The following is a 144,179-nucleotide window of genomic DNA, read 5'->3' on the forward strand; positions in this document are numbered from 1 at the left end:
ATTAAACTAGCAAAAGGAAGGGTGGAACGTACAGTAACGTCCTCCTCCTCCGATGTAAAAAAACAAAACAAAGAGCCCTCAGAAAATAGGTTTTTGAACATGCCCGAACCAATATGCATTTAGTGGCAGCTATCATTATAGACAATGTTAAAAAGAGGACACCCAGGTTATAGTTAAAACTCAAAATTACACTACAGCCAGAGTCTTCCTAAGAGCCTTAGAAGATGTATAAACGTTACAGACACAGGCTCGCTCATGGCTTTGAGAAAGAAATTGATAGTCAGGAGTTGAATGGACTTGACATGGGAAAAGTCATTGTGGTAGGTTTTGAAACCTAAGGTAGGAACACATTTTTCATTTACAAACTTGTTCTCTACTGTGAAGTTCAACTGAATATGTGCGTCATATTATCATATAGGCAGGAGGCCAATATATTATCATACAGTATGTGTGTTCTGTTGTAGCCTATATTGATTTATTTTAGTTTTAACTTGTATTCCAATATTGTGATATTTGATCTACTGCTGCATTGATGTCTTGAAAATCATGTATGTTCCACAGCTGAGTATGTGTGCATATGTAACGGATGTGAAACGGCTAGCTAGTTAGTGGTGGTGCGCGCTAAATAGTGTTTCAATCGGTGATGTCACTGCAAGGGCCGTGGCTTTTGTGGAGTGATGGGTAACAATGCTTCGACGGCGACTGCTGACGTGCGCAGAGAGTGCCGGGACGGACGTAAAGTCTATACTGTTACATTGGTGCCGTGACCCTGATCACTGGTTGCTGCGGAAAAGGAGGAGGTCAAAAGGGGGGTGAGTGTAGCTGATGTGAAACGGCTCGCTAGTTAGCGGTGGTGCGCGCTAAATAGCGTTTCAATTGGTGACGTCACTTGCTCTGAGACCTTGAAGTAGTGGTTTAAAAATGTAAAAATGTAACCGTATAGACTTTACGTCCGTCCCCTCGCCCCGACCTGGGCGCGAACCATGTTAGGCTGGTGTGAATTCAAGTATTCTCTCATTGATCGAGACAGGTGGGTGTCCACCCCAAAGTGCTGTCTGTCATGATGACAGACACCTAGCCTGTGTTGGGCTTGTTATGGGCTAACCCGTGTCGGGCTGGTGTGGGCTTGCTGTGGGCTAACCCTTGCCCACCTTCCCCACTGAATACCCACATGGGGGTAATGAGGTCATGTTTGCTGGGTTAGCTAAAAAGTATACAAATATAAACATTACCGGCACCCAAATTTCCATCCAAGTCCAGCAGTGGGTAGACTTAAATGATCACTATCAAACACATCAGCAAGTGACCAACCATAAAGCGTTTAGGGGGGCAAGTGTTCTTTCAACATAACATTGGCGACATGTTGTATGTTGACAAGTTCAGTCTGTCTCACTGGCCATGCGATTGGATAGAGCGCAATCAGCACAGCTGTTTCTCCATGCATGACAATTCTCCCAAGGTGATTCTTCCATGTTAGTGGGAAAGTTGGCATGATATAAATGAAAACCCAATCCAATATAAGTCGTGACAAACTCAGTTACACAAAAAACAGTTTTGGAATATACTGACTATATGACCAAAATGATCCTACTTATATTTTTTTGTACATTTTGGCATTGGAATGTTTCTGACTAATATCGACATCAACCAGAGAAGTTTGTTCATGCGTTCAGTTGACCTTTAAGGTTAGGAGGACACCACGAGTGGGCTAAGAGCAGAGCAGCAGTCAACAGTCATAATTATAAAGCTTGGTCACAATGGTGGTGCAACAAATGATCCCAGCATGGCAGGTGGGGGAGGTAAAGGTAGCAAACACAGAAGTTTGGTGTTGGTTGGAAAAGAGACAGACGGCAGAAATCATCTCACAGAACACAGCTTGAGGGGGAGCTGCTGAGATTTTGTTTAGTTTGTTCTGCTCTTCTTCCTCGCCAGCATCCCTCTATTTCTCTCGCTCTTTCTCTCCCTCCGGCTTAACCTCAAATCCAACCTCTCTCTATATCTCTCGCTCCCTCCTTCTCTCCCTCGGCTCAGCCTCCAAATCCATCCTGGCTCTCAATTCTCAGTGTAGCCAGCATACAATCACAATCCCTGTTTTGCCATGGAGGCTAGGAACAAGGCGAGGAGCTGGGGGGGTCGTGTTTAACATCTTGGTTCTTCTCGCCTCTCGTCGCCGCTGTGGGGAGGAGAGGCTTGGCAGGCTTAGCAGGAGCAGCGCTCCAAAATCAACATGAGGTGATGGCCATCTGGATCCGTGTAAAATAGCAAACACCACACGCTGCTCTGGGTTCTATCTGTCTGCCTCAGAAATTGTACCCTTGGTGGGTCTGTGTGTGTATTGGACCAGTTGGGGAATGGTTGGAGAGGGGCAGAGACTTTGTCCCAAATGGCACCCTATTCCCTATAGTGCTTTGGTCAAAAATACTACACTTCATAGGGAATAGGATGCCATTTGGGACAAAGTCTCTGCCCCTCTCCAACCATTCCCCAACTGGTCCAATACACACACAGACCCACCAACACCCAGATTAAATTAAATAAACATTCTGTCCTGGCTGTGTATGGAAGAGGTGATGTGTCCTGAACGATTGCCTTAAACAGAGAGGTGATTCACTTTGTCCTATCTTATTTATAGAAGTGTTTATCTGCACAAGGAATAAACTGTCGATGGCCAGGCCATGCAGGGGTTCAGTCATTAAGGGAGTAGAGAGTTTGTGAAACAATCAAGGCTCTGCTTGTTTTTCCATACACTGTGGTAGGGAAGTGCCTCTGTCATGATCCATTGTTATTCCTTGCAAGCCTGCCCCCCTCCCTATGATCTGTTTTAAAGCAAACTCAAACCTAGTATGAGCCATGCTGTAAGGGCCATCCAACAAATTGGGTGAAGGCTCATTGGAAGAGAGTATAAGATATTGTCATGTATTTGAACACAGGTCTTAGTCTACACAACGTTAGTGTCCCAAGGCATAAAAGATGTGTGCTTTCTCTTGACTTTGGTCTTTTGTCCTGAAACATACTTGGCATATTAAATGGCCGCTGGGAAGGTAGCTTGGTGGGGGTCTAAGTCGTGGGAGGAGAAAGCTAAATTTGAAATTGTATGAAATGTCCCATAGCAGTAGGTGGACAGTTCTCAATTGCTCGTTCTGTATACATTTGAGAACAGGAATCTGTTTGTCAAACCAAGACATAAGGTAAAATGATTTTGTGTAAGATCTGTGATATGTCATGGTCTGTCTCCAAAATGCCACCTCATTCCCTACATAGTGCTCTTCTGTCTCTTTCTCTCTGTCAATTTACTTTCTGTCTCTCTCTCCATTCACTTTCTCTCTTGGTATACTCTTATCTATAACTATGTCACACTCTCTATCACTCTCAATCTATCTGTCTCTGGTGTTAACCGTTTGAAAGCAGTCTCCTTGTAAATCAGACGGTGATTGTGAAGCCCTGTGTAAATTATTCCCAGGCCTGATCCATCACCCAATTTGATCCCATTGACATCTGAATGCTTCCGCATTTCGATGCGTGTTTATCACAGCACCACAGCAGAGAACAACTGATATGCGGGAGATGAGAGAGATGGACTTGATAGAACACTCCTGCAGTGTCTCAAAAGACATATAGTTCACTACTTTAAACAGAGTGTGTGTGTGTGTGTGTGTGTGTGTGTGTGTGTGTGTGTGTGTGTGTGTGTGTGTGTGTGTGTGTGTGTGTGTGTGTGTGTGTGTGTGTGTGTGTGTGTGTTCTGGTCGAAAGTAGTGTACTGTACATAGAATAGGGTGCTATTTTGGGATGCAGCCTCAATCTCAATCATGGCCTCTCTCTCTGTCATGCTAAATGGTTTTCATCACTGGCTCTTACTAAATAGCTATTGTTTTCATTGTTTAGATGTTATACATTTTGTTAGCCTATAATGGTAGTCGGACAGGATTTAGCTGATGGAATCCTTGACATAAAATAAGGGAAACTAAATGTAAAAAAGACAGTACATCAAAAATAGGCATTTTGTGTTTGATGAAAGACCCTTACCTTATACTATTACATTACATTAAAGAGAGAGAGGTTGATTAATACACAATGTAAAAGAACAAAGCTTCCAACCGAATGACTCACCACTCAGGCTCCCCAGTCTAGTCCATGTCCCTGACAACCGAGATGGCAACTGCTGCTACGGTGACGGCTAGCAGAATCCATTTGGCGCCTGAGAAGACACAAACACAAGCTGTCTGTAGGGACTAAGGTGGGCTTCAATCAGCTAAAAGGTGATAAAACATAATTAATTCAATCACTCGCTCTCTCTCTCCCTCCCGCCATCCCCTCCACCTCAACTGAAAGGAAGGGAAAAGGCAGGATACTACAGAAAGCGTCTCTCTCTTCAGGACTATTTCTGTATTAGTAAGCACTAGCTGCCATTCTGGGAACTCTTCTCCTCTCCCTGGTGCCCTGGTTCTATAGGGAATTCATACACTATTCTGCTAATAGAAGAAGACTTTGCTTTTATTCTAAAGGCTTTATGAGATTTCCTCTGCAATCCATCCATCTAGCAAATTCAATAAGGCACATCTGATATCTGCTAAAGCACTGGTTTTGATAAGATGATTCCTGAAACCCTTTTCATTTAACTGGGTACATGATGCACACACACACACACACACACACACACACACACACACACACACACACACACACACACACACACACACACACACACACACACACAGACACACACACACACAGCCTCACACAAATTTCTGATCAAATGGTCACATGATCAGAAACAAAGCAGTGACGGCTTCCTATCCACCCTGATGTCCATTGTCATTAGTCGTGGTAGGGCTAGGCATCAAAGCAGTATGGCAGATTGGGAAATGACACTAACAGGTTTAGACGTGTGTATGTGTGTGTGTTTGTTTATGTGTGTGTGTATGTGTGTGACAGACATATAGTGCTTCTTCACAACCTCACACTCTCTCATAGACCATTAACACCAGGACCGGAAGACTGCACCAGCCACCCTCCGTCCACCCGTCAGGGTCAAGTGGTCTGCGATTAAACCGCTGATCCGCCACACAAACACACACAAACTCTCACACACATACACACACGCCCTTCCTGTATGCGTGCCTTAGCCTAGGGCAGAGTGGGTGAGAGACTGTGAGGGGCAAATGAGTTAGTACTGTATCAATTTCTCATCAAACAGGCCTGATGTATGAGGCAGTGTTTATTTGCTATGGAAAGATGGAGATGGATAGACAGTGGAAGGGAAAACATGCAGAGATGAGGAGGGCGTGTGTGATTTTGCTTGCTTGTTTGTGTGCATGCACATGTGTTCCTACCTGTGCATGTGAATGTGTATTTAACTGAGTACATTTGAGAACATGTACAATGGTGTTCTGTAAGCAGAGCCAATGTCCCCAAAGGCAGTCCTCTCTCCCACATGGGAAAGGAAGGTGTTCACACTAGAACAATGTCTATACGACAGAGATTTGTGTTTCAGCATCAATCCAACTGTGTCACAAATGGCACCCTATTCCCTATATAGTGCACTACTTTTGACCAGGGCCCTGACGGGATTTAAGAGAATTTGGCAGTATGTCCAACCAGCCTCACAAACGCAGACCACTTGTAACCTCATGAAATGACTACTTGGAGGCTAGTTCTGAGGTTGGGATATTGGAAACTTATCTGGGCTTGCTAAAGCCAACTTCATAAAATTGCTTGGTGAGTAGTAATGCAGAGAACCCCAAAAAATACTGGACAGATCTGAGAGGGCATGTGTCCCTGTGCCCCCTATTGGCAGGAAGCCTCTGCACACACAGGGCATGGACCCAGGCAGTGCGGCAGTGTCTGCCTCTCTGTGTATAATTATATTTCTACATTTCTCTCTGGTCTCTCATTGTCCTATACCCTTATACAGTATAATGAACATAATTTATTTATGTGACTTTGGACCTGGCTGTTCAGGCCAGATTAGTTATTAACAGGGCTTAATTGCTTATTACTCTCCCCTACTCAGCATTGCATTATACTAAACCAAATAAATTAGAAATAGCTAATTGCCTTTAGGGAACATTCAAACAAATCGTCTGCCTTGTTTTTATATGAAAAAAGGAGGATGAGCAGAACTGGCTGTTGCTCATCAAAGCTTCTGATAATATCGTTGTTGTCCAGATACCACTGTTGATACTGTGTGCGTCCTAAACGGCATCCTATTCCGTATGTGGTGAACAACTTATGACCAGGGCCCAAAAGGATTAGGGTGCCATTTGGGATGCAAACACTAAAGAAGCTCTTTGAAATGGGGGAGAAGGACAGATTCCATCCATGCTCATACATGACCACATACATGTCTTTTCACATGACATAACTTTTATGAGAACTATGTCTGAGTAAGAGATTAATAGAAGAATACATGAACACAATGAATGTAATATTATCCTGCATCTCACACAAATGCACATGTCTGTTTTTCCACATATGACTATCTTTATGAGAATTACATTTTAACGGAAAACTGTGATTTATACAGTCATTTTGGTAAAGCATTCATGGGCAACAAATACCTGTACAGCCTCTCACATTTCTCACTTCTCCAAAAAATGTAAAACAATTCCATGCACCTACTAGTAGTCAAAATGTTGTTGGCGCTCCAAAGATACAGTATGGTACTGTCTTCTATGAGTTTGGATTACAGTACCATTTGGAATACAGCAATTGTTTCCCCACCCACAACATTTTCCCACAATGGAGTGAAAGCATGAGTGCATGGATTATACACTGAGGGTAGAAAACATTAGGAACACTTCCTAATATTGAGTTGCACAGGGGGTGCAACTCAATACTAGGAAAGTGTTACAAATGTTTTGTACACTTAACATGAAATGGTTGAGTATTTTGCCATGTCCTGGTCTGTTTTACCCTGTAGTTGCTGCCAGTTTGGAAGCATTTGTTAAGGCCTCTAGAAGTGCAATTAATACAAAAACCAAATAATAATTAATGTGCAAACACTTTACCTAGCAGCCAATCTGCTTGCACCAATCCCGTATAATTACAGTAAAATACTGTGACATACAAACCATTCCCTTAATGAATTTGATTGATCCATTATTTCATTTATTCATTAATTCTGATTACGGTAGCATTTACTTTTTTACAGAACAGCGCAGTAAAAGTCATGGTATTGTACTGTGTGTCATTACACAGTATTTGCGTTGATACCCTTTTTATAGTACAGTAGGTGTACTGTAGTATGCAATACAGCATTTTTTTTGTTGCTACCGAGCGGCCAGTAAACTATGGTCAAATTCACAGAAACACCTCCACAGTGTATGGTATCTCTCAGTAAGAGTGAAAGATTTCATCCATGCTCTTAACGACCACATATGTCTATTTTTCCACTGTCACAACATAACTGAGAACTATCTGATTGTCATGTATATGTCTTTCCACATGCCACAACCTTTATGAGAAACATGTCTGAGTAACAGTTGGTGATGAACAGAAGACAATGAATGTAGCTAGCATTATCCTGAGCCTCACACATTGGGTTCTTGTGGAGAGAGGGAAAGAGAGGTAGAGAGAGACCTGGGGTAGTGGTTCATCACAACGACCTTTTGTGTGCTGTCCATTTTCAAGCTGCAATGAAAAGACACTGAAACATGAGCCAAAACGGTGGAGAGGAGACAAAGATGACACTGACCTAACGGAAAATAAATAAGAGGGAGAGAGGGAGAGAGAGAGAGCGAGGGGGAACAGAGGAGAAAAGAGGAGAGAGAGATGCTTCATTCCCCCCTCCCATTTCCATAGTCTCAAGGACATGTACTTCTGTGTTAATTTCTGATGGAGGATGTCTTCTTTGCAGAGATAACGCTAACACACGTACCGTAGTAGTGTCTACAAAAGCTGAAAAAGCCTTGTCTCTTTATGGGGGTGACAGGCTGAGATGGGCACACCACACACACACAAACACACACACACACACACACACACACAAAATCCGCTCCCCCTCTGGCTGTGTGCCTGGTCCTCACAGGTAGCGTGGTGGGGTAGGCCTGACTAGATGTCTTGTGAAGGCCTGGTTGTGTGTGTGTGTCTGCGTGTGTGTGTGTGCTCCTGCCCATGCCACTAGCGGTAATACAGGCAGACAGCAGCATATTTGCTGTGGATCATCAACTCTGACACAGCTGTTGATCTCACTGGAGGTAGCGAGGAGCAGAATGTGTACCTGCGAGGCAGACCTAGCCACACATCTATCCACAGAGATGGAGACAGGGAGAAGGGCAGGAGGGGAAACGCTATGCATAGCCCTGCCAAAGAGAGCTGGAAGGAGAAGAGAAGGAGAAGGTGAAGAGAGGAGAGGAGGAAGAGTTGTCTGTAGCAGAACGCGAGACAAAGCTATTCACAGCCCCGAAACACAGAGGGAGCCTGAGTCTACGCCTTCACTATGGTGAATCACTAAAACAATACAGAAATACACTACGGAAAAAGAAGGAACAGCATGTCAGAAATCAGCTCAATGTAATTGAAGAATCCATAGACTCTAACCACTTCTGGGAAAATTGGAAAACACTAAACAAACAACAACACGAAGAATTATCTATCCAAAATGGAGATGTATGGGTAAACCACTTCTCCAATCTTTTTGGCTCTATAACAAAGAATAAAGAGCAAAAACATATACATGATCAAATACAGATCTTAGAATCAACTATTAAAGACTACCAGAACCCACTGGATTCTCCAATTACATTGAATGAGTTACAGGACAAAATAAAAACCCTCCAACCCAAAAAGGCCTGTGGTGTTGATGGTATCCTCAATGAAATGATCAAATATACAGACAACAAATTCCAATTGGCTATACTAAAACTCTTTAACATCATCCTTAGCTCTGGCATCTTCCCCAGTATTTGGAACCAAGGACTGATCACCCCAATCCACAAAAGTGGAGACAAATTTGACCCCAATAACTACCGTGGAATATGCGTCAACAGTAACCTTGGGAAAATCCTCTGCATTATCATTAACAGCAGACTCGTACATTTCCTCAATGAAAACAATGTACTGAGCAAATGTCAAATTGGCTTTTTACCAAATTACCGTACAACAGACCATGTATTCACCCTGCACACCCTAATTGACAACCAAACAAACCAAGACAAAGGCAAAGTCTTCTCATGCTTTGTTGATTTCAAAAAAGCCTTTGACTCAATTTGGCATGAGGGTCTGCTATACAAACTGATGGAAAGTGGTGTTGGGGGTAAAACATACGACATCATAAAATCCATGTACACAAACAACAAGTGTGCGGTTAAAATTGGCAAAAAACACACAAATTTCTTCACACAGGGTCGTGGGGTTAGACAGGGATGCAGCTTAAGCCCCACCCTCTTCAACATATATATCAACGAACTGGCGCGGGCACTAGAGAAGTCTGCAGCACCCGGCCTCACCCTACTAGAATCCGAAGTCAAATGTCTGCTGTTTGCTGATGATCTGGTACTTCTGTCACCAACCAAGGAGGGCCTACAGCAGCACCTAGATCTTATGCACAGATTCTGCCAGACCTGGGCCCTGACAGTAAATCTCAGTAAGACCAAAATAATGGTGTTCCAAAAAGGTCCAGTCACCAGGACCACAAATACAAATTCCATCTAGACACTGTTGCCCTAGAGCACACAAAAACTATACATACCTTGGCCTAAACATCAGCGCCACAGGTAATTTCCACAAAGCTGTGAACGATCTGAGAGACAAGGCAAGAAGGGCATTCTATGCCATCAAAAGGAACATAAATTTCAACATACCAATTAGGATCTGGCTAAAAATACTTGAAACAGTCATAGAGCCCATTGCCCTTTATGGTTGTGAGGTCTGGGGTCCGCTCACCAACCAAGACTTCACAAAATGGGACAAACACCAAATTGAGACTCTGCACGCAGAATTCTGCAAAAATATCCTCCGTGTACAACGTAGAACACCAAATAATGCATGCAGAGCAGAATTAGGCCGATACCCACTAATTATCAAAATCCAGAAAAGAGCTGTTAAATTCTATAACCACCTAAAAGGAAGCGATTCCCAAACCTTCCACAACAAAGCCATCACCTACAGAGAGATGAACCTGGAGAAGAGTCCCCTAAGCAAGCTGGTCCTGGGGCTCTGTTCACAAACACACCCTACAGAGTCCCAGGACAGCAGCACAATTAGACCCAACCAAATCATGAGAAAACAAAAAGATAACTACTTGACACATTGGAAAGAATTAACAAAAAAACTAGCAAACTAGAATGCTATTTGGCCCTACACAGAGAGTACACAGCGGCAGAATACCTGACCACTGTGACTGACCCAAAATTAAGGAAAGCTTTGACTATGTACAGACTCAGCGAGCATAGCCTTGCTATTGAGAAAGGCCGCCGTAGGCAGACATGGCTCCCAAGAGAAGACAGGCTATGTGCTCACTGCCCACAAAATGAGGTGGAAACTGAGCTGCACTTCCTAACCTCCTGCCCAATGTATGACCATATTAGAGAGCCATATTTCCCTCAGATTACACAGATCCACAAAGAATTCGAAAACAAATCCAATTTTGAAAAACTCCCTCTACTGGGTGAAATTCCACAGTGTGCCATCAAAGCAGCAAGATTTGTGACCTGTTGCCACGAGAAAAGGGCAACCAGTGAAGAACACGCACCATTGTAAATACAACCCATATCTATGCTTATTTATTTTATCTTGTGTCCTTTACCATTTGTACATTGTTAAAACACTGTATATATATATATAATATGACATTTGTAATGTCTTTATTGTTTTGAAACTTCTGTATGTGTGATGTCTACTGTTAATTTTTATTGTTTATTTCACTTTATATATTATCTACCTCACTTGCTTTGGCAATGTTAACACATGTTTCCCATGCCAATAAAGCCCTTGAATTGAATTGAATTGAATTGAAAGGGAAGATGTTTTACATTACCTTAGGCCTCCTCAGTCCCCTTCACAAACTCTCAAAAAACCAACATACACAGAGCCCCTTTGAGCAGGAAGGCCACTCTCAACCGCCTAAAGAAACATATACTCTGAGTGTACAAAACATTAGGAACCCCTACTCTTTCCAAGACAGCCTGTTCAGGTGAATTCAGGTAAAAACTATGATCCCTTATTGTTATATCCACTTCAATCAGTGTAGATGAAGGGGAGGAGACAGGTTAAAACATATATTTTAAAGCCTTGAGAAAATTGAGACATGGATTGTGTATGTGTGCCATTCAGAGGATGAACAGGCAAGAAAAAAGATTTAAGTGCCTTTGAATGGGGTATGGTAGTAGGTGCCAGGGAGCACTGGTTTGAGTCAAGAACTGCAATGTTGCTGGGTTTTTCATGCTCAACAGTTTCCCGTGAGTATCAAAAATGTTCCACCACTCAATGAACATCCAGCCAACTTTACAAAACTGTTGGAAGCATTGGATTCAAAATAGGCCAGCATCCCTGTGGACCCATCCCTGTGGGTCAGGTCCTTGCGGAGCTACTTAGGCCATAATTAAAGATGCAACAAATGCTCTGTCGTCTTCATGTGCACTTCACCTTGCATTCGGGCACGAAGCTCAGTCTAGCATACTCTCAGCATAGGGCTGGTGTATAGTCACATACATTACATACACTCTTATAAAACTACTGACATACTTGGTCTACATTACATATACTGTTGTATCAACAAATGTATGTATTAGGTTTAGATCAACCCCAATTGTTTAGATGATATGGCTTCTCTATGGAAAGGGCAATATGACCTACCAGTATGGTACTATTTTGGTGCCACTTTTAGTTTGTTTTGACTAACCAAAACAGTAACGATGTGCTAAAAAATAACTAGAATCAAACCACTTTTAGTCATTCAGCTTTATGAGAAGAAAGTGGTCATCCATCTTAAAGGTCTGTGAAGTACATAGAGAGACCGAGATAGGGAGCGATTGAATATGTCAGTAGACACACCAGCCAGCTCGTCTGCGCATTCTCTGAGGACGTGGCTAGGGATGTCGTCTGGGCCGGCAGCCTTGTGAGGGTTAACACATTTAAATGTCTTACTCACATCAGCCACGGAGAAAGAGAGGGGTGGCCCGCAGTCCTTGGTAGCGGGCTGTGTTGGTGGCACTGCATTTATCCTCAAAGTGGGAAAAGAAGGTGTTTAGTTTGTCTGGAAGCTACACTGTTTATATTGAGCCATATTCCAAGTCATCTTTCCATGGTTGAATGCGGTGGTTCCCGCTTTCAGTTTTGCGCGAAGGCCTCCATCTATCCACAGTTTATGGTTAGGGTAGGTTTTAATAGTCACAGTGGGTACAACATCTCCAATTCACTTCCTTATCAACTCACTCACTGAGTCAGCATATAAATCAATGTTATTCTCTGAGGCTTCCCAGAACATTTCCTAGTCCGCGTGATCAAAACAATCTTGAAGCGTGGATTCCGATTGGTCAGACCAGTGTTGAATGGTCTTGTCGGGTACATCCTGTTTGAGTTTCTGCCTGTAGGACGACCGGAGCAAAATGGAGTCTTGGTCCAATTTGCCGAAGGGAGGGCAGGGGAAGGTCTTGTATGCATCGCGAAGGTTAGAGTAGCAGTGGTCCAGTAGCCTTGTTCTCAAATTAGCTTTGTCAAAATCCCCAGAAACAATAAATCAAGCCTCAGAATATTTATTTTCCAGTTTACATAGATTCCCGCAAAGTTCCTTGAGGGCCGTCGTGGTATCTCAGCATTTGATTGTAAGGAATTCTTGGAAGGGTGAACACAAGGACTTGTTATGATTGTTATGATTACACCATGAGTCATTAATCATGAAGCATACACCTCCGCCCTTCTTCTTCCCAGAGAGATGTTCATTTCTGTCGGCACAACGCATGAAGACACCCAGTGGCTGTACCGACTCTGACAACATATCCCGAGAGAGCCATGTTTCCATGAAATAGAGAATGTTACAATCTCTGATGTCTAACGGGAAGGCAACCCTTGCCCTAATTTCGTCCACCTTGTTGTCTAGAGACTGGACATTGGCGAGTAGTATACTCGTAAGCAGTGGCTGGTATGCACATCTCCAAAGTCTGACCAGGAGGCGGCTCCGTCTACCCCTTCTGCGGCAAAGTTGTTTTGGGTCGGACTCTGGGATTAGATCCAATATCCTGGGTGGTGATCCGAACAAAGGATCCGCTTCAGGAAAGTCGTATTCCTGGTCGTAATGTTGATAAGTTGATGTCGCTCTATTATCCAATAGTTGTTCCCGGCTGCATGTAATAACACTGTAGGAAATTATACATGAGAAAACAAGACTGCATAGTTTCTTAAGGACGTGACGCGAGGCGACCATCTTTTTCAGCGCCATTTTGGTAATGTCCCCACATGACTTGAGTGAATGTGAGCGATAGAGTACCGACCCTTGACTGTGGGGTATAATGCCATATTTGCATATTTCCCCACATGCCTTTCGAGTGAATGTGAGCGATACAGTACCAACCCTTGACTGTGTTTGAGACATGATTGTTGCATTCAAAAAGTTCATTCCTGAAGTCTTCACAAAAAGACTGCCTAAATTGATATGTTTCTAATAAATCTAAACTGTTTATGACCACACATATATTATACATTCCATAAGGAATTTAGTTATGGACTTGTTATACTCAGAAAGTCTTAGATCATGTTAGACCTGGAAGACACAATACACTGGTTTGCCAAGCCATTAGTAATTCTTGTTAGAATCCAGAGGGAGTCTAGCCAACAATTGGGACATTGGATCACTCACAACCTGCACTCATAATGACTGCTATGGTGTAAGATTAAACAAACAAGACTGCCTAAAGCATATTGATTGGAACAACCCTTACAGATTGGATTAGTTTAGAAAAATGAATGTATCTTTGTACAGTATAAGATCAATTAGTTAATGTGCATGAGGATACATAGATATTAAAACAAACTATTCTAAAACTCTACCTGCAACAAAGCATGCTGGGCAATATAATAATGAGGCCCCTCCCGATGCCCTTTTTAATGGAAAACTCAACACAGTCACATAAAAACGCCACATGATTGAAAATATTTTTTTCAACCAAATGTCCTGTTCAGTTGTGCTAAAATATAGGTAAGGTGACAGACATTCCTAACACTGATCTGAATAAATGTCATGGAAAGTCACATCAATTTCTAATGGCTAAATGCACTCCAAACATGACAATAGGAAAGTAAGCACTAGTGTTGAAAATCATAACACTTTGGAGATACAGGTGGTCTCCTGGTTGGAAACTGACTGGAAAAGGCTGATTCTCATATTTAGTCTTGCATTCTAAAAGCCTGTGTTTAAGATGAGACAACGTATTGACAGATCTAGAGGCCTAATGTTTAAGTTTTAAACATGTCACAGTGTAGAAAACTCCTTGCTCCCACCCCCTCCCTCTAAGAATAGTAAAGATTCTATATTTACAGTTAGTAAGAAATCATGAGAGCATTATCTAACGTCTCAAATTGCACTTTATTCCCATGTAGTGCACTACTTTTGACTACGGCATGATTTGACTCTAAGGAATATATTCCTTTCTTCTGGAGAAGAATGTCATAATAGGAAGGTACAGAAGTCCTAGAAATGTCACATTACCTTAAACTCATAGGTACACAGTACTGAGCCCCTGGTTGAAAGTGCAAAAGCTATAGAAACCTGAAACCTGCTATAGACCTAGACTGTATCCCAAATGACACCTTTTTCCTATGTAGTCCACTTTGACCAGAGGCCTATGGGGATTACAAACACTAGAGTGTTTGTCTTTTAGCCAAATATCCTAAAGATAAACACCCAAAGAGCAGACAAGACAGGGTATGTCAGCATCTCAGACTGGGTAATTCACAAAACTCCTCCGAATGCCTATCTGGTTGAGAAACATCTCTATTTCAGAAATAATTGAAAGTGACTGTTCTTAAAACAGTCAGTTGTTTGGTAGGAGAGGATAACCCCTAACATTAACCATAACCCTAACCTTAACCCCAAAACCTAACGTTAACCCTAAACCTAGCTCTTAAACCTAAAACTAACTATAGCTCCTTATCCTAATCATAACCCGAACACTAATTATAACCTTAGCCTAAACACCCTAGAAATAGAACACACACACACACACACACACACACACACACACACACACACACACACACACACACAGTGTGATCCAAAGTTTAGTGTTCATGGTTCATCATTAAATATGTTGGAAAAACAGGTGCCAAAGTATATTTTTATCAAGCTGACAGGGAGAGTATTGTTTTGTGTCTTTTTTTGTCTGGATGCTCTTTATCTTTAAATCACATGTTCCATTCTTTTAAGAAACACAGCTAGACCACTTGTGGTGGTAGGCTTTTCATTCAGTCTCGGCACACGCACGCAGACACAGTGGTGGAAAAAGTTCCCAATTGTCCTACCTGAGAAAAATTAAAGATACCATGATAGAAAATGACTAAAATACGACTTGAGTAAAAGTCTAAAAGTATTTGGTTTTAAATTTTCTTAAGTATCAAAAGTAAAATTATAAATCATTTAAATTTTGTTATTGTCACGCCCTGGTCTAAGTATTTTGTGTTTTTCTTCATGTATTGGGTCAGGCCAGGGTGTGGCATGGGGTTTTTGTATTGTGGTGTGTTTTGTCTTGGGGTTTTGGTGTGTGTGTATTGGGATTGTAGCTAGTGGGGTTATCTAGCAAAGACTATGGCTGTCTGGAGTGGTTCTCAATCAGAGGCAGGTGTTTATCGTTGTCTCTGATTGGGAACCATATTTAGGCAGCCATATTCTTTGAGTTTGTCGTGGGTGATTGTCCTTAGTGTCTTTGTTCCTGTCGCTGTGTTAGTTGACACAAGTATAGGCTGTTTCAGTTTTCGTTACGTTTTGTGTGTATTCGTGTTACGTTTGTTTGATTAAACATGGATCGCAATCTACACGCTGCATTTTGGTCCGACTATCCTTCACCACAAGAGAACCGTAACAGTTATCTTAAGAAAACCAGACAGCATAATTTTCTTGTTTTATTTTTATTTACAGATAGCCAGGGGCATGCTCCAACACACAGGCATCATTCACAAACTAAGCATGTTTAGTGAGTTCCCCAGATCAGAGGCTGTAGGAATGACCAAGGATGTTCTTTTGATAAGTGTGTGAATTAGACAATTGTATTGTCCTGCTAAGTATTCATTATGTTATTAGTACTTTTGGTTGTCAGGGAAAATGTATGGGGAAAAAAGTATAATTATGGGTGCTTTAGCTGATGGTGGGGTGAAAGGGCTGGGTTTTGATGAATATATAAGTTGTAGGATTTTAGGGGCTTGACCCAATACTGGCCAATCAGAATTTGCTCCATCGCTAAATATGTGATTGCTTCAAGATGTGTATTTAAGGTATTTTATATTGTATTGTCATCAAGCCCAATCACACAGTAGGGCATGGATGTTCATCCTATCATTTGCAGATTGCTATTGTTAATTATTCAAAAGTAGGTTATAATATGACTAGTTATGATACACATGTAGGCCTATCCAGTTTTTTACAGTAAAAAGTTGCCTAATATTTGGCTTCAACATGGAAATATTATCATATAATACATTCACATTTCAAAATGGCCATGCCAGAGCCATGGACATGCTCACAAAACATTAAATAAGATTAGACTACCTTCACCGTTGATAGGGCCTGTAGCAAATTTGCCACATGAAGAGTTGTTAAGGTAAACCAACAGGCAAATATCAATAGCCTCAGCACTACAGACAGGGATCTTTACGTCCAAAGGAGGAAAATGGAAGACTCAAAAAGATACATTTAAAACAAAAATGTTTTTACCCCTCTTTTTCATGCTATCAAATTGGTAGTTACAGTCTCGTCTCATCGCTGCAACTCCCATACGGACTCAGGAGGGGTGAAGGTCAAGAGCCGTGCTTCCTCCCAAACACAACCCAGGAAAGCCAAGCCGCACTGCTTCTTGACGCAATGCCCACTTAACCCAAAAGCCAGCCGCAACAATGTGTTGGAGAAAGCACCTGTCGAACCTGTCAGTGTGCATTGCATCCAGCCAGCCACAGGAGTCGCTAGTTTGCGATAGTACAAGAACATCCCTGCCGGCCAAACCTTCCCCTAACACGGACAAACCTGGGCCAATTGTGCTCCATCCCATGGGTCTCCCGGTCGCGGCCGGCTGTGACAGAGCATGGCTTCGAACCAGGATCTCTAATGACACAGATAGCACTGCGATGCAGTGGCTTAGACCAGTGGTTCCCAAACTTTTTATAGTCCCCTACCCCTTCAAACATTCAACCTCCAGCTGCGTACCCTGTCTAGCACCAGGGTCAGCGTGCTCTCAAATGAAGTTTTTTGCCTTCATTGTAAGCTTGTCACACACACACACTATACAATACATTTATTAAACATAAGGAGTGGGAGTTTTTGTCACAACCTGGCTTGTGGGAAGTGACAAAGAGCTCTTATAGGATCAGGGCACAAATAACAATATAATAGTAATCAATCATTTTGCTCTTTATTTAGCCATCTTACATATAAAACATATTTGTTCTTCAAAAATTGTGAATAACTCACCACAGGTTAATGAGAAGAGTATGGTTGAAAGGATGTACTTAACTCTGCAATGTTGGGTTGTATTGGAGAGAGTCTTAGTCTTAAATCATTTTCCACACAGTCTGTGCCTGTATTTAGTTTTCATGCTAGTGAGGGCCGAGAATCCAATCTACATAGGTACGTGTTTGCAAAGGGCTTCAGTGTCTTAGCACGATTTGCCAAGGCAAGAAACTCTGAGTGCAGACCGATCCAGAAATCTGGCCGTGGCTTGTGATTAAATTACATTTTCACAGAACCGCTTGTTTTAATTTTGATGAGGCTCTCTTGTTCAGATATCGGTAAGTGGCCTGGAGGCAGGGCACGAAAGGGATAATGAATCCAGTTGCTGGTGTCGTCTGTTTCAGGAAAGTACCTGCGTAATTGCGCACCCAGCTCACTCAGGTGCTTCGCTATATCACATTTGACATTGTCTGTAAGCTTGAGTTCATTTGCACACAAAAGAATCATACAATGATGGAAAGACCTGTGTGTTGTCCTGGTTAATGCAGACAGAGAAGAAGTCCAACTTCTTAATCATAGCCTCAATTTTGTCCCGCACATTGAATATAGTTGCGGAGAGTCCATGTAATCCTAGATTCAGATCATTCAGGCGAGAAAAAACATGACCCAGATAGTCCAGTCTTGTAAGAAACTCGTCATCATGCAAGCAGTCAGACAAGTGAAAATGATGTTCAGTAAAGAAAACTTTAAATTCGTCTCTCAATTTAAAAAAATGTGTCAATACTTTGCCCCTTGATAACCAGCGCACTTATGTATGTTGTAAAAGCATTACATGGCCGCTGCCCATATCATTGCATAGTGCAGAAAATACACGAGAGTTCAAGGGCCTTGCTTTATCAAAGTTAACCATTTTCACTGTAGTGTCCAAAACATATTTAGAGATGTCAGGCATTCCCTTGGCAGCAAGAGCCTCTTGGTGGATGCTGCAGTTACCCAAGTGGCATCGGGAGCAACTGCTTGCACACGCGTTACCTCTCTATCAGTTCAGATACCAACACATCTTGACCACCAAAGTCCATTTGATGTCACAAAGCTCTCCAGTACTAAAAATATCCTCTCATGTTGTCCTGGTTTCCAGTGGTTTGCAGAAGAGAATGTCTTCCTTAATTGACCCCCCATTAACCTAACGGACATAGTATACCAAGAGCAGGCTCGCCACGTCTCTTAACTCATCTAGCTAGATGTAACGCATATAATTCACTGGCTTGTATGCGGTGCAGTAATTGTTTCAAAACATCTCCTGCCATGTCACTGATGCGTCGTGAAACAGTGTTTTCTGATGAAGGCATTGTCTGTATTATGTTTTTGTCATTTCCGTCAGCATTGTCCCGTGGCAGCAGGAAGAATTAAGTCCTCCACAATAGTATGGGGCTTGCCTGTCCTAGCCACTCGGTAGCTCACCATATAAGACACTTCTAGCACCTTTTTAATGGTATCTGTTGCTTTTATACATGTATTACTACTCGAAAGTCATCTTTATTCTCGCTTAAAAAAACCCTGTGGCTTATTTTTCAAATTGTCATATTTAATTTCTAAATGTCTGTTCAAGAGTGAAAGTTTCCCGTGAGAGATTGACGGTTAATGTGATTGGATGTTAATTATTTGATTAGGATACCTGTATTTCACATTTTGTTGTTATTTCACTGAACCCTAGATGATTTAATTGTATTTTTGGCAGTGAAACGAGGCTACTCTGGCGAGAAAAAAACCTCACCCAAATGTATAGCCCCGTTGGAAAATATAAATGGACTGTTTGAAAATGTTAGTAAAAAAAAGAATAATAATTTGAATCACATTTTTATTTGGCGTACCCCCGACGGCATTGAGTACCCCACTTTAGGAATACCTGCCTTTAGACCACTGCCCCGCTCCTGGTGGTCCCACATCTTGATGTTGCTAAACAGGCTTTCCAGACACTGACATCTTTCATTCAATGGACATCGCACATAATGAGTCCAAACTTTTCACAGAAGCAGATCAAAGTTTTAATGCAAAGAGAAAGTGGGGATGTCCAATCAACCTTATACTGCTCCTAAATATGTGTTAAACACATTATGGAACCATCTTACAGATCACATTCCCACTTTTCCAGAAATAGCAGACAGCTCCTAAATTGCATTGCACATTGTCAGCATAAAGCCGGAGTAGTGAAACATTCTAATAAGTTTGGTTTTTAATCAAATTAAACTAAAATCAAGATATCTGATCATTTTAACAACAACAATATTTCTAAATAGGTTGGGGTCAGAAGCATTATATCATAACATCACCAGGATAAAAAAGACAACGCTCTTGAACCAGGCTTCGTTATTATAGCCTTGCTGCTCCCAAACTTTATATTTTAACAAAGCTAGCTTTGGTGATTAAGATTTATTTTAAAGCGGTCGAGCTAAACCCTTTATTGATAGGCTTAGTTACTTGGCGAATGCATTGTGAATGAAATTGACACCACCTGCAGTGAATGAATTAAGTGTTAGTTAAATCACTGTAATTACATGGTGTTGTTGTTACTCGATTGTGTAAAGTTAATATCGGTTAACTCTGTCAGAGTGAAAAATACATGGGAGGGGCTTCATTACTATTATTACCCATCATGAGTTGTTGCAGGTAGATTTTTAGAAAAGTTTGTTTTCATAATTTCATAATAATTTAAAAAGGCACACACAGCCTACATATCAATACCAATACATACACACAAATTATATAGGTTTAATAGGAGAGAGGCATTGTGCCGTGAGTTGTTGCTTTATCTGTTTTTTGAAACCAGGTTTGCTGTTCATTTGAGCAATATGATATGGAACGAAGTTCCACGCAATAATGGTTCTATATAACTATACTGTACGATTGTTGAATTCTGGATTTGGGGACTGCGAAAAGACCCCTGGTGCCATGTCTGGTTGGGTAAGTGTGTGTGTCAGAGCTGTGTGTAAGTTGACTATGCAAACAATTTGGGACTTTCAACACATTAATGTTTCTTATAAAAATAAAAAGTGATGCAGTCAGTCTATCCTCAACTCTTAGCCAAGAGAGACAGGCATGCATAGTATTTCTCATTTATATCAGCACTCTGATTACAATGAAGAGCAAGACATGCCACTCTGTTCTGGGACAACAGTAGCTTAAATATGTCTTTCCTTGCAGCACTTGACCACACAACTGGACACAAATGACGATGAGACAAAACTAGAGGCTGCAGGACTTGCTTTTTGAAGTGTGGTGTCAAAAAAGCAGAGCATCTCTTTATTACGGACAGACCTCTCCCCATCTTTACAACCATTGAATCCATATGTTTGACCATGACAGTTTACAATCTAAGGAAACACCAAGTAATTTAGTCTCCTCAACTTGTTCAACAGCCGCACCACTCATTACCAGAATCAGCTGAGGTCTAGAAATTAGTGATTGATTTGTGCCAAATACAATACTCTTAGTGTAAGAGATGTTCAGGACCAGTTTATTACTGGCCACCCATTTCAAAACAGAATGCAACTCTTTGAAAAGGGTTTCAGTGACCTCATTAGCTGTGGTTGCTGATGCGTATATATGGTTGAATCATCAGCATACATGGACACATATGCTTTGTTTAATACCAGTGGCGGGTCTTTGGTAAAAAAAAAATAGAAAAGACTAGAGGGCCTAGAGAGCTGCCTTGCGGTACAGCACCCTTTACATGTTTGACATTAGAGAACCTTCCGTTAAATAAAACCCTTTGAGTTCAATTAGATAGATATATCTGAATCCATGATATGGCAGAGGTTGAAAAGCCATAACACATCATTTTTTTCAACAACAGGTTACGGTCACTAATATCAAAGGCTGCACTGAAATCTAACAGTACAGCTCCCACAGTCTGTGCAGTACATGTTGAGTGCCCTTCTCTATAAGCATGCTGAAAGTCTGTTGTTAGTTTGTTTACAGAGAAATAGCATTGTATTTGGTCTAACACAATTCTTTCTAACATTTTGAATAGAGCTAGCAGCAAGCTAATTGGTCTGCTGTTAAAACCAGTAAAGGCTGCTTTACCACTCTTGGGTAGAGGAAACTCATTTGGCTTCCCTCCAGGCCTGAGGACAAATACTTTCCTCTAGGCTAAGATTAAAGATTTGACAGATAGCAGTGGCTACAGAGTCAGCTACCATCCTCAGTAGCTTTCCATCTAAGTTGTCAATGCCATGAGGTTTGTCATTGTTGATCGACAACACTACTTGTTCCATCTCACCCACACTAACTTTACAAAATTCAAACCTTGCAATGCTTTTATTTAATTATTTGTATTTTTATGCATAAATTTGATGGCGACATTTCCTGCCTAAGTTTGTCCACATTGCCAATAAAGTAATCATTCAAATAATTGGCAACATCAATTAGTTTTTTGTCTTCTACAAACCAATACCAAACTAATCAGGTGATTATTCGAGGAAGCAAAGTTTCAAATGTCATTAATCATGTGCTTCTGATAAAGTGATACAGGCATCGACACGCTGCTTTGAATGTAAACTGCTTAGCGATTTCGATTTCTTCGTATCAAAGATAACATCACTGCTCTTTACTAAGACATAACTAAGGCCAGTGCTTGAAGTGGGCTTTCTACTGCTAGAATATTGGCTCAAATATGAGTAGAGTATTGTGCAGGCACCTAAATAGCAACAGTAATACATTTTAATGTATTACTTTTCCATTGTGCTTTACTAGTGGAGGCCAAGTATTTAAAAGCTGAATCCTCCAACAATGGAGAGTGTCAGTTCATAGCGTAAAGTATACCCACTCGCTTAGAAACTATGCCTTAATTTATAACACAGCCGTATGTCTACTTAATAAAAGAAACAAAACATTTGTTGTTTTTAACACAATCACTTTGATGGGGAAACATAAAACATTCATGTGTACCTCTAGCTTATAGAGTTAAACTGGTACAACACTTCCACTCACGAGTGACCAAAAAATAACAACCCTAAAGCCACACCCCCACTAAGCCACCCCTCCAATATAATTTCCCACTGTGCCTTTCCTTTTCTCGTGTATTGTAGAGTTACTACCCATGACTTTAATTGTTAGTGACAGAGATTATAGTTGTTGAATCTTTTCAAACTTAGTTAGGTTGCTTTCAACAAGTGAGTTCTTAGGTGTAAGTTATTTTTCAAGTTTTAATTAATATGTATCTCAAAAGGTTTAATTTTAGTATTAAACAGCGGCCTGGAACTTACAGTTTATACAGTCTACACCAGGCCTGCAAATAGGTCGCTAAATTCCCAGAAATTCTGCTTGAAATATTTCAGATTTCCTGCTTATTCCTAGTGATGGGGAAGTGGAGTGTCCTGAAGTGTTGAGTATTTCCAGACAATTTTGTCAAAAATAGGTTCATTACTCAAGGCTTTGATCAACACAGTGTAAACTAGTTCCAGCTGGTGGTCAAAATAATTTCAAAAAGCATTATAGATGACCTGGAACACGCCATATCATGTGTGCAGTGTAGCGTTTTACCGTAACCAATACCAAACCAATCAGGTGGTTGTTCAACGAAATAAAGCTTTGGACGTCAATGATCACATGCGTCTGATAAAGCGACAAGCATCTTCTGATAAAGCGACACAAACATCAGCACACTGCACCAAAGTAAACTGCTTAGCATAACATCACTACTTATTCACTCCCATTTACAAAATGTCAGTAACTATTCAACATTTACAGAGTATTTCTGGAAATCTCAGTTACAAACCTTGTGTAAGTTCACTAGCAGCGTGAACTTGCAGAAAAACCATTTCAGTAACGGTTGCAAATTAACGGATTGGATTAGTTTATATGAACGTATGTTATTTATCTTTGTATAACATAAGATTAATCAATCATGTACATGCAAAAACACCAACAGAGAGTGTTAAAAAACAATATCTGTTTTTAATTTACCCGCATTAGAGCATGCTGGGAAATATGACAACGCTTATAATACAAATTTGCCTGACTAGCATAACTTCTTCAAATGTTCCTGAGATACATGATATTTTTATAAATCAGGGCTAAAATGTTGCCAAGTCCGCTCCGCATTAACCTCAAATGAACACCTCAGTTTCTTGTTTCATATTTCTCCTGCTGGCTGAGGCTCACTCCAGGCTGTCAGCTGTCACTGCACATTTCAGGATGTGAAGGCCAGGGTGTGGGGCCGCAGCATAGATAAATGAAGACTTTAGATCCGCAATGTGATTGGTCAATAATCTAACACGTCTAGGGTGTGTTGTGTGGTTTTCAGCTTTTAACACATTCATTGTAGGAATTAACACAACATGTGTTGAAAATGTACACAAATCATGTTATGCCAACACGGTGATTGTGTTAAAAAGTAACAACAAGTCGTCCTGCAGCACTGGGTGCCAGAAAGCTCACCACACAAAGTTCAGAATCGTTACTAGTCGTCCTCACTACAAGCTCCATTCCTCTGTCTCCCATTCCTCTCACGCTTCAGCCAACTCCTCCAACTGGGCAGGAACTTCTTTCTTTATTTCTTTGGGTTTTGGTTTAATTTTGTTCAGAGTGCTTTTTCTGTCTTTAAACCACGTTTTTTTGTGTTTAATGTAAATAATGAAGTCGGAGCAACAATGCTGACTTTCATGCATCCATAATGTAGAGAAATGTCATGTTGCATGAGCATGGATTGCTTTTTGCAACTGCTTCTTCAATTATGTGCGTCAATGTGTTTCTGTGTTTCTTTCAACATAAATGCTTTTCTTAACAATCGTCATTATCAGTACTTTATGTCTAGACCATTTATCTAAGCTTCTGTGGTTTCACTTTTCTATCTCCGATTCCGCTGCATAGCGTGGCAGGATATTGCAGCAGCAGGGACAAGGACAGGGTCATGGAGATTAGGGGTTACTGGGAGTGACGGGGGGGGTTGGAGGGTAAATATCAGTGCCGAGAGACATGTTTTCCCTGGTCTCCCTGACACAAACACACACACAAATTCCTGATGTTTTCAGCGGACCCCGCTTTTCTAAACTCCGCTGAGCTACGCTGTCTCTTCGGGTTCCCGTCAGCGCATCAGGGCCAACTAGCATCTGATCCCCAACGGAATACAGCATCAACCGGCCCGAGGAGAAGCCTTTTATCCCGAAAAGAACGCCACTCCATAGCTATGTGTCACAGGGAAGCAAGTGAAGCTTCTGCCATGAGGTTAGAAAGCGGACGGGAAGTTTGAAGGTGTCGGTGTGAAAGTCGACTCTATTGGCCCTGGTCAAAAGTAATGAGCTACATAGGAATAGAGTGCCAACTGGAACGCATCTGAGTCTGGCGAGGTGGTGGTGGTGGGGAAATGTGGAAAGGTCACGTTTGTAAAGATTTGTCATCTAAAGTAGGAAGACACAGCAAGCTAGCTCCAAGACAGAGCACATTGAACTACTGTAGCTGCAAAACACTATAACAGCTTATCGTGAAATTGTCAGGGTTGGATAGGTTACTTTCTAAATGTAATTCGTTACAGTCAAAAGTTACCTGTCCAAAATTGTAATCAGTAACATAACTTTTGGATTAACCAAACTCAGTAGCGTAATCTGATTACATTCAGTTACTTTTAGATTACATTCCCCTTAAGAGGCATTAGAAAAAGACAAAAATGTATGTTACCAATTGAACAACATCTATGGAAGAACAAATCAATGTTAAAGTTTACATAGCTGGCCATATATGGATATTACATTTTACTTTATGGGTTGGTTATGTAGGATTCTTCTAAACCATCGCTTTCTTTTACGATTAAATTATACCTTTACATTAAAAAGCAAAGTCTATCAGAATTCCAGTCTTTCCAATTAATGTTTTACCCCTTGATCTGCAAGAATAGGACTTGGAAATATAGACTAGCCAAATTGTTTTACCTGAGCATGACCCCCAATCTAAGGACTTATTAGCTCTGTTGTTTATGATGTTGTCCACTGGTTTCAAAAACAATGATTGATAGGCAGCTTAAACGTCTTAAATTCAACCATTATTGGGTTCAAATACACATTTAGATTTGTGAACAGCCAACCGCAATCCGTAAGGCGCAAATAGCTAAATGAGAGAGCAGCAGTGTGATTCACATCAATATCCTATGCAGATATCAATAATAAGTGATATCCATATCGACGTAAACTACACCGCTGTTGTCATCCTTACCTCCAAGCGTTTATTCAAATTGGATAATCTTTGGATGCCGACAGCAGTCACGCCATTGGAAGAAATAGCTTGGACTGTAACAAACAAATCCTATTCCTGTGCTTTTCCCGCGATCCATCAAACACATTTGGTGTGTCAGCATAGTGATCTCTGACTTGTGATCAGACTCGTTCAGGTGGAACAAACTTAAACATTGCGTTATACACCCACCCATCCTCCCTGACTGATATCCCTCCTATTGTTTCTGCCTCAAGTAGCCTACTGCCTTTATCTTTGATTATACTCCACAATACTTTTTCATGTGCCTGTCACAAATGTCCAATAAGTAATTTGTTTCTGTTTCACAATAACCTGTGGTAGTGGGTTGGAATGTCATAAATCTTGCTGTCATAATTATATAAAACATTGATTACATCCCAAATGGCACTCTATTCCCTATATATTGTACTACTTCTGACCAAGGTCCACCTTTTCCATATATAGTGGACCACTTTTGACCAGAGCCCTACAGGCCCTCATCCAAAGTAAGACATAATATAGGGAATAGGGTGCTAATTGGGACACAGACATAGTTCACTCTAAATTACCTAGTGCCTAATTCCTGCTGTCTTACAATTATAGAAAACATCCTGTATTTTGTCTTCATGGCTCTGGTCAAAAGTAGTGTATACAATACACTGTAAAAAAAAAGAAATGATTGTTGTTTTTATGGGAGTTTGACCCTAATTCATTTATTTGAACCTCGTTCCAGTGATTGACTCAGGCGTGGCCAAAAATAACTACCTGCTAACCATGCCCCCACTAAGCCACGACCTCCAAAGTACTTTACTTGTTTTTTTAAAGTGAATTGTACAGTTAATACCCATGCCTGTATTTGTTAGTGACATAGACATAATTGTTGATTTCATTCATTTTCACTCCTGTGGCCTTCCCCAAGTGACTTCCTAGGCGAATGTTATCATTCAAATTATACTTTTTATGACAAAACATATTTTGAGGCCAAGTTTTACCCAAATACAATGGCCTGAAAGTCATAGTTTACAGGCAACATCAGGCCTGCAATTAGGGTTGCATTATTTTTTTACTTTCCGAGATACCATGGTTGAATGATTCAAACTTCCTATTCCCTCCCGTTTCCAGGAGTTTCCCAAACAGGATTTTGTATCCCATCTGCAAATCAGATTATGCTGGTTTTCAATGTGATGTGTAATTCCTATTTGAATCCAGCCAGTTAGAATATCCAACACATTTTCACCCGCAACCTTATATTCAGAATGACTGTCAGGATTAGGCATATTGTTTAAGTAGACTACCTAAACCATTAAAACTGGAACAATCATTTTAGTAAAGTGTGCAATATATCTAACCAGCTGATTGGATTTGTTATATAGAAACATGTATGTTATTTAACTTTGTGTAGCATAATAATAAACAATCAATGTACATGCGAAAACAGATACTCAAAACAATCCTGTAATATTTTCAAACCTTTGTTTTACAGTAATTTACAGGTAACTGGCTGCCAGTAAATTAACAACAAAAAATTCCAATTCAGCATAAGTCATTCAGAGGGGTGTCCACATTTTGTGAAGGTGGAGAGTTGTTTGAATTCAGGGTAAGTGATGTTACAATTCTCCTACTTTCCACAAGGGGTCTGTGTTTTGCATGTTGCTCCTATTTTGTGTGTGCTTGGGTTACTTTCAACAATGGAAAATGATTCATTTGTGTGCTTTGCCTTTCTGATTGTACAATGCCTTGCAAAAGTATTCATCCCACGGACCACCATTAAATTGATTATTAGAAAATGGAAAGGATATGGCACCACAACAAACCTGACAAGAGAGGGTTGCCCACCAAAACTCATGGACCAGGCAAGGAGGGCATTAATCAGAGAGGCAACAAAGAGACCAAAGACAACCCTAAAGGAGCTGCAAAGCTCCACAGCAAATATTGGAGTATCTGTCCATAGGACCACTTTAAGCCGTACACTCCACAGAGCTGGGCTTGATAGAAGAGTGGCCAGAAAAAGCCATTGCTTAAAGAACTAAATAATGGTATTCGCCAAAAGGCATGTGGGAGGCTCCCCAAACATATGGAAGAAGGTACTCTGGTTAGATGAGACCAAAATGTAGCTTTTTGGTCATAAAGGAAAATGCTATGTCTGGTGCAAACTCAACACATTTCATCACCCCAAAGACATCATCCCCACAGTGAGGGTGGGGATGATGTGGGAAGTTTTTCATCGGCAGGGACTGGGAAACTGGTCAGAATTGAAGATATGAGGGATGGTGCTAAATACAGGGACATTTTTGAGGGAAACCTGTTTCAGTCTTCCAGAGATTTGAGACTGGGACGGAGGTTCACCTTCCAGCAGGACAATGACCCTAAGCATACTGCTAAAGCAACACTTTAGTAGTTTAAGGGAAACATTTACATGTCTTGGAATGGCCTAGTCAAAGCCCAGACCTCCATCCAATTGAGAATCTGTGGTATGACTTAAAGATTGCTGTTCACCAGCGGAACCCATCAAACTTGAAGAAGCTGTAGCGGTTTTGCCTTGAAGAATGGGCAAACATCCCAGTGGCTAGATGGTGGTTCTACATAGTATTGACTTTGGGGGGGGTTATAGTTATGCACGTTCCATTTCAGTTTTTTTGTCTTATTTCTTGTTTATTTCACAATAAAAAATATTTTGGGTCTTCAAAGTGGTAGGCATGTTGTGTAAATCAAATGAAACAAACCCCCCCCAAAATCCATTTTAATTCCAGGTTGTAAGGCAACAAAATAGGAAAAATGCCAAGGGGGGTGAATACATCCGCAAGCCAATGTATATGGCTAGGGTGTCATTTGGGAGACAACCAGGTAGTATTTATATCTGGTACATTGGAAATGACCATGCTGTACACAACTCTACTCCACTTTCATAAATCAACACATAAATCTGATCTGCCGTGCTCGGAGTCACCACGTCCTCTCATAATTTCCCTTTGTTTTTATCTACAGTATACGTGGAAGAAGACATGCTACGCTTTATCTGAGCACCTCAAAGACATGAGGGATCACTTTGTAGTCTACTTTTTGTAGTCTGTGCCACTTTTAATCTTGGGCAGAAAAAAGTATCTCCTCCTTTCTTTCGTCTCTCATCTCAGTCAGACGACATGGACGATTTTCTCTCTCTCTACCTTTTATTTTTTTCTGCTATCTTTCTCTTTTTCAGTTCTACCGTTTCATGACCAATTTGTTAATGTAACTACCAGGTGATGGGAACAAGTTATTGTTGCTTCCTCCCTTTTGGCCAATCGACAACTCGTTAGTTAGAAGGGGTGGATTTTATCCTGGAAGCTTTACAACACACCATGTCTCTATTACATTATGCATATCACACCAGACCTATGTCCAGATTAGCAGAACAACCAGAACACAACTGAATCCAATTTCTATGCTGTATCTATGACCATTGTGGTGGACCCCCTCTGGGGGCTTTCTTCCTCCACCCCTAGAAGACTGAAAAGACAAAAAAAGAGTCCTTCTCTTCGATAAGACCATACGTTCAATTTGTTCTGTCAATTACGATCTCCCGGCCTGCCAGTGTGATGGAAAGCGCTGCTCAATGAGGTGGAATGTCACCCTGTCAAACCCCGCCCCTCTCCCCCGATTGGCACCCCGCCCTGACAAAGCGGGAACGAGAGGGACCGAGAAGGGCCGAGACCCCCTGTCTTTTCTGGGGGCTCAGTCAAGCTTTGTCTGACAGATTGGCTGAAGCACTAACCAGTCAGGTCTTCAGAGAAGAAAAGAGGTCGGGGACACAGGGAAAAGAAGAATGGGCTGGCAAATGAGAAAGAGACATATTGAAAGGGACAAGAGAGGAGAAGGAGGGAAGGAGAAAAAACATATTGAACTTGATGGAGAGAGTAACCTTTTGTCCATATGTGCTGTGGGGGACGACAACAGCCGTCATCTGTGTTTTCTGTACCATACAACAGACTGAATTACTCTGTCAGGAAGATGAGAGGCTGGAAAGGCTTGGAGAGGAAAAAAGAGCATTCTGTTCTCAGAGAAAAGATGTCTCGAGAGAAGGAAAGAAATATGACTTGCAGTGCACAAGGGGAAAATGGGTTATGTTTGGAGTACTGTAGTTATATCACTTTTACAATATCAAAATAGCTTGGAACAGTTGATAAAAAAGAGCCACTGGTCACATAATGATAGTCTACTAATGAAATATTAATGGTAAAGCATTTTATTTGGTATAGCACATTTCACAAACCCAGAGTGCTTGCAAAATGTAATGAAACAAAACCGACACCATGTCACACTGCCTTCCTCTAATATATTTTAATTTACTATCTAAGCATGGTTGAATAATTCCTGCAATGTTCTCTCTCCTAGTTTATTTAGTGGAAAGAAGTAAGGAAGAAAAATCATGCACAAAGATTTTATCCCAAATGGCATCCTATTCCTTATATCGTGCTTTACTTTTGATACACTGTGTAGGGAATAGGATGCAATTTGGGACCTTGTCAAAAACACTCAACTTTACCATATTAATTTAATGATTGCCTTAAATGAAACATTGGTTTTTCTTCCTGCTCCTCCCTCTTTACGGATGATAATTTATCTATTCTAAACAGGGATCAGATTTTCCGTGACCATGTTTAATGCCGGCTATGTGCTTTGTGTGTATTGGCATGCATCTAATTTTCTACAGTCTTTACGCAAATTTGGTAAATAAATTGCTTTGTCTCTCGTTGGGCATTGCAGTGATATATAATGTAGTTTTAAGTTTGAACTTTAATGTTATAAATCCCTGTACAGATCCATCTGTCCGTGTACGACATGCTCTCATTAAAATGCATAAGGGTGGAAGAGAAGAAAAAAATGTCTCCATCCCCTTCCTTTCCTCTCTCTCCCTCATTCTCTGCTTTCCACTTCACTGCTCAAGGAAATAAGGGAATGAGTGCACACCCTTCTCTCGCGCACTCCCCCCGCCACACACACAAGGCACTTCATTCACTTGCAAATACAGAAAGATGAAATTAGTGGCATTTGTGGCACAAGAACCCGCCCCTCACCCCGCCCATCACCCTGCTCCTCTCTCTCTCTCTCTCTCTCTCTCTCTCTCTTTCTTTCTCTCTCTCTCTCTCTCCTCCCTTTCTCTGCTCTTCGCAGAATTCCTGTCCCCTGCTTCAGGTTGCAGATTGCTGGATTATGATGGATCAAGAGGGCTGACCCCTGATTGTGCACAGCAGAAAATGGTCCTTTAGTCTGATTGGCTCCTGGGGGGATGACACTGTGGATGAGAGTGTGGAGATGGAATGAGAGAGAGAGAGTGGAAAGTAAAAGGGAGAGAGGAAGAAGAGTGCGTAGAGAGCGAGAGAGAGAGAGAAGGGGAGAGAGAGAAGTAGAAACTTTTCAAAGAATGACAGCCAGTATAGTTGAGAGGGAGCATGGACCCAAGGTGACTCTATAGGGAACTGATGCACTGCAGGCAGTTACTTCCACAAGTATTACAAGGGGAATTTAGTGAGTTTTGAGAGAAAAGAAGAAGAGACAGATAAGAGAAGAAGAGCAAAAACTGTCTGAAAAGGACAGAGAAAAAATAAATAAGGAAAAATAGAAGGTAAGGTGTGGAATTTTAATTGATTCTGACTCCACGCTAGAATGCTTTTCTACATGATAATCAATGAGAGATTTCAATTAAACGCTTGACTGGGTGTTACAGCTTTTCGTTTGACTGAATATTTGGAGTATTCAGAAACGGAAAGAGAAACCTGTGAAAAATGTGACTGGCAGAGATGATGCCAGTGTGGGAAAACTAGCTAACTGAAGCTGTAACCGGTTTTTCAGTATAGAGAATCGGTCTGTAAGAATGCTTGTCTTGTACAGCAGGATATTTGGCTGTCAAGAGATGACCAGAGTATTACGAGTGAGTTTTGGTCTGTGAGAATGCTTGTGGCAAAGTACAAACTTGTATAACTTCAATATGAATCGGAGTTCAAACTGTAGAGGCTCATTCTGTACACGTCTAGCCTTGTCGGCAGTTCAAACACACTGTATTATTAGGTCTGCTTTTAGGGACTTTAGTTTAGCATTCAAACCTCACAACTCACTCACAGTGAAGTCTTACATTTTTCTAACATGAAAAGGAGGTCTTATTTTTTAAAACTCTTCTCCAAAACCATTAAGCTGTTTCCTGTCTTGTAAATTGAAGCTGGGTAACACGCCAGTGGATTGACAGCTGTAATCAGACACAGCTAGAGGCACAAAGGATATTGTGATTATTATCTGTGTCAAAAGTGGGGACGATTAATGCTCATTCATGGAACTGAGTGACGCACATCATGCTGATGTGTTGCTGTGTTTTCTCTATAATAACTAACAACTGCTTCCCAGGGATCCTGGATGATCCCAGGCGATGTCCTAAATGACACCCTTTTCCCTATGGTCAGAAGTAGTGCACTATGCAGGGAACTGGATGCCTTTGAGACACAACCCAGCTAGGACTCAACCCAGTTAATTTGTGGTGAAATGACACTGATTGCAAACTTTCCCGATGACACTCATGCTCCATGACATCATTTCCATGCACCAGTGATCGGGATGAATGCCAGTTTGTATGATTTAATTTCTCCATAAATGACAAGGTTTCCACCCCACTCTGAGAGAGAGAGAGAGAGAGAGAGAGAGAACAAATTAAATCATTTTTATATTGTTGTAGAAAAGCATAGGACAAAGCAGAAAGGAGTGAAACATTTAACAATTTATTTTGCCCCTCTTATGACACTGAGGGTGCTAGTCCACTGATGCAGCAGACAGACAAAGTCACACAACTGGGTTCAGAGTACAGAAATCCTATAATTGAAGAGGCTCACATGTGGCCCCCAGAACACATAGAGACAGGAAGGAGATGGATTATGTTTATTCATTTGGTTGACTATCTGTTTTCATGAAGCAACCACGTGTTTATGCCTTGTGTTTTTTTCAGTCTAACATGGGTGGGAATCTGGTATCCCATACCAGGATTTTACCTTTCAATCCTCCATACATTCATCCTTCTCTGGGGACAAAGATATGAAGTGCCCCGATAGTGTCTACTTCCTCAACTTTCTCCACCATGCTAAATCAATTGTGGTTAACAAATTAGCCATGACGTATCTTCCTGTGGTTCCCCACAAGGGGTTTTACGATGTTGGGAGCCCAAAATTGGCCTTCTTTCACGGTGACTCCCTCTTTAACTGGTCCATTTATGGACCAAGGGTCCTCCTAGAGAGGGGTGAACGGAGGATACGGACATGCCCACTGTGAAATCAAGCCTTATTAATGAATTGGAGGAACTGGATCGACATGGTATATAGGACCAGACTGTCGCGCCACACACAAAGTTGGGAGAAAGTATAAACGTTATCTCTTCAATAGGTATTTTGCTACGTACAGGTTGTTCCATGAAATTAATGCCCTTTGCCTTCCTTTGATATAAAAGCCTGTTATATTAAATGAAGTGCACTTTAATATACACTGAGTATACACCCCCCTTCTTGGCACAAACTGGGGTTTTGCATGTCAGCAATCACATTTTCAAGATATATAACTATAAAAATACAGAAATATTTTGCATTTTGATGCTGCGTTTTGCATTTCTGTTTTTTGAATGTTATATATCTTCAAAATGAGATTGCTGACATGTGAAACATTTTGGGACTATGTCAACAATGGACTAAAGAAAATATAATGTTTGGGTGGAATTGTCCTTTAAATAAAATACAAAGAAAAACATTTACAAAAACTTAAACCAGGTAGAAAGCGTTGTGAAATTATTTGTAAATTATGTCATGTCAGATTTCATTTATTCACAGTATTTTCAATATAGAGCTATTAGCAGCAGAATTTTGGTTGATTTTGTGGTCTCAAACCAGTAAGGTTATTAACATTCTTCATCAAGAATATGTAAAATGTTATTATTGATTAATGAAAGAGGTGGGAATGTTGGCCGCTTGTCATATAATTGCTACATTTACTGTGAAAAAGCATTCAAAATAGTTTACCAGATTGTATTTTTCTTTTTCTCAATGCAAATATTGGGTCCCGACTGAGACAACCTGGTTCAATTTGGATCCCTAGGCAAATCCATTTAAGAACCACTGCTATAGACCACATGGAAAATTATAAGAATCTGATTTCTAATATGAATAAAGACCTGCTGTGCCAAAATTCTGCATTTTGGCGTGTCCCTCTGTGCACCCTCTATGACTTCTAGGAAGATTTTAACCCTCCATTGTAAGTTTTCACCACCATTGTAAGGCCCTAAATATTGTGTTGCTTTGACAAAGTAATGTCTGCAGATGATTTATTTCATGTGATTAGTGATTGATTTACATTTGTCCCTCATTTTAAGGTCAACCCTGTTATGTGAACTGAACTATTGTTTTAATAAGATGGAACTATTCATTTTTAAATATATATTTTAAAAAATTGGACCATCTTATAGTCAAACCCTAGTATAAAAGGCGGTGAGCTTTTTGGCCATTTTCTGGTGTTTTGTAGTGGACAATTTAGCTGGTCGAGGATAACACATCAATTTCATAATTTTTTGTGAAGCTAGCATTCAATTGCCCCCCCTGTTGCACTCAACAAGCTTCCATTCCCCCTGTCACAAGGGGATACGTGGCAGATTTAACCCTGTTACGGTCAACACTTGGAACTTAATAGGCACTTACTATAGTCATTTTTTAATTTTACCTCTTAAGATTCAAAAACATGTTGAACAAGTTGAACATGTGCTCTTTATGACAATGTAAAAATTAGATGAAATAAATAAAAAATAACCAAGTTACACTACTCAAAAGGCAAGCAATTGGTAGAATGACCCCATCTCTTCAATTCCACTGTAACGATGACGCTGTGAGTCGAGAAGCAGGTGCAGGTAAAATGTTTAATGAAAACAACAAACATGAAACAAGACAGCGTAACAGAAGTGAGGTAACATGAACACATTCATACAAAATGGAGTCAACAGAGATGGTCGCCTCGCTTCGAGTTCTGAGGAAACTATGCAGTGTTTTATTTTTTATTTCTTACATTGTTACCCCAGGTAAACCTAAGTCTTATTACATACAGCCGGGAAGAACTATTGGATATAAGAGCAACATCAACTTACCAACATTACGACCAGGAATACCCGAAGAGGATCCACTGTTCGGACCACAACCCAGGACAATGGATCTAATCCCAGTAGCCGACCCAAAACAACAGCGGCACAGAAGGGGCAGACGGAGCGGCCTCTTGGTCAGGCTCCGTAGACGTGCACATCGAATACTACTCGCCAATGTCCAGTCCCGTGACAACAAGGTAGACGAAATTCGAGCAAGAGTTTCCTTCCAGAGAGACATCAGAGATTGCAACATTCTCTGTTTCACGGAAACATGGCTCTCTCAGGATATGTTGTCAGAATTGGTTCAGCCACCGGGCTTCTCCAAGCATCACGTCGAAAGAAATAAACATCTCTCTGGAGAGAGCAATGGCGGGTGTGTAGTATGCTTTATGATTAACGACTCATGGTGTAATCATAACAACATACAGGGTCTCAAGTCCTTCTGCTCACCCAACCTAGAATTCCTTACAATCAAATGCCGGCCATTTTACCTACCAAGAGAATTCTCTGCAGTTAGACGGCCCTCAAGAAACTTCACTGGACTCTATGTAAACTGGAAAATATACATCCGGAGGCTGCATTTATTGGAGCTGGGGATTTTAACAAAGCAAATTTGAGAACAAGGCTACCTAAATTATATCAACATATTGATTGCACGATGCACTCGACCACTGCTACTCTAACTTCAGCGATGCATACAAAGCCCTCCCCCGCCCTCCCTTCAGCAAATCCGACCATCTTGCTCATACCGTCTTATAGGCAAAAACTCAAACAGGATGTACCAGTGACGAGAACTATTCAACGCTGGTCTGACCAATCGTAAGCCATGCTTCAAGACTGTTTTGATCACGCGGACTGGAATATGTTCCGGTCAACCTCAGAGAGCAACATCGGCCAATACGCTGACTCGGTAAGTGAGTTTATAAAGAAGAGCATTGGAGATGTTGCACCCACAGTGACCATTAAAACCTACCCAAACCAGAAACTGTGGATGTGGCCGCTCCCTATCCCAGTCTGTTGTCCCCACATGCTTCAAGATGGCTACCATTGTTCCTGTGCAAAATATAAAATAATACCTATGTAAGAATGCTGTTCATTGACTACAGCTCAGCATTGAACACCATAGTACCCTCCAAGCTCATCATCAAGCTGGATGCCCTGGGTCTCAACCCCGTCCTGTGTAATTGGGTCCTGGACTTTCTGACTGGCCTTCCCCACGTGGTGAAGTTAAGAAACAACATATTCACTTCGCTGACCCTCAACACTGAGACCCCACAAGGGTGTGTGCTCACCCCTCTCCTGTACTCACTGTTCACCCATGACTTTGTGGCCATGCATGCCTCCAAATCAATCATCAAGTTTGCAGATGACCCAACAGTAGTGGGCTTGATCACCAACAATGACGAGACAGCCTACAGGGAGGAGGTGAGGGCACTCGGAGTGTGGTGTCAGGAAAACAACCTCTGACTCAATGTCAACAAAACAAAGGAGATGATATTGGACTTTAGGAAACAGCAGAGGGAGCACCCCCGTATCCACATAGGAGGGACAGCAGTGGAGAAGGTGGAAAGTTTTAAGTTCCTCGGCATTCACATCACAGACAAACTAAAATGGTCCATCCACACAGACAGTGTGGTGAAGAAGGCGCAACAGCGCCTTCTTCACGCAACAGCGACTCTTCAACCTCAGGAGGCTGATGAAATTTGGCTTGTCACCCAAAACCCTGACAAACTTTTACAGATGCACAGTCGAGAGCAACTGCACCGCCCTCAACTGCAAGGCTTTCCAGAGGGTGGTGCGGTCTGCACAACGCATCACCGGGGACAAACTACCTGCCCTCCATGACACCTACAGCACCCAATGTCACAGGAAGACCAAAAAGATCATCAAGGACAACAACCACCTGAACCACTGCCTGCTCACACCACTAGAATTCCAGAAGGTGAGGTCAGTACACGTGCATCAAAGCTGGGACTGAGAGACTGAAAAACAGCTTCTATCTCAAGGCCATTAAATTTCTAAACATGAATCACTAACTCACAGAGGCTGTGCCTACATTGAGACCCAATCACTGGACTCTTCAATAAATGGATCACTAGTCACTTTAAACCAGTTTAAATAATGCCACTTTAATAATGTTTACAAAATCTTACATTACTCATATCACATGTATATACATTATTTTATACTATCTATTGCACCTTGCCTATGCAACTCAGCCATCGCTCATCCATGTACTTATATGTAGATATTCTCATTCACCCCTTTAGATATGTATGTATCAGGTAGTTGTTGGGGAATTTGTTAGATTACTTGTCAGATATTACTGCACGGTCGGAACTAGAAGCACAAGCATTTCACTACACTCACATTAACATCTGCTAACCATGTGTATGTGACCAATAAAATGTGATGTGATTTGATGCAGTACCAACTGAGGAATGAACAAAAGGAAGGGACTTAGAAAGGGGAGGTAATGAGGTCCAGGTGTGAATCCTAACAATGAGTCCCAGGTGCGCGTAATGATGAGTTCCAGAACCGGTGATTAGTATTCCAGCGATGTCTTATGCCGGAGGGTATGAGCAGGAGTAGACATGACAGTACACCCCCCACTCCTCTGACGCGCAGCTCCTCGTAATGATGAGTTCCAGGACTGGTGGTTAGTATTCCGGCGACGTCGCACGCCGCCGTAGGGAAGGAGCAGAATTAGACGTGACAACCACACTGTCGTGCCACACATGAAGTTATACTGTATCTGTGTGACAGTTCTGTTGTTGACCACACTATTGTTACCACACACGAAGTTTGGAGAAAGTCTGAATTTATCTCTTCAAAATGTGCATTGTTGATGTGTTGAAAAGTTGTTGATGGTTCAAAAGCAGAGTGTATAAGTCTGTTTTGGAAAAGTGCACCCCTGCTCTTGAGAGGGAAGTGCTCTATCGATAGGAAGTAGGCCACAATCATACGAGATTGACTTGTAAAATTGTATAAATCCTTTTCATACGATCTGCAGCAGAGCACTTAAGTCAGGCTGCATACAGAGTCTGTGTGACTAAAGTCAGAGGGTTTTTGATTGTTAGTTGGGATTCCAACTGGGGTAACTGGGGTAATTTTCTGTAGTTGGCCTAAGGGAAGGGAAAAATAAAAATTGGTGGTCAGCTACAAACATATTTTAAAGGTATTTTGCCACCAAATAGTAGTTCATGGTCATGCTGACAAGCTAAAACTGCATCCCAAATGGCACACTATTCCTTACAAAGTGAAATACTTTTGACCAGGGTAGTGCACTATATATAGGGAATAAGGTGTAATGCTGACAGACTGACTGAGATTTTGATGACTCAACAATACGGTCCTTCGATTCGCAACTACTGCTGTTGATTGTTACAACCCCTGCTTGATTTACACACTTACAAACTTACACGCACACAGACCGTGCAACACGATTCTACATCTCTCAGTTCTCCTTGAAAGTTAAAGTGGCTTTTACCATTTCCGTAGAATATGTAATTGTGGTGGGAAAATACCCTCTCTCTTCTTATGTTTGGTAAAGCTTTCACATCTGATGCCTCCTCGACCCTCCCCCTCCATCCATCCCTCCCTCCCTCCCCCCTCCATCCATCCCTCCCTCCCTTCATTCCTCTGCTCAGGATAGGGGGCAACTTGTGTGGCAGGTCGTAAAGGCAGACACAGCAAGAACAGCTGCTTTTTCTTTTTTCTTTAATAAGTGAAAAGCCATCAGATTAGTCTGAGGGAGATGTGTGGAGTGTTGAGCCAGCACAATTATGTAGTATGTCACCTCATTAGACACAACAAAATAGAGGCCGAATGTAACGGGTGCAAGTCCTGACCTTTGACGGAGAAGGGGGCTGGGGAGGTGAAGGGGTGTGTGGAAATTTTTGCGAGGTGCTAATTTGACTTCATAATGAACAACAGGGCCACTTGAATGGAAATAATGGAGACAGAATACAGACAGAATAGAGCAGAGACCAAGAGGGGCCCATGGAGGTCATGGCTCACCCAGCCTGTCAGGGGCCCTCGTGGGGCTTTGAGTCCCAGGTTGGGTGTCCCCCAAATGGCACCCCATTCCATATAAATTACATTACTTTTGACCAGGGCCCATAGTGAATTGGGGGACATTTGGGACAGATCCCCTGAGTTGAAGGGCCAGGGGGGCTAGGAGCCAGATACCCCGTCCTGTCAGGGCCTTTATAGCAAAAGCACCCCGCCCAGCACCCTTCCCTAGCCGCCAGCCTTTTTGTGACTCTTCAATAATGATTAACTGTTTGGAGATTCTGAGAGTGTCCACTATGGCACAATGAGCTCTCTCTCTTACACAATATAATAGAGCTCAACACAGTCTCTCTTTCTCTATTCTCTCTTTCTCGCCCCCTACTTTCCATTTCTCTCTCCACGCCCCCTGCTAGCATTCTTTTCTTCCACTTTTCTCTTTTCTCTTTCCCCCCTTTTCACTATAGATCTATCAGTTTTTCCCCTGTGCAGCTTGTTAATTAAAGAGCGGGAATAGATTGTGGTGGAGGCAAACAGATGTGACCAGCTCACTGATAAAAGGAAAGAAAATCAAGCTAGTGTCATAAAGGCACAGTTTGAGTAGAAAAAATACATTGATTAAATGTAAAGCAATACTTGAAATCAATAGAAAACTTATTTTTTTTAAAAATCTACAGCACCATAAAGTAACAATTGACTTCGGGTTTTTTCGGGTTAATGTGGGCTGTCCGAGTGAATTTTTTTTTTTTATTATAAAAATAAGTTATCAAGTCTATTCCAAATGGTGGAAACAAAACATCTTGCAGAACTCTACACACCCTCAGTGGAAAGCACCGAAGCACCACTAGTTGTTTGTTGTCCTGTTAGGCAGCAGCGTGTAGCTTGTAGTTACAGGAGGTTGGTGGCACCTTAACAAATGAGGAACAGTGCAAATCTCAACTCTTCTTCAACAGCCAGGGGAAGAGAGGAAAGAAAGGAAGAGAGGGGAGAGGAAGCAGGGGAGATTGGGGGAGAGGGAGAGAGAGATGCTGGGAGAAACAGCACCGCCTCCTCTTCACTCTCAGAAAAAAGCAAATACTGTTAGCAAGAGAGAAATGAGAGAAGTTACCGCTGTTCCTATAGAAACTGAAAAGAGAAGGTGAAGCACCAACACAGAAAGAAAGCAAAGAGAAAGATGGGGGGTTGAGGAAAGGAGTTTTGAAGATGGTTTCTGTTGCCTGAGCACAACAGTAAATGGGAGAGTGTGAAAGAGCACAGGGGCTTAGGGCTCAAGAAGGTATCATGCGTGGCTCCTCTCAGACTAACCCTCAGCCCCAAGAGGAGTAACCTCTCCCCCGTCTCTCTCCCATCATTTCCCCGTCTCTCCCCGTCTCTCCCCTCTCCTCCTCTACATGTATTTAGAACGCAGTGTGAGGCCCCACTCATTGAGTTTTAATGCAGCTATCTATTTCTAACACACAAACACACATGGACACTCACGCATGCATGTGCATACAAACACACACACAAAAACAAACACACACAGAGGGTTCATTATCATTCAACAAAGGACAGAAGAGAGAAGCAGATTAATCTGTGTTTCTACACAGTAGACTGGGATCAGTGTCATCTCTACATCCTTCCAGCCTTTAATCCAGCCATCCTTTAATCCAGCCATACTTTCCTCAATAGTTTCAGTGAAAGAAAGAAAGAAATGAGGAAACAGAGAAGGAGCTTATAGGCCAAGGACGATAGTGTCAGTGTCCAATAATGACATCTACATTTGGAGGATTTGAAACTCATCTTTCTCTCCTTTCTTTTCTTTTTTCACTTTTCACAAAGCAGGAAAAGGAGAAAGTAGCCATTTGAAGACACAAGAAAGACACAAGAAACAAAGGCCTGTCATCAGTGGGTCATCGTATCACCAAAGAAAACACAAAACCCCATTTTGAAAATACATTTATTTGATTTGCTGTTGAGTATCCATCATGGGAGATCAACATCACCACCATCCTGGGGGTGGTAGGCCTGTCTACAACCTCCTACTCAGCATAGGTCTGGCCTTGCTGGCCCTGTTGTCTGAGGCCCAGGGCCGTATGGATAGAGCCAAGACAGAAGAGGAGAGTGGAGCAGGGCTGCTGAGGAGGGTGAAGAGAGGCTGGGTATGGAACCAGTTCTTTGTGCTGGAGGAGTACACTGGACTGGAGCCACTGTACATAGGAAAGGCAAGTCACACACACAACACACACACACACACACACACACACACACACACACACAAAGAGAATATGTGTGAACTGCATGTCACTTTCGATTAAAGCATTTGCTAAATGTCCACCGTCATTATTATTGAACTGTTCGATGACAGCTCTCAACTTTTCAATCAATATCGGCGCTGTCGCCTGAACGCTACCTCTGACGACCACAGGGTCTATCATCATTGATCAAGTGTTCAAGCCACTTTAACACCTGAGTGGACAAAGTATCCTTTTTTGCCAATGATCTTCGAGTCTGCATCCCAAATGTCATCCTATTACCTATAAAGTGCACTACTTTTGGCTAAGGCCCATAGGGCTGTGGTCAAAAGTAGAGCACTATGTAGGGAAGAGGGTGCCATTTTGGATACAACCTCTTCCCCACTGTGTATTGTATGGAGAGTTAGAGTGTGGATGAGTACCTGGGGCAGTTCTCCTGACAAAGCAGAGGAGACCTTCTCCGTGTGAAAGGTGTATGGCTAGGGGTCAAGTGTAGATGGTGGAACGGCAAGTCCAAACACACACACACACACACACACAAAGAGCCCATTTTTTTCTTAATTTTTTTTACAGAATTTTTTGAACCACCACCTTGTAAAGTGAAGTAGTGAAATGTCACTGATTCAGTGAAGTCAGAATTATATTCAGTCTGTCCCAAATTGCACCCTATTCCACATAGTGCACTACCTTTGACCAGGGCCAATAAGGGTAAAGCAGGGTGCTTATTGAGAATCTACACTAACCGTGTGTGTGTGTGTGTGTGTGTGTGTGTGTGTGTGTGTGTGTGTGTGTGTGTCGTCTCTTGACCTGGGTTCAAATAGAAGATTGTAGGAGCTGTACTTTTAGATTTCAGTGCAGCCTTTGATATTAGTGACCATAACCTGTTGTTGAAAAAAACATGTGTTGAGGTTTTTCAACCTCTGCCATATCATGGATTCAGAGTTATCTATCTAATAGAACTCAAAGGGCTTTCTTTAATGAAAGCTTCTCTAATGTCAAACATGTAAAGTGTGGTGTACCACAGGGCAGCTCTCTAGGCCCTTTACTCTTTTCTATTTTTACCAATGACCTGCCATTGGCATTAAACAAAGCATGTGTGTCCATGTATGCTGATGATTCAACCATATATACACAACAGCAACCACAGCTAATGAAGTCACTGAAATCTTTAACAAGTTGCATTCTGTTTTGGAATTGGTGGCCAGTAATAAACTGGTCCTGTACATCTCTAAAACTAAGAGCATTGTATTTGGTACAAATCATTCCTTAAAATCTAGACCTCAGCTGAATCTGGTAATGAATGGTGTGGCTGTTGAACAAACAAATGGAGGAGACTAAATTACTTGGCGTTATCTTATATTGTAAACTGTCATGGTCAAAACATATAGATTAAATGGTTGTAAAGATGGGGAGAGGCCTGGCCATAATAAAGAGATGCTCTGCTTTTTTGACACCACACTCCAAAAAGCAAGTTCTGTAGGCTTTAGTTTTGTCTAATCTTGATTATTGTCCAGTCGTGTGGTCCAGTGCTGCAAGGAAAGACCTAGTTAAGCTGCAGCTGACCCAGAACAGAGAGGCACATTCTGCTCTTCATTGTAATCAGAGTGCTGATATAAATACTATGCAAGCCATTCTCTCTTTGCTAAGAGTTGAGGAGAGACTGACTGCATCACTTCTTCTTTTATAAGAAACATTCATGTGTTGAAAATACCAAATTGTTTGCATAGTCAACTTACACACACTTATCCCACCAGACATGCCACCAGGGTTTTTTCACAGTCCCCAAATCCAGAACAAATTCAGGAAAGCATACAGTTTTATATAGAGCCCTTATATAGAGCCCTTATTGCTCAAATGAACAACAAACTTTGTTTAAAAAAAACTGATGAAGCAACACCTCACATCACAATTTCTCACCCCTATTTGACCTAGATAGTTTGTGTGTATGCATTGATATGTAGGCTACGTGTGCGTTTAAAAAAAATGTAGTTCTGTCCTTGAGCTGTTCTTGTCTATTGATGTTCTGTATTTTGTAATACGTGTGTGGACCCCAGTAAGAGTAGCTGCTGCTTTTGCAACAGCTAATGGAGATCCTAATAAAATACCAAATACCCCATATTGTCACATTAACTTCACATAAGATCACATGATGACATGTGATCACATTCCAAATGTGTTTTTTTCCCATAAGGGTAGTGTAAAACATAATATTTAAGTTTGTGATATTTCAGCAGCCGGAGGTAAAAGGATTAACTTTTTATCTTGAAAAGAAAGTGTTATTATAATGTTAGCGGGCGGTAGCCGTTTGTGTGGTGTGCATGCTGAGCTGTGTATGTGGCTGTGTGTGTACAGATTGGGGTTGTGATTGCATCAATAGGCTCAACAGGCTGGTATTTGCACTAAGAGACCAACAATGGTCTTTGGCAATCTATTCGCTATGTAGTGCACTACTTTTGACCAAAGCCCTATGGGTCCATTTGGGATATGTCTGTAGCTCCCATAAGAACCACTAGCACCACTGATCAGGAGAGCTGGACATGATTACTCTTCTTCTTCTGATGACCAACCAACCGTGATTAAAGCTGTACCTAATAATATTGTTCTATCTCAGATAGAACCCTATTCCCTATATAGTGCACTACTTTTGAAACGGGCCCATAGGCACCCTATGCATTTGGGACGCAAATTGTGTAATCAGAAGACTATTGTGGGTCAAATAGCAGCCTGGTGAGCCTGTTGATGCTTGGTGCATTTGGGACGTACACTATACCATTCGTCTCAGGGGAGAGCCCAGAGAAACAGCATTATAATGACCATGTACACAGTGGTCCTTGACCTCTAATGAACCAGACCAGACCTGGGTAGAATTCAGTATCCGGGAATACTTTCAAGTACTGTACTTGAGCTGTGCTCGATTTAGTTAGCATGCTACTATAACGCCACTAATCAAATAGTCCCAATAAATGTAAACGCCATGCTAAATCAAGCCCAAACACCTAAATTACTATAAAGTATATTCTAACACAGGGGTGGGCAATTCCAGTCCTTGGGGGCCTGATTGGTGTCACAGTTTTACCCCAGCCCCAGCTAACACACCTGACTCCAATAATCACCTAATCATGTTCTTCAGTTCAGAATGCAATTTGATTAATTAGCTGTGTTTGCTAGGGATGGAGAAAAAGTGTGCCACCAATAACATACAATTACATATAGAACATGAGCATGGTGCATTCAATGCCAGAATTGTGGATTTGATTCTTGCTAGGGCCAACCATGTGTAAAATGTGTGCACACATGACTGTACGTTGCTTTGGATAAAAGCGTCTGCTTAATGGCATATACAGTATTACTATTTTCGTATTATTATTATATTATAGGATATCTGGCTATCTAAGCTGTCTTGACTCCTAACCTCTGACCTGTGACCCCCACAGCTCCACTCAGACATGGACCTAGGGGACGGCTCCATCAAGTACATCCTGTCAGGCGATGGTGCGGGCACCACCTTCACCATTGACGACAGTACAGGCGACATCCATGCTATCAAGAGGCTGGACCGTGAGGTGCAGGCCCAGTACCTTCTGCGAGCCCAGGCCTGGAACAGACAAACAGACCGACCCCTGGAGCCTGAGTCTGAGTTTATCGTCAAAATCCAGGACATCAATGATAATGAACCTAAGTTCCTGGAAGGGCCCTACCAGGCCACCATACCTGAGATGTCAACCATCGGTGAGTCAAGGGAGATTGTGGTGGTCAGAGACAAAGCCCCGATTCCCCATTCTTCTCCGAAAGTGTGCACTTGCACTCTGTCTCGCATCGATTTGAAAATAGTAGAAAACTCCCTCAAGCCAATGATTACACCCATTTAAAAAAAAATCCATGACAGGAAGTGTGTAAGTGCACACTTTGGAAGAACTGTGGACAATTGGGACGTAGCCATAGGGTGCATCCAAAATGGCACCCGAATCCCTACATAGTGCACAACTTTTGACCAGGGCCATTTCAGACCAAACTGGAGAGTGTGTAGCGTAGCTAGACATTGTGCTGCTGCTTCTGAACTTTCCATTCATCCATTCTTTCAGTTAACAAACTGTTTAAAATTCTCTCCATAAAAGTTGTTGTGGTTAATCACAGCAGTGTATTTATGTAGTGTATGATGGTAAGGAGATAAGGATGTTTCAGTTTGTGAGCATAATAGGAAAGGTATTGATGGCTCTGCAATATCATCATCATGCCATCAAAATGATGTCTCTGCTTACACACTGCACTAGTGGGATACAATATTTATAAATCCACCAGTGAGTGCAGGTACAGACACAGTTGCCTTTATAGCCTATACCATTCGCCAACATTGAAGTTTTATGTAGATGGACCATACAAATGGATTGAGTCATTCCAAATGTGTGGAAATAACATTGCTCACCATGTCAGTCTCTTCTTCTCCTCCCTCCTTCCTTTCCTAGGCACTGAGGTGATTCGGATGACAGCCACAGATGCAGATGACCCTACGTATGGTAACAGTGCCAGGGTGGTCTACAGCATCCTACAGGGACAGCCATACTTCTCTGTAGAGCCTAAGACTGGTATGTGAGCACAGGGGAAGTTTGAAAAAAAAATAATTGGACCTACATTAACAATAGCAATTACAACATTTGTGTTTTAGTTATATTAGTAGATTGTCATGTTTTGGCAAAGAGCTGAGGCACTTACGCTTGGTCCTCCCAGAAGTACACACATACAGGCTGAGCGTAAAACAACAGATTTTTAAATGTATCAACTTGGTTAAGAATGCCCTCTTGTGGCTGCCAATGGTAACAACTGGCAAATCAATGAAGACATCTGTGCATCCCAAATGGCACTCTATTTCCTTCATAGTGCACTTAGGGCTCTGGTCCAAAAAAAGTACATTGGCAAAAGGGGGCCATTTGAGTTACTGTCCAAGACACATCCCTAATCTGCCTGCCGACTGCACTGCTGACCCTCCCAATCACACTGTTTCTAATTGTGACCTCTCGTTCCTCTTGTCCCCCCCACTCTCTTTCCTCTTGTCCCCCCTCCCATGTTTCTCTCTGTCCCCCAGGTGTGGTGCGTGTGTCTCTGGCGGGCATGGACCGTGAGGTCAGGGAGAACTACTCTGTCATCATCCAGGCCAAGGACATGGGAGGCCAGCTAGGGGGTCTGGCCGGAACCACAGTGGTTAACATCACCCTCAGTGACGTCAATGATAACCCACCCATGTTTGATCAGAGTAAGATCCAGAGACTCCTCTCCTCATGTGCTGTATTTGTTTATTTTAATTCCCTTCAATTTATGCTCAAGACTGTTGACTTCCTTGTCTTCATCCTTGTTAACCCTCTCCTCCTTCCCTCTTACATTTTAGTCATTTAGCAGATGCTCATGTGCATACATTTTAATTGATTTTTCGTACTCTCCTCTTGCTCTTTCTCTCCTGAACTCTCATCTTCCACCTTATGTCCTCTTATCTTCCTCTCCTTTCCTCTCCTCTTGCTCTTTCTCTCCTGAACTCTCATCTTCCTCTTATGTCCTCTTATCTTCCTCTCCTTTCCTCTTCTCTTGCTCTTTCTCTCCAGCCCTCTCCTCCACTTCATCCACAGTGTATCTCCTCGCTTGTCCATCTCCCTTCAGATTCTATCTTCTCTCTCCTCTCCTCCCTCCCTGCTGAACTCTCATCCTAATTTTCTTTGGCCATCCACAGTGTATCTCCTCGCTTGTCCATCTCCTTCAGATTCTGCTCTCTCTCCCCTCCCGCATCCTAATTTTCTTTGGCCACCAGTCAGTCACCAGCACATTAACCCTTCCCCTCTCTGTCATTACTTTTTATGTCATCATCATCCATCCATCCAGTCCCCCAGCCTCTCGCTGATCTCCTTCTCTCCACCCAACCCTCTCCTCTCTTTCTCCCTCTCCCTCAATTTATTAAGGGCTTTATTGGCATGGGAAACATGTTAACATTGACAAAGAAAGTGAAGTAGATAATAAACAAAAGTGAAATTAACAATACAAATTATCAGTAAACATTACACTCACGAAAGTTTCAAAAGAATTAAGACATTTCAAATGTCATTGTGTGCAAATAGTTAAAGTACAAAAGGGAAGATAAAGAAACATAGACATGAATTGTATTTACAATGTTCTTCACTGGTTGCCCTTTTCTTGTGGTAAAAGGTCACAAATCTTGCTGCTGTGATGGCACACTGTGGTATTTCACCCAATAGATATGTGAGATTATCGAAATTGTTTATTCTTTTTTTTATTCTTTGTGAGTCTGTGTATTCTGAGGGAAATATGTGTCTCTAATATGGTCAGACATTTGGCAGGAGGTTAGAAGTCCACTTCATTTTGTGGGCAGTGTGCACATAGCCTGTCTTCTCTTGAGAGCCAGGTCTGCCTACGGCAGCCTTTCTCAATAGCAAGGCTATGCTCACTGACTCTGTGCATTGTCAAAGCTTTTCTTAAGTTTGGGTCAGTCACAGTGGTCAGGTATTCTGCCACTGTATACTCTCGGTTTATGGCAAAATAGAATTCTAGTTTGCTCTGTTTGTTTGTTAATTCTTTCCAATGTGTCAAGTAAGTTTCTCTCTCGTTACCCGGCAACCAGTCTGATTCCGGACCCATGCTGTCTCTTTGATTGGTCCCATTCCTGCTCTCCTCATTAACATCCTCATCAGGTCATCTGTCTATCCCTCTCTCAATCTCTTATCTGGCTATCCTCGGCAGCAAGACATCCCCTAGCTGTCTGCCTGACTGGTGGTCTCGTCTCCTCCTTGGAACCCCACCGCCACCCCTTATTTCTCTCTCGTCCCCTTCCCTCTCTTCTCTCTAATTAGTGCCATCACTTAAGTGAGACTATAATACATTGTGAGATGCTATGGGGGCACTTGTCTGACAACCATAATGTGTGACGGCTTCAGTTCGGACAGTAAGGAGCACCTCAAATTGGGAACCACTTTCACCCGTTTTTGAAAAGAGATTAAATTGTTTAAATAAAATTCTTGTTGACCCATATGACAAGACACCCCAATTTACGAACCGGCTCTGTCTGAACCAATTTGTGCTCCATAGTCTACATGCTCTAGGTTCAGGTCCTCTTAATGTCTTGGTGTAATTTAAGAGGTTTGGTGCCCTCTAGAGGAAGAATGGCCAAACACGTTCTAAAACTGCTTTATTGACTAAAACTTGATTTGTCACTGTCTAACTTTTGCTGACATAGTACCCAAACTGACACACAACAATAGATATTCACCAAACAATTCCCTCAAATGCACAGTTGTTATTGATATTCTCCTAGGTTTCAGGGCTAAAAACATTAGAACATCAACTAGCAAACATGAGTATAAATTAAACAACCCATGTTTTGTTATGGAAATTTAAGGCCACACAGCTCTGTGGTTGAATTGGACACCACCTCAAAATAAAACATCTGTTTTTCTAATTACTACATTTATTTGGAATGTGAATTCATTTCTAAATATGGGGAGGATAGAAGACCAAATATAAGAGCTGACCAAATATCCGTTGAAATGATTTGAACCTGGATTAACCTGTCGTTCGTTCTCTCTTTCTCTCTCTCTGTTTCACCTTTCCTCCCTTCTTCACCTTCTCAGAGCTGTACCAGATGAGTGTTCCAGAGTCGGCTCCGGTGTCATCTGTTGTGGGTCGTATCCGGGCGAAGGACCGTGACATTGGCATCAATGCAGAGATGAGGTACAGCATAATCGACGGAGACGGGAGGGACACCTTCGACATCAACACAGACCCAACCAACCTGTTTGGCATCATCACCATCAAAAAGGTACAGAGGGTAGACATCAATGAAAGGTCATGACAAGCTTCCAGGGCCACTGGCAGGAGTCGACACAGCAGTTATGAGTCACATTGACCTCCATTTAGTCCAGAGAACAAGTTTAGAATCATTATTTGATTGATAAACAGCTGATTTTCTCTTAATGGATTCTTTCTCAACATACCTGTAAACCTCTGCTTGTTTAGTGAAGGTGTCTTGGGGCCTGATTCAGACTCGAGATAGACTTACGTCTACATCTTAAATCTTTACTTGAGTATGTATATGATTGATACCTACCTATGATACACCATATCTACTAACGCTGTTAGCATGTCTCTCTCTCTCTCTCTCATCTAGCCTCTGAACTTTGAGACCAAGGCGAGCTACACGCTGAAGATAGAAGGAGCCAACACACACGTTGACCACCGTTTTCCGGATAAGGGCCCGTTCAGCCATGTCACCATCGTTCACGTCAGCGTAGAGGATGTGGACGAGCCCCCAGAGTTTAGCTCGGCTGCCTACTACATAGCGGTCCCTGAGGACACAGAGATCAGCACGATGTTTATGACGGTCTCCGCTAGAGACCCCGATGCTGCGAACACCTCCATCAGGTGAGGATGGGGTTAAAACCACAACAAAATAACACCCAATATGTTCTGATTAACCAACACTGTCCATGTAATGCAATCGCGTGACCAGATGGGGGCAGTATGATATTGGAGTCTACAAGGCTGTGTTCAAAAGCTATTGAGCTGATGTGACTGAGAGTGATAGAGACAGTAGGCTATGGGATTTCAGTTAATTGGATGAGGATGGTGGTAATGATGATGACCTGTCGAGGACCCTAATCAGTCAAAGCTTACTGCCATTGTGTGGTTTTAGGGAACTTTCCCATTATTTTCAATGTGTTTAGCTCACTCTCAGAGCAGAGGTTGGGTTGGAGGGAAGCTGTGCACCCCTAATGTTACCCTATTCCCTGTATACTGCATTCATTTTGACCAGAGCCATATGGGCCCAAATAGGGTGCCATTTGAGACACAGCATCCTCACTCTCCAGACCATACCTCTAATTGATTAAACGTTCAGCCTGCTGCACAGACCCTATGGACGCTCTACTCTAGAGCATCTGGTTAAATTGTGCTTCGGAGCAGTATTTTAAATCTCTAAATGGTTAAATATATTACTATTTAAATTGAACAAATCTGTGTTTGCTTTATTTACTGTCATCGTTCAAAAAATGCAGAACTAAGAACAGATACAGTCCTTGGTTCACCCCAGACCTGACTGCCCTCGACCAGCACAAAAACATCCTGTGGCGGAGTGCAATAGCATCGAATAGTCCCCGTGATATGCAACTGTTCAGGGAAGTCCGGAACCAATACACGCAGTCAGTCAGGAAAGCTAAGGCCAGCTTCTTCAGGCAGAAGTTTGTAGCATCCTGTAGCTCCAACTCCAAAAAGTTCTGGGACACTGTGAAGTCCATGGAGAACAAGAGCACCTCCTCCCAGCTGCCCACTGCACTGAGGCTAGGTAACACGGTCACCACCGATAAATCCATGATTATCGAAAACTTCAATAAGCATTTCTCAACGGCTGGTCATGCCTTCCGCCTGGCTACTCCAACCTCGGCCAACAGCTCCTCCCCCCCCGGCAGCTCCTCGCCCAAGCCTCTCCAAGTTCTCCTTTACCCAAATCCAGATAGCAGATGTTCTGAAAGAGCTGCAAAACCTGGACCCGTACAAATCAGCTGGGCTTGACAATCTGGACCCCTATTTCTGAAACTATCCGCCACCATTGTCGCAACCCCTATTACCAGCCTGTTCAACCTCTCTTTCATATCGTCTGAGATCCCCAAGGATTGAAAGCTGCCGCAGTCATCCCCCTCTTCAAAGGGGGAGACATCCTGGACCCAAACTGTTACAGACCTATATCCATCCTGCCCTGCCTATCTAAGGTCTTCGAAAGCCAAGTCAACAAACAGGTCACTGACCATCTCGAATCCCACCGTACCTTCTCCGCTGTGCAATCTGGCTTCCGAGCCGGTCACGGGTGCACCTCAGCCACACTCAAGGTACTAAACGATATCATAACCGCCATCGATAAAAGACAGTACTGTGCAGCCGTCTTCATCGACCTTGCCAAGGCTTTCGACTCTGTCAATCACCATATTCTCATCGGCAGACTCAGTAGCCTCGGTTTTTCGGATGACTGCCTTGCCTGGTTCACCAATTACTTTGCAGACAGAGTTCAGTGTGTCAAATCGGAGGGCATGCTGTCCGGTCCTCTGGCAGTCTCTATGGGGTTGCCACAGGGTTCAATTCTCGGGCCGACTCTTTTCTCTGTGTATATCAATGATGTTGCTCTTGCTGCGGGCGATTCCCTGATCCACCTCTACGCAGACGACACCATTCTATATACTTTCGGCCCGTCATTGGACACTGTGCTATCTAACCTCCAAACAAGCTTCAATGCCATACAACACTCCTTCCGTGGCCTCCAACTGCTCTTAAACGCTAGTAAAACCAAATGCATGCTTTTCAACCGATCGCTGCCTGCACCCGCATGCCCGACTAGCATCACCACCCTGGATGGTTCCGACCTTGAATATGTGGACATCTATAAGTACCTAGGTGTCTGGCTAGACTGCAAACTCTCCTTCCAGACTCATATCAAACATCTCCAATCAAAAATCAAATCAAGAGTCGGCTTTCTATTCCGCAACAAAGCCTCCTTCACTCACGCCGCCAAGCTTACCCTAGTAAAACTGACTATCCTACCAATCCTCGACTTCGGCGATGTCATCTACAAAATGGCTTCCAACACTCTACTCAGCAAACTGGATGCAGTATATCACAGTGCCATCCGTTTTGTCACTAAAGCACCTTATACCACCCACCACTGCGACTTGTATGCTCTAGTCGGCTGGCCCTCGCTACATATTCGTCGCCAGACCCACTGGCTCCAGGTCATCTACAAGTCCATGCTAGGTAAAGCTCCGCCTTATCTCAGTTCACTGGTCACGATGGCAACACCCATCCGTAGCACGCGCTCCAGCAGGTGTATCTCACTGATCATCCCTAAAGCCAACACCTCATTTGGCCGCCTTTCCTTCCAGTACTCTGCTGCCTGTGACTGGAACGAATTGCAAAAATCGCTGAAATTGGAGACTTTTATCTCCCTCACCAACTTCAAACATCAGCTATCTGAGCAGCTAACCGATCGCTGCAGCTGTACATAGTCTATTGGTAAATAGCCCACCCATTTTCACCTACCTCATCCCCATACTGTTTTTATTTATTTACTTTTATGCTCTTTTGCACACCAATATCTCTACCTGTACATGACCATCTGATCATTTATCACTCCAGTGTTAATCTGCAAAATTGTAACTATTCGTCTACCTCCTCATGCCTTTTGCACACATTGTATATAGACTCCCCCTTTGTTTTCTACTGTGTTATTGACTTGTTAATTGTTTATTCCATGTGTAACTCTTTGTTGTCTGCTCACACTGCTATGCTTTATCTTGGCCAGGTCGCAGTTGTAAATGAGAACTTGTTCTCAACTAGCCTACCTGGTTAAATAAAGGTGAAATAAAAAATAATTTAAAAAATCCTAAATTAAGATATTTAATTATTTTGCCATATCTAATTCATGTATAGTACACAACTGTCCATGATGTGGACAGTACAGTGTGTGTTACTACATTACCAAGCTCACATTTTTGACCCCCATTGAAATGGTGGGAATTACACATCCTTTTTTATAAAAAAAAGTTCAAAGTCAACACGACATAAGAACAATTGCTTAAAATAGAGCAATATCTTGAGTTTTGTACCGTTGAGTTTGTCAAACACAGCTATCATTTATTTTTTTATCTATCATATCAGCTATCGTCATTCTTGGCGGTCTCTATAAAAGGCACCAGCCATACACCAATACAACGGATTTGAAAGTCAAACTATCACTTCAAAGTACTTCTTCCTCTCATGGCCGAATACCAGGAAGTTTGAAAAGACAGGCTGACTGGTCGGGGAGCCTATATTCAAGTGCTCGCCTTGACTGACAGCTCTTTGAAATGCCTTTGTCATGAAAGTTGGATGCAGTGAGCAGTGTTGCAATGAAATCAGTGACATTTCTAGTGTTGATGAAGTTGTTAAATGAACTCTGTGAGTGTTAATTTAACACTCACAGAGTTCATTTAACACTCACAGAGTTCATTTAACAGCCATTGGTATAAAATAAAAATTATAACCAGTAAACCAAAATAGCAACCCTTATAACCAGTAAACCAAAACGACACCCATCGTTATCATATTTCCCAGCATAATCTATTGCAGTTGGATTTTCAGAATTGGTCGTTTTAATATCTATGTTGTTGCATGTCGATTGATTAATTAATATTATGCTTATGTAAATAACATACATTTTTGTAAGCTAATTCAATCTGTTATATGGACTTATTGCACCCCTTACTGAAATAGTTGTGCCAATTTATATGCTTAAGGTAGACTCATACCTTAATCTTCCCAACCTGGCAGTCATTTTGAATGCAGGTTGTGGGTGAATAAAAATTCAACATTTTGGATAGCCCCACTCTGGCTGGATTCCAATAGGAATTACACATAATTGTGTGACTTGCAGTCTGTATTTTGCCTGTAAACCATGAGATTCAGGCCACATTTATGGTAAACCTAGGCCCTCAAAATAAGGCCTTATGTGTTCTATTGTGTTGTATTGTTGAAGATTAAAATGGTAATGATAACATATTCACTTAGGAGCTCACTTGGTGAAAGGCATGGGACTGAACATAGATGAATGCAACAACCATGTCTTTGTCACTGACAAGTACAGTCATGGGTTGTAAACAATTAACATGACAAGCAAGGCACTCTTGGAAATATGCAAATAAGGCTTTACACTAAACAGTGTGTTAATTTAACACTGAAAATTGTGGACCTGTACAGAAACTGGACCTGTTTTAAATGTAACACTTTCACTGTTGATTTAACACTGGAAAATGTGCTTCAAAGGTATTGGTGAATGCCGTAACAGTGAGTTAGTGTAACATTTTAATGCCACTGGTGCTGGAAATGATCGGTGTTAAAAGGGTAACACTTTGAAAAGGGTAAATTCAACACTTTAAAAGTGTGTAATTGACACCCACAATGTGCCTCTACTAGTTCTCATCTAACCAACCTCTGAATCAAAGAGGTGCGGGGGGCTGCCTTAATTGACATCCACGTCTTCGGTACCCAGGGAACAAAGGGTTAAGTGCCTTACTCAGGGGCAGAACAACAGATCTTTAGAGAGGGAGAGAGAGAAGAGGTCTCTATGCACAGAAAACATACGTGGTCTTTCCAATGTAGGAAACCTGGATAGACTTTAGACCCATAAAGTGACTCAGACAGAGGTGGCTGGTGAGAGGAGCTATAGGAGGACAGACATTTTTATGGCCTTTAATGGAATTAATAGAATGGCATAACAGCCATTACAATGAGCCCATCCTCCTATAGCATCTTCCACCAGCCTCCTCTGGTGTCAGAGTAGGATCAGACCCCCCATGTCCTTGTAACGTTATTCATTTTTATATAAAAGGCTAAACTGATCCTAGATGAGCACTTCTTCTTTGAGAAACTATGAATATGGGCTTAAACTGTGTCCTGAAGTAGTGCTCCCCTCTCCATTCAGCTGGCTTCGTCTTCTTCTCTTTCTGTCTGTCTACTCATTGTTGCATGGAGTTCTCTGAGGAGCGCTTTTGGAAAGAGATGTTGTGGCAGGAGATGAGTCAGACTGTGCAGCACAGCCAATCCCAGCGCAGGCACACACCCACCCCAGCTCTGTGCTGCAGGCCTGTGTGTCTCTAGCATAATTTGGCAGAGATATCTCTGATTAGACCTTATCACAACTGGGACGGTTTGAGGGAGTTTGTCATACCTCCAACCTTTGCCACAACACCTCATCACTCTAACACATTTGTGTATTAATCCGCACTCGTGTATGCTCACACACACACACACACACACACACACACTAAGCTCAGAAATAGATAAAGATATGTACATAAATACCAGATGAGTGTTACTCAACATTGGTTACCCTTGTTTCCCTCGGTCACCAGGTATTCCATAGAGAGGAACACTGACCTGGGGAAATACTTCTACATTGACATCACTTCCGGGGCATTGATGACAGTGCTTCCTTTGGACAGAGAGGAGTTCTCCTGGCATAACATCACCGTCCTGGCCATGGAGATGAGTAAGTCAAAAAAAAGTGCACTGCATAGTGAACATGGTGCCATTTGGGAGGAATCCACATACACATACAGTACATACACACCTCTGGTTTGTTTTGAATGACATTACCATATTACGTTGTGTGACCATTTAAAATAAGACCTCTACACAGCTGGTGTTCAGAACCCAGGAGAGTCACCTTCAGTCCTCTTGTTTTGTTTGTATTTATTTGGAACACACACTAACAAGGGGAATTACTTTTAATGAATTACTTAATTGAATAAACTACACCTCAATGTTGTATCTTTCCCATTATGGCGTCTGTGAGTGCACAGGCAGCGCCATTGAGGACATCTCCATTTTGAACTAGTCAATTTTCTTTTTCTACTACTTCTATCAGTTGGCTATTAAACAAGCTAAGCGCCAGTACAGAGACAAAGTAGAATCTCAATTCAACGGCTCAGACACAAGAGGCATGTGGCAGGGTCTACAGTCAATCACGGACTACAGGAAGAAATCCAGCCCGGTCACGGACCAGGATGTCTTGCTCACAGGCAGACTAAATAACTTTTTTGCCCGCTTTGAGGACAAAACAGTGCCACTGACACGGCCTGCAACGAAAACATGCGGTCTCTCCTTCACTGCAGCCGAGGTGAGTAAGACATTTAAACGTGTTAACCCTCGCAAGGCTGCAGGCCCAGACGGCATCCCCAGCCGCGCCCTCAGAGCATGCGCAGACCAGCTGGCCGGTGTGTTTACGGACATATTCAATCAATCCCTATACCAGTCTGCTGTTCCCACATGCTTCAAGAGGGCCACCATTGTTCCTGTTCCCAAGAAAGCTAATGTAACTGAGCTAAACGACTACCGCCCCGTAGAACTCACATCCGTCATCATGAAGTGCTTTGAGAGACTAGTCAAGGACCATATCACCTCCACCCTACCTGACACCCTAGACCCACTCCAATTTGCTTACCGCCCAAATAGGTCCACAGACGATGCAATCTCAACCACACTGCACACTGCCCTAACCCATCTGGACAAGAGGAATACCTATGTGAGAATGCTGTTCATCGACTACAGCTTGGCATTCAACACCATAGTACCCTCCAAGCTCGTCATCAAGCTCGAGACCCTGGGTCTCGACCCCGCCCTGTGCAACTGGGTACTGGACTTCCTGACGGGCTGCCCCCAGGTGGTGAGGGTAGGCAACAACATCTCCTCCCCGCTGATCCTCAACACTGGGGCCCCACAAGGGTGCGTTCTGAGCCCTCTCCTGTACTCCCTGTTCACCCACGACTGCGTGGCCACGCACGCCTCCAACTCAATCATCAAGTTTGCGGACGACACAACAGTGGTAGGCTTGATTACCAACAACGACGAGACGGCCTACAGGGAGGAGGTGAGGGCCCTCGGAGTGTGGTGTCAGGAAAATAACCTCACACTTAACGTCAACAAAACTAAGGAGATGATTGTGGACTTCAGGAAACAGCAGAGGGAACACCCCCCCATCCACATCGATGGAACAATAGTGGAGAGGGTAGCAAGTTTTAAGTTCCTCCTCATACACATCACAGACAAACTGAATTGGTCCACTCACACAGACAGCATCGTGAAGAACGCGCAGCAGTGCCTCTTCAACCTCAGGAGGCTGAAGAAATTCGGCTTGTCACCAAAAGCACTCACAAACTTCTACAGATGCACAATCGAGAGCATCTTGGCGGGCTGTATCACCGCCTGGTACGGCAACTGCTCCGCCCTCAACCGTAAGGCTCTCCAGAGGGTAGTGAGGTCTGCACAACGCATCACCGGGGGCAAACTACCTGCCCTCCAGGACACCTACACCACCCGATGCTACAGGAAGGCCATAAAGATCATCAAGGACATCAACCACCCGAGCCACTGCCTGTTCACCCCGCTGTCATCCAGAAGGCGAGGTCAGTACAGGTGCATCAAAGCTGGGACCGAGAGACTGAAAAACAGCTTCTATCTCAAGGCCATCAGACTGTTAAACAGCCACCACTAACATTGAGTGGCTGCTGCCAACACACTGTCAATGACACTGACTCAACTCCAGCCACTTTAATAATGGGAATTGATGGGAAATGATGTAAATATATCACTAGCCACTTTAAACAATGCTACCTTATATAATGTTACTTACCCTACATTATTCATCTCATATGCATACGTATATACTGTACTCTATATCATCGACTGCATCCTTATGTAATACATGTATCACTAGCCACTTTAACTATGCCACTTGGTTTACATACTCATCTCATATGTATATACTGTACTCGATATCATCTACTGTATCTTGCCTATGCTGCTCTGTACCATCACTCATTCATATATCCTTATGTACATATTCTTTATCCCCTTACACTGTGTATAAGACAGTAGTTTTTTGGAATTGTTAGTTAGATTACTTGTTCGTTATTACTGCATTGTCGGAACTAGAAGCACAAGCATTCCGCTACACTCGCATTAACATCTGCTAACCATGTGTATGTGACAAATAAAATTGGATTTGATTTGATTTGATTTTTGATTTGGTAAACAAACTGAAGTTGTGCATGCTGCCACCTGGAGTGTGTTATTTGAACAAGTATAAAGTCAAGGTTACTGCCATCTGCAGTTCTGGAATGTTTGCTCACAAGGATAATTCATTGGCTGATCCCTCCTCATGACCTGGATGGAATTATGTGATTTTTCCTTAACCCATAGAAAGTCCCACCCAGTTGACTACTTAAAAGTGGTGGAAGTCCTCAATAGCGCTGCCCATGCTAAAACTGGCTTTTGGGCACCATAGTTCTCTATACATCTCTATGATAGAGAACAATGGGTGAGGGAGAAAGAAAATGAGACAAAATTAGAGAGAAGAGGAATGGGAACGAGTGCCTTCTGAGTCTACAGCAAGCGTGCTGGGAGGGCTGCATTGTAACTAGTAAGGCCACAGTGTGAGATGGAGAGAGGGATCATTTTTATTGGGGTCTACACACACACACACACAAACACACTGAGAGGCAGCACAGAACCATTTACCCTTAGCCAGCCAGTGCCAAAGTCAAGCTATTGAGTGATTGATCGTTTGATGAAACCGGAGAAAGTAGTTACTGCCTGCTAATTGCATTTCCATTGCCAATTACAAAGCTGATTAAGGCATGCAAATGGCCATTGGTATAATGGAGAATAACTGAATTGTAATCTTATTCTGAGCAACCTAATGTGCCCCAGGCCCAGTGTACTGTAAGTGGAGGCATGATAAAGAAAGAGGAAAGAAGGCAGAGTTGACTGCTCAGCAAGATTCGCTGCAGTGTTCATTTTGCAAGTCTTTTTTTATTTCTTATTTAGTCTAGTCTTAGTCTTTTTGACTAAAATATCATGAAATCATATGTCATTAGAATAATGTTTTAGTCTATTGTCAAAATGAAGAAAAAAAGTGCCATTTTAGTCACCTAAATGACCTTTGACATTTGTATTGCCTCATTAACCTAGAGTAAACATAAATCCCTGCCATTTGCACTAATATATATAGACTTGTCCTACCAACATATCATAAAATCCTATTCTCTTCCCAACAGCAGAAATATGACAAACATATATATGTCACGCCCTGGTCTTAGTATTTTGTGTTTTCTTATTTAATTGGTCAGGCCAGGGTGTGACATGGGTTTATTTTGTGTTGTGTTTATGTATGGGGGTTTTTCGTAGGTTTTGGGATTGTGGCTTAGTGGGGTGTTCTAGCAAAGTCTATGGTTGCCTGAGGCAGTTCTCAATCAGAGGCAGGTGCTTATCGTTGTCTCTGATTGGGAACCATATTTAGGCAGCCATATTTTTTGAGTGTTTCGTGGGTGATTGTTCCGGTCTTTGTTTTAGTTGTCACCAGATAGGCTGTATAGGTTTTCACATTCTGTTTGTTGTTTTTGTATTGTTCGTTTTTTCTTCGTTATTAAACATGTATCTAACTTACCACGCTGCATTTTGGTCCAACTCTCATTCGACGGAAGAAAACCGTAACAATATAAGAATTCTAATTATATATATATATATATATATATATACTGCTCAAAAAAATAAAGGGAACACTAAAATAACACATCCTAGATCTGAATGAATGAAATATTCTTATTAAATACTTTTTTCTTTACATAGTTGAATGTGCTGACAACAAAATCACACAACTTATCAATGGAAATCAAACCCATGGAGGTCTGGATTTGGAGTGACACTCAAAATTAAAGTGGAAAACCACACTACAGGCTGACCCAACTTTGATGTAATGTCCTTAAAACAAGTCAAAATGAGGCTCAGTAGTGTGTGTGGCCTCCACGTGCCTGTATTAACTCCCTACAATGCCTGGGCATGCTCCTGATGAGGTGGCGGAGTGTGTGTGGCCTCCTGGACAGTCTGTGGTGCAACGTGGCGCTGGAGCGAGACATGATGTCCCAGATGTGCTCAATTGGATTCAGGTCTGGGGAAGGAGCGGGCCAGTCCATAGCATCAATGCCTTACTCTTGCAAGAACTGCTGACACACTCCAGCCACATGAAGTCTAGCATTGTCTTGCATTAGGAGGAACTCAGGGCCAACCACACCAGCATATGGTCTCACAAGGGGTCTGAGGATCTCAACTCGGTACCTAATGGCAGTCAGGCTCCCTCTGGCGAGCACATGGAGGGCTGTGGGCCCCCCCAAAGAAATGCCACCCCACACCATGACTGACCCACCGCCAAACCGGTCATGCTGGAGGATGTTGCAGGCAGCAGAACGTTCTCCACGGCATTTCCAGACTCCAGTCTGAACCTGCTTTCCTCTGTGAAGAGCACAGGGCGCCAGTGGCGAATTTGCCAATCTTGGTGTTCTCTGGCAAATGCCAAACGTCCTGCACGGTGTTGGGCTTTAAGCACAACCCCCACCTGTGGACGTCGGGCCCTCATACCACCTTCGTTGAGTCTGTTTCTGACCGTTTGAGCAGACACATGCACATTTGTGGCCTGCTGGAGGTCATTTTGCAGGGCTCTGGCAGTGCTCCTCCTGCTCCTCCTTGCACAAAGGCGGAAGTAGCGGTCCTGCTGCTGGGTTGTTGCCTTCCTACGGCCTCTTCCACATCTCTTGATGTACTGGCCTGTCTCCTGGTAGCGCCTCCATGCTCTGGACACTACGCTGCCAGACACAGCAAACCTTCTTGCCACAGCTCGCATTGATGTTCCATCCTGGATGAGCTGCACTACCTGAGCCACTTGTGTGGGTTGTAGACTCCGTCTCATGCTACCACTAGAGTGAAAGCACCGCCAGCATTCAAAAATGACCAAAACATCAGCCAGGAAGCATAGGAACTGAGAGGTGGTCTGTGGTTACCACCTGCAGAACCACTCCTTTATTGGGGGTGTCTTGCTAATTGCCTATAAATTCCACCTGTTGTCTATTCCATTTTCACAACAGCATGTGAAATTTGTCAATCAGTGTTGCTTCCTAAGTGGACACAGTTTGATTTCACAGAAGTGTGATTGACTTGGAGTTACATTGTGTTGTTTAAGTGTTCCCTTTATTTTTTTGAGCAGTGTGTGTGTGTGATATATATATATATGTGTGTGTGTGTGTGTGTGTATATATTTTATTTAACCTTTTATTTAACTAGGCAAGTCAGTTAAGAACAAATTCTTAATTACAATGACAGCCTACCCCAGATAAACCCGGACGATGCTGGGCCAATTGTGCGCCGCCCTATGGGACTCCTAATCACGGCCGAATGTGATACAGCCTGGATATATATATATATATATATGTGGACACCCCTTCAAATTAGTGGATTCGGGTATTTCATCCACACCCGTTGATGACAGGTGTGTAAAATTGAGCACATAGCCCTATAAGTTCCATAGACAAACATTGGCAGTAGAATTACCTTAATGAGGAGTTCAGTGACTTACAACACGGCACCGTCATAGTATGCCAATTCAAATAAACAATCTGAAAAATTATGGATATTAAACATCTAGGTACATACAAGTGTCTTATATCGGTTAAAAGCTTACATTCTTGTTAATCTAACTGCATTGTCTCATTTACAATAGGCTTTACAGCGAAAGCATGCCATACGATTGTTTGAGGATGGCACCCCACAACATTTTTCAACCAGCAAAGGCTTCATAAAATCACAAATAGCGATTAATTACTTACTTCTTTTTGAAAATCTTCCTCTGATTTGCAACCCAAAGGGTCCCAGCTACAACATGCAGAGTCGTTTTGTTAGATAAAATCATTCTTTATATCCAAAATGTCTGGTTAGTTGGCGCATTCGACTTGAGTTCAACATGCAGACAAAGGAATCCAAAAAGCTACCGCTAAACTTCGTTAAACCAAGTAAAACTACATTTCTATCTAATCCTCAGGTACCCTAAAATGTAATTAAACTATAATATTTCATACGGAAAGAAGTACGTTCAATAGAAAAGTAAAATTAGCAAGTCCTCTTCATCACGAGCCCACAGACTGATTTCCAGCTGTGACTCCCAGTACCAAAACTCATAATTCTTCCTCGTTTTGGAAGAAACAAGCCTGAAACCTTGAACAAAGACAGTTGACATAGGAATTGCAATCTGGGAGCTGGAATTGCATAGGACCCATAGCTTTCTATTGTAAGAGCATGGGATCTCAACAAAAAAAAATTCTGGTTGGTTTTTCTTTGGATTTTCCCCTACCATATCATTTGTGTTAGTCTCATATTATTTTAACATTTATCCTGGCTTCTGGGCCTGAGTAACAGGCAGTTTAATTTTGCACGTCAGTCAGGCAGAAATTTTGAAAAAAGAACCCTAGCCTTAAGTAATTCCATTGAAGGGAAATCTTAATGGTACAGCATACAATGACATTCTAGATGATTCTGTGCTTCCAGCTTTGTGGCAACAGCTTGGGGAAGGTGTTTCCTGTTTCAGCATGACAATGCCCCGGGTTCACAAAGCAAGGTCCCCACAGAAATGGTTTGTCGAGATTGGTGTGGAAGAACTTGACTGGCCTGCACAGAGCCCTGTTCTCAACCCCATCGAACACCTTTGGAATTAATTGGAAAGCTGACTGCAAGCCGTGCCTGATCGTCCGACATCAGTGCCCGACCTCACTAATGCTTGTGGCTGAATGGAAGTCCCCACAGCAATGTTCCAACATCTAGTGGAAAGCCTTCTCAGAAGTGGAGGCTGTTATAGCAGCAAAGGGGGTACCAACTCTATATTAATACCCATGATTTTTTAATGAGAAGTTCAACCAGCAGGTGTCCATCCACATACTTTAGGTCACATAGTGTATTTAACAATTCTTAATTCAGCTTCATAAAGTAGATATTACACATTACATGAGCGCGAGATAGAGAGTCATAATCACCAGATGGTGCCGCAAAGTAGTATGGGTTGCACCTCCGTCACTCAGTCGAGCCATTTCCTTTGTTATCAACACTCCAGACGCAGATACTTCAGCCATGTTGATGTCCAAAAGTTGAACGGGAGATGATGACTGAACGGGAGCTGAAGACTGTTTTGCCCAGTGATGTAGTCGAGTCACATTGCAGATAGAAATTCCACGAATAGAGCCAACGTTATTCCTTACTCAACATGTCAGAGAGACATGTTTGTTCCACATATTTCTATCTGAATGTTCCAAAGCATTGTGTCCTGCTGAACACGTTCCAAAACTATGTGTCTTGCTGAACACATCCCAGGTTGTTAGCTATAGCCAGCTAATGAGGTAACATGATTGAACAAGGTTTTAAATTTTTTTAAATTTAACCTAACCAAATGAGTTATGGTCCGGTCCACAAGTAGCCTAGTTTTAGAACAGTTGGTGATATGCTAAATTAATTAATGTAAATTTTCCCCGCCAACACATGATAGAAAGAAGAAAAAAAATGTAGCACCGGCATTATGGGTCATATCTTTAGAACGGTAAGGGAAACAATCAAGACGTTTTCGCTGAGAAAAAGATGTAGGCTTGGCTAAATTGGCTCCAGAACCTGGCTATGAAATGCAGTGGGGAAAGTGGGAGGGTTTAGCGAGACTACAAATTCAGGCAAGTTTTCTATACTGAAGGGAGAGAAACAAAGCTAGACTGTTTTTTACTATGAAACTCAATGCTGCTGTTGCTTTTAAATTCGTAAAGCAGTTTGTGTTTCTCAACCAGGCAACTAAAATGCTGGTGGTGATTGGTTAGCTACGGGGAGAGAATCGCCTTTCTGCCCACACTCATCGCTCCCTAGCAGCTCACCAGCTGATGTAGGCTGTGTGTACTGGGTGTGGCGCTTCCTTCCCACTGCTGAACAGAACTTGCTAATATTAATTGTGCTTATCACTGAACACCTCTCAATCTCTGAAAACTCTTGTCCAGTCCACTTGAGTAGTCCATTTTTAGTCACAGAGATAATTTCATCTGATCTCATTTTAGTCAACTGAAATTATTATAATTTTTTTTCTGGGTCTATTTACTGTAGTCAGTTATAGGCTCATCAATTCCCACTGAAAACAGGTGTTTGACAAATATTTTAGTCACTATTTTTTGTTGATGAAATTAACACTGATTCAGGGGGGAGTGAGTAATGAATCCCCGTTGCACTTAATATATCTGTGTACAGTTACTTAAAAACAAACAAAAAGCCAGCACATGCTGGGGAAATATTTTTTTGTCATCTTAACTTTAAATCTTTTAGTTGATGTGACTTCTCATTTAGTTGAGTCAGAACCACATACACATTTTAAGTAATAATGACTCTTCATTGCTTTGAGTTCAACTTACAGGAAGTATTTGAGCAAAAAACGCAGTGTGTCTTATACAGTAAATTGTGTGTGTGCATGCCTGCGAGTGTGAGTGCATGCTTGTCTTATACAGTATTGTGTGTGCATGTTATATTCCAGATAACCCCAGGATGATCGGGAGTGTGTCTGTAGCCGTGAAGATTCTGGACGTGAATGATAACCCTCCGTTGCTGACACAGTACTTTGAAGCCTTTGTCTGTGAGAGTGCCAATGCCGGACAGGTACAGAGGCACACACACACTTTCATACATGCACACACACACACGTAAATACACAGGTAGAACCTGGACAGAGGCAGACCAGTAACCATTATTTGCAGACCTGTAATATTATCATATGAAGAATTACTCAAAATGATGACATACTGCAGCAAAATGTGCATAAGCATAAATATTAACTAATACGTGCATAATTTGAATTTCTGTGCTATGTCAGTTTTACTCACATCCTGTCTCAGGGTTATTGACCTGACTGCCTCTCTCGCCCCTCCGCTGGCTGTTGTCTGATTGTCTGGTGACCTCAGCTGATTCAGACAGTGACGGCAGTAGACGCAGATGATCCTCTGGGAGGTCATCACTTCTACTACAGCCTGGCCTTAGAGGCAGCTAATAACCCCAACTTCACCCTTAGAGACAACCAAGGTAAATATTTTATTTATTTATACAGCAGTAAACCCACATGACTTCCTGGACACAGATTTTTGCACAATGTATCACTTTTTTGTGGGTATTATTTGTCGTCAACTGCTAAGTCAATTCAGCAATATTTGTCTAACTCAGTCATTTGCGGCTATAATTACAGCTACCTTGTTGTATGTGTGGCAGATCTCTCTGCTTTATATAACAGGGGGTTCTCAAAGTGGGATCTGCAGACCAGATAAAAAACATATATATACAGTACCAGTCAAAAGTTTGGTCACACCTACTCATTCAAGGATTTTTCTTTATTATTTTACTATTTTATACTTTGCAGAATAGTAGTGTAGACATCAAAACCATGAAATAACATGTAGAATTATGTAGTAACCAAAAAGTGTTAAACATATCAAAATATATTATATATATTTTGGATTCTTCGAAATACCCCCCATTTGCCTTGATGACAGCTTTGCACACTCTTGGCATTCTCTCAACCAGCTTCACCTGGAATGCTTTCCCAACAGTCTTGAAGGAGTTCCCACATATGCTGATCACTTGTCGGCTGTTTTTCCTTCACTCTGGGGTCCAACTCATCTCAAACCATCTCAATTTGGTTGAGGTCAGGTGATTGTGGAGGCCAGGTCATCTAATGCAGCATTCCATCACTCTCCTTCTTGGTCAAATAACCCTTACACAGATTGGAGGTGGGATGGCTCAAACCAGATGGGATGGTGTATCACTGCAAAATGCTGACGTAGCCATGCTGGTCAAGCATGCCTTGAATTCTAAATAAATCACAGACCGTGTCAAGAGCAAAGCACCATTACACCACCTCCTCCATGCTTCACGGTGGAACCACAAATGCAGAGATCATCCATTCACCTACTCTGCATCTCACAAAGACACAGTGGTTGGAACCAAAAATCTCAAATGTGGACTCATCAGACCAAAGAACAGATTTCCACCGGTCTAATGTCCATTGCTTGTGTTTCTTGGCCCAAGCAAGTCTCTTTTTATTATTGGTGTCCTTCAGTAGTGGTTTCTTTGCAGAAATTCGACCATGAAGGCCTGATTCACACAGTTGATATTGATGTGTCTGTTCCTTGTGACAGCATTTATTTGGGCAGCAATATGAGATAGAGTTAACTCTAATGAGTCTTCATTTCCTGTGGCGGTCCTCATGAGAGCCAGTTTCATCATAGCGCTTGATGGTTTTTGTGACTGCACTTGAAGAAACTTTCAAAGTTCTTGACATTTTCCAGATTGACTGACTTTCATGTCTTAAAGTAATGATGGACTGTCATTTCTCCAGCCTTATTTGAGCTGTTCTTGCCATAATATGGAGTTGGTCTTTTACCAAATAGGGCTATCGTCTGTACACCACCCCTATCTTGTCACAACAACTGATTGGCTCAAATGCATTAAGAAGTAAAGAAATTCCACAAATTAACTTTTAAAAAGGCACATCTATTAATTTAAATGCATTCCAGGTAACTACCTCATGAAGCTGGTTGAGAGAATGCCACAAGTGTGCAAAGCTGTCATCAATGCAACTTTGAAGAATCTCAAACTCAACTTTTTTTATTTACTACATGATTCCATATGTGCTTTTTCATAGTTTTGATATCTTCACTATTATTCTACAATGTAGAAAATAGTAAAAATAAAGAAAAACCCTGAAATGAGTAGGTGTGTCCAAACTTTTGACTGGTACTGTATATATACTTTGTTATTGTTTCAATTAAGGACTATAGCTTTAAACATAGTTCTCTCTGCCCCATGAGTAGACTTCCAGGAAATTTGCTTCAAAACCTCAAAATGTTCTCTCCGATGCCAAGACGTTGGCCTTTAAAATGTTCCTTCCCAGGGCCTGAGACTTGCACTGCAAAAACATAGTAAAACTCTGTGTATGCTATGTTTCTCACTCAAGTTATAAGGGGGTCCCTGATGAATATGCTTTGACAAAAGGGATCCCCGGTTTGAGAACCCCTGTCCTGCAGTGCCTATTCAAAGCTCTTGACTTTTCCCACATTTTGTTGTATTTAAAATTGATTAAACTGAGATCTTTATCACAGGCCTACACACAATACCACATAACTGCATTCATGTTTTGGTTTATTTCAAATTAATAAAAAATTAAAAGCTGAAATGTCTTAATAATTATTCAACCCCTTTGTTATTTTGCACGCCCAATAATTTTGCACGCCCAATTTTTCAGTTTTTGATTTGTTAAAAAAGTTTGAAATATCCAATAAATGTCGTTCCACTTCATGATTGTGTCCCACTTGTTGTTGATTCTTCACAAAAAAATACAGTTTTATATCTTTATGTTTGAAGCCTGAAATGTGGCAAAAGGTCGCAAAGTTCAAGGGGGCCGAATACTTTCGCAAGGCACTGTAGCTACTTAATGCTTAGTGTACATAATGTAATGTTATGCTATCGATAAACTTACACAAACGCTTGGATTGCTTTCACTGTAAAGCATAATCTACCTGTCGTCTCAGATTTTGAAATTAACAAAAGGCTAAGCTGCGTTTTGCAATATTGCACTTGTGATTTCATGAATATGAATATTTTTTGGTAATATTATTTGACTCTGGCGCTATGCTATTCAGCGGTTGCTGACGAAAATGATCCCGCTAACGGGATGGGTAGCGTCAAGAAGTTAAAGCCTATTGTAAATCGGACAGTGCAGTTAGATTAAGAAGAATTTAAGCTTTGAAACGATATAAGACACTTGTATGTACCTAAATGTTTAATATCCATACTTTTTTATGATTATTTATTTGAATTGCTTGCCCTCCAGTTTCAACAGAAGTTGTCCCGCTAGTGGGACACTTGCCTTAATTAACACGTATTTTTCTTAAAACTGCATTGTTGGTTAAGGGCTTGAAGGTAGGCATTTCACTGTAAGGTCTACACATTTTGTATTTGGCACATGTGAAAAATAAAATTTGATAATAGTGTTTAACAGATTTTTTTGAATGACTATCTCATCTCTGTATACAACACATACAATTATCTCTATTGTCGAGCAGTGATTTTCAAACACAGATTCAACCACAAAGACCAGGGAGGTTGTCCAATGCCTCGCAAAGTAGGGCACATATGGATAAAAAAAATACATTTTGACATTGAATATCCTTTTGAGCATGGTGAAGTTAATACACTTTTGATGGTGTATCAATACACTCAGTCACTATAAAGATAGAGACATTCTTCCTAACTCAGTTGCCGGAGAGGAAGAAAACCGCTCAGGGATTTCCCCATTAGGCCAATTAAAACAGCTAGAGTTTAACAGCTGTGATAGAAGAAACCAACTGAGGATGGCTCAACAACATTTTAGTTACTCCACAACACTCAACTAATTGACTGAGTGAAAGAAGGAAGCCTGTACAGAATAAAATCATTCCAAAACATGCATCCTGTTTGCAACAAGGCACTAAAATAATGCAGCAAAACAATTGCCAAAGCAAATCACTTGTTGTCCTGAATACAAAGTTATTTGGGGGAAAATCCAATACAGCCCATTATTGAATACCACTCTCCATATTTTCAAGCATAGCGGTGGCTGCATCAAGTTATGGGCGTGCTTGTAATCTTTAAGGACTGAAGATTTTTCAGGATACATTTTTTTTTACGGAATGGAGCTAAGCACAGGCAGAATCCTAGAGGAAAACCTGGTTCAGTCTGATTTCCACCAGACACTTGGAGATTAATTCACCTTTCAGCAGAACAATAATCTAAAACAAAAGGCCAAATCTACACAGGAGTTGCTTTACCAAGAAGACAGTGAATGTTCCTGTGTGACCAAGTTTTAGTTTTGACTTAAATCTACTTAAATCTATGGTAAAACCTGAAAATGATTGTCTGGCAATGATTAACAACACATTTGACAGAGTTTGAAGAATTTTGAAAAGAATAATGGGCAAATATTGCACAAACCAGGTGTGGAAAACTCTTAGAGACTTACCCAGAAAGACTCACAGCTGTAATCACTGTCAAAGTTGCTTCTAAAAAGTATTTACATATGTAAATGAGATAGTTCTGTATTTTAATTTAAAAAAACATTTTTTTCACTTCATCATTATGTGGTATTGTGTGTAGATGAGTGCGAAAAAACATATTTAACCTCTAGCGACGAGCAATCCCTTATCCGGGATCGTAATTATAGCCTCAAGCGCATTAGCATAACGCAACGTTAACTATTCATGAAAATCGCAAATGAAATGAAATAAATATATTGGCTCTCAAGCTTAGCCTTTTGTTAACAACACTGTCATCTCAGATTTTCAAAATATGCTTTTCAACCATAGCTACACAAGCATTTGTGTAAGAGTATTGATAGCTAGCATAGCATTAAGCCTAGCATTCAGCAGGCAACATTTTCACAAAAACAAGAAAAGCATTTAAATAAAATCATTTACCTTTGAAGAACTTCGGATGTTTTCAATGAGGAGACTCTCAGTTAGATAGCAAATGTTCAGTTTTTCCAAAAAGATTATTTGTGTAGGAGAAATCGCTCCGTTTTGTTCATCAGGTTTGGCTAAGAAAAAAAACAGAAAATTCTGTCATTATAACGCCAAACTTTTTTCCAAAATAACTCCATAATATCGACAGAAACATGGCAAATGTTGTTTAGAATCAATCCTCAAGGTGTTTTTCACATATCTATTCGATGATATCATTCGTGGAAGTTTGGTTTCTCCTCTGAACCACATGGGAAAATGCATGCAGCTGGAGTTTACGCAATAATTTCGACGGGGGACACCAAGCGGACACCTGGTAAATGTAGTCTCTTATGGTCAATCTTCCAATGATATGCCTACAAATACGTCACAATGCTGCAGACACCTTGGGGAAATGACAGAAAGTGTGGGCTCATTCCTTACGCATTCACAGCCGTATAAGGAGACATTGGAACAAAGCGCATTCAAAATCTGGGGCATTTCCTGTTTGAAATTTCATCTTGGTTTCGCCTGTAGCATCAGTTCTGTGGCACTCACAGATAATATCTTTGCAGATTTGGAAACGTCAGTTTTCTTTCCAAAGCTGTCAATTATATGCATAGTCGAGCATCTTTTCGTGACAAAATATCTTGTTTAAAACGGGAATGTTTTTCATCGCGCCCCCTAATGCATAACTGGTTTTAATGCATTTTGAATTCAGACTGTAACACAACAAAATGTGGAAAAAGTCAAGGGGTATGAATCATTTTTGAAGGCACTGTATAAGACACATAACTAGGCCCCGCTTTCTCTGTCCTTTGCAGACAACACCTGGATATTAATAATGATGTATCATATGACATACTGTATCAAACCAGGCTTCTCTCTCCCTCTCTGTCCCTGATTTAGACAACACAGCATGGATCCTGACGCGTCGCGGGGGCTGGTCTCAGCAGGATCAGTCAGTCTACTACCTTCCTATCTTCATCTCAGATGGAGAGCAGCCAGTCCAGACCAGCACCAGCACCCTGACCATCCGTGTGTGTAGCTGCGATGTGGAGGGCAACGTTATGTCCTGTAATGCTGAGGCCTACCACCTCCCGGCTAGTCTGAGCAGAGGGGCACTCATCGCCATACTGGCATGTATCTTTGTCCTGCTCGGTAAGTCATGATCTGGTTCTTGTTCTTCTTCTATGGAATGATTTTCTACACTGTTGATCTGATTTTTATTAACTTCATAAGCTACTGTATATTCATATTGTATTTACAGTGCCTTGCGAAAGTATTCGGCCCCCTTGAACTTTGCGACCTTTTGCCACATTTCAGGCTTCAAACATAAAGATATAAAACTGTATTTTTTGTGAAGAATCAACAACAACTGGGACACAATCATGAAGTGGAACGACATTTATTGGATATTTCAAAAAAATTTAACAAATCAAAAACTGAAAAATTGGGCGTGCAAAATTATTCAGCTCCTTTACTTTCAGTGCAGCAAACTCTCTCCAGAAGTTCAGTGAGGATCTCTGAATGATCCAATGTTGACCTAAATGACTAATGATGATAAATACAATCCACCTGTGTGTAAGCAAGTCTCTGTATAAATGCACCTGCACTGTGATAGTCTCAGAGGTCCGTTAAAAGCGCAGAGAGCATCATGAAGAACAAGGAACACACCAGGCAGGTCCGAGATACTGTTGTGCAGAAGTTTAAAGCCGGATTTGGATACAAAAAAGATTACCCAAGCTTTAAACATCCCAAGGAGCACTGTGCAAGCGATAATATTGAAATGGAAGGACTATCAGACCACTGCAAATCTACCAAGACCTGGCTGTCCCTCTAAACTTTCAGCTCATACAAGGAGAAGACTGATCAGAGATGCAGCCAAGAGGCCCATGATCACTCTGGATGAACTGCAGAAATCTACAGCTGAGGTGGGAGACTCTGTCCATAGGACAACAATCAGTCGTATATTGCACAAGTCTGGCCTTTATGGAAGAGTGGCAAGAAGAAAGCCATTTCTTAAAGATATCCATAAAAAGTGTCGTTTAAAGTTTGCCACAAGCCACCTGGGAGACACACCAAACATGTGGAAGAAGGTGCTCTGGTCAGATGAAACCAAAATTGAACTTTTTGGCAACAATGCAAAATGTTATGTTTGGCGTAAAAGCAACACAGCTCATCACCCTGAACACACCATCCCCACTGTCAAACATGGTGGTGGCAGCATCATGGTTTGTGCCTGCTTTTCTTCAGCAGGGACAGGGAAGATGGTTAAAATTGATGGGAAGATGGATGGAGCCAAATACAGGACCATTCTTGAAGAGAACCTGATGGAATCTGCAAAAGACCTGAGACTGGGACGGAGATTTGTCTTCCAACAAGACAATGATCCAAAACATAAAGCAAAATCTACAATGGAATGGTTCAAAAATAAACATATCCAGGTGTTAGAATGGCCAAGTCAAAGTCCAGACCTGAATCCAATCGAGAATCTGTGGAAAGAACTGAAAACTGCTGTTTACAAATGCTCTCCATCCAACCTCACTGAGCTCGAGCTGTTTTGCAAGGAGGAATGGGAAAAACTTCAGTCTCTCGATGTGTAAAACTGATAGAGACATACCCCAAGTGACTTACAGCTGTAATCGCAGAAAAAGGTGGCGCTACAAAGTATTAATTTAAGGGGGCTGAATAATTTTGAACGCCCAATTTTTCAGTTTTTGATTTGTTAAAAAAGTTTGAAATATCCAATAAATGTCGTTCCACTTCATGATTGTGTCCCACTTGTTGATTCTTCACAAAAAAAACACATTTTTATATCTTTATGTTTGAAGCCTGAAATGTGGCAAAAGGTCGCAAAGTTCAAGGGGGCCGAATACTTTCGCAAGGCACTGTATATACAGAACATCAGATTCCAATCTAGACAAATTCTCTTTCACCGTATCTATGCTTCTTCTTTTGAATGTCTTAGTCCGGTTAACCAATTCACTAAAGCAACCATTAATAATCTCCCATAGTTTCGGTTTCTGTTGTATCTGACCATGTCTCTTTTCTCTCCTCTAGTGATGGTCCTGCTCATGTTGTCCCTCCAGAGCCACCATAAGAAGCCCTACCTGCACGATGAGGAAGACAACGTCCACGAGAACATTGTCCGCTACGATGACGAAGGGGGCGGAGAAGAGGACACCGAGGCCTTCGACATCGCTGCCATGTGGAACCCACGCGAGGCCCACCTAGTGGGGAAGCAACGTCAGGACATGCTGCCTGAGATTGAGAGCCTGTCGCGTTACGTTCCCTTAGCATCAGTAGGTGGGCCGGGTTGTGGTGGTGGAGACAGCAACGTCCAGGGGTATGTGCTAGCCAAGCTCCTGGAGACGGATCTGAACCCCTGTGCCCCGCCTTACGACTCCCTGCAGACGTACGCCTACGAGGGGGAGGGATCGGTGGCCGAGTCCCTGAGCTCGCTACAGTCTGGGTGCTCCAACACTGATCATGAGTATGACTATCTCAATGACTGGGGGCCCAGATTTAAGAAACTGGCAGAGATGTATGGGGTTCTAGAGATGAACAACCCTCCCATGTGGTAGAGGGGAGGAAGGAACGAGAGACTCCCCCTTACATACACACACCTTAGAGAAAGAGTGTAAACAGCGTCATAGAGAGACAATGACTGAAACAGTGACAAACACAGAGGCTGAAATAGAGAGATAGACACAGGACTAGAGAGAGAGAAAGAGAGTTTGAAAGGTGTGCTCGTCATATAACTGTAGCACTTGCGAATGCACAGCTAAGCATCGCCTGTTCTCCACAGTTTGAGCCGTGTAGCTTCCTAGCTACCATCACAATCCCTCCCCATCCACAGGAAGAGTCTTTAGAGGAGCCTGGACTGACTGACTGACAGACAGCTAGCACAACGAGACCCTCAAAGCAAAGGGCTTCAAAGCACACGTTAGTTAACTCCTGTGGCCAACCCAGGCCCTAGCCACAGGCGCCAACAGCTCTTTGGTTCAAAGGGTCCGATTCCCCTCAGAAGAACACAAGATAGGGGTGCGAAGGGCAAATGTGGAACTCAGAATACATTACCTGCCGATACACATGTATGCAGGAGACAAACAAACTCTGAAACGCTGACTTATTTTGGCAGTTTGTTTTGCCGATTTTAAAAATTAAAAATGAACTTTTTTTTCTCTTCTTTTGGTCAAGCTTTAGTTTTTAAAAATTCTAAGCCACTGTGACTATTTTTTTAAGGTAAATGATTTGATGAAAAGTGTTTTGTTTTGAGAACTGCTATTTATTCACAGTAGCTCCATTATGTGGCCGTATCTTACTAATTAATTAATATTTTAATATGCTGTCCTTATATTTAGTATAACTTATTTTTGAGGAATCAAACAAACACTGGACTTGTGTTGGATGTTATCCCAAGGTTGTGGGATTGGCATAAAATATGTTCAAATATGTTCGAGCGTTATCATGTAACAAATATTTCAATGGCGTCTAATTGCATTTCTGTTGTGTGTGTTTCTGTGTCTTGTTTCAGACAGAGTAAGGGAGATGTAAACTCAGTAATCCTGTTTGGATTTTAAAGTTAGTTTAATGTGTCAATTCATATTTTGTTAGTATGAACACTTTGTTGTTTTGCTGCTGGTTAGGAGCATGAAGCATGATCATGCATTCAACAGGATATTCTGTGTGTCCCAAATGGTACCATATTTCCTACATGGGCCCTGGTCAAAAATGGTGCACTATTTCTCATATTTAACTAGGCAAGTCAGTTAAGAACAAATTCTCATTTACAATGACGGCCCTTGCCAAACCCTCCTCTAACCTGGATGACGCTAGGCCAATTGTGTGCCGCCCTATGGGACTCCTGATCACGAACGGTTGTGATACAGCCCGGGATTGAACCCGGGTCTGTAGTGACGCCTCTAGACCGCTGCGCCACATGGGAGGCCCACTATATAGGAAATCGGGTTCCATTTGTGATGCAGGAACAATCTTAAGCTCTTGTTTTGAGATATACTGTCCATGATACCACAGCAAGACTGGGGGACATTACAGTAACTGATTTGATTTGAGGATGCTAAATTACCATAAACTTCTCAGTCAACATCACAAACATACCTGGATGAACACAAACAGGAGATTTATGAAATAACCATTTCATCTGGGTATCAGCCATGAACAGGGGTGGAAATTGGGGGAGGGGTCTGAGACCAAAACAACAGAGACGATGGTTCATCTGTCCTTTTGGAGAAACCACATTTTCCACCACATCATCTCGGCCTACTCCTCCACATTTTGTGGCTTAATCTCAACCCTCACATTCCGACCAGTGGACTTTGATAACTTTGATAATCTGCTTCTTTATGTGCCAAATGTAAAGAAGAAGTTTTAAAAAATACTTCAGAACGCCAAAAATAAAAAAAAGAGTGAAATTATATTTTGATAATTTCTGATTGGGTGGAATCTACTTGAAATATGTGTGGTGTCAGTTATGCTACAGTATGTGGTATTTGAATGTAAATGTGTTTTGTATACTTGGTAATAAAATACAAAAATAAAACCTTCTGTGGTCGACATTCGCAGAGATCGTAAACACTGCCGATGCTGGCTGAAGTGAAAATTACCTTTTAAATGTTAAGCGCTGTGTACTTGATTGATTCCCGGGTTTTGCGTGCTAAATAAAGTTGTTTCGTTACTTTTATGCCTTTTAGGTATTTTGGCATTAATTGGGGGAGCTTGCTGCAAGCAAGAACAGCTTTAGATATCCAACATATTTATTATCTCCTTCTGCTGCCACCTGTAGACCAAACTGTAAAAGCTACCAACATCAAAACAACTTTAAAACATGCAGGCTGACTGACTTCAGGTTGATAAAAAAAGGTTTGATACTACTAAGACTTTTCAAACTACAACCACTTTTGCATCAAACCCAATGCATTTTAATAATGTCAATAGAAATATTCTGGTCACTACTAGTCTTCCACCATTTAAGATAGTGTCACAACTTCCACCCAAGTCGGTTCCTCTCCTTGTTCGGTCGGCGTCACCGGTCTTCTAGCCATCGTCGATCCACTTTTCATTCTCCATTTGTTTTGTCTTGTTTTCATTTCCCTCATTAATTTTTGTGTATTTAACCCTCTGTTCCCCCCATGTCTTTGTGTGGAATTGTTTGCTGTAAGTGCTTGTGCACATGTTGACTGGTGCGTGACGGGTTTTGTACCCAAGTTTTGTTTTTCTTTATGCACTTGATTTTGCAATTAAACTGCTCCGGCTATTACCTAGTTCTGCTCTCCTGCGTCTGACTTCCCTGCCACCAGTTACGCACCCCTTACAGATAGAAACCCTATTAAAATGTTACAATGTGCAGACTGGTCTGGAATAGGTTGTTTGTCAAAAGAGAGTATCAACAATGTGTACTTTTTATAAATTTAACTTCAAAGGCAAAATGTGGGTTAGCCACTCCTCTTGATCCATTTCAGCTACAACAACCAACTCGACGTTGATATGTGCAGGCTGACTCTACTTAGATGGTAGCAAAAAGCTCTGTTGATACAATTTATACTTCATCAACTACCATTCGTTCTTCACATGCATTACAATGGCGGATGCAGGCTTTAACATTCTAAACTAAAATCACTGCCACAATACTTTTACCTGTTCAAACTAAAGCTTGAAAAAACACATTATATGGCTTATGATGCTATAGTACTCACTCTAGCCTACTATACTAGCCAACCATAATAACTCTCCACCGAGAAACCACCCCAAAATAGGTCACTATTACTAACCTATAGCCTATGAAAACCCTAATTAACTACCATTACATGTCGCAACCATAAACACTAGCAAGCACACAACACATTTACTCCAGAAAAATGTATTTTTCTAGTTTTGGAGAGGGAGCATACTTTTGAATAATAAATTACTTCTCTCCCCTTGTAAGGAACATTAGGCATTTCCCTGAAGCATGACAGAAGTGTAAGCCTTTCAAAAGATAAAGCAGCTATTTAAATGTGCAATCATATGCTAAATTGTTCTCCAAAGTGTTATTGCAGATTAGTTCATTTTCATTACAGTTCCCTCTTAAAGAACTTCATTTGCTTGACTTATTTTGTTTGGAGGCAAACAAATACCTGTGCCTAAAGCTTAAGAGACAACTGAGGAAGGCATGCATTCCATTATTTTCACAACACCTATACAGACAATCTTCCCAGGTAAAACTCTTACTCTGAAAATCCATTTCAACCATAATTGTGTAAATATGAAACAGAGTTCATTTTAATTATATATTCTAATTAATGTCCCTTGTTAGAAGTAAAATATATTTAAAAAATAACTGTTGACATGGTGTCTGTGTCTAACGGTTCAACAGGAGGCTGGTGGTTTTAATGTGTCTGATACCATTTCAGGTATTCCGTTCCATCTATTACAATGAACCTCTCCTCTGGTACACAGTATCTGCCCACCAGTCACCCCTGCAACAAACAGACAGCCTTCCGGCAGACAATGATACACTACTATGTACTGTGACGCTACTATCGCTTGATATTACCTCAATGCATTTATGATATCCTTGTCAAAAGGAGAGGAGCTTGTAATCCCAAAATTATTCCCAACATTTTCTACTCCTTGTTATTCATAGCAATTGAGAAGCAAAATTAAGTGCGAAAAATAAAATAAATAACTGCAATTAACAAATGAGCCTGTGGCTTTTGCTCACCTACTGGGTGGCATTCAAGAGTGAAATTACACAGACAATGGGCCAAATATTCCTAAAACTTAAGCCACTACCTATACTGTACCCTACATACTGTATATGTCAGTGGAAAACTCCAATTACACACCAATGGTTTTGTTTTGTCTGTACTTTCAGCTCTATTTTATGATAACAGGTGCAGACATTCATGCATTATAAGCATCCATATTAACACTGAAAGTGTGGTACCTTAAATATCGTTTCTGGGTGAAGTTTTCCTTTTGGTATTTGTTTCATTAGTCCATTGTTGAGGTAAGCAAAACATTTTGGGACTGTCAGCAATCAGGTTTTCAAGATATGTAACTTTCAAAATACAAAAATCATCACATGACGCAAAACGCACAATCATATGATTTGATATAACACCAGAGAATTTGCTATGTATCTTTTTCAGCGTCTGATACATGTTAACAAGAAAGGAAGAGGAAAACATGGAAGTTTCATGGATCATGGAAGATAAGAAGTTTGAAGCAACTAGTAACATACAGTGCACCCTATTGATGGGTAAGATGATGTCACAAAAAATATGTTCATGCTTCAATGGGGCAGAAGTCCGTGAGTTGTTGTGATTCTGGATGGCCAGATAGCTACCAACAATGACAAGAACCTCCATGTGGGGAATCGTAAGTGACTTGTTTCAGCTAGTTTCATCTTGTTCGTGATACAGTGACTTGATCTGAGGTGTTTTGACTGATTCCATGCCAATGCATATATGGTTAAAATTCGCTAGCTGCATCAAATTGAACGATGTATTTGAGAGACAAAAAAACATTAAAGAAGAAACATAGTTTACATGTTGTCAACATTCTAAACCAACCCTGTCTATTTTACCCCATAGTTGTGCACGCATCGGTTGTGTTGCTAAACAACCAACCCGTCTAAATAATTCATCAGGTAATGTAAGCATTATGCAAATTGTCAACCATTTTAAAACAAGAAGTGGTTATGACTGATTTAAAAAACGCGCAGGTATTCCTACTCTATAAGTTAACTTAAAATTGCCCCTTAATCCTCCCTTTTCTATATGACTTAAATTATAATGATGTGTTATGATTAACCTCATTAATCATTCTTGCAATAAATCCATTATCAAGAGCATATAAAGCATAAATCACTGCATTAAACCCCTGTCTCAGGCATCTTCCGAATGCCGTTTACTGTGGTTTCCCTGATCCTTCTTACCCCTCCATCACTGTTGCCACTGCCTCTAGCACACGCACACACACACACACGTCCCAGTGTTATCCAGAGTCGTCAGGGGTAATTTGTCTTAAGCCTCAGTACTCTGTCTCCCATAAGAGGGTTTCAAACTGCAGCACAAGTTATTAAGAAGCCTGCTGTCTCCCTTCACTAATCCTGCCCAGGGTAAACTCACCAACAGCAGAGCAGAACACACTGAATCATCCTCTAATACCATGCTGTAGAAAAAGGCACTCACTCTCTCACTCGGCTGCAACTGGAGGCAAGGCAAACTAACTCGCCTCAGAGAGGGAGAGAGAGAGAGAGAGAGAGCAAGGGAGAGCGAAAGAGTGTGTGTAAGAGAGAGCGAGAAAGAGTGACAGAGACAGAGAGACAGAGTGGGGGGAGCAGCTCCAACACATTTGACATGTTGGAGTTTAAAGCAGAGCAGAACAGTACAGACTCACACGACTGACGCCCGACAGATCCTTTCTTTATCGTTCTCTCCCTTCTTCCTCCCCTGCTTCTCTCTCACTCTCCCTCCCTGTCCTTTAACTGTCCTGTGTGCTGTGCACTCTCTCTGTTTAACTGTGCAGTGCACAGTTTGTTAAATTGCACAGTGTGCTCTCTCTGTTTAACTGTTTAGTGTGCTCTCTCTCCATTTAACTGTCCTATGTGCTCTCGCTTTTTAACTGTGCTGTGTGATCTCTTCAATTAACTCTGCTGTGTGCTCTCTGTGTACCCAGAATAACCCCAAACAGTTAACGTAACACGCCAATGTAAAATAAGATTTTTGGATATAAATACGAACTTTACCGAACAAAACATACATGTATTGTGTAACATGACGTCCTATGAGTGTCATCTGATGAAGATCATGAAAAGGTTGGTGATTCATTTGATCTCTATTTGTGCTTTTTTGTGACTCCTCTCTTTGACTGGAAAAATGGCTGGGTTTTTTTGTGTGTTGGTGGTGACCTAACATAATCGTTTGTGGAGCCTTCACTGTAAAGCATTTATAAAATCAGACTGTGGCTGGATTAACGAGAATTCTATCTATAAAATGGTGCCTAATACTTGTATGTCTGAGAAATTTGATTTATGAGATTTCTGTTGATTTGTATTTGGCGCCCTGCAATTTCGATTGGCTATTGGCGAGGGGTTCCGCTAGAAAAGAGAGGTTGGAATCAAGTATGATGCCAAGGTACTTAAAATCAGATACCACCTGGAGCTTCTCCCCTTACACATAGATATCTGGCTCAGTAGCATATGTTTCCCTATTTGTGAAGAACATGCAAAAAAAAAATTCACATTGAGATGCAAACACGAGTCACTGAGACACTTTGTAACCTGGACCATTACAGTAGTGAGTTCTGGTGCAGCTTGTTGTTTGCTCTTTGCATGCACATATATCATTGTATCATCTGCATACATTTGAACTTCAGACCCAGTACAGACAGAAGGCAGATCATTAATGTACAGGCTGAAAAGGAGGGGCCCCAGTATTGACCCTTGGGGCACGCCCACATCATAGTTAAGAGTGGGCGACAGCTCATTGCTCACTCTGACACACTGAATTCTGCCTTCAAGGTATGATTTCATCCATCTCAAGGCCTTAGGGGAAAAGTTGAACTTGGACAATTTTGTGATGAGAATCTCATGGTTAACAGTATCAAAAGCCTTCCTTAGGTCCAGAAAGACAGCCCCAACAATGCCCCCTTTGTCCATCTTGGACTTCACATTTTCCAGAAGAAAGCAGTTTCTGTGGAGTGTTTTGCTCTGAAGCCAAACTGCATGGAGTGTAATGTGAAGGGGCTGTTGTTGAGGTGGGCAATCACTTGTTCTGCTACACACTTTTCAACAACCTTTGACACCACAAGTAGTATACTAATGGGCCTGTAGTTAATCACGTCAGCAGGGTCGCCTGATTTAAAGATGGCCGTTATTATGGCCGACTTCCATACCATTGGAAACATCCCCAAACCAATAGATGTGTTGGTAACCTTAGTAATGGGGCCAATGAGTGACTCTGTAGTTTTTAAGTAAGGTAGAGTCCAGCCCAAACACATATTTGGCGTTAGAGTTCTTTAGTGAGCTAATCACCTTGTTCACCTTTGACTCAGAAACCTCCCTTATGACGAAGACCGGTTGAGCGTCATTCACTAGCATTGAGCCCAAGAAACCAGTGGAGGGGTTCTGTGTCAGTACCCTGACAGAGTCAATAAAGTAGGAATTGAAGGATATTGCTATTTCGACTGCATCCTGTGTTAGATTGTTATTCACCATGATTTCTAATCTTTTTGCAGTGTTACTATGGTCTTTCCCTGTTAACTTTTTTAGATTCTCCCAGATCAATTTATTTATTATGTTAATAAAAAATGTTTGCCTTGGCCTGTCTGATTTCTTTCATCACCTTATATATCTACATGGTAAACCTACATCTGTCATGCTCTAATTTGGATATTAGGGCTATCTTTAGAGCATAATCTCGTTCTTTCACCAATTTCCAGATTTCTCTATTTAGCCAAGGAAGAGTGCTCTTTTGGCCAGGTTTGGATTTGATTTTCTTTAGGGAACCATTTATTGTAGTCTGTATTGTGGATAGAAAAACCTGACTATCAGCTTCCACATCTGTATAGGACAAGAGATCATTCCAGTTAATTCCCTTAACTTCTTGCGTCGAGCAATCCCGTATCCGGGAGCGTAATCATAGCCTCAAGCTCATTACCATAACGCAACGTGAACTATTCATTAAAAAAATCGCAAATGAAATGAAATAAATATATTGGCTCACAAGCTTAGCCTTTTGTTAACAACACTGTCATCTCAGATTTTCAAAATATGCTTTTCAACCATAGCTACACAAGCATTTGTGTAAGAGTATTGATAGCTAGCATAGCATTAAGCCTAGCATTCAGCAGGCAACATTTTCACAAAAACAAGAAAAGCATTCAAATAAAATCATTTACCTTTGAAGAACTTTGGATGTTTTCAATGAGGAGACTCTCTAGTCAGATAGCAAATGTTCAGTTTTTCCAAAAAGATTATTTGTGTAGGAGAAATCGCTCCGTTTTGTTCATCAGGTTTGGCTAAGAAAAAAAATGAAAATTCAGTCATTACAACGCCAAACTTTTTTCCAAATGAACTCCATAATATCGACAGAAGCATGGCAAACGTTGTTTAGAATCAATCCTCAAGGTGTTTTTCACATATCTATTTGATGATAAATCATTCGAGGCAGTTTGGTTTCTCCTCTGAACCAAATGGAAAAATGCACGCAGCTGTAGATTACGCAATAATTTCGACAGAGGACACCAAGTGGGCACCTCGTAAATGTAGTCTCTTTTATGGTCAATCTTCCAATGATATGCCTACAAAATACGTCACAATGCTGCAGACACCTTGGGGAAACGACAGAAAGTGTAGGCTCATTCCTGGCGCATTCACAGCCATATAAGGAGACATTGGAACACAGCGCCTTCAAAATCTGGGGCATTTCCTGTTTGAAATTTAATCTTGGTTTCGCCTGTAGCATCAGTTCTGTGGCACTCACAGATAATATCTTTGCAGTTTTGGAAATGTCAGGGTGTTTTCTTTCCAAAGCTGTCAATTATATGCATAGTCGAGCATCTTTTCGTGACAAAATATCTTGTTTAAAACGGGAACGTTTTTTTATCCAAAAATTAAAAGAGCGCCCCCTATATCGAAGAAGTTAATTGCCTTTTCAAAATAGTTTAATTCACTCTTAGGTATTCTTAGTTGAGCCGGCTTTCTAACAGTAGAGAGGTTAAACCTGCTCTTAGACAGCTTTCTGGCTATAAATGTCAGATTATGATCAGATAGCCCAGTAACCATATTGAATGATTCAGTCACTCTCTCTGGTTTATTACTGAACATCAAATCAATCTGTGTTTTAGAGCAACAAGTCAGCCTGGTCGGTCCTAGCTAACTAGCTGCGTAAGGTCAAAGGTATTAGTAATACGTTTGAGGGTTTTCCTACAAGAATTGTCTTCATAATTAATATTAAAATCTCCCATTAAGATGACCTCTTTCCCAAAATCACATTCCCTAAGCATGTTATTAAACTGATCAAAAAACACACTTTTGGTGGAAGTTGGCCTTTACATTCCAATAAGGGTAAAAGACATTTGGGGAGACAGTGTAACGTTCAGGCCAATACATTCTAGTTCATTATCACATGACCACTCAATTTGTTTGCATCGGATATGTTCTTTAATGTAAATCATCACACCCCCTCCTCTTCCTTCAATCCTGTCTCTCCTGAAAACATTGTAGCCAGGCACAATCAAAGAAGCGTATGGAGTGTTTTTATGGAGCCATGTCTCTGAGAGGAAGAGGAAGTCAAGGTTGGAGTCTGTGAGTAGATGTTGAATTTGATCACTTTTTGGATGGGTGGGGGTGGAGGCTCACTTTTAGTTTTTTTTCCTTTGCATACTTTATTTTCTTTTTGATTCTGTAATTTGATTATAATGATAAATACTTATATCTAAGTACCCCCCTACAAAAAAAATAATACAAGGATAATTGAATATGTACCTTCCCTGTTCTACAGGGACGAGCTCCTACTGTAGTAATGGCTGTACAAGATAACACATTTTCCTCTTCTGTACCCCAGACTTTAACCCAATGAAAGCTTTCTCTTTGTATTCATATGAATTACTTCCCAACAATCACATCAAACAAGCCTATCAGCTACACTACAGTGCCTTTTGGAAAGTATTCAGTTTTTCCACATTGTTATGTTAAAGCCTTATTCTAAAAAAAAAATCCTAGCCACCGTGCTTCTTCATCTGCATTGCTTGCTGTTTGGGGTTTTAGGCTGGGTTTCTGTACAGCACTTTGAAACATCGGCTGATGTAAAAAGGGCTTTATAAATACATTTGATTGATTGATATATAATTCTCAGTAATCAACACACAATACTCCATAATGAAAAAACAAAAATAGGTTTTTAGAAATGTTTACATACATAAGTAGTCAGACCCTTTGCTATGAGATTTGACATTGAGCTCAGGTGCATCCTGTTCTCATTGATCATCCATGAGATATTTCTACAACTTGAATGGAGTCCAGCTGTGGTAAATTCAATTGATTGGACATGATTAGGAAAGGCACATACCTATTTATATAAGGTCCCACAGTTGACAGTGCATGTCAAAGCAAAAACCAAGCTGTGAGGTCGCAGGAATTGTCTATTGAGCTACGAGACAGGATTGTGTTGAGGCACAGATCTGGGGAAGAGTACCAAACAATGTCTGCAGCATTGAAGGACCCAAAGAACACAGTGGCCTCCATAAATCTAAAATGGAAGACGTTTGGAACCACCAAGACTCTTCCTGGAACTGGCCGCCTGGCAAAACTGAGCAATCGGGGAAGAAGGGCCTTGGTCAGGGACGTGACCAAGAACCCGACGAACCCGAGTTCCTCTGTGGAGATGGGAGAACCTTCAAGAAGGGCAACCATCTCTGCAGCACTCCACCAATCAGGCCTTTATGGTAGTGGTCAGATGGAAGCCACTCCTCTGTAAAAAGCACAACAGCATGCTTGGCGTTTGACAAAAAGCATCTAAAGATTCTCTGGTCTGATGAAACCAAGATTGAACTCTTTGGCTTGAATGCCATGCGTCACATCTGGAGGAAACCTGGCACCATCCTTACAGTGAAGCATGGTGGTGGCAGCATCATTCTGTGGGGATTTTTGACAGTGTCAGGGACTGGGAGACCAGTCAGGATCAGGGCAAAGATGATCGGATGAATTTACTGAGATTCTTGATGATAACCAGCTCCGAGCGCTGAGGACCTCAGACTGGGGCTAAGGTTCACCTTCCAACAGGACAACAACCCAAAACACAAAGCCAAGACAACTCTGGAGTGGCTTCAGGAAAAGTCTCTGAATGTCCCTGAGTGGCCCATCCAGAGCCCGGACTTGAACCCAAACATACATTTCTGGAGAGACCTGAAAATAGCTGTGCTGCAGTGCTCCCAATCCAAATCAAATCAAACTGTCACGCCCTGGCCTTAGTATTCTGTGTTTTCGTTATTATTTTGGTTAGGCCAGGGTGTGACATGGGGATTTATGTGGTTTGTTTTGTCTGGGGTTGTTTGTAGTTATGGGATAGTGGTTAGAGTAGTACTCTAGGTAAGTCTATGGTTGCCTAGAGTGGTTCTCAATCAGAGGCAGGTGTTTATCGTTGTCTCTGATTGGGAACCATATTTAGGCAGCCATATTCTTTAGGTCTCTCGTGGGTGATTGTTCCTGTCTTTGTGTTTGTGGCACCAGATAGGACTGTTTCGTTTATTTCACATTTCTTGTTTTGTAGATTGTTGTATTTTCATCTTTATTAAAGATGTACAAAACAAACCACGCTGCATTTTGGTCTGCCTCTCTTTCCCCAGAAGAAAACCGTTACACAAACGTTATATGTCACATGCACAAAATATTACAGGTGTAGACCTTACCATGAAATGCTTACTTACAAGCCCTTAACCAAATAATGCAGTTCAAGAAATAGAGTTAAGAATGTATTTTCTAAATAAACTAAAGTAAAAAATTAAATAAAAAGGTACACAGTAAAATAACCATAACGAGGCTATATAGAGGGGGTATCACGTTTCAGGTAAGGCAGAGCGGTCATGTAGATGGGCTCAGAGTCAGGACAGGTAAGGGTCAAAACCAGGAGTGTGAGAAAAAGAGAGACTAGGGAAAAGCAGGAGCTGAGACAAAACACTGGTTGACTTGACAAGAAAAACTGGAAAGAGACAAACAGAACACAGGTATAAGAACCCAGGGGATAATGGGGAAGATGGGTGACACGTGGAAGGGGGTTGAGTCAAGCACAAGGATAGGTGAAACAGATTAGGGCGTGACGGTACCGAGTCAATGTGCGGGGGTACAGGTTAATAGAGGTAATTTGTACATGTAGGTAGGGGTAAATTGACTATACATAGATAATAAACAACGATTAGCAGCAGTGTAAAATCTACGGGGGTCGGGGGTCAATGTAATTTGTCCGGGTGGCAATTTGATTAATTGTTCAGCAGTCTTATGGCTTGGGGGTAGAAGCTGTTAAGGAAACTTTTGGACCTAGACTATGGCGCTCCAGTACTGCTTGCAGTGCGGTAGCAGAGAGAACAGTCCATGACAGGTGACTAGAGTCTTTAAGAATTTTTTGGCTCTTCCTCTGACACCACCTAGTATATAAGTCCTGAATGACAGGAAGCTTGGCCTCTGATGTACTGGGACGTACGCACTACACTCTCTAGCGCCTTACGGTCAGATGCCGAGCAGTTGCCATATCTGGAGAACTTTGATCTGGGGACCCATCCAAATCTTGTAAGTCTCCTGAGGGGGAAAAGGTGTTGTCATGCCCCCTTCACGACTGTCTTGGTGGGAGTTACGTATGCCTCTAGGAAGAGGGAATGCAACACCCTGCTATAATTCAACTCCCCGTGGAGTGAAAGAGGAATGGAACTGTAGGTGCGAGGAATGATGACAAAGGCAGAGAATGGTACCGTTTACAGGGAATTTATTCCGTCACACAGTAATTTTTGGGAAAAGGGTCTGGATGGAACCAAAGCAAAGAAAGTAAATATCAAAGCCCCCTCTCCTACCTTACCTGCCTACCCACTACTTACCTAACTAGCACCACCTGGTGCACTAACCAAAATACAGGGGATGGAATGCCCAGGTCTTACCTTGTGTGCATAGACAGTGAATACTATGTGTTATTGTATGCTCGCGGGCCTCTTGCCTAAGCACTCCCTAGGTGCCTTCACCTTCCCCCTGGGAACAAATGAAACAGAATAATCCAAACATAATTAAACAATTTCAAGAATCCAAAAACACAGTTCTATTGGCACACACATACCTCAAATCAGCAGCTACAAAAATACTTATCAAAATCTGTCTCAACCACAACCAAGACAGGACACACTTATCATCTCTCTCAGCAACAACTAACATAGTACATACCAAATCTCTTTCTGAGAAACAACCAACATATGATATAACCTTCAGCTCTCTTCTGAGCAACAGAACACTGGTTTATATAGCTGGAGAAGGAATCTAATGGGATACAGCTGTATCCTGACGAGGGGGCGTGGTCACACATACATACATATACACAAATCACAAGACAGAAACTGGGGAACGTAACAGTGGGTTTGGACCATGATAGTTTGTTGGTGATGTGGACACCAAGGAACTTGAAACTCTCGAACCACTACACTACAGCCCCGACGATGTTAATGGGGGCCTGTTCAGCCCTCCTTTTCCTGTAGTCCAAGATCAGCTCATTTGTCTTGCTCACATTGAGGGAGAGGTTGCTAATCTGGCACCACACTGCCAGGTCTCTGACCTCCTCCCTAAAGGCTGTTTCATCGTTGTCGGTGATCAGGCCTACCACTGTTGTGTCATCAGCAAACATAATGATGGTGTTGGAGTCGTGCTTGGCCACGCAGTTGTGGGTGAACAGGGAGTACAGGAGGGGACTAAGTACACACCCTTGAGGGGCCCCAGTGTTGAGGATCAGCGAAGCAGATGTGTTGTCGCCTACCCTTACCACCGGGGGCAGCCAGCCAAATCGAGGATCCTGTTGCAAAGGGAGGTGTTTAGTATCAAGGTCATTAGCTTTGTGATGAGCTTTGTGGGCACTATGGTGTTGAATGCTGAGCTGGAGTCAACGAACATTTCTCACATCTGTGTTCCTTTTGTCTAACCTTTCTAGGGCAGGCGTTCCGCTAGCGGAACCCATTGACAACATTCCGCTAGCGGAACCCCTTGACAACATTCCGCTGAAAAGGCAGTGTGCGAAATTCAAAAATATTTTTTAGAAATATGTAACTTTAACACATTAAAGTCCAATACAGCAAATGAAAGATAAACTTCTTGTTAATCTTCCCATGATGTCCGATTTAAAAAATGCTTTACAGCGAAAGCACAACATATGATTATGTTAGGTCATAGCCAAGTCAAAAAACACACAGCCATTTTTCCAGCCAAAGATAGGAGTCACAAAAAGCAGAAATATAGATCAAATTAATCACTGACCTTTGATGATCTTCATCAGATGACACGCATAGGACATCATGTTACACAATACATGTATGTTTTGTTCTATAATGTGCATATTTACAGTGCCTTGCGAAAGTATTCGGCCCCCTTGAACTTTGCGACCTTAAAAATAATAATTTTGCATGCCCAATTTTTCAGTTTTTGATTTGTTAAAAAAGTTTGAAACATCCAATAAATGTTGTTCCACTTCATGATTGTGTCCCACTTGTTGTTGATTCTTCACAAAAAATACAGTTTTATATCTTTATGTTTGAAGCCTGAAATGTGGCAAAAGGTCGCAAAGTTCAAGGGGGCCGAATACTTTCGCAAGGCACTGTATATATCCAAAGATCTCAGTTTACATTGGCACCTTACGTGCAGTAATGTTTTGATTCCAAAACATCTGGTGATGTTGCAGAAATACTCATAATAAACATTGATAAAAGATACAAGTGTTATTCACAGAATTAAAGATAGACTTCTCCTTAATTCAACCGCTGTGTCAGATTTCAAATAAACTTTACGGAAAAAGCATAATCTGAGAAAGGCGCTCAGAGCCCAATCCAGCCAAAGAACTATCCGCGATGTTGGAGTCAACAGAAGTTAGAAATAACACTATAAATACCCTTGATGATCTTCATCAGAAGGCACTCCCAGGAATCCCAGTTCGACAATAAATTACTGATTTGTTCCATAAAGTTCCATAAAGTCCCATAAAGTCCATAATTTATGTCCAAATAGCCATTTGTTGTTAGCGTGTTCAGCCCAGTAATCCATCTCCATGAGGCGTGAGCACTTCGACAAGACAAAAACTTAAAAAGTTCCATTACAGGTCGTAGAAAAAATCAAACGATGTATGGAATCAATCTTTAGGATGTTTTTAACTGAAATCATCAATAAGGTTCCAACCAGAGAATTTCATTGTCTGAAGAAAAGCACTGGAACGAGAGCTAACTCTGTCGGGAGCAAGCGTCACGAGCCTGAGACACTCTGCCAGACCCATGACTCATTCAGCTCCATTCCCCCCTCCTTTATAGCAGAAGCCTGAAACAAGTTCCTAAAGACGGCTGACACCTAGTGGAAGCCGTAGGAAGTGCAACTTGACTCCATAGACACTGTGTATTCGGTAGGCCAAGCTTTGAAAAACTACAAACCTCAGATTTCCCACTTCCTGGTTGGATTTTCAGGTTTTCACCTGCCATATGCGTTATGTTATACTTACAGACATCAGTCAGAGTGTTTTCTCTCCAATACTAATAATAACATGCATATATTAGCATCTGGGACAGATCAGGAGGCAGTTCACTCTGGGCACGCTATTAATCCAAAAGTGAAAATGCTGCCCCCTTTCCCAAAAAGGCTAAATGGGAAAGGGCAGTGTGGAATGTGTTTGAGATTACATCATCTGTGGATCTGTGGGAGCGGTATGTGAATTGGAGTGGGTCTTGGGTTTCTGGGATGATGTGCGCCATGACCAGCCTTTCAAAGCGCTTCATGACTACCGACGTGAGTGCTACAAGGTGGAAGTCATTTAGGCAGGTTACCTTCACTTTCTTGGGCACAGCGACTATGGTGGTCTGCTTGAAATATGTACTGTGGGTATTACAGACTCGGTCAGGGAGAGGTTGAAAATGTCAGTGAAAACACTTGACAGTTGGTCCGCGCATGCTCTGTGTAGATGTCCTGGTAATCCATCTGGCACTGCCCAGATGAATGTTGCCCTGTTTAATTAGGGATAGGCCTCCTGCTGGCGGGACACAAGCCAACAACATCTGATGAAACTGGACAGACGATTCTGGGTTTCGTGAATGCCAGGAGAACACTACCTGCTCCAATGCATAGTGACAACTGTAAGGTTTGATGGAGGAGGAATAATGGTCTGGGGTTGTTTTTCATGGTTCGGACTAGGCCCGTTAATGCTATAGGATACAATGACATTCTACAAGATTCTGTGGTTCCAACTTTGTGGCAACAGTTTGGGGAAGGCCCTTTCCTGTTTCAGCATGACAATGCCCACGTGCACAAAGCGAGATCCAGTCAGAAATGGTTTATCGAGATCGGTGTGGAAGAACTTGACTTGCCTGCACAGAGCCCTGACCTCAACCCCATCGAACACCTTTGAGATAAATTGGAACACCAGGCCTAATCGCCCAACATCAGTGAATGATGTCACTAATGCTCTTGTGGCTAAATAGAGGCAAGTCCCTGCAGCAATGTTCCAACATCTCGTGGAAAGCCTTCCCAGAAGAGTGGAGGATGTACCAGTACCAGTTCTGCACTTTGAATATTAATGCTGTTCACATACACCTTTATCTTGCTGCCACATAAGTGCATGGAAAGGATGAGTGGAAAAGAAGAGAAGAGAAGAGGAATAGAAGGGGAGAAAGAGAGATCTGTGGGGCGTTAACTGCATTTGTCACTAAATTAAACAGATACTGTATCTAACTGCCCTCTGACCCTCCTCTACCACTCCCTCCACCTCTCCAAAATGACACATTTTTGTTGCTAGTGTCAATCAAACCACCAATGCACCCAGAGCTGCTCTCTGATGTCATAATCTGAAAAATATCCCACTCCCCCAACGACTGAATGCTACTTCCATGTAAATAGAAAAGCAGTGGAGGAAAACTGCAACAAATGGAGAAATCTGTGGCTGTGGGAGTGTTTCTTCTATGAGTTATACATTTTATGAGTTACAGTGTGTTAGATTAGGATATGGCTCAGTGTTCAGCTTTGGGTATGTATGCAGCGCACACCGAATAATGTTTTTATTGAGCTGCCAATCTCATAAAGCCCTCTGCCAGAAGAAGCATTTGTTTTGTTGGTGCTTCTTGATTTTGTCAGTCTGTCCGTGGCAGCGGCAGGGGTTTCTGTTGGTGGGCCTGGATGTTTTTCTGTCTGATGGTTATCTGGAAGAGTGAAATAAACCTGTCCGTCTCTGTGAGGCTGTTATTAGGAGCTCCTCTCCACTCTTCTCTCCTCTGTCCCTTCCTCTCCTCTTATCCTCTCATGTCTGTTTACCAGAAAAATCAATTGCTCCTGTTCCTCCTGAGGCAATTTTACGATATCGGCTGGAGTTATGGAAACATCTTGCTTCTTCTGTCCTCACATACTCTTTAGCAATAGGCTGTCTGTCTGTGATTGTGCAGGAAGTGGAAGATTGCTTGACAATGTTTTTTCCTGTTAGCTCTGCATTCTACAGAATCAATATTTTTGTCTCTTACAAAAACACCTACAGACAAAACAAAACCCAAACATTCATTACACTGTAAGACCAAGTGTTTAGGATCGGAAACACTTTTCTCTAACGCTTTTTTAAATAGATCAAGGTATTTAAAATGTCAATGAAAAGGCGTCACAGTGATTAAACTGTAAACAGAACGTGTTTATTCTCTGTAACACTTTGTAAACACATGAACACGTGGGTTGTTGTTTTAACAGGGTGTAAAACTGTATTTGCATATTTCCTAGAATGCCTTTCGGAGTGAAAGTACTGTTTGCTCGTGACAGAGACATGGTTTCTGCAATTAATAACTTATATTCCTGATTCCTTCACCAAGTGACTGCCTAAGTTTTAAATCATTAATTCATTAATAATAATAATGTAATTATTAAATAAATAAATAACAATAATGTTTTATTTAACCTTCATTTAACTAGGCAAGTCATTTAAGAACAAATTCTTATTTAAGTGAGAAAAAAAAGTAAACCCTTTATTAAGTCATATTATACATTTCTTGTTGTGGGAAAACGACTCCAGCAAAATACCATGATGTGTTAATGTCATAATTCCACTCTCTGGCATCCCATAAACTTCATCATTGACATTATTTTCCCATGGTACTATTTGGTTTGAAAAACATTTGGGGGTTGTATAAATAAAGCATGTCTGCCTCCACGACCTGTGCAATAATGTATAATTTGACACATGCCAGTAAGCTGGCTAGCACAAGAATGAACATTAAACTAATAATTTCCCATAAACACTCAGAATTTCATTCATTCATTAACCAGCGCAGTGTGGCTACTAACCTACAAAAAAAACTCTTTAGAGAGACATAGATTTTAATGAGTGGTGGGAACAGGATATGGGAGGGGCTACAATCCCAAAAATAACCAGCCAACACACACAGGTGCAGGAAAACACCCTGGACTCCCTGTAAAAGAGTCGTAATGAAGCCAAAACAGACTAACTGGGCAGTGAAATGTTTCTCTTTTGAGAATGAGACAATGAAAAAAGGAAGGATTAAATGCTGTCCTGCAGGAGTATTATGGGAGTGTAAGGAATGCTAAGGGTGAAGTGTACGTTCTGATTAGCTTCATGGGTCTCCGTGCCGGGTTGAACCGTTACATCAACATCCCTCCTCTCAGCCTTTCCTGGTGTCTTATGAAAGACTCTGGGATTCACAACGTCCAACAATGTCTTTGTGGGCAAAGTCAAACAGATGTGGCAACAGGGGAAGGACGAAGCACAACATCATGCATACATCAGTCAGCAGGACTATAAGAAGATCAAGAATTCCAGTGCAGTAGACCCAGACACACCTGCGGGGCTAGACAAAAAAAGTGTGGTTTGATATCCAACTCCACTTTGGGTGAAAAGGCAATGAGGGAAGCAAAGATTTAAAGCACAACTCATTCTGCATGAAAATAAATGAAAACTATATGAAGTGTGCTACAATGACGTACAATGCAGTATAACGAGTAAACCAAGAACCACAAAGACCCCAACGAGAGGAACAAAGAGAGTGGGCAGGGGTTAATGTTTGAGCAGTCCAGAGATCGCTTCTGTCCCGTCGCATCGCTGGAAAGTACCTAACCCTTCACCAGCACCAGGACCATGGACAGTTCTTACGCTATTCTAAACATCAACCTTTAAACAAAGAATGCTGGGAAATATGACAATGAGGCCACTCCCAAGTCTTTTTCACTCTAAGAGAGTTAACAGAAACAAAGTCGAGTAACAACAACCACCACGTGATTGGAACGATTTCTTGAACCAAATGTCATTTTCAGGTGTGTAGGCAAGGTGACAGACATTCCTAACACTGATCTGAATAAAATGCATGGAAAGTAAAAACAATTTCTAATGACTAAATGCACTCTAAACAGGACGATGGGAATGTTAACACTAGTGTTTAATAGGTGTTCTCCTGTTTGGAAACCGACCGGAAAAAGCTGATTATCATGTTTAATCTTCATTCTAAATGCCTAAAATGAGAACGCATTGACAAATCTAAATGCCTAATGTTTAAGTTTGGAACACTGATGTTTAGGTTATAACCGTTACAAATGTTTTATGTTTTTACATTATATGACATTGAAGAAAAAACAACTCTTCCATTTACTACTCCTCTCCTCTATATATCATTCAACACACTGTAGTAGCTTTACTGTTCTGCTAATCTTCCTTAAATGTGTCAGAATGAGTAAGTCAGGTCAAGATGATGTTCACGACTGGGATTTTCTCTGTGGGGGGGCACTCCCTGCGTCCCAAATGGCATCCTATTCCCAATATTGTGCACTACTTTTGACCTGGGCCCATTGGGAATAGGGTGTTATTTGGGACCTACGTGTAAAACTAATTTCCCCGTACTGTGGATCGAGCAGCAGAGGTTATTTTGTGACAAGATCCTCTTCATCGTTGGGGGTTTAGCTGGGTGATGGAGGGGTGTGGAAGTGGTGAGGGGAGGGGAGGAGGTGAGGAAGGGTAAGGGGGAGGTCGGGGCAGAGGGCTCACCCCAGGCTCAGAAGGCACTGAGGCGTGCGAGCGACTTGTCATGATGACTCCAGGATTGTTTCTGAGAAAGCATGGCCTGAACTCAACACATCACTGCAGACCAGAAATATCATGTCAGCACATGTGACAGGGCTCATCCAATAAGAGACAGCATAAGAGAGAGAGACCATAAATATAATCATATTTCAGTTCTCGGTGTGTAAATCTATGTTATTTTAGGCAATGTTTTTATACTTTACTCTTTTGTTCTTGAATTGACAGTTATTAGATATTCTTCTACTCTCTCTCTCTCTCTCTCGCTCTGTGAAACAAGTGAAGTGATCCATCTCGCCTCACATCCCTGACATTACACCCTACATACGTACACCCCTGGGTACAACCTGACACACACACTCTCGTGCACTCACACACACTCCTGCGTCAGCTGTGAGTCGTGGTCAGTGATGGTGGGTTGTGTCATGTCACACCTCTCATGTGGCCTGTCTCTAAGGTTTCGGACTCAAATGGGCAGAAAAGGACAATTACTGCACAGAAATGAACAAATACCCAGGTGGACAAAACCAAAAATTCAGATGACAGTATTATAGTTTACTCATTCACAGTGGGCTATGACTGGTTTAGGTGTTTTTATCTCTTAAAAACAGTAGGCTTTAACTACTGCTCTGTATGTGATAAATACTTTCTTATTCACTAACTGGCTATAAGTCATTAAATCAACATCATTATACAGAGTGTGTTGAAGGCTTGTTTTGGCTATGAAAAAAAAAACGAATTTAATAAAAGATTGAGAGTAGAAAAACAAGTTAATTATACATTTTCCCCTTTTTACCCTCAGGTGTTGTCTGTTCTATAATCATGTGTTGAGTACTTATCAGACGACAAGTCACCGTGTGCAGCCATTGTGTACACACAGCGTATAATTGGCAATTAATGAATATAATAGCCACACTTTATCAAGGTGAATTACCTCACCAGACTATTCCAATAAACAGCTTTAATCTGGAGTTTCAGAGCTGAACACTGACATTTAGGCCCAGATAGAATAACTTATTGGCTAAACGTAACAGGTGAGAAGAGCTGCACACACATGCACGCATGCACACACACAGCGTTTAAGATGGAGCATCCTGTCAGGGCCGAGTACACAGAGCAGCACAATGTGTATTCCCAGGATTAGGTGCATTTGTTATGAGCGTGACCTCCTTTAATCCAGCCTGTCACCCCCAGCTCCCACAGCCTCCCATGTGCATGGCTCACAGCCCCAGTCTCCCCTGTGCATTCATTAATGCTCCGTTCTGAAGGCATAAACAGATCGATGGCCATCCATTGGCACAGGTAGATATAGACACAGCAAACATGGTGGCCAACAGGGTCAAGTGCATCTCATATTGCAAAAAGAGACAACAAATCTAAGAGAGAAAAAACATGAATCTGATAGAGAAACAACACTACTGATGTGGAAGGCGGACACCTACTTTTTCATGCATTTTCAAGCATTCTCTAGCCTTCTTAAGTCCTCTCTGTTTCTCTCTCTCAGATTCTGTCCCGCATATACAACACCAGGCCCTTAGTCCATGTGGGCCATACCATAGAGATATACTGTATAATATATAATATAGCATACAGAGCCATCTAGGTGCTAGTCAGGCCAAAGCTGTATGGGCCCACCTGGGAACATGTTAGGTGTAACAGGGCAGGGGAGGAATGGCATGAGATGCAACAGCCATGAACTGACATTCACCACATGTTCATGTTCACCAGCTGTGCATCTCTCACGCATGACAGGGCAGCAGGATGCACACATAAGGACAGTACTCATATGCTTGCATGCAGGCCAACCCCCCCATACCCACACACACAGACACACACACACACATCATTCTTGGTGCCCTGCCATGACTTGCGTGCCATCGCCAATGCTCTGTTGTCTGCCTTGTGTTACATGTTCCTGATTGTGTTTTCAGAACAGAGAGTAATTAGGGATGTGGTTGACCAGGCCTGGAATAGAGGTATGTTCCCTTGTGTGTTTTGTAAACAATGAGACAGGAAACTGGTAAACACGCCACACTACTTCCTATTACAAGCGAGGACACGCGCGCACACACACACACACACACACACACACACACACACACAGACACACACACACACACACACTACTTCCTGCATTCCAAGAGAGAGGGCAGCGATGGCCTCTGCCAGGACAGGGATACAGAAAGAGAAAATCCCTCCTCAACCTACGCCTATCAAGCAATGCTGTGACCACAGTTATGATGTTCTCCTTCACAAACTTATACTTAAACAGACACACACACACACACCTACAGTGCATTCGGAAAGTACTCAGACCCCTTGACTTTTTCCTTATTTTGTTACGTTACAGTCTTATTTTTGTCATCAATCTACACATAATACCACATAATGACAAAGCAAATTTATTTTAGACCCTTTACTCAGTACTTTGTTGAAGCACCATTGGCAGTAATTACAGCCTTGAATCTTGTTGGGTATTTGGCAGCAATTACAGCATTGAGTCATCTTGGGTAAGACGCTACAAGCTTGGCAAACCTGTATTTGGGGAGTTTCTCCCATTCTTCTCTGCAGATCCTCTCAAGGTCTGTCAGGGTAGATGGGGAGCGTCGCTGCACAGCTATTTTCAGGTATCTCCAGAGATGTTCAATCGGGTTCAATTCCTGGCTCTGGCTGGGCCACTCAAGAAAGTTCAGAAACTTGTCCCGAAGCCACTCCTGCGTTGTCTTGACTGTGTGCTTAGGATAGTTGTCCTGTTGGAAGGTGAACCTTCGCCCCAGTCTGAGGTTCTGAGCACTCTGGACAAGGTTTTCATCAAGGATCTCTCTGTACTTCAGTCTCCCACTCCCTGCCGCTGAAAAACATCCTCACAGCATGATGATGCCACCACCATGCTTCACCGTAGGGATGGTGGCACGTTTCCTCCAGATGTGATGCATGTCATTCAGGCCAAAGAGTTCAATCTTGGTTTCATCATACCAGAGAATCTTGTTTCTCATGGTCTGAGAGTCGTTTAGGTGCCTTTTGGCAAACTCCAAGTGGGCTGTCATGTGACTTTTACTGAGTGGTCACTCTATCATAAAGGCCTGATTAGTGGAGTGCTGCAAAGATGGTTGTCCTTCTGGAAGGTTGTCCCATTCGCCACAGAGGAACACACATCAGTACACCCCATTCCTCATGTAAACTAGGTACATTTACCCTAGTGCCCAAGCCTCAACATTCATACAAACCAGGAATGGAAAATGTCTGTGGTTTTTTTCAGCTCATGAAACATGGGACCGGCACTTTACATGTTGCACTCATATTTTTGTTTAATGTAAACATTTAAATATAGTAAAATACTGTGAAATGTTTTACAGCATACTGTATACAGTGGGGCAAATGAGCTTATCAGAAGCTTCTAAAGCCATGACATAATTTTCTGGAATTTTTCAAGCTGTTTAAAGGCATTATCCAGCAAATGTTTACAGACAGATTATTTCACTTATAATCTTAGTGTATGTAAATAAGTGAAACAATCTGTCTGTAAACAATTGCTGGATAATGACTTGTGTCATGCACAAAGTAGATATAGTTATATATTATAGTTACTATAGTTTGTTAACATGACATTTGTGGAGTGGTTGAAAAACTAGTTTTAATGACTCCAACCTAAGTATATGTCAACTTCAGACTTCAACTGTATAAATATATGGATAAGCAATGACCGAGCGGAATAGGCAAGATGCAGTAGATGGTATAAAACACAATATGAATATATGGGATGGGTAATGCAAGATATGTAAACATCATTAGTATAGTGGTATTAATAAAGTGACTAGTGATCCATTTGTTAGAGTGGCATCTGAACCGTTTTGGCAACAAACTAATATCACTATGGTGTTCTCCATTTTGCTCTACAACCCCCACAGATGCCACTGGACTCTTCTGAATGTAAACCGGTACTGGTTAAAAAAAACAAAAATGGAAGTATTGAGGTAGTTTTGTGCTTCCAAAAAACTAAAATATTTCCTGAGGTTTCTTATATCTCCTAGATATAGGACAGATACTTCAAAACCTTAGTACTTGTGATTTATTTTTTGACTGTCTGTTTTGCCATTTATGAATGTGTTTTTCAATGCGTTTCTTATTGTGTGTCTATGGGCTATAGTAGTAAAGGTCAAATTCAATATAAAATAAAAATAAAACATTTTGGGGGGGATATCTGCAGGGGTCCTAAAATTCAAACTCAAATAGCTAAATGATCCACGGTATGACAATCTCAAACCAATTCTATATGTTAGCTTACACTTTTAGAGGCAGCCAACCTGCTTGCACCAATCCCTTCCCAAAATACTGTGAAATGCAAACCCCTTCCCTCACTGAATTTCATTCATTCATTCTGATTACGATAGCATTACATTTTTTTATAGTATAAGACAGTCAATTTTACGATATTGTACTGAGTGTCATTACACAGTACTTGCTTTGATGTCGTATTTACATTGCCTTTAGAAAGTATTCATTGATTTATGCCACATTTTGTTGTGTTACAGTCTGAATTCAAAATGGATTAAATATGATTTTTTTTCTCAGCCATGCTTCAGAGAGCAAATGACCTTAGACTAGGGGTAAAGAATTAGGTTCCAACAGGACAATGACCCTAAGCATACAGCCAAAGCAATTCTGGAATGGCTTCAGAACAAGAATGTGAACGTCCTTGAGTGGCCCAGCCAAGGGCCCAGACTTGAATCCCCACTTAAAATCTGTGGAAAGACTTAAAGGTTGCTTTTCACTGCCGCTCCCCATCTAATTTAGCAGAGGTTGAGGAAATCTGCAAGGAAGATTTGAAGAAAATCCCCAAATCCAGATGTGCAAATCTGATACAGCCAAAGGTGCTTCTACAAAGTATTGACTCAGGGGTGTGAATTGTCAGTGGTGGAAAAAGTACCCAATTGTCATACTTGTGTAAAGGTAAAGATACCTTAATAGAAAGTGACTCAAGTAAAAGTGAAAGTCATCCAGTAAAATACTACTTGAGTAAAAGTCTAAAAGTATTTGTTTTTAAATATATTTAAGTATCAAAAGTAAAAGTATAAATCATTTCAAATTCCTTATATTAAGAAAACAAGACACAACATTTTTATTTTTTTATTTACTGATAGCCAGGGGCACACTCATACACAATCTAGAAACAAAACTTGTGTTTAGTGAGTCCGCCAGATCAGAGGCAGTAGGGATGTTCTCTTGATAAGTGCATGAATTTGAAAAATGTTCTGTCCTGCTAAGCATTGAAAATGTAATGAGTAAAAAGTACATTATTTTCTTTAGGAATGTAGCAAAGTAAAAGTTGTAAAAAAATATAAATTGTAAAGTAAAGTACAGATACAGCAAAAAACGACTTAATTAAGTAAAAATACTTTAAAGTACTACTTAAGTACTTTACACAACTGTGAATACTTAGGTAAATTAGATATTTCTGTATAAAATGTTCTATAAATTTGCCAACATTTCAAAAAACATGTTTTCACTTTGTCATTATGGGGTATTGCGTGTAATGTCAAAAAGACACAAATGTAATACTTTTTCAATTCAGGCTGTCACACGATAAAATGTGAAATAATTAAAGTGGTAACGAATACTTTCTAAAGGCACTGTATATTACAATAGGTGTGCTGTAATATGAAATACAGAATTTGATTTGTCACTGAGCTACCTGAAAGCTATCATCAAATTCACGGTAACCCCTTTACAGTGTTTTTTCAATATAAAAAAAGAAAATAAATATGGATTACATTTTAGGCTTACAAATGGCATAAAATGTGGATTGTTGCATGTCTGGGAAAAAAATTGGGAACAAATGGATTAATGTAAATAACATGTTAATACAATGAAAAATGTCAGCTGATTGCACCTAAGAACACATTTTTCCCTTAGGAAGTAATTTTGCCACATCAGATTTGAATGAAGAAATAATCTAATTAGGATTAGGTTTGTTGGTTTCATCTTGTTAAATTCATTTAGACAATCCACTAGGGACTGAGTAGCAGACAATCAATATTGTCCTTCTTGTACTTGCAATTCACTTCTGTATTCAGAAGGTGGAAGAAATAAAATGTGACACCACATCTTTGTAAAATGGGTCTTGGATGAACATTCAAGGCTTTGAACAGAAAGATAATCAAGCATTGCAGGTGTACGGATGTAGGATCTTAATTCAGCCACCCTGTTGTTGCGGGACATTTCCTGTACAGCAGGAAATGCAAACTTGTAGAGTATTCAAGGTTTAAAAAGGCTTCCAAAGTTTGTAATTTCCACTACAATTTTTTTTAAACTCACATGTCCTGCTGCTGCAGGATTATTTTCCTGCTTTGAGAAACTGGTCAAATCAAGATTAAACAGCTGTAAACGTAAAACAGGGAGGATTTATCAAGCCTGTCAGTTGACAAAGACTGCCATGTAGTGTATTGTTGTTGGTCACTCAAAGAGACCAGTATCACTATCTAGTGATAGGCGAGAGGGAGGGAAGGAGGGACAGAGAAATCAAGAGGTGACATTTATGAGACAATTGAGGCCATGGGCGTGTGTGGTGACATTCAGTTGTGGATGGGAAGTGAAGAGGACAAGTCAGTGTGACTGAGGGCCATCAGGAGAGGGTGTTGAAGGACTGAAGCTTGACAAGGACCAGACTTACACTGCGTCACAAATGGTAGTCAAATCTAGATAGAGGGTGTGAAGAGATCGATTACAACTTAAACAGTCAACTGTCAAGTGTAAATTGGGAAAAAACATTGTCAATAAAGAAAGGCATCGGTTTAAACAACAACAGTTTTAACAATGCTGTGTGGAAAGTAACTACTGCATTTTTGCGGGGGAACAAATAGTTACTTTGGAGGCGACTACAACAATTTGAATACAAATGTCAAAAAATGACTAGGTTTTAAAACTATTTGAATACAGATCTCAGAAAGTGACTACTTTTCAAAACTATTTGAATATAGATATCAAAGTGAATACTTTTCTGAAACTATTGGTTTGGCTGCCTTCAACTGATAGCATGGCTGTATCTATAACTGCATTAAATAGAATGAAGAGCGCACATAGAAGCTCAAGTACTATTCCAATCTATCTGACAGTCATATTTGATCTACACAATACATTACATCTGAACGTTCTGTAAATGTCCATTGCTCCAGGTGTAGATAGTCACCAATGACACTTTGTACATAAGTATAAATAAGTTGTGACGCTCAACTACTGTATGACTCTTTCAACATGCCACTGAAAAGGTTGAAAGCGGCAATTAATTACCTGAAAATACTGCAGAGTAATTCAAAGCCAATTGCAAACAGCAAGTTGGATGCCTACACAACAAATTATACAGTGTTAATAAATAAATAACAGGGTGCTAAATCAATAACAAAAATGTGGAGTCTGTGGACCCATATAGACACTGTGTTAAACAGTGTTAAATCAACACACTGCTTAGTGTCAAGTCTTACTTAAATATTTCCCAGAGTGCCTTGCCTTTTGAGTAAATTGTGGAGTTTACCACCCATGACTCTATTTGTTGGTGACAAAGATATGATTGTTACATTCATCCAAATTTTGACCTCTGGACTTTACTGAATGAGATTCTTAGCAATTATGTAAAAAAAATTTTAAAAAATAATAAGAAGAAGAATACATTTAACACAATACCGCATTCAAAAAGAATGCTGGGTTAAGAACGACCTAGCACTGGGTAAATAGTACTGATATTACATTTGAAACCGGAGGCATGTGTCAAAAACGCTAAGCAGTTTACACTCGAAGCAGTGTGCTGATGCCTGTATCACTTTATCAGATGCACGTCATCAATGAGGTCCAAAGCTTTGTTTCGTCGATTGTTTTGGTATTGGTTTTGGTAGAAGTCAAAAGTACCCTGTGCGCGCTATCATCTATTGTATAATAATTTGGCTGCTCTAAATTATGTTGACCAGCAGGTGCCATTAGTGTACACTGTGTTGATCAAACCCTTGAGTGATGAAACTATTTTCAGCACAATTGGCTGGAAAGAATTAATGCTTCAGAAAGATTTGTTTCCCCATGAATAGTAAATAGTGGACAGAACACACTGAGTTATTTTGACCCAGCCAGTTCAATCAGATCAAGCATTAACCAGCGATAGCAGACACCCGCTTAATGGATGTTTTGGAGGTGTCGAAGGTGGAACTGCGTTGGAGCATCCAGTCAGCGAGCAGCTGATCTTGTGATCATTATCACGAAACCACACCCGCCCCACTCATGTTAGATGTTCAGAATGAGAAAGTGTAGGCTATATGCTCGAATGGCAAAATTATCATCAGTTTAGTCGAGGTGTAGATTACGTCTCACATTCCAGTGTTTGAATTTGAAAGCAAGGCTGAATGGGATTTCTCTTAATGCATGCCAATGGTCATGTCAGCTCTAACTCTGTTCCACTCCGACACCGTGAAAACAGCAGATATGCGGATGTCAGCTAAAGTGGATCGGATTGAATATGGCCCTTAGTTGGGTTGTTTTCTTTGAAGACTGGAGGTGTGGCTTAGTAGGGGTGTGGTGTTCAGATTGTTATTTTTGGCCACCTGTGTACGTAAATGTCATTCCTGTACGTCTGTTCTGTTGTATTGTCCTCATATTAAGCTTGAGCACTGACACTCCTGTAGCTTTAATACTCTTACACAAGAGCACGAGTCCAACTGCCTATGCATATTCCAATGTTGGATTAGTTATCACTTTATGTTATTCAAATTATGTTAAGTAATTTAATGAGTTAAAATACTTGAAAGAAAATGTAAATGTGCAGTGCACAAACTTAATGACATTTACTCTCACGTGGCCAAAAATAACTATTTGAAAGCCACGCCCCCCATAACCAGATTACCCAAACATGGGATAATACAATTTTAATGTAATCCGTAGGTCATTTTCAGAAGCCGTGGCCTATTGGGGGTGAGGCTTTAATATAGTTTTTTTGTTTGCCACCCATGAGAGTAAATGACATTTCTGTTCATTTTTCTACCCAGCAAATTTTTTATATATTCTTTTCAATATTCAATATCAGACAGATATTTAAATATAAATGTAATAACATTATAACAAATATGTTATAACAAAGTGGTAACTCTCCCAAAATTGGATATGCACTTGAGGAACTCATACTCTTGTGTAAGCCCCGTAAAAGCTAAAAAATACAACTATTTTCTCCCCAGGTCTACTCAGTTCTCACTCAAGCTTCTACACCTCAGTGTACAACGCAATGGATATTCACACATTTTGTTGTGATGTGAACGAGATCTCTGCAAGATCAGGACAAACAAGTACTATAGATGCTGGTTTGTACTGTGTGTTGGAAATAGTTAACTGTCTCTTGGACTGCGTCACAAATGATCCACTGGGCACACGGGTTAAATCAGCGCTGTTTCCATGTCATTTCAATGAAATTACGTAGGACACCCTATTCCCTATATACAGTAGTCCACTAATATACAGTAGTCCACTAACCAGGGGCCCTAGTTCTATGTAGTGCACTAATAGGGTGCAATTTGGGACACATCCTGTCTCTGGTAATGGAGTAATTCAGGCAGGCCAAAATGGAAATGAAAACGACCATCCTTCCTGGTAATGCATATGTCCTCATTTAGTGGCCACAATTCTTGTTCTGTCCAAAGTGCTTATTATTTACTATCTGTATTAACATTCGAACGGCAGACTGCAGTAATGCAATTCTGAACCAATGAAACATAAGAGACCCCTCTTATTGACAGCGGTCAGGCTGAAAACAGTCACTTGGCTCTTCTCTCTGCCACAGCAAATTGGCCTGTGTTGATTTTTCATTGTACATTTTCTCGTGTTGCAATTAACACACAGTGATATAAAATAACCTCCAGTGCTGGTGTTAATAACCATAGTTATTGTTTTATACTGTGGAGAGTAAAACAGTCCCATCAAAACCATGCCCATCATGATCATGTTTCCCAGCATGCTCTACTGCTGGTTGATTTCATTAGGATTGTTTTTAAAAATCTGTGTTTTGTAAGCTACATAAAGATAAATTAAAATGTATTTTTCTAAACGAATCCAATCAGTTAGTTAGATGTATTTCACCCGTTACTTTGTTGCATTCCTTTTCCTCTCCCTCTCTTCTCCACTCCACTATTATCCATCGAGTCGAGTCGGAGTGTAAAACAATAGAGGATGAGCTCAATGGTATGTGCTAAACCTCACAAACACAATGCCCAAGTCAAGGTGTTGAGGATATGAGTGGATGAGATAATTTTTTTAAGGAAGGAGGGTAGTGAAGAGTCATGTGTCCGAGTGTAGAGCAACTCTAAACAACCATACCAATATAAAAGCGTCTGCTCTGCCCTGAGCCAAAGGGTCATATACAAAATATGTCTGAGCATGAGGAATGCAATGTGTCATGCCTAAAATCAGACTGCACACAAAATCAGTTTGTGTGTGTGTAGACAGACAATAACCTGGTAGAGGACAAGAGGAAAATGGTGACAGTCCAAGTCAATGCCGATGGTATAAAAAGGAGAGACTACAGAAGCCCTGAAGCCCCCATCCAATAATTTTTTGAAATAAATTGTGCAGACAGAGGGGATGCAATCTTCAAAGAACAGTTTCAGATGCAATGTGCGTATGAATTAGTAGTTGAAATGTGTTGCAGTTGTGCGTCCTGATATTCATGCAGATTTGCTCCAATATGTATTTATTTGTATATATTTTTTTAAATGAAGTTTATTGCACTGTACTTGCCTAATCATTATCTTTCTTCCAAAAAAATTAAAAATAAAGTGCACAATTAGACCCTAATAAAAATCAATATTTCGGAGAAATAGCACCCATACACAGCGGCGGCTTCACCTTAAAGTATTTTTCAATTTGAAGCTTTTCAAATATAATTCCATTCTCCTTTCTCTTGTTTAAATTATGGCTATATTCCCACTAATATTCCATTATGTAATTCAACTTTTAAATGTTTATTTGTTTGTTTGTCTTTATTATTATAATAAACATAATAATAATAATATTTAATTTCCCATGCACGTGAAGCTTGTTGGTGCTTGCTTCTGTGCTCAAATAACTTGACCGGTGCAGTTTGAGATGATTTATTCCATTTTATTTATGAAAATAAGCTGATACTGGTCTTTATTATTTACAATTTATCTAAGATATTTGACCTTAATTAAATTGTTTAATATTATGTTGTTTCTATTCCAAGAAAAACAAAATACATTTTTCAGTATTTATTGCCTACTGAAACAACCATTACTACACTTCTAAATAACAACAAATCCTAATGTTAGAAAGTGGAATATAAACTAGATATAGGCTACTGTGGGTGGATAGGATTAATACTTACAACCAAATAGCCCTGATTAAATGCATGCACAGAGCATGTGGCTGAGAAGTACCAGAGCGAAATTGTAGCTGGAGAGAAGGCTGACACCATTTTTTAAATCTCCTCTAATTACGCTCTGCTCCTCAATTCACACTCGCCCATTTACATGCTTTGGCATTCAAAAGCAGTACTGCTTTAGGCTATCAAAGAACTGTCAATTAATAATCTTATTAATGGATGGAATCAATGAATGAATGGCTGCAGCAACCATTACACGGTCTGACAAGGTGCATAACACATTAAGCCTAATTAGACAAAATGACAATTAAGTCGTTCAAACGAGATAATTAATTCAAACAATTTAGTATCTTGTTTGAGCAACTTAGTATCTCATTTTAATGACTTTTTTTACATCGTCGTTCAAACTAGATACTAAAGTCGTTCAAGTGTGATACTAAGATATCGATTTTTATTTTGTTGCCTTGGGCTTCAGGGCTTCCGTAGAGAGACAGAGACAGACCTAAAGAGAAACGCAGGTAAATCTAACCGCACACACACACACAGATAGGGCAAGACACAGAAGGTATGGAGTATCAATATTATTTGGGACTGACTGGGTTCAAAGCCATACTTATTTCTACGCTAAACTCACCACTGGTGTGTGTGGCCGAAGAGCTCTATTTTCATGTCATTGAACAAATGTCAACGCCTGGCGTTTGCTAAATGTCTTTGGCACTTGGACTGGAACCGGTGCTATGGTCAGATGAAATTAAAATAGAGCCCTTTGGCCAACCACACTAGTGGCGGGTTTGGCATAGAAATAAGGATGCATAAGCAGAAAATAAATCCATACCTACTGTCAAACATGGTGGTGGATCTTCAACTCGTCACGGGGCCCTTGTGGAAGTCACCAGTGCCACTTTACATAGTACCACCGGGACATTTTAGCCAAAAACCTGGTTGCCTCTGCCAGGAGGCTGAAACTTGTCTGCAAGTGGATCTTCCAGCAAGACAAGAACCGCAAGCACACATCAAAATTCACAAAGAAAGGGTCCATATATCACAAAAATCAACATTTTGCTCTGGCCATCTCAGTCTCTGGACTTGAACCCCGTTGAAAACCTGTGGTTTGAATTGAAGATGGCAGTCCATAAGCGCAGACAAAGGATATCAAGGATCTGGAAAGATTCTCTATGGAGGAATGTTGTAAGATCCCACGCAATGTATTCTTCTTATCTCATATATATGTTTGTTCTGACTGTATGCTGTTATTTAAAGAAAGCAGCATTTGTTTAATTTCAAGGACAATAACGTTAGCAGCTGGGTACCATTGCACCATTTCATGTACACTTTTAGTCAGCTAAGCCCATCCATCACTACGCTCTTAGAGAATATGTCTTATTTCTTACACATGTTGTAATGGTTTTGACTTGAGGTTATTATTTATAGGGGTGCCAGGTAGGTTGTGCCTACCAGAGAAAACATTGGTTTCTCCTTTTGGTTTGGGAGGGAATGAGTCCCATCTGGTCCGCCAAGTCTACACCAATACAAAGGACTTATGTAAAAGTCAGGATGGAAATAACCTTTTCATAAACCCTTAAAACATTGGAAAGACCTTCAAAAACAACTATATTATTTTGCGTGGGTTGCATTAGCAACATCAATGATTACACACACATAATAATATCACAATGAGTTCTGGTTCCTCCAGAAATGTCCTGTACCTCGGGCCTAAAAATAGTCCAGCCCGGTAAAGGAGTTCAGGGAACTCAAGTGACTTTTGTCACGCATTGTTTGTCCGTTCATTCAAGTGTAGCGTAAACCCAGTATTAATCATACAATCAATATAACAATTATTTTACCACAGAACTTTAAAGCGTATCAACTCTTACTAAGTCCTCAACTACAACTAACTACATAAATCATCACAGTATACATCACATCAAAACAAATCAAATACTGTATACAAAAAGGTTGTAGTCAGTCGGTCAGCCAGATAATCCCATCACCAACAGATCTCCAGCAGAGAAACAACTCTATTAGGCTACAAAACACACTTTTAACAGCAACAAAACAAACGGAATAGAGAAGCATCGGGAAATGAGCATTGAACACATCCTCATTCACGTCTCCATCACAACCCCACTTTTGCGCAGCTGATGCTGGCTATTTAATTGGGAATTAAAGGGAAAGCGCCCTATTGGAAGGAGCTGCACTGAGACGGTTCAGAAAAATTCAGGGCCGTCACAATGTGTCTAGTAAGGGACAACACACGTTGTGTTACTTTAAACACAATAACTGGCACAGATGGAGAGGGCTGCCTCGCTTCTAAACCTTAGGAATCTTTGCAGTATTTAGTTTTTTTAATGTATTTCTTACATTGTTAGCCTATACAATCTCAAGTGTTATTACATACAGCCGGGAATAACTATTGGATACCAGAGCGACAATTTACCAGCACTACGACCAGGAATACGACTTTCTGGAAGTGGATCCTTTGTCTGAACCACCCAGGTCATTTGAACTGATTTCAAAGGCTGACCCAAAACAACCCTGAAGGAGAAGTTGAGGTGCGCACACCACCCACGACTTCTGAGTATATTACTCGCTAATGTCCAGTCTCTAGAAAACAAGTGGACGAAATTAGGGCATGGGTTGCTTTCCAGAGAGACATCAGGGATTGTAACATACTCTGTTTCACGGAAACATGGTTCTCTCGGGATATCCTGTCGGAGTCGGTACAGCCACCTGATTCTTTGTGCGTTGCGGCGACAGGAATAAACATCTCTCCGAGAAGAAGAAGGGCAGGGGTGTATGTTTCATGATTAATGTCTCATTTGGTATTGGTATTTTATTAGGATCTCCATTAGCTGTTGCAAAAGCAGCAGCTACTCTTCCTGTGGTCCACACAAAACAGGAAACATAATACAGAATGACATAATACAGAACTACATACATTTTTAAAAAGGCATAAGTGTGTGTGTCAAAGCTGTGGGTAAGTTGACTTTGCAAACAATTTGGGATTTTCAACACAATGTTTCTAATATAAAGAAGAAGTGATGCAGTCAGTCTCTCCTCAACTCTTAGCCAAGAGAGACTGGCATGCATAGTATTAATATTATCCCTCTGATTACAATGAAGAGTCAAACGGGCCGCTTTGTTCTGGGCCAGCTGCAGCTTAACTAGGTCTTTCCTTGCAGCACTGGTGCAATTGGTGTAAATATAAAAACATACAGGAACTCAAGTCATTTTGTTCACCTGACCTAGAATTCCTCACAGTCGAATGTTATTGTCACAGCCTTATACAGTATATCCCCCCTCAAGCCTATACCATGACGGCCCTCAAGGAACTTCACTGGACTTTACGCAAACTGGAAAGAATATATCCTGAGGCTGAATTTATTGTAGGTGGGGATTTTAAAAAAGCAAATTTGAGAACAAGGCTACCTAAATTCTATCAGCATATTGACTGAAGCACTTACTGGATCACCGCTACTCTAACTTCTGCGATGTATACAGGGCTCTCACCTGCCCTCCCCTGTCCTCCTTTCGGCAAATCTGACCACAAATCCATTATACTCCTGCCTTCCTATAGGCAGAAACTCAAACATGATGTACCCGTGTTAAGGTCTATTCAACGCTGGTCTGACCAATCGGAATCCATGCTTCAAGACTGTTTTGATAACGCGGACTGGGACTGGTAGCCTCTGAGAATAATATCGATGTAGAGTATATGCTGATTTGGTGAGTGAGTTTATAAGGAAGTGCAATGGATATGTTCTAACTACTGTGACTAGAAAACACCTACCCGAACCACCTTCTTTGCACGCTTTGAGGATAATACAGTGCAACCAACGCGGCCCGCTACCAAGGACTGTGGGTTCTCCTTCTAGGTGGGTAAGACATTTAAACGTGTTAACCCTCGCAAGGCTGCCGGCCCAGACAGTATCCCTAACGATGTCCTCAGAGCATGCGCAGACCAGCTTGTTGGTGTGTTGACGGACATATTCAATCTCTCCCTATCCCAGTCTGCTGTCCCCACATGCTTCAGATGGCTACCATTGTTCCTGTACCCAAGAAGGCACAGGCAACTGAACTAAATAACTACAGCCCCGTAGCACTCACTTCTGTCATCATGAAGTGCTTTGAGAGACTAGTTAAGGATCATATCACCTCGACGTTACCTGTCACCCTAGACCCACTTCAATTTGCTTACTGCCCCAATAGGTCCACAGACGATGCAATTGCCATCACACCCTATCCCATCTGGACAAGAGGAAAACCTATGTAAAAATGCTGTTTATTGACTACAGCTCAGCATTCAACACCAAAGTACCCTCCAAGCTCATCATTAAGGCTGAGGATCAGGGTCTGAACCCCAGGTGTGCAAATGGGTCCTGGACTTCCTGACGGGCTGCCCCCAGGTGGTTAAGGTAGGAAACAACACCTCCACTTCGCTGATCCTTAAATCTGGGGTCCCTCAGGGTGCGTGCTCAGTCCCTTCCTGTATTCCCTGTTCACCCATGACTACGTGGCCATGCATCCCTCCAACTCAATTATCAAGTATCAAGTTATCAAGTAGTGGGTTTGATTACCAACAACGATGAGACTGCCTACAGAGAGGAGTGAGGGCACTTGTGTGTCAACAAAACAACCTCAACAAAACAACCTATATTGAGTGATACTCAATATCAACAAAACAAAGGATATGATCGTGGACAGGAAAGAGTAGAGGGAGCACTTCAACACCGACAGGACAGCAGTGAGGAAGGTGGAAAGTTTTAATTTCCTCGGTGTACACATAACGGAAAAATGAATGTTCCACACACACAACAGTGCCTGCTCAACCTCAGGAGGCTGCATAAATGTGTCTTGTGACCTAAAACCCTCACAAACAATTCCAGATTCACAATTGAGACCATCCTGTCGGACTGTATCACCGCCTGTATCACGGTCCACCGCCTGCACCACACACAACAGCAAGGCTCTCCAAAGGGTGGAGCAGTCTGCACAAAGCATCACCGGGGGAAAACTACCTGCCCTCCAGGACACCAACAGCACCCAATGTCACAGGAAGACCAAAAGAGCATCAAGGACAACAACCACCCGAGCCACTGCCTGTTCACCCCGCTACCATCCAGAAGGCGAGGTCAGTATACTGTAGGTGCATTAAAGCTGTGACTGAGAGACTGAAAAACAGGTTCTATCCTAAGGCCATCAGACTGTTAAACAACCATCACTAACACAGAGAGGCTGCTGTACAGACTTGAAATCATTGGCCACTTTAATAAATGGATCACTAGTCATTTTAATTATGGAACTTTAATAATGTTTACATATCTTGCATCACTCATCTCATATGTATATACTGTATTTTATACCATCTATTGCATTTTGCCTATGCCGCTCTGTCATTGCTCATCCATATATATTTGTATTTATTTATTTTTTATTTCACCTTTATTTAACCAGGTAGGCCAGTTGAGAACAAGTTCTCATTTACAACTGCGACCTGACCAAGATAAAGCAAAGCAGTGCGACAAAAACAACAACACAGTGTTACACATAAACAAACATAGGGTCAAAAACATAAAATAAAATAAAATAGAAAAATGAATGTACAGTGTGTACAAATGTAGAAGAGTAGGGAGGTAGGCAATAAATAGGCCCTATAGGCAAAAATAATTGGAATGTAGTATTAGTACTGGTGTGATAGATGTGCAGATGATGATGTGCAAGTAGAGATACTGAGGTGCAAAAGAGCAAGAGTGTAAGTAATAATATGGGGATGAGGTAGTCGGGTGTGTTATTTACAGATTGGCTGTGTACAGGTACTGTGATCGGTAAGCTGCTGAGACAGGGATGCTTAAAATTAGACAGGGAGATATAGGACACCAGCTTCAGAGATTTTTGCAATTCTTTCCAGTCATTGGCAGCAGAGAACTGTAAGGAAAGGCGGCCAAAGAGTGTTGGCTTTGAGGATAACCAGTGAAATATACCTGCTGGAGCATGTTCTACGGGTGGGTGTTGCTATGGTGACCAGTGAGCTGAGATAAGGCAGGGCTTTACCTAGCAAAGACTTATAGATGACCTGGATCCAGTGGGTTTGGCAAAGGATATGTAGTGACGGCCAGCCAACGAGACCATATACAGTGCCTTGCGAAAGTATTCGGCCCCCTTGAACTTTGCGACCTTTTGCCACATTTCAGGCTTCAAACATAAAGATATAAAACTGTATTTTTTTGTGAAGAATCAACAAGTGGGACACAATCATGAAGTGGAACGACATTTATTGGATATTTCAAACTTTTTTAACAAATCAAAAACTGAAAAATTGGGCGTGCAAAATTATTCAGCCCCCTTAAGTTAATACTTTGTAGCGCCACCTTTTGCTGTGATTACAGCTGTAAGTCGCTTGGGGTATGTCTCTATCAGTTTTGCACATCGAGAGACTGAAATTTTTCCCATTCCTCCTTGCAAAACAGCTCGAGCTCAGTGAGGTTGGATGGAGAGCATTTGTGAACAGCAGTTTTCAGTTCTTTCCACAGATTCTCGATTGGATTCAGGTCTGGACTTTGACTTGGCCATTCTAACTAACACCTGGATATGTTTATTTTTGAACCATTCCATTGTAGATTTTGCTTTATGTTTTGGATCATTGTCTTGTTGGAAGACAAATCTCCGTCCCAGTCTCAGGTCTTTTGCAGACTCCATCAGGTTTTCTTCCAGAATGGTCCTGTATTTGGCTCCATCCATCTTCCCATAAATTTTAACCATCTTCCCTGTCCCTGCTGAAGAAAAGCAGGCCCAAACCATGATGCTGCCACCACCATGTTTGACAGTGGGGATGGTGTTTTCAGGGTGATGAGCTGTGTTGCTTTTACGCCAAACATAACATTTTGCATTGTTGCCAAAAAGTTCAATTTTGGTTTCATCTGACCAGAGCACCTTCTTCCACATGTTTGGTGTGTCTCCCAGGTGGCTTGTGGCAAACTTTAAACGACACTTTTTATGGATATTTTTAAGAAATGGCTTTCTTCTTGCCACTCTTCCATAAAGGCCATATTTGTGCAATATACGACTGATTGTTGTCCTATGGACAGAGTCTCCCACCTCAGCTGTAGATGTCTGCAGTTCATCCAGAGTGATCATGGGCCTCTTGGCTGCATCTCTGATCAGTCTTCTCCTTGTATGAGCTGAAAGTTTAGAGGGATGGCCGGGTCTTGGTAGATTTGCAGTGGTCTGATACTCCTTCCATTTCCATATTATCGCTTGCACAGTGCTCATTGGGATGTTTAAAGCTTGGGAAATATTTTTGTATCCAAATCCGGCTTTAAACTTCTTCACAACAGTATCTCGGACCTGCCTGGTGTGTTCCTTGTTCTTCATGATGCTCTCTGCGCTTTTAACGGACCTCTGAGACTATCACAGTGCAGGTGCATTTATACGGAGACTTGATTACACACAGGTGGATTGTATTTATCTTCATTAGTCATTTAGGTCAACATTGGATCATTCAGAGATCCTCACTGAACTTCTGGAGAGAGTTTGCTGCACTGAAAGTAAAGGGGCTGAATCATTTTGCACGCCCAATTTTTCAGTTTTTGATTTGTTAAAAAAGTTTGAAATATCCAATAAATGTCGTTCCACTTCATGATTGTGTCCCACTTGTTGTTGATTCTTCACAAAAAAATACAGTTTTATAGCTTTATGTTTGAAGCCTGAAATGTGGCAAAAGGTCGCAAAGTTCAAGGGGGCCGAATACTTTCGCAAGGCACTGTAGGTTGCAGTGGTGGGTAGTGAGAAAAACGGATGGCACTGTGATAGACTGCATCCAATTTGCCGAGTAGAGTGTTGGAGGCTATTTTGTAAATGACATCGCCGAAGTGGAGGATCGGTGGATGGTCAGTTTTACAGGGGTATGTTAGGCAGCATGAGTGAAGGATGCTTTGTTGAGGAATAAGCCGATTCTAGATTACATTTTGGATTGGAGATGTTTAAAGTCTAACCAGACACCTAGGTATTTGTAGTTGTCCACATATTCTTAGTGATGCTGGACGGGCGGGCAGGTGCGTGCAGCGATCGGTTGAAGAGCATGCATTTAGTTTTACTTGCATTTAAGAGCCGTTGGAGGCCACGGAAGGAGAGTTGTATGGCATTGAAGCTCATCTGGAGTTTATTTAACACAGTGTCCAAAGAAGGGCCAGAGGTATACATAATTGGTGTCATCTGCGTAGAGGTGGATCAAATAATCACCAGCAGCAAGAGCGACATCATTGATGTATACAGAGAAGAGAGTCGGCCCGAGAATTTAACCCTATGGCACCCCCATAGAGACTGCCAGAGGTCCGGACAACAGGCCCTCTGATCTGACACACTGAACTCTATCAGAGAAGTAGTTGGTGAACCAGGCGAGGCAATCATTTGAGAAACCAAGGCTTTTGAGTCTGCCAAAAAGACTGTTGTGATTGACAGAGTCGAAAGCCTTGGCCAGGTCGATGAATACGGCTGCACAGTAATGTCTCATCGATGGCGGTTATGATATCTTTTAGGACCTTGAGCTTGGCTGAGGTGCACCCATGACCATCTCTGCAACCATGTTGCATCGTGGAGAAGGTACGGCGGGATTTGAAATGGTCGGTGATCTGTTTGTTAACTTGGCTTTCGAAGACCTTAGAAAGGCAGGGTAGGATATATATGGGTCTGTAGCAGTTTGGGTCTAGAGTGTCTCCCCCTTTGAAGAGGGGGATGACCGCAGCAGCTTGCCAATCTATGGGAATAGACGATACGAAAGAGAGGTTGAACAGGCTAGTAATAGGAGTTGCAACAATTTCGGCAGATAATTTTAGAAAGAGAGGGTCCAGATTGTCTTGCCCGGCTGATTTGTAGGGGTCCAGATTTTGCAGCTCTTTCAGAACATCAGCTATCTGGATATGGGTGAAGGAGAAGTGGGGGATGTTTGGGCGATTTGCTGTGGGGAGCGCAGGCCTGTTGACCGGGGTAGGGCTAAAAAAATGCTAATTGAAATTGTCAATTATAGTGGATTTATCGGTGGTGACAGTGTTTCCTAGCCTCAGTGCAGTGGGCCGCTGGGAGGAGGTGTTCTTATTCTCCATGGACTTTATAGTGTCGCAGAACTTTTTTGAGTTTGTGCTACAGGATGCAAATTTCTGCTTGAAAAAGCTAGCCTTAGCTTTCCTAACTGCCAGTGTATATTTGTTCCTACTTTCCCTGAAATGTTGCATATCACGAGGGCTGTTCGACGCTAATGCAGAAATTATGACTATTCGATTATTACCACTCGATAAATTCCCTAATGGCGCAGCGGTCAAAGGCACTGTATTGTAGTGCAAGAGGCTTGAATACAGTCATTGGTTCAAATTTAGGCTGTATCACATCCGGCCGTGATTGGGAGTCCCATACAGTGCCTTGCAAAAGTTTTCACCCCTTGGTGTTTTTCCTATTTTGAATGACTTGTTTAACAAAAATACAAACTAAAAAGTGCTGGGTGCATATGTGCATATGGGTGCATATGTATTCACACCCTTTGCTTATGAAGCCCCTAAATAAGATCTGGTGCAGGCAATTACCTTCAGAAGTCAAATAAATAGACTTTATTTATAATTAAATAAAGTCAACCTGTGTGCAATTTAAGTGTCACATGATCTGTCACATGATTTCAGTATATATACACACACCTGATCTGTAAACCATTTTGGTTGCTGTGGGGATGTTATTCATCGGCAGGGACTGGGAAACTGGTCTGAATTGCAGGAATGGTGGATGGCACTAAATACAGGGAAATTCTTGAGGGAAACCTGTTTCAGTCTTCCAGAGATTTGAGTCTGGTTACGGAGGTTCACCTTCCAGCAGGACAATGACCCTAAGCATACTGCTAAAGCAACACTCGAGTGGTTTAAGGAGAAACATTTAAATGTCTTGAAATGGCCTAGTCAAAACCCAGACCTCAATCCAACTGAGAATGTGGTATGACTTAAAGATTGCTGGACACTAGCGGAACCCATCCAACTTGAAGGAGCTGGAGCAGTCTTGCCATGAAGAATGGGCAAAAATCCCAGTGTCTAGATGTGCCAAGCTTATAGAGACATACCCCAAGAGATTTGCAGCTGTAATTGCTGCAAAAGGTGGCTCTACAAAGTATTGACTTTGGGGGTGGGGGGATATTTATGCACTCTCAAGTTCTGTTTGTCTTATTTCTTGTTAATTTCTTGTTTGGTAGGCATGTTGTGTAAATCAAATGATACAACCCCCCCAAAAAAATCTATTTTAATTCCAGGTTGTAAGGCAACAAAATAGGATAAATGCCAAGGGGGGTGAATACTTTCGCAAGCCACTGTAGAGCGAGGCACAATTGACCCAGCGTTGATAAATATGCCAAGACAGTAATTGTGTTAAAAGTAAAAGAACCATCTCTAACTAGACACACATGTTTAAAAAATAATGCATATTTTCTATTTTTAAGATTATAATGTGTCCCAAATTGCACCCTATTCCCTTAATACCACATATTGTTTGACCATTATCCTGCCATAGAGGGCCCTGGCCAAAAATAGAGCACTATATAGGGAATACAGTGCCATATGGGAAGCAACAAGTGCTACCAAGCAGGCAGCGACACTCACAGTTGATAAGGAAGCAATAAAGCAGTGAAAACATGGACCCATTAATGTCTTTGCCTTCAAACAATAGTGTATGTGATTTCTGTGGTGTGTGTCTGGTGTGTGTGTGTGTGTGTGTGTTGTGTGAGGTCAGTGGCTGAGTGAACAGCTATCAGGAGTCTTTGAAGTGCTTAGTAAATGTCAGTTGTTATCTGGGGTATGTATTTGAGCATATTTAACATGGTCTCATTACATGTCAATATAGTGACATTTCTCCATTGTAGTTATATGTCACATTGGCTAACAGTTATATGTTGCATATGCAGGAGTTGTTGAATATGTATGATGGTTCATGGCATATAGATACATTTTACCAATCTATCTTTGGAATATGGAAGATGTAGAGGAGAGTGCTTCTTGATATCTATTTGTTGAAAGCAGTGTTGGGTGACATTACGCAACGAGGTGAAAAAAAAGCAATATCAATATTTCAAAGAACATTTCTTATGGTATGTCAGGTTGCTGAAAAGTTAAATATTTGAAAAGATTAGGGGGGGGGTGCGTGTGGAAAGGACAAAGTTATTTTTTCTGATTGGGACTCTTGGGAAATTCAAAAATAAGAATGAGATGAAACAGAATAAGTACATATTGACTCTCTATATAAAAATGATGGTTGGAGTGCCACACATCTATTACAACTCATGCATACAGTAGCTTGTATTTGTCTGTAGGATACATACAGTAGCTTTTATTTGTCTGTAAGATACTTAGGGTGTTTCTCTGACCATTTCTTGACTGACCGACCTATCGTCTCCGCTCCGAATGACATCCCTTTACCTATATAGTGCACTACTTTTGATAAAGGGCCCATAGGGCTTTGGTTAAATATAATGCACTACATACAGTAGGTAATAGGGTGCCATTTGGGACATACATATTGTTCCCTAGCTCTGCTCTCCCTGCTGTGGTTTCCATTGAGACGGAACCGGTCTGTGACAGGGTCTGACAGATTACGTCCATATACAGTACACCCTCCTTTCCCCCCCCGCCCCCCATCGGTACCCGATAACATCATAAATTATCCCCTGCCATGCACGAGGACCATCTACACTAACCACCACACATCCACTTATCCGCCAAAGATATGGCAGATTTTGGAATTTGGTATTTTATTTGGACACCCCCTTTAGCTCTTGCGATAGCAGCTACTCTTCCACAAAAAACATGAAACATTGCATAATAAAGAGCATTAACAGTCAAGAACAGCTTAAGGCCAGAAGTACTTAAATGGAGCTGCTGGGAGATGTGGGTAGCACACAACCTGACCCTGTTCTTTTATAGCTCAATGGTCCCAGCAGCTCCCCATCTAACCCAAAGAAACAGGGAACTTTGGATAGTCAACAGGTTAAAAGTGAAAACGATAGAGCCGGGGCCAAGACGATAGTCACATTTACATTCACAGAGAGCTTGCTAGCTAACTAGTTCGCTAAGGGATTCAACATCAACCTGCTGAAAAGGGAAAGGGTGATACCTAGTCAGTTATACAACTGAATGCATTCAACTGAAATGTGTCTTCCACATTTAAAAAGGTAAGACAAAGCTACTATACCTTGCTGTGATGTCACATTGGTTATTTACACTGAATACAAATATAAACACAACATGTAAAGTGTTGGTCTCATGTTTTATGAGTTGAAATAGAAAATCAGAAAAATCCTTATGCACAAAAAGCATATTTCTCTCAATTGATGTGCCCAAATTTGTTTACATCCCTATTAGTGAGCATTTCTCCTTTGCCAAGATAACGCATACACCTGACAGTTGTGGCAAATCAAGAAGTTGATAAAACAAAATGATCATTACACAGGTGCACCTTGGGCTGGGGACAATAAAAGGCCACAGATGTCTCAAGTTTTGATAGCTCATTCAAGTAGCATGCTGACTGCCGTAAAGTCCACCAAAGCTGTTGCACCAAAGTGTAATGTTAATTTCTCTGCCATAAGCCGCCTCCAACGTTGTTTTAAAGATTTTGGAGGTACTTCCAACTGGGCTCACAACCAAAGACCATGTGTAACCATGCCAGCCCAGGACCTCCACATCCAGTTTCTTCATCTGCGGGATGATCTGAGACCAGCCACCCATACAGTTGATGAAACTGTGGGTTTGCACAATCAAATAATTTCTGCACAAATTGTCAGGAACCGTCTGATGTGTGCTTGTTGTCCGCAAGGGGGTCTTGACCTGACTGCAATTCGGCATCGCAACTGAATTCATTGGGCAAATGCTCACGTTTGATGTCCGCTGGAGTGTGTGCTCTTCATGGATGAATCCAGGTTTTAACTGTACCCGGCAGACAACGTGTATGGTGTAGTGTGGACAATCAGTTTGCTGATGTCAACATTGTGAACAGAGTGCCCTATAGTGGTGGTGGGGGTTATGGTATGGACGGGCATAAGCGACAGACAATGAACAGAATTGCATTTTATCGATGGCAATTTGAATGCACAGAGATACCGTGACAAGATCCTGAGGACCATTGTTGTGCCATTCATCTGCCGCCATTACCCCATGTTTCAGCATGATAATGCCCCATGTGGCAAGAATCTGTACACACGTGTACGATAGCGTGTTCCCACCAATATCCAGCAACTTCACACAGCCATTGAAGAGGAGTGGGACAACATTCCATAGGCCACAATCAACAGCCTGATCATCTCTATGCGAAGGAGAAGTGTGGCACTGCATGAGGTAAATGGTGATCACACCAGATAAAAATTCTGATCCACACCCCTACCTTTTTTTAAGGTATCTGTGACCAAGAGATGCATATCTGTAGTCCCAGTCATGTGAAATCCATAGATTAAGGCCTAATTAATTCATTTCAATTGACTGATTTCCTTATTTGAACTGTAACTCAGTAAAATCTTTGAATTTGTTGCATGATGTGTTTATATTTTTAGTTCAGTGTAGTTGTAATTATGTATGAAAGTGTTATAGCTGCTATGGATTACTTATGTTGATTGTTGTTTTCAATCCATGGTAGCATCTAAATTAGCTAGCTAGTGTAGCTAGCTGACTGCGCCATTTGTTTGTTTCATTTTAATATAAAATGTTGCTTCGCTATGTAGTTGTAACTAGTTAGTTGTTGACATTGCGTTATATTTCTGATGTATGTGATCTGAAAGGCACACATCTGATTAGCTAGCCACCTACATCACACTAGCGGTATGATTTAGCCACCCATTATCATTGTTTGAGAACAAAGAAGTGTCTAGAAAATATATATTAAGTTATTACAGGTATCAATCGACATCGACACCTACCAAGTGTAGTGTGTTTCCAGCCCCACCGTTGTCGAGTATTGGAGCAGAATCAGATCAGTAAGCACAAACTTGAGCAAGGTATTTTTGACAATGTTGTCTGTTCCATCATTGTATTTCTCCTAGCTGGCCAAGAAAAATAGTGTTTTACCTAATAATAAAGTAGACATCTTATATTGCTAGGAATGTTTGTAGCTAAGAGGTTTAGGACAATGAACTACCAGGTTTTACATTAGTTTTGATGATGCATTCCAAAATATTAGCCTAATGCAAACATTCATTGTTCATTCTGCCTAATAGCCTCCTTCTCCAATTATCTAAAAAGACTCCTTTCGCGCTAAACTGAATGCATTTACGACTGATGGTCATCAAATACAATTCTGTCATAGTTGTTAAATGGTCAAATTGTATATCAGATTAGGATTGATAGTGAATGTTTGATTTGTTGTCTATCTAGGTCTGTGTCCGAGCTGGAGACCTTCCAGAACCACGTACTCATGTGCACGGTTTGCTTTCCTCCAGGTATAGAAGCCTCTACCATAACAAGTCATGAAGGTGGAGTGTCTATCCATTGAAAAACTGCAAAGGACTACACATACATCCCAAAACTTCAGAGAGCACAGTTGAGAAGAATGGGCTCTCAATTGGTGCTAACAAGGAGAATGATCCTGAGATTCGATGATGCAAGACTCCCTGAAGTGCCACCACCAGCAAAGATTGCGCTGCTACAACTTCGATTAGACGTCGCCACGCAACACAGGATGCAGTTAGCATACCTTTGATTGCAAAGTACTCAGATATGTTGAACGAGGGGGGCCTAAAATCAAACACAAATCAAATGTAAATAAGTGTGGGAAACAAACTTGGGTGAAAAAATTATGTTTGTGCGTTATTTTATATAGGTATTGTTATTATTATTATTATTATTATTGGACTTTAGGAATGGTTTAAGAATTATTTACTAAACGATTCCCAGATATCTATGCTCCTGACGGTTTGCACATCAAATTAGCAGACCTACAGGATGGTAGATATCCAGAAAGATGGATGGACTACCCTGGTGTAAATACAGTACAAACCAAGTTGGTCCGATGACACAGATCAGGTCAAATAAAGGTTTACTAGGGAGATAAACAAGAATACAAGGTAGTCTCTAATCTCAAAATAACAGTGTAAGGAAAACATTCTATGGAAGTGTTAGTGTTCAAATACTGGAGAGTTGAGACCAAATCATGGACGCTGGACAGAGTGGATTTCAGTTGTAACAAAAGGCAGTTTATTAAGGTCAAAGATATCTTGTCCTGCAGTTTAACGTGCACGGACCTATTCGCATAACTCAGTAGGGAGTTAGGTGAAAAAAGGGACCTATACAAAGGTTACAATAATTTTTATACATTGAATAAAGTAGGTAGAGTCTTGTCGTGTCGCCTTCTGAATGGTCTCGAAGGGTTAGAGGCGGACCCCATTGGTGCGCAGCAGAGTCTTCTGCTCTGAGCACCCGACCAGTAGAGGGGGGTGAGATGTGTGTGTTTATGCAAGAAGATGTTCGTGTGTCAGGAGATCGTGAGGCAGGACAACAGAGAGGGGCAGTTTTATGGCTGGGTGTGTGTGTTCGTGCGATGGAATGTCTGTGTTTCCTGGGGTCGTGAGATAAGAAACAAAAGGGGGCATTTTATTGCTGGGTGTATGTGTTAGTTCCTGTTTTAGCAGGGAATACGTGCAATGTCTTGAGACAGGCAGATTAGTTTGGCGCTGTATAATATGAGCTATGTGTATGAATAATTATATATATATATGACAGAAGTACTAAACTGGTAAAGGGGGATACCTAGTCAGTTGAACAACTGAATGCCTTCAACTGAATTGTGTCTTCCGCATTTAACCCAACCAGGTGCGGGGGGGCTGCCTTAAATCAAAATCTTCAGCGCCCTTGACTCAGGGGCAGAACAGATTTTTACCATGTCAGCTCGGGGATTCGATCTAGCTACCTTTCAGTTACTGGCCCAATGCTCTACCCACTAGAGTACTGAACTGATACCACCAAAATCTATAAAATAACCTACATTAAAACAATGTGTTTAGGATCTGAACAGTACTTTTTTTTAAATAAACAAGCCAAGACTAACTAAACACTTTATTATGTTCCTTAAATGCAGCTAGGCATTTAGAATTTCAATGAAAACATGTCAGTGTTTAGATAGTAAACACCAAAACATGTTTATGACCGCATAAAGCCAAGTGCTGCAGATGAAGGATCTTGAGGGGTTGACTCTAGGGTTTGGATTGGTGTCTCAGGTAGACCTTCAGTATTTAGGCTGCTGTGGTGAAGGCATTGATTCTAGATTCTAGTTTGGTAGAGACTGCAATGGAGATGTAACCAGACAGAATGTCGAGTGTGATGATGGCAAGGGGGTGGTGGACTTATGTGCATTGGAGACCCTTAACCCTTTCATGCGTGAGTTCCAAATATCTCTAACGGTCACCCCAGCGTGAGTTTTTTTATGCACGTGATGTTAGAACGTTCTCTCCATTCCAGAGTGTGATTGATACGTAACAGTACATTTAATCGGCGCTGCCCTCAAACCAAAGCACGCAGCCTGTTTTTATTTTTATAAGTTTTTTTATTTCTAATAACAGTTTGAAATGAGGTGTGTTCCGCCTCATTCATTCACATACAAGTAGTCATGTTTACTTTTGCGGACCAATTATTTTTTTTGTCATTTCTGACCCGGACAAAATTCCCCAAACACTTCTCAATTGTTTGTGCAGTTCAAGTCTGCAGACAGTTGCTCATCTGCCGTCCTGCACACACGTGTTCATGTTTTCCACCTGTCGCCTGCATCGCAATCAAAGTTGTTTTCGTTACCAATAATAACTTTGGAAATGTGTGCGTTTCTATCAAAGTGCCTTATTACGTTATAATAGTTTCTGCATGTCGTTTCTACTGTAGCATAATATTTTGGGTATATTCCTTATAACCGTGGACACGCAATGTAACGTTACTCATTTCATAACATTTATGGTGTTATACTCAATGATTAGATAGCTAGCTACATTATTCTATTAGCTCTGGAAAACAATGCTAATTGCGTCAGGGAAGTATTAGCATGTGTTGTATTTTGAAGCTACCCTGGCTTTATGACTCCCAAGTGGCACAGCGTCTCCGTGCTAGAGGCGTCACTACAGACACCCATCTTCAAATCCCGACTGCATTTCTATCAAAGTAAGTGCCTTATTACGTTATAATAGTTTCTGTGTGTCGTGTTATACTGTGTCTACTATAGCTCACTGTGTGTATGGAACATAATATATTTGTGTATATTCCTTATAACCGCGGACACGCTAGGTAACGTTACTCACCTTTTATGGTGTTATATTAAATTGTGCTTATGTAGCTAGTTACATTCTTCTATTAGCTCTGTAAAACAATGCTAAATGCATCAGAAGAAGATGTTGTATTTTGACGCTACCCTGGAAAAATTTAGAAATATCTTATACCACTTGGTCGTTTTCTGAGTGCATTCCCCAAAGCTGTTTATCATGTCAGCCTTATCCACTGCCCCCATTTTGAGGTTATAGTCAAGCACGCAGTCTGGTTTGATGTCTCTCTGTCTGGTTTGTTTCTCTCTCCTGTCAGGTGGTCCAACTTCCCTGTGGCTGACATGGTTGCTGTATGGACAGAGGAGAGGTCATGGACGTCTCGTTTGTCAGGGAACTTCACTGCCAGCTGTTAACATTTTTTATTTTGTATAACGGGTCATTTAAGATGGCAGTAGCGTTGTTGATGAAATGCAGTCATAGCAGCAGAACTAGAAAGCAGTCATGGGAAAAGAGGGTGGCAAAGAAGGGAGTTGCAAACATAGGATCTCTGCCCCAGTGTTCTCTTATGGAGTTCCTCTTTACGGTCACCAGAAATGTATACATTTCACTAATTGTGGCTGCTGCTGCCCCCACCCCCACTCCAGACTGGGACTCATCAACACAAACAGCAGGGCCAGGAGGGGTGAAATGGCTGGCAGCCTTCCAGCTACCACAGAACTCCTGTACTATCGGTCTGCCTCTGTCACCACCAGCATCTTCGAAGGGAACTGGGACTTTGTCAGTCGACAAGGGATCCTCTGTCACTGTCAGAACCTGATTCCTGACATTCAGACTCATTGTCAGAATTTTTTTTAAATCTCCATTTCTGCATTTCTGAGTTGTCTCCTTTTGAAAGACATTGCTAATGCTACAGCTTAGCTCATTAGCTACGTACATAACAACACTGAATGGCTCAGAGCGGGAGTGAGAGGTTACGTGATTGACTGCCTGCACGTGCCATTTGTATCAATAAATCACTATCAGAAAATGTTTTGTGTAGTGTTCCTATATTTACTATTTTATTCACGTTTTTCAATTACCGGTGATAAAATCATGCATTCCGATTTTTGCATAGATTGTAAAGGGCACATAGTATTTGTGTAAAATAATGTTTTGAAGGTCGTACTGATTATGAGCTAAGCTAATTCCAGCTATGTGTGTGGAGCCATGTTTGTTGACATACAATGCATTCTGGGTTTCACTTGATCGTCTGTCGGACCAAAGATGCTATAGCAAAATGAGGTAAGAGTTCACAAATTTTTGAGGACTTCCGCAAATTACTGGTGGGATGTGAACGACAGTAGATGACACCCCTTCAACATGCATACTATAAACAGACCAAACACATCTCGTCTTCTCTTATTATCTTCGGTTTCTGTGAGGAAAAAAAAGCATGGCTGCGCGCTGAAACTAATCTTCGGATTACTTTCGATTTCTATAAAGTGTTTTACATAGTTATTTCGATCAATGGTGAGCTCACCCGTGATGTGATTAATTATACATAGTAATTGCTATTAGCAAATTCATAATGTAGTTTGTCAGCCTAGAGCTAGAAAATATGACAGCTTGTGTGGGGTCAATCTTTGCTCAGTTAGCCTAGAACAACTGTAGCCTACATTTTTCCGGTTAGGATGATTGTGTTATGCTATATATACTGTACTTCTGTGAATATCTGAACATTGCATCCCAAAATAAACTGCTCACATTCTGGACATAACTTTGCAAGGACTGTGTTTGTGTAAATAGTTTCTGAAAAAAGTGTGGCCAGCTCAAACGCTGATTGTTGCATCATTCGAAACTGGCCGTTCTAAACGAGCATTCTAAATGAGTGTTCTAATCACACATGTGTGATCGTACGCTTCAGGGACCACTGTAGAACGATCACACCCGTGTGATGGTACGTGTGAAAGGGTTAAGAAGAAGGGAGACTTGCACGTGAGAGGAGGAAGAACATGGAGACCCAGTAAGCAACTTGAAAAACTTAGTCCCAGCCAGGTATGTCCGGTTGGAGGATGTCCACATGGAAAGGGATGAGCTGGCATGGGTGACAAAGGCAGACATGGTGACCAAGTCATTGGAGGGAAAAGGCAGGTGATAAAATGGTATGGAAATGCTGGAAGCATCTCCAGGTTGTCCAGTAAGAGAACAGGGACTTGGCGTAACGTGAATGGATGAAGTGGCGTAACGTGAATGCCAGGAATGGATGGTTCACAGGAAGGTTGTCATGGAATAAGGAGGAATCAGCGATAGCATTAAATTGGCCAGGTACTTGTGCAGCTCTGGGAAGGAACAAATGGGTGACTGATAGCCAGTTTATACGTCTTAGAAAAAGTCATATGGAGGGAGGCAGATTGTACACATCATTAACAAGGGCCATAAGGGCCGTATAGACCATTCACGCCCCCAGAGAGGCTGCTACGACATTTGGGTACAACTCAGTGCTTCTTGCGACTAGCAATCCCGTATCCGGGAGCGTAATCATAGCCTCAAGCGCATTACCATAACGCAACTTTACCTATTCATGAAAATCGCAAATTAAATTAAATAAATATATTGAAACACAAGCTTAGCCTTTTGTTAACAACACTGTCATCTCAGATTTTAAAAATATGCGTTACAGCCAACGCTAGACAAGCATTTGTGTAAGTTTATCATGGCATAATGCTATGCTAGGCTCTGCTGGCAGCAGGCAACATTTTCACAAAAATAAGAAAAGCAACCAAATTAAATCATTTACCTTTGAAGAACTTCAGATGATTTCACTCAGGAGACTCCCAGTTAGATAGCAAATGTTCCTTTTTTCCAAAAATATTATTTTTGTAGGCGAAATAGCTCCCGTTTGTTCCTCCTGCTTGGCTGAGAAATCGACCGAAAAATACTTCAACTATAATGCCGGACTTTTTTCAAAATTTGCTCCATAATATCGACAGAAACACGGCAAACGTTGTTTAGGATCCATCCTCAAGGTGTTTTTAACATATGTATTCGATAATATATCCGTTGAGGCAGTTGGTTTCTCATAAGAAGCGATTGGAAAAATGGCTACCTCAGTATTTTACGCAAGGTTTTCTGCGGGAGACACCATGTGACCATATGCCATATATGGTCCCTTACAGCCATTCTTCAAGGGAAAGGCCTAAAAAGACGTCACAATGCTGTAGACACCTTGGGGAAAACGTGGAAAACGTAAGCTCATTTGTAGCTCATTCACAGCCATATAAGGAGTCATTGGCATGAGGCGGTTTCAAAAAATGCGGCACTTCCTGATTGGATTTTTATCTGGGTTTCGCCTGTAACATCAGTTCTGTGGCACTCACAGACAATATCTTTGCAGGTTTGGAAATGTCAGGGTGTTTTCTTTCCAAAGCTGTCAATTATATGCATAGTCGAGCATCTTTTCGTGATAAAATATCTTGTTTAAAACGGGAACGTTTTTCATCCAAAAATTTAAATAGCGCCCCCTATATCGAAGAGGTTAAAGGTTGAAGGAGGGGGCCGCAGGAGAGGAGGAGAGTTCGGGAGGCCATGTGGCAGAAAACCAACAACTGCTGTAGGAACCCCAGTACCCGATGGAAGGAGCAGCATCGGTAAAAAGCTGTAAGTATTTAGGAGAAGAAACCGTCATCATAGAAAAAGGTGATACCATTCCAATGACTGAGGAGAAAGCCTGTGCCAAAGCCGTAGCTCCGAGAGGTATGAAGGGTTGAAGACCACAGTGTGAAGCAAGGAAGGCACGGAGGAGGCCAGAGAGAGAAGGTAGGACAGGAAGGAGCGGCCTTAAGGGAGGATCCTGATGGCATAACTGAGGTGGCCCAGCAGTGAAAGCAGTTGACATTTAGTGCAGGGGGGAGATTCCAACTAATTTGACAGGAGGGAAATGCACTGAAAGTTTGGTGAGAGGCAGGGAGCCCTGAAAGGAGACTGTGTCCAGCATGATCCCGAGAAATTTGAGGCGAGTGAAGGAGCCTTCTGTCTTCTTCTCAGTGAAAAGGTACGCCAAGATGGCTGAAGGTGGAGAGGCTCAGGGCAGTGGATAAAGGGGAGCCAATAGTGAGAAAACCATCATTGAGCAAGATCCAACAGAGTTGAGGGCTGCTCTTGGATCTAAAAGTCAGGCGGACAGAGAAGTAGTACCGGCCCTCCCAGCAGACCCCAAAGAGATGTCGGCATTGAGGGGAAGCCCTATGAAGGTGGACATAATGTCAGCCTTGGCAAGCCAGGCTACGGACAGCACGTTTCATGAAAGTGATGGCATGATTGACAGTGTCATACTGCAAAAAATCAGTACTTGGGATGAGGCTGTTGACACTGGAGACAGAAGATTTGTGGGGGGGGTTGGAGAGATGGATGATATGCTTCTTGCCAGAATTCTTAGGGAGGAGATGATTTCTGGCTTGTCATGTGCAGAGCGAAGGTTGGAGCAGAAGTAAGGAGTAGGGATGAGGCTGGGAGAAAAAAAACAAAATTCAGGGCGTCAAGCAATATTGGACAAATTAGTGATCAGGGTGAAGATCCAAGTCCGCAGCCATTTCAGTGACGTTGATGGGGAGGTTGGCCAGCAATCATTTATTTTGAGGTGTTGAGGTGCAGGTGTGGGCACCACTACAAAATGTGCTGAGCTTGCATGTGGAAGCAATGCATACGTAGTTATGGAAATGGTTGCAGATCATACATTCTCTGACGAAAAGCACAGATTGACTATGGCAGTCCTTCCTCCCGGGGGAGGCAGAACATTGTCTAGAGGGAGGACGTGGTTAGTGCGGAACAGCAAGCAGAGGCAGGGCAGATGAAGCTTCACGGGCCGCGGAGCACAGGGCAGACATGGTGCAGGGTGGGCAGCCACAGAAGTCGCAGGAGTGGGACACTTTGCCAGCGAAGATGCGACAGTAAGCTCCACGTCTAGGGCGGCTACCGAGAACCTACGATGCTAGTCGTAAAAGTTGTGTCCCTGAAACAGACAGACAGATCCATGATGATGGATTGCTAGTCATCCAACTCCTGAAGGCGAGAAGGATGGGCTGACCAAATTATGTCTCTGTAGTGAGAGAAAGCCGAGCAAAATTCTGGGACAGTGAAGACCTTGGAGTGGTGAGGGTCAGTGGAGAGCAGGGGCACCAGGGAGAAGCCACAGTTGATGATGCGGTGTAATGCCTGTGGAGAAGAAGTAGTGAGGAGAACAGCAAGATTTACATCTGCACCTTGTAGGATCTGCTGACGGAGAGGGGAAGCGAAGGGAGGCAGATTGAAGATCCGGGCGTTGGGTGGAGGATGAGCAGGGGTGGCCGTAGAGAGGGAGTGGTGGGCCGGAGGGCAGGGCTAGGATACCGTCAGCAGTGAAGACTGGGACAGGGTTGCAGCTTGGAGGGCAGCGGTCCCGTGGCAATGCTGTAGGTGGGAATGCTGGCAAAGAGACAAGGTGACATGAGAGAAAGAGTGGTGGCAGTGGGACCTGAAAGAAAGCAGTTGACACTGGCAGAGAGAGAGGGTGAGCTGCTACTGGACCAGTGGTCATGGGGGCAGCGGGATCTGTAGTGGGGAGGAGAACCAGAGGCTGTGAAGATAATGCAGGCAAGGTAGCCAGGAGAGCAGAGCGGGCATCCGGAAAATGAGTTGTGACGCTGGCAGAGACAGAGCGTGAGAGGTCGGGGGTTTAAGCAGTTTACTGAGAGAGAGGTGGTCTCTGGCATAGAGAGTGGTTGAGACACTGCCTAAGCAGTGGTCACAGGGCCATTGAGGCTGGAGAGAAAAGTAGGAGCAAGAGGCAAGGAAGCCCAAGGGCCAGAGCAAACAAACAATGTGGGGAGGGCACTACTGGCAGAGGAGGAGACAAGGGCAGGGAGGGAGGGGTGGAGAGTGGGAAAAGCTGACGATAACTTAGAAAAGGAGATGACAAAGTGAGAGATGGAAGGCCAGAGCCACGACATCCAGGAGTTTACTGGCTGCTTACCCCCCAGGGAACCCACATACCGGCGGAACAGCTCAGCTTTGTTGTCGTTACTTCTTCTGTAACCTGGAAATGGTACAGTATGACAGCACTGGACACCTGGATTTGAATGCCTTAGCGGTAGTAGCGGAAGCAGAGGGGAGAGCTTTTGTAGATGGTTAGGATGCTGGACGACCAAGCCTTCAACGCATGCGGAAAGGCTGGTGAGTTCCGGTGAGTCAGGCAGTGGAGAGATCAGCCTGGCCACGGCATTTTGGTTCTTCGTGAGGCCTGGAACGGTGACGGAGGACTGAGACAATGGACCGCAACAATCTGGTTTGAGATTGTGTGTCCCTGATAATGGAGAATGTTGAACTTCGTCTGAAAACATCTCAGAATCTGAGGCAGTGAGCTCAATCTCCATTGTAAACAAAGTAAGTAAGCTAACTAAGTGAACTTTGAGTTTACTTTGTTAAACTTCTTGGCGCACCGATCCCTTTAGCGGGATAATTTTCGTCAACATCCGCTGAATTGCAGAGCGCCAAATTCAAAATAAATTACTACAAATATTTAATTTTCATGAAATCACAAGTACAATATACCAAAACACAGCTTAGCTTGTTGTTAATAATCAATCGATGCTTGACACACACACTTTCCAGCATGCCTTTCAAGTGAATGTGACAGATACCCACCGTTGACTGAGACATGATTGTTGCATTCAATAATTTCTATTTCTGAATTCTTCACCAAGTGACTGCCTAAGCCACCTGTTAAACACATGCCACGGAGGACGGAGTGTCTGCGCGTTTCCGCTCTTCCCTTGTACCTGATTAAGAAATGAAGGTCACTGATTAGTAAGGAACACCCCACACCTGGTTGTGTAGGTGTAAATTGAAAGGAGAAACCAAAAACCGCTACAAACTAGGCCCTCCATTGAATGAGTTTGACACCCGCCTATTAATTGAATGTGTTTAAATTTAAAGTGCACCCTTTACGACCACATATTATGAACTCAGCAAAAAAGAAATGTCCCTTTTTCAGGACTCTGTCTTTCAAAGATAATTTGTAAAAATCCAAATAACTTCACAGGTCTTCATTGTAAAGGGTTGAAACACTGTTTCCCATGCTTGTTCAATGAACCATAAACAATTAATGAACATGCACCTGTGGAACGGTCGTTAAGACACTAACAGCTTACAGACGGTAGGCAATTAACAGCTATGAAAACTTAGGCCAGTAAAGAGGCCTTTCAACTGAAAGATGCCCAGGGTCCCTGCTCATCTGCGTGAACGTGGCTTAGGCATGTTGCAAGGAGGCATGAGGACTGCAGATGTGGCCAGGGCAATACATTGCAATGTCCGTACTGTGAGAAGCCTAAGACAGCGCTACAGGGCGACAGGACGGCAGCTGATCATCCTTGCAGTGGCAGACCATGTGTAACAACACCTGCACAGGATCGGTACAGCCAAACATCACACCTGCAGGACAGGTAAAGGATGGGAACAACAACTGCCCGAGTTACACCGCAACTTTTTTTCATTCAACTTTTTCACTCCGGACCTTTTATCTGAACATCGTTCGTCAGGACTTCCAACAGCCGAAGCTAAGTAGTAAGATTAACATGATGCCTTCCAATTGCAGTCGCTGTACCAATAATATACAGGAGAACAATCTTCTTACGGTGAGGATAGCTGTGCTGCAAGCCCAGCTTCAAATGCAATCGTTAGGCAAGGGTAATTTCAGTGTAGGAAAGGATGAAACAGCGTCTGTGCCACCAGTAAGTACAGATAGCAATCCCCTTGCAAGGTCCCCGCAGCCGGACAACTTTCTCATGGCTTCTGGAGGGAAATGCTGTAGGAATGCTCAACCGGTGTCACTCATTCAGCCCGACAGAAACTTTCAACTGGTTCTCCCCATTTAAGCAGCGAGTCGGAATCAGAGGCCGAGCCTTCTCTGGTCTCTACTCCTCCCGTTACGGGGTCTGAGACGCTGAAGGCTCCCACCATTAGCTCTGACAAATTGGCGGCTCCATCACCCGCAGTATTAGACTTCAAACGAATCATCCAGCAATCATACACTGTTTACCAGTGGGCAGGGCTACAGACGTTAAGGCTAATCTGAAGATGATGCTGGCTAAAGCTAAAACTGGCGAGTGTAGAGAGTATAGAGATATTGTTATCCACGTCAGCACCAACGATGTTAGGATGAAACAATCAGAGGTCACCAAGCGTAACATAGCTTCAGCGTGTAAATCAGCTAGAAAGATGTGTTGGCATCGAGGAATTGTCTCTGGCCCCCTCCCAGTTAGGGGGCGTGATGAGCTCTCCAGCAAAGTCTCACAACTCAATCACTGGTTGAAAACTGTTTTCTGACCCTCCCAAAATATATAATTTGTAGATAATTGGCCCTCTTTCTGGGATTCACCAACAAACAGGACCAAGCCTGGCCTGTTGAGGAGTGACAGACTTCATCCTAGCTGGAGGGGTGCTCTCAACTTATCTACGAACATAGACAGGCCTCTAACTACCCTAGCTACACAATGAAATAGGGTGCAGGCCAGGCAGCAGGCTGTTAGCCTGCCAGCTTAGTGGAGTCTGCCCCTAGCACAGTCAGTGTAGTCAGCTCAGCTATCCCCATTGAGACCATGTCTGTGCCTCGACCTAGGTTGGGCAAAACTAAACATGGCGGTGTTCGCCTTAGCAGTCTCACTAGAATAAAGACCTCCTCCATTCCTGCCATTATTGAAAGAGATCGTGATACCTCACATCTCAAAATAGGGCTACTTAATGTTAGATCCTTCACTTAAAAGGCAGATCATAATATTGATGTGATTGACCTGATTGAAACATGGCTTAAGCCTGATGAGTTTACTGTGTTAAATGAGGCCTCACCTCCTGGTTACACTAGTGACCATATCCCCGTGCATCCCGCAAAGGCGGAGGTGTTGCTAACATATACGATAGCAAATTTCAATTTACAAAAAAAAAAAATCGTATTCATCTTTTGAGCTTCTAGTCATAAAATCTATGCAGCCTACCCAATGTCTCTAGACCTACTCACTGCCACATTCATCTTAATGTTTTTCCTCATAACGCTGGACTATTGGACCACCATTTTATTACGTTTGCAATCGCAACAAATAATCTGCTCAGACCCCAACCAAGGAGCATCAAAAGTCGTGCTATAAATTCTCAGACAACGCAAAGATTTCTTGATGCCCTTCCAGACTCCCTCTGCCTATCCAAGGACGTCAGAGGACAAAAATCAGTTAACCACCTAACTGAGGAACTCAATTTAACCTTGCGCAATACCCTAGATGCAGTTGCAACTCTAAAAACTAAAAACATTTGTCATAAGAAACTAGCTCCCTGGTATACAGAAAATACCCGAGCTCTGATGCAAGCTTCCAGAAAATTGGAACGGAAATGGCGCCACACCAAACTGGAAGTCTTCCGACTAGCTTGGAAAGACAGTACAGTGCAGTATGGAAGAGCCCTCACTGCTGTTCGATCATCCTATTTTTCCAAGATAATGATCATTAGAAAGCAAATTACTGACTCCTCTTTAAATCTGCATATTCCTCCAAAGCTTAGTTTTCCTGAGTCTGCACAACTCTGCCAGGACCTAGGATCAAGGGAGACATGCAAGTGTTTTAGTACTATATCTCTTGACACAATGATGAAAATAATCATGGCCTCTAAACTTTCAAGCTGCATACTGGACCCCATTCCAACTAAACTACTGAAAGAGATGCTTCCTGTGCTTGGCCCTCCTATTTTGAACATAATAAATGGCTCTCTACCCACCGGTTGTGTACTAAACTCACTAAAAGTGGCAGTAATAAAGCCTCTCTTGAAAAAGCCAAACCTTGACCCAGAAAATTTTAAAAACTATCGGCCTATATCGAATCTTCCATTCCTCTCTAAAATGTTTTAAAAAGCTGTTGCGCAGCAACTCAATGTCTTCCCGAAGACAAACAATGTAGACGAAATGCTTCAGTCTGGTTTTAGACCCCATCATAGCACTGAGAATGCACTTGTGAAGGTGGTAAATGACCTTTTAATGGCATCAGACCGAGGCTCTGCATCTCGTGCTCCTAGACCTTAGTGCTGCTTTTGATACCATCGATCACCACATTCTTTTGGAGAGATTGGAAACCCAAATTGGTCTACATGGACAAGTTCTGGCCTGGTTTAGATCTTATCTGTTGGAAAGATATCAATTTGTCTCTGTGAATGGTTTGTCCTCTTACAAATCAACTATATTTCGGTGTTCCTCAAGGTTCCGTTTTAGGACCACGATTGTTTTCACTATATATTTTACCTCTTGGGGATGTTATTTGAAAAAATAGTGTTAACTTTCATTGCTATGAGGATGACACACAGCTGTACATTTCAATGAAACATGGTGAAGCCCCAGAATTGCCCTCACGAGAAGCCTGTGTTTCAGACATACGGAAGTGGATGGCTGCAAACGTTCTACTTTTAAACTCGTACAAAACAGAGATGCTTGTTCTAGGTCCCAAGAAACAAAGAGATCTTCTGTTGAATCTGACAATTAATCTTGATGGTTGTACAGTCGTCTCAAATAAAACTGTGAAGGACCTAGGCGTTACTCTGGACCCCGATCTCGCTTTTGACAAACAAATCAAGACTGTTTGAAGGACAGCTTTTTTCCATCTACGTAACATTGTAAAAATCAGAACCTTTCTGTCAAAAAATGATGCTTAACAATTAATCCATGCTTTTATTATGTCTAGGTTAGACTACTGCAATGCTTTACTTTCCGGCTACCCGGATAAAGCACTAAAGAAAGTTCAGTTAGTGCTAAATATGGCTGCTAGAATCCTGACTAGAACCAAAAAATGTGATCATATTACTCCAGTGCTAGCCTCCCTACACTGGCTTCCTGTTAAGGCAAGGGCTGATTTCAAGTTTTACTGCTAACCTACAAAGCATTACATGGGCTTCCTCCTACCTATCTTTCCGATTTGGTCCTGCCGTACGTACCTATACGTACACTACGGTCACAAGACGCAGGCCTCCTAATTGTCCCTAGAATTTCTAAGCAAACAGCTGGAGGCAGGGCTTTCTCCTATACAGCTCCATTTTTATGGAATGGTCTGCCTACTCATGTGAGAGATGCAACCTTTAAGTCTTTACTGAAGACTCATCTCTTCAGTAGGTCATATGATTGAGTGTAGTCTGGCCCAGGAGTGTGAAGGTGAACGGAAAGGCTCTGGAGCAACGAACCGCCCTTGCCGTCTGTGCCTGGCCGGTTCACCTCTCCACTGGGATTCTCTGCCTCTAACCCTATTACAGTTGCTGAGTCACTGGCTTACTTGTGGTTTTCCATGCTGTCCATAGGAGGGGTGCGTCACTTGAGTGGGTTGAGTCGCTGACGTGGGCTTCCTGTCTGGGTTGGCGCCTCCCCCTTGGGTTGTGCCGGGGCGAAGATCTTTGTGGGCTATACTCGGCCTCATCTCAGGATGGTTAGTTGGTGGTTGAAGATATCCCTCTAGTGGTGTGGGGGCCGTGCTTTGGCAAAGTGGGTGGGGTTATATCCTGCCTGTTTGGCCCTGTCCGGGGGTATCATCGGATATCATCACTGTCCGGGGGTATCATCACCACAGTGTCTCATGACCCCTCTGTCTCAGTCTCCAGTATTTATGCTGCAGTAGTTTATGTGTCGGGGGGCTAGGGTCAGTCTGTAATATCTGGAGTATTTCTCCTGTCTTATCCGGTGTCCTGTGTGAATTTAACCTCTAATGACTCCCCATCCCGCATGAGGGAGCGTAATCATCGACTGACACTAATTAGCATAACGCAACGGACATAAATATTCCTAGAAAATATTCTTATTCATGAAAATCACAAGTGAAATATATTGAGACACAGCTTAGCCTTTTGTTAATCACCCTGTCATCTCAGATATTCAAAATATGCTTTACAGCCAAAGCTAGTTTTCTATCCACACATACTAATCATATGCATATACTATATTCCTGGAATGAGTAGCAGGGCGCTGAAACAAGCATTTGTTATCGATTTATCGATAGCCTAGCATAGCATTTTGTCCAGCTAGCAGCAGGTAACTTGGTCACGGAAATCAGAAAAGCAATCAAATTAAATCGTTTACCTTTGATGAGCTTCGGATGTTTTCACTCACGAGACTCCCAGTTAGATAGCCAATGTTCCTTTTTTCCAAAAATATTAATTTTGTAGGCGAAAATAGTTCCGTTTCTTCTTCACGTTTGGCTGAGAAATTGCCCGGAAATTGCAGTCACGAAAATGCCGAAAAATATTCCAAATTAGCTCCATAATATCGACAGAAACATGGCAAACGTTTATAATCAATCTTCAAGGTGTTTTTCAAATATCTATTCGATAATATATCCACCGGGACAATTGGTTTTTCAGTAGGACCGATTGGAATAATGGCTACCTCTGTATTTTACGTAATAATCACTCTGGGAGCCATCAGGTGACCAGTTGCACAATCTAGCCGCTTACGGGTATTCTTCAACATAAATGCGTAAAACTACGTCACAATGCTGTAGACACCTTGGGGAATACGGAGAAAAGGTAATCTGGTTGAAAGCCCATTCACTGCTCAATAGGGACGCATTGGAACGCAGCGCTTTTTTCATGAGGCACTTCCGGATTGGATTTTTCTCAGGCTTTCGCCTGCAATATCAGTTCTGTTATACTCACAGACAATATTTTTACAGTTTTGGAAACTTTAGAGTGTTTTCTATCCTAAGCTGTCAATTATATGCATATTCTAGCATCTTGTCCTGACAAAATATCCCGTTTACTACGGTAACGTTATTTTTCCAAAAATGAAAATACTGCCCTCTAGTCACAAGGTTAAGTATGCTCTCTCTAATTTTCTCTTTCTTTCTTTCTCTCTCTCGGAGGACCTGAGCCCTAGGACCGTGCCTCAGGACTACCTGGCATGATGACTCCTTGTTGTCCCCAGTCCATCTGGCTGTGCTGCTGCTCCAGTTTCAACTGTTCTTTCTGCAGCTATGGAACCCTGTCCTGTTTACTGGACGTGCTACCTGTCCCAGACCTGCTGTTTTCAACTCTCTAGAGACAGCAGGAGTGGTAGAGATACTCTCAATGATTGGCTATGAAAAGCCAACTGACATTTACTCCTGAGGTGCTGACCTGTTACACCCTCGACAACTACTGTGATTATTATTATTTGACCATGCTGGACATTTATGAACATTTGAACATCTTGGCCATGTTCTGTTATAATCTCCACCCGGCACAGCCAAAAGAGGACTGGCCATCCCTCATAGCCTGGTTCCTCTCTAAGTTTCTTCCTAGGTTTTGGCCTTTCTAGGGAGTCTTTCCTAGCCACCGTGCCTCTACACCTGCATTGCTTGCTATTTGGGGTTTTAGGCTGGGTTTCTGTACAGCACTTTGATATATCAGCCGGTGTAAGAATGGCTATATAAATACATTTGATTTGAATGCATAATCCCTCCATCAGTGCTCAGACTGTCCGCAATAGGCTGAGAGAGGCTGGACTGAGAGCTTGTAGGCCTATTGTACCGCAGGTTCTCACCAGACATCACCGGCAACAATGTCACCTATGGGCACAAACCGACTGTTGCTGGACCAGACAGGACTGGTAAAAGTGGTCTTCACTGACGAGTCGTGGTTTTGTCTCACGAGGTGTGATAGTCGGATTCGCATTTATCGTTGAAGGAATGAGCGTTACACCGTGGCCTGTACTCTGGAGTGGGATTGATTTGGAGGTGGAGGGTCCGTCATGGTCTGGGGTGGTGTGTTACAGCATCATCGGACTGAGCTTTTTGACATTGCAGGCAATCTCAACGCTGTACATTACAGGGAAGAATTCCTCCTACCTCATGTGGCACCCTTCCTGCAGGCTCATCCTGACATGACCCTCCAGCTTGACAATGCCACCAGCCATACAGCTCGTTCTGTGCTTGATTTCCTGCAAGACAGGAATACCAGTGTTCTGCCATGGCCAGCGAAGAGCCCGGATCTCAATCCCATTGAGGACGTTTGGGACCTGTTGGATCGGAGGGTGAAGGCTAGGGCCATTCCCCCCAGAAATATCTGGGAACTTGCAGGTGCCTAGGTGGAAGAGAGTGGTAACATATCACAGCAAGAACTGGCAAATCTGGTGCAGTCCATGAGGAGGAGATGCACTGCAGTACTTAATGCAGCTGGTGGCCACACCAGATACTGACTGTTACTTTTGATTTTGACCCCTCCTTTTTTTTAGGGACACATTATTCCATTTATTTATTTTTTATTTCACATGTGTAACGGTTTTCTAGTGGTGATGAAGGAGAGTCGGACCAAACTGCAGCGTGTCGATTGCGATCCATGTTTAATATAACAAAGAAACACGAACTTGCAAAAAAACAAAACAGCCTATCTGGTGCAAACTAACAAAGAGCACACATAGGACACTAAGGACAATCACCCACGACAAACTCAAAGAATATGGCTGCCTAAATATGGTTCCCAATCAGAGACAACGATAAGCACCTGCCTCTGATTGAGAACCACTCCAGACAGCCATAGACTTTGCTAGATAACCCACTAAGCTACAATCCCAATACCACCACCAAAACCCCACGACAAACACACCACAATTACAAAAACCCCATGCCACACCCTGGCCTGACCAAATACATAAAGATAAACACAAAATACTTTGACCAGGGCGTGACAACATGTCTGTAGAACTTGTTCAGTTTATGGCTCAGTTGTTGAATCTTGCTATGTTCATACAAATATTTACACATGTTAAATTTCCTGAAAATAAAAGCAGTTGACAGTGAGAGGACATTTAATTTATTTGCTGAGTTCAGAATTCATAATAACTTCAGTCATGGCATAGTTGTCCTCAACATTATTGTCTGAAAGTCCTGGTTCATGGGCAACAAACCTGCAAGTGATATTAAAACTGGTATATGCAGTGAATAGTAATTCCTATCAGAACCCAGCCATTGGGAGGCTAGCCAACAATTTAAATAATTTATATCCAACAGCACACACAATGCTTGGCTATTATGTTGAATTAATAAAATATGAGACTATCTTATCCACCTAAAATGGAACAACCATCAGTAACGGGTGCAATAAATCCAACCCCTCACACATTGGATTAGTTTGCAATGACAAAAATATGATCAATTAATCAACCAATGTCTATAAGGAAAAATAGATATTAAAACAAACTATTCAAAAAAATCTACTTGTAACACAGCATGCTGGGAAATATGATAATGTAGCCCCTCCCACATAATTTTCACTCCGAGGGTTAACGGAAATTAACTCTGCCAATCATATTGTGTGTTGTAAGGTAAGGTGTTTTTGGATTGAAGTATTTAGCAGTCTCAACAGTTGAGAAGCAATATCATGGATTAAAAAGCTTTCATGAATTATATGTCCTGTTCATTTGTGCTAAAATGTAGGTAAGGTGACAAACATTCCTAATGCTGATCTGAATAAAAGGCATGGAAAGTCACATACATTTCTAATAATTAAATGCACTCTAAAAAGGATGATGGGGAAGTAAACACGTTTCAAATCTGAACATAGGAGATATATCGTAGGTGTTGTCCTGGTTGGAAACTGACTGGATAAAGATGACTTTCATGTGTAATCTTATAATCTTACACACAGGTGTTTAGAATACATCACTTAATTGGCAAACCTAAATGCCTAAAGTTTAAGTCTTAAACAATGACATTTGTTTAGGTTATAAAGATGTCACGTTTTATGGTTTTACAGTGTACTTACAAATGTCACATTGGCATGAAGGATCGGGAGACAGACGCAGGAATGCATAATATTTTATTTTATTTTGCTCAAATTACAGTGTGCCGAGGACGAAGACCAAACAATCACTTAACAATAACACAGGGTTGAAACCCAAACAAAAGAGCGAGGAGTACCTTGAATAAATAACACACGCGCACGTTGATTAACACATGGGACGAGACCGTAATCATATTTTTAAGTTCTCCCACTTAAAAAGATGAGAGAGACCTGGACGGGCCTGGACATGTACTGGCTTAAGCAGGGGGACACGTCTGGCACTGCAGGAGTTGAGTCCCTGGCGGCGTAGTGTGTTACTGATGGTAGGCTTTGTTACTTTGGCCCCAGCTCTCTGCAGGTCATTCACTACGTCCCCCCCGTGTGGTTCTGGGATTTTTGCTCACGCTTCTTGTGATCATTTTGACCTCACAGGGTGAGATCTTGCGTGGAGCCCCAGATCGAGGAAGATTATCAGTGGTCTTGTATGTCTTCCATTTCCTAATAATTGGTCCCAATGTTGATTTCTTCAAACCAAGCTGCTTACCTATTGCAGATTCAGTCTTCCCAGCCTGGTGCAGGTCTACAATTTTGTTTCTGGTGTCCTCTGACAGTTCTTTGGTCTTGGCCATAGTGGAGTTTGGAATGTGACTGTTTGAGGTTGTGGACAGGTGTCTTTTACACTGATAACAAGTTCAAACAGGTGCCATTAATACAGGTAACGAGTGGAGGACAGAGGAGACTCTTAGAGAAGAAGTTACAGGTCTGTGAGAGCCAGAAATCTTGCTTGTTTGTAGGTCACCAAATACTTATTTTCCACCATAATTTGCAAATAAATTCATTAAAAATCATGCAATGTGATTTTCTGGATTTTTTTCTCATTTTCTCTGTCATAGTTGAAGTATACCTATGATGAAAATTACAGGCCTCTCTCATCTTTTTAAGTGGGAGAACTTGCACAATTGGTGGCTGACTAAATACTTTTTTGCCCCACTGTATATATAAATACAATCAGTGGGAATGGGGGCCAGATGTGTGCAATGAAAGTTCCAGAGGGATCCGTGACAACCAACTGGAATCCTACAGTGAATACACATGTAAACAACATTGTTACTTAGGAATGTATTGTACTTTTCTGTACATGGTCTATTAGAGAATGTATGACTGATAATGGTTTTCATGCAGAAGGGTCAAGTATTGTACTTCTACAATCAATAGGCTACATAACATCTTGATAAACAATGGAGTTAATGGAATAACCACTTGTATATACCAAATAAAATCCAGTACCTGTTGATAAATACAAAACAAAATCTAATGTTGTCTATGATTAGGCTACATCATACTCATACCATTGTTGCACATTTATCAATGATTGTCTATTTCACAAAGGTCTTGTCCGTACTCTCAAATTTCCCGCAGCCTAGACTGTTCAGAGAGGATGTTGAAGTACTACTTAATTCCCAGCCGACGACTCAAGAGAGCCGTGGTTTCTGGGAAATCATGTTCAAATCTTGAAAAAATACTGCATTCTTGCCAGAGGGGTCTTCAAAAAACCCTGTACACACATAGTTATGTAGTTCAGCTTTAACTGGCTCCATTGTGGTTGTTGATGTGTGTCATAAGTGAAAGGCCCTCTCCGTGCCTCTCTAAGCAGTGGACATGATTAGGGGCTAACACACTCTCTCTCACTGTCTTTTTCTCGCTTTCTTTCTCCCTTTTTCTGCCTCTCCCTCTGAGGGAAAGAGCTGTTTGAATGGAACAAATGGAGATGGTTAATTACCTTCCTGACAGAATATCAATAAATATTTGAGGTGAAAAGAACAGAAAATGGAAGAATGTGAGCCAAGAAAAACATACTAATCAGACCTGTTTGTTGCACTAATTTGAATCCATAGTAAATAGCTAGTATATTTCATTTTTCTTGGTTAAATTCAGAGAGAAAGGGGGGTTGTTAAAATATAAGACCAGCTAGGCCAGCTCGACCGCCATACTGGAAATGTAGGCTGCATGTTAAATACTCCTTGGATCTGCAATGTAATTGGTCATTAATCTAACACATCTAGGGTGTGTTGTATGGTTTTCAGCTTTTAACAAATTAATTGTGTTGAAAAATGTATACAAATCATGTTGTGCCAACAAGGTGATAGTATTAAAAGTAACACAACTTGCGTCGTCCCTAACTAGACACAGGGATGTGTTAAAAAAACAAACATTTTTGATATATTTTCTGAGTGTAGAAATGGGTGGGCTTTATGACTTTGTGGGTATAGAACAGATTGTTATAGAAGCTAGTGACGACCCTGAAGGATTACAGAACACAAACGTGGGAAGAACTGGGAAACTGGGAAGAAGAGTGCATCTCTTCTATGAATGTAGTAGTGTGTCTAGAGTTGTGATGATTTGAGTTTGCCCCCAAAAGTATTGTTTGTTATCTCGCCCTGCCCAGCCTGGCCTCAAAGACATAACATAGTAAACGTACATCTATGAAACTCAAATTAGTATGATATGTTACGTTTGGTACAAAGCAAGGATCTTAATTTAAGCCAGTTTGCTACAGCAGGTAACAATGCTGCAGCAACAGGAAATGTGAATTATTAAGTGAATTATAATTAATGGACATTTCTTGTAAGGGTTGATCCATTTTTCGTTATGGCTAATCAAGTTTAACATTTTAATGTGGAAATTACAAACTTTAGAAGCCTTTTTAAACCTTGAATATACCACAAGTTTGCATTTACTGCTGTGCAGGAAAATCCTCATCTCACGACCTGGCCTTAGTTATCTTTGTTTTCTTTATTATTTTGGTTAGGCCAGGGTGTGACATGGGTGATTTATGTGTTTGTCTTGTCTAGGGTTTTTTGTAGATTGATGGGGTTGTGTTCTTTTAGGTGTCTAGGTAAGTCTATGGTTGCCTGGATTGGTTCTCAATCAGAGGCAGGTGTTTATCGTTTTCTCTGATTGGGAGCCATATTTAGGCAGCCATATTCTTTGGGTATTTTGTGGGTGATTGTTTCCTGTGTCAGTGTTTGTGCCACACAGGACTGTTTCGGGTTTTGAAGTTGTGTTCATGTTAAGTGTCTCTTGTTAAAGAACCATGAACTATAACCACGCTGCGTTTTGGTCCGCCTCTCCTTCGCAGGAAGAAAGCCGTGACACTTCAGCAATAAAAATGTGATGAAATGAAGATCCTACATCTGTATGGTTACAGAAGACAGAAGGTTACTTAAGTCAAACATGAAAGGGGGAGGTTGGTCGGGTGTATAACGCAAGTGTCGAGCAACCCAAAGGTTGTGTGTTCCAATCTAAGGAATAAAAACACTTTCTGGTCGTGCTCAAAGCATGCCACTCCATGAGAGCAGAATTTATATTTCAACTTGAAGCAATGAACCCAATCAGTCCTCCATGCCAACAAAATCATAAACAACATAGTAGGCTAATAAATCCTTAGATTTTAGATTATGCCCGGTTAAAACTATTTGGCGAATGTATATTTTCATATTTCCAAATCCTATTCTTGAAGACCAAGGGGTATTCAATTAATTGGAGTGACTGAACATCTGACAGACTTGTTTTTAACGTAAAGATACTGTATAGCCTAATCATATTATTATCTATAATAGAAAGCAATAGGTTACAAGAAGCCTAACCAACCCATAAAGTAAAATTTAACTTAGCTAGCTAACGTTAGCAACATACGGATTGCAAATTCGTCACATATTGTACCAAGAGCAAATATGTGAAGAGACACACACAGGCACAGTCACATGCATACACACACATGATAACATACACACTACAGACATATGTATACATAGATTTTGTGTTGTAGATATATGGTATCTATGGTGAAATGGATATATGGTGAAACAGAGGATGAACATCCACAAATTAATACATACCTATGTGAAATGTAACATATCATACTAAATGGAGGGAGACAGACTTATATTTACTATGTAACGTCTATCCTAAGTTGAGGTTGCACTCTCACATGTAACTAAAGTTGCATATTTATTCATGTTCAGATAAGAACTCACATGTGTATTTGTTAGCAATATTACTTCTTTATATTCATGCTTGGATTGGGTCATTAAGTTCCTTAGTTTGCCAAAAAAATAGTTTGTAACATTTATACTGCAACTTAACATCTTGAGGGTCTCACGTTGGGTGTTCTAGAGCAGTGGTTCCCCAAACTTTTTATGGTCCCGTACCCCTTCAAACGTTCAACCTCCAGATGCGTACCCCCTCCAGCGCACTCTCAAATGTAGTTTTTTGCAATCATTGTAAGCCTGCCACAAACACACTATATGATACAATTATTAAACATAAGAATGAGAATTATGTCACAACCCGGCTCGTTGGAAAGTGACACAGGCTAGGATCTATTTTTCTCCATTTCCTGTCTGACTGACGTGCCCAAAGTAAACTGCCTGTTACTCAGGCCCAGAAGCCAGGATTTGCATATAATTAAGTTTGTGGAAATGTTAAATAATGTACGAGAATATAACACAATTGATATGGTAGGAGAAAATCCAAAGAAAAACCAACCGGAATTCTTTTTGTTTTGTGAGAGCCTATGCTCTTTCAATGGAAAGCTATAGGTCCTATGCAATTCCAGCTCCCAGATTGCAATTTTTATGGCTTCCACTAGATGTCAGAAGTCTTTGTTAAAAGGCTTGTTTCTTCCCAAACAAGGAAGAATTTTGAGTTTTGGTTCTGGGAGTCAGAGTTGGAAATCAGTCGGTGCGCGCGTGATGAAAGAGGATGCGCACTTACAACTTGTACTTTTCTATTGAACATACTTCTTTCTGTATGAAATATTATAGTTTAATTACATTTTTAGGGTAGCTGAGTATTAAATAGAAATGTATTTTGACTTGTTTTAACAAAGTTTAGCAGTAGCTTTTTTGGATTCCTTTCTCTGCATGCTGAACGAGTGGATTACTCAAATCAATGGCGCCATCTAAACAGACTTTTTGGGATATAAAGAAGGATTTTATCCAACAAAACGACCATGCATGTTGTATCTGGGACCCTGTGATTGCAAATCAGAGGAATATTTTCAATAGGTAAGTGAATATTTAATCGCTATTTGTGATTTTACAAAGCCTGTGCTGTTTGAAAAATATTTTGATGTGGGGCGCCGTCCTCAAACAATTGCATGGCATGCTTTCGATGTAATTGTAAATCAGACAATGCAGTTAGATGTAGTTGTAGTTGTATGTATCTAGATGTTTAACATTCATAATTTTTATGATTATTTATTTGAATTGCCGCCCTCCAATTTCACCGGAAGTTGTTGACAGGTGTCCCGCTGACGGGATGCCTAGCCCTATAGGACCAGGGAACAAATAATAACATTTTAATAATGAATAAATATTATAAGAGAGTCCCTGTAATCCTAGATTCAGATCATTCAGGCAAGAAAAAACATCACCCAGACAGGCCAGTCGTGTGAGAAACTCTTCATCATGTAAGCGGTCAGACAAGTGAAACTTAAGGTCAGTAATGAAAACTTTAAGCTTGTCTCTCAATTTAAAAAAATAAGTGTCAATACTATCCCTTGATAACCAGTGCACTTCTGTATGTTGTAAAAGCGTTACATGGTCACTAGCCATATCATTGCATAATGCAGAAAATACGCAATACTTTAACAAAAATAATCATTTTCACTGTAGTGTTCAAAATGCCTTTCAAGCTGTCAGGCATTCGCTAGGCAGCAGGAGCATCTCGGGGGATGCTGCAGTGTACCCAAGTGGCGTCGGGAGCAACTGCTTGCACGTGCGTTACAAATCCACTAAGTCCATTTGATGTCACAAAGCTGTCCAGTACTTTAAAAATATCCTCTCATGTTGTCCTGGTTTCCAGTGGTTTGCAGAAGAGGATGTCTTCCTTAATTGGCCCCTCATAAACGTAACGGACATATACCAGGAGCTGTGCCAGGCCCGCCACATCTGTTGACTCATCCAGCTGTAAGGCATATAATTCACTGGCTTGTATGCGAAGTGGTAATTGTTTCAAAACATATCCTGCCATGTCTCTCATGTGTCGTGAACAGCGTTTGTTTGATGAAGCCATTGTCTCTAAAGTTCTTTTGGCCTTTTCCCCCAGCATTGTCCCAGCCCATATCCGTGGCAGCAGGAAGAATTACGTCCTCCACAACAGTATGGGGCTTGCCTGTCCTAGCCACTCGGTAGCTCACCATATAAGACACTTCTAGCACCTTCGTATTAATGTTATCTGTTGCTTTTATACATGTCTTACTACTCGAAAGTCATCCTTATTCTTGCTCATAAAACTCCTGTGGCTTATTTTTCAAATTGTCATGTTTCGTTTCGAAATGTCTGTGCAAGAGTGAAGGTTTCCCAAGAGAGAGTAACGGTTAATGTGATTGGATGTTAATTATTTGACTAGGCTACCTGTATTTGACATTGTGTTGTTATTTCACTGAACACTAGATGGTTAAAAATAAAATTGGGCAGTGAAACGTGGCTACTCAGCCAAGAGAAAAACCTCACCCAAATGTATAACCCCGTTGGAAAATATAAATGTACTGTTTGAAAAAAAGTGTGGAGATTGTTTGGGATAATCCATTCTAAAATGTCAGTGACATAATATCACATTTTGTGATCATTAAAATTCATTACACTATTTCCAATGACTATTACGTTTGTTGACTTGAAATAAATGTTTATTTTATCTAGCTTTGAGGTGCATTTGTTTCATGTGTGGATCCACTTGGGGTACGTTCAGTTCAATGCTTGCTAAGTGGCTTGACTGTATGTACTGAATGACACGTTCCCCCAAAACGTTTTTCAAAGTTCTTGAACAGACTTTGAGGTACGTTTGCTCTATTTGTTGGGTGTGGCTTGAAGCAATGAGTGACATA

At 41.6% G+C, this 144,179-nt stretch overlaps 1 protein-coding gene across 1 annotated transcript; it reads left to right on the forward strand.

The window, feature by feature from the left end:
• Positions 1-31,016: 31,016 nt before the first annotated feature.
• LOC112216523 (cadherin-20-like) lies at positions 31,017-73,881 on the forward strand. Its single transcript, XM_042299142.1, has 12 exons — positions 31,017-31,412; positions 40,773-41,155; positions 44,620-44,914; positions 45,649-45,768; positions 46,266-46,433; positions 48,811-48,998; positions 49,347-49,600; positions 55,111-55,247; positions 64,131-64,252; positions 64,555-64,672; positions 70,027-70,278; positions 72,181-73,881. Exons 2-12 carry the CDS (start codon positions 40,919-40,921, stop codon positions 72,702-72,704), a joined length of 2,415 nt encoding a protein of 804 aa, XP_042155076.1. The 5' UTR covers positions 31,017-31,412; positions 40,773-40,918; the 3' UTR covers positions 72,705-73,881.
• Positions 73,882-144,179: the final 70,298 nt, after the last annotated feature.

Source organism: Oncorhynchus tshawytscha, linkage group LG16 (genome assembly GCF_018296145.1).
Source record: "Oncorhynchus tshawytscha isolate Ot180627B linkage group LG16, Otsh_v2.0, whole genome shotgun sequence".
Classification (NCBI taxonomy): Eukaryota; Metazoa; Chordata; class Actinopteri; order Salmoniformes; family Salmonidae; genus Oncorhynchus; species Oncorhynchus tshawytscha.

Coding starts and splice junctions, on each gene's coding strand:
- LOC112216523 (XM_042299142.1), top strand. CDS start 40,919: ATGGGAGATCAACATCACCACCATCCTGGGGGTGGTAGGCCTGTCTAC. Junction 45,769..46,265: donor CTCTGTAGAGCCTAAGACTG/GTATGTGAGCAC, acceptor TCTGTCCCCCAG/GTGTGGTGCGTGTGTCTCTG. Junction 49,601..55,110: donor GCTGCGAACACCTCCATCAG/GTGAGGATGGGG, acceptor CTCGGTCACCAG/GTATTCCATAGAGAGGAACA.